At 38.7% G+C, this 141,804-nt stretch overlaps 3 protein-coding genes and 1 long non-coding RNA gene across 6 annotated transcripts; 1 reads left to right on the forward strand and 3 right to left on the reverse strand.

Moving 5' to 3' along the window:
* Nucleotides 1-13,686: 13,686 nt before the first annotated feature.
* YBX3 (Y-box binding protein 3) lies at nucleotides 13,687-36,700 on the reverse strand. Of its 2 annotated transcripts, XM_036909806.2 has the most exons (10): nucleotides 36,250-36,700; nucleotides 32,607-32,670; nucleotides 31,562-31,595; nucleotides 28,730-28,819; nucleotides 26,864-26,986; nucleotides 23,579-23,779; nucleotides 18,130-18,227; nucleotides 16,604-16,775; nucleotides 15,855-15,954; nucleotides 13,687-14,253 (listed from the first exon to the last, which is right to left on the reverse strand). In XM_036909806.2, the coding sequence occupies exons 1-9, from the start codon at nucleotides 36,479-36,481 to the stop codon at nucleotides 15,889-15,891; spliced, it is 1,080 nt and encodes a 359-aa protein (XP_036765701.1). In that variant the 5' UTR covers nucleotides 36,482-36,700; the 3' UTR covers nucleotides 13,687-14,253; nucleotides 15,855-15,888. The 2 variants fall into 2 exon arrangements, with proteins under 2 accessions (XP_036765701.1, XP_036765708.1); XM_036909813.2 differs by lacking the exon at nucleotides 23,579-23,779 and having other exon boundaries at nucleotides 36,250-36,698.
* Nucleotides 36,701-36,725: 25 nt separating this feature from the next.
* Nucleotides 36,726-79,942, forward strand: LOC118923305 (uncharacterized). 2 transcript variants are annotated; one of them, XR_008993893.1, is made up of 5 exons: nucleotides 36,726-37,208; nucleotides 73,362-73,422; nucleotides 74,485-74,577; nucleotides 75,523-75,852; nucleotides 79,313-79,942. It is a non-coding gene; the product is annotated as an uncharacterized LOC118923305 (long non-coding RNA). The 2 variants fall into 2 exon arrangements; XR_008993894.1 differs by lacking the exon at nucleotides 74,485-74,577.
* A 19,694-nt stretch (nucleotides 79,943-99,636) lies between these two features.
* LOC118923298 (taste receptor type 2 member 7-like) lies at nucleotides 99,637-103,328 on the reverse strand. Its single transcript, XM_036906961.2, has one exon. It carries the CDS (start codon nucleotides 101,784-101,786, stop codon nucleotides 100,854-100,856), a length of 933 nt encoding a protein of 310 aa, XP_036762856.2. The 5' UTR covers nucleotides 101,787-103,328; the 3' UTR covers nucleotides 99,637-100,853.
* Nucleotides 103,329-114,316: 10,988 nt separating this feature from the next.
* TAS2R10 (taste 2 receptor member 10) lies at nucleotides 114,317-118,026 on the reverse strand. Its single transcript, XM_057491287.1, is given in 5 exon segments — nucleotides 114,317-114,911; nucleotides 114,913-115,069; nucleotides 115,072-115,269; nucleotides 117,608-117,655; nucleotides 118,008-118,026. Coding segments are annotated over 5 exon segments (1,017 nt in total).
* Between the last annotated feature and the right edge of the window lie 23,778 nt (nucleotides 118,027-141,804).

The raw sequence follows: 141,804 nt of genomic DNA on the forward strand, positions 1-141,804 counted from the left end.
TGTTTACCCCAGATTGGTGTCTCCTAGGGGATGTTGATTATGGCTGTTTAACTTTCCATGTCAACATAGCTTCTTTTTTTTATTGTGTATTGGTTTTCTGTTGCTGATGTAAAAATTACTGCAAGCTTGGTGGCTTAAACAATAAAAAATTACCTTCAGTTCTGGAGGCCAGAAGTCCAACACTGGTCTCTCTGTGCCAATATCGAGGTGTTGGCAGGGTGTTCATTTCCAGAGACTTTTGGGGAGAATCTGTTTCCTGGCCTTTGCTGGGTGCAAGGGACCCCCCACATTTCTTGTTTTATGACCACCTTTCTCCATCTTCAAAGGCAGCAATGGCAGGTCTAGCCCTTCTCACATCACATGTATATTTCTCTGATTCCCCTTCCATCTCTCTCTCTCTCTCTGACCACAGCTGGGAAAGTTTCTCCACTCTTAAAGACTCATGTGATTATTAGATTGGGCCCACAGGATAATTTCCCACCTAAAGCTCCATACCCTCAGTCACATCTGTAAATTCCCTCCTGCCATGTAAGGTAACAGTCATAGGTTCTGAGGAATAGTGTGTTCTCTGTGGAGGGCCATTATTCTGCCTACCACACTGCTTGGAAGAGCTTTTAGCATGAGGCCCATATCTCAAACCTCTGTATATTACTTATTTCCTGCAAATAGTAAGAGGGCAATAAATGCCATTGGCCATAAAAGAAGCATCTCACCTGCTACTCCTTTTATTCTGCAAAATAATAATCCTCAGGAAAAAAATGTGGTGATTGAGGGCATTATGCCAATCATTTTCTCCACTCATTTCTTTCTTCCCCTTTTTCTCCCTTCCCCAATATTCTCAAAGAATCATTCATTGTAGTTTAGAGATCACCCACCTACAGCCAGTTTGCATAGCTACTTGGACAAGTTGACCTTCTGGGCCTCAGTTTCTCATTCTTGAAACGGAGAGGATAGAGTCAGTTAGCCCCAGGACCTTGTCAAGTTCATCTCCCATGACTCTCTACTCCCTGAACACAAAAACTCATCTGGCGCAAACTCTTGCCTGTTGGAGTCATTTCCCACAGCGAAACATCTCTGGCAGGTAGTCACCAGCTCTGCCGGAACTTTCTCAATACTTGGGACCTGCTGCCAGGCAGCTTCTTCCATTCAAAGCAGCTCTGATTATTAGAAAAATTTCCCTCACACTTAACATGTGTTCACGACAATGTGAAAAAGAAATGTGATTTTAACCTCTCTACCTCCCAACTTATTTCTTCATAAAATGGAAATGAAAAATATCTACCTCACAGAGAGTTGGTGAGGACTTCAAATAAGGAAATATAGTTAAATGTCCTCAAAAATCAAAAGCTCTGCATACATGTTAATTGCCATATTGCTATTGCCTGGTAGTATTAATAAAAATCTAGATTTTTATTAACCTATACTTGTACAAGGTACGGTGGTTTGTACATTTATCGTTTAAATTTTTTATCTTGTTTATCTCAGTCCCCTTCAGGCAAAACATTAAAAATAATCCCGATCAAATCTCTGACATACACTTTCCTGCCTATATTATGTGGTCAACTACAAGTTGATTTAAAAGAAACACACACCTATTAAAAAATTTCTACCTACCTCACTTATAACAGTAAAAAGAACAGGGTTTTAATATGTGCCATTAAATAATTCCTAAGAAGATACTAATTAGTTGATAAACACTCTCAGAATATGGGTTTTCGAAAAGCTACCTGTCTCCCTAAGTAGCTACAAGCTTCAAGTTAAAACCACCATGTCCACTTTACTGTGCAAGTCTAGAAGCTGGGAAATGCCCTGTCCATGCTGATCATGTTTTCCCTTATTCTACCCCATCAAGTGGTATCAAGTATTATCCTTCTACCTTCTAATTCTCCATTATCCCTCTTTCCTCTTTTCCATTGTCTGAGATTATCCCCATTTCTTGCCTGAATTTCTGTACATCTTCTACTGGCCCCCATTTCTTGGTTTCACTCTCCCTCTAACCCTTCACATTGCTGCCAAAATGTGATACCTCCCCCCATTTAAAATCTTTAAATTATTGCAGAACAAAATCTCTTACCGATCGCATGCCTCCATGAACACCTTATTTCTATTGCTCGATATCTTCTAGTCATACAGTTCACATCCCCTACAATAACAAAAACAACAGCAAATAAGAAGTTCTGAGTCCTCTGAGCCCACAAGCATTTGCATGCTCAGTTCCCTATGCCTTAATGTCCTTCCCTTCCCACTTTAACTAATACTTCCTCCTGGTTCTTTAGGATTTGGCTCACCCCCAAGAAGTGTTCCCTGGCCTTTGCTTCAAATCCTCTCCCACACAGATGGTCCTTCTCTGTCTTCTCAGCACCCAAAGTGGTCCTCATTGGTGTAAAAGTTTGTCAGTTTCTTCTATTAGGCTGTATTCTCCCTGAGGGCATAGACCCTAGTTTTTCACTACATCTAGACCCCAGCAAAGTGCTTGGCACATGTTTGTTGAATATGGGAAGCAGATGAGAAAAAGTGATGGCGTTAAGCTGAAGTCTCAATGTATTTTCAGATTCACCATCTTGTTTGATCTCTGTAACAACTTTATGAGGCAGACAGGACAGATATTGTGAAGAACATGTGTTTTTTATTGAGCTGTAGGGAAACTGTCACTCAGTGGTCGTGGTTGGGCCATGGTTGCAGAAAATAAACTGCAAGATCAAGGTCTGAACTGAATTGAAGGTCTTTTTTTTCCAAGTTAAATGCTTTATTGAATACATATTTGCACTCAAATATCTAAAAATTCCTCATAAAAATCAAGTTTACAATATCTGTAAATAACTAACATCTGTAAGTGATTCAGAATGCATTGAGATAAGGAAATCCAGTCCCGTGAAGGGCTCACTTATGCCTTAACAGTGCAGTGGTCAGCATAGAGTCCAGAAAAAGGAAAAGCAAAGAACAAAATTCATCCAGTTTGTCCAGCCTCACCCAGGAGAAAACATGCCTTGAGCAGATGCTGGGAACATGTTGTATTGTTATTACTACATCATGCAAGGACCTCTCTGACCACACCTCCCTGGCTTCTTAATGTCTTTTAAAAACTCTGAACATGTTGCCAGATCAGTGCCCTTGGCATTTACTGTTCCCAGAACACTCCAGATTTCCATGCAGCTAACCCCCTCATTTCCTCCAGTTCTCGGCTCAAATGTCATCTAGTTGGCGCAGCCTCGCCTGACCACTCCACACACTCCACCTTGGTACACCCATCATCCTGACCATCTCTCCCTTAGGACTTACTGGCCCCAAACATACTGAAAGATTACTTGTGTATTTATCATCTCCCTTCCCTAACTACATAAGGATAGGATTTTGTTTTGTTCACAGATGTATCCCTGGAACCTAAAACAGTATCTGGTACATAAGAGTCACTCAATAAATATTCGTGAAATGGATGATGTATAACCAGTGATCCATGGCTTATATTCCTTCTGGCTTAAGTATGAGGAGTGGTTGTACATATTTATTGAAACAAAGGGTTTGCTTCTTCTTGGAAAGGCAGTGTACCTTAAATAACTATGTTTCCATTTTAAAACCAAATTTGCTACACTATCAGAACCAAACCAAATTGCCTGCTCTACTATGTATAGGATTGATGCTAATATATTGCATTCCACTTCAGTTTTAACTCCAATCTTATCTGCCCTTTAACTCATTCTCTTACCAATTTTTCCCTTATTTTAACTTATTGTGTCATGTACATTGTTGCAAGTCATCCTAGAATAGAGAGGAGAAAAATATCAATATCCAGGAAAGTTTTTAAGTTTAGAGTATTAAAATGTCATTTCTAACAAACCATATTTGTAAACTTAGCATTAAACAATCTTTTAGAGAGCAAGTCTAACAAATAGCAAAGTTTGTGAAGTAACAAACAGTAAAGTTCATAAATGAGCAAAGCTGAGGACCATAGCCTGGTTTCATCATCTTATATTCCTACAAAGCACAGCACGGAGGGCCAGCTAGCCTTTTTTGGAGGTCTTTCCTTTTGCCTTGCACTACAATGAGGCATAAAGAGAAAAGCAGAGATTATAGTCATGATAATGAAGGTTCGATTCACCTCTTACTAGCTGATGCTTAGAAATTGTGATGGCGACTAGGTAGATTCTGCTCTCCTGACCTATTTATTCTCTCCAGGTGCAATTAAACATTCTCAGCCCTCTTAAATCTAGGTACAGCCACATAACTAGCTATGGACCATGGACCATGAACATTAGTGAGGTGTCATTTCTGGTCTGAAGAAGACTTGCTCTCATTTCCCCATCTACTGGTTGGTCATAGCAGGACAAGTTGCAACCACGTATTAAAGATGACAGAGCCATCGCATGGAAGGAGACTATTCCTAAGTAGCCTAGGGGAGCCCCCCAACCAAACACATCTGCAAGTAAAAAAAGTATGGTATTAAGCAACTGAAACCTAAGATTGTTCGAGCAGCTAGCATTAATTACCCTGAGGAATGTAGACCTATTAATTTTTGAGAGCCACTATTTTCCACATGAGTGAAAAAGAAATGTCTTGCAACAATGGTAAATAGAAGAGCATATAGTTACAATGCTTAGTATTTCGGTTGCATTAGTGAGATATATACAAATTAGGAGGAAAATACAAAGATTTGCTTGCATTTTCATCTTGAAACATTTGAAAATAAGCTTTCACTAAAATTCACTGAATTTCCACAAAAAAGTGACTGTGGCACACTCTGTCTGTATGTCAGAGGTCATGTGTCATGAATGGAAGATGAGGTATCCTGAGAAAAGAATGGAAATTACATGAGATAAATGGGAAGATTATTTGCAAGCTGCATTTGTTTATGCATATTTAACATAATGCAATCTATGATGATATCAATGTGGTTTATTTTACAAAATCAAAACCTTTAAATAGTACAATCTTAGGGCAATACTTAGAGAAGGGGAATAACAATAAAAATCGTTTGTCCTATATAGGTGCCTGCTGTTTGTCATCTGTCAAAGTACTTCAGAGCATTGTCACACTTAAAGTATTATCCATTTTCTTTTTATATAAAGGTAGATCTCCTAGATTTGCTGTCTTTTCTGTGATAAGTGACTGACAGAAGTATGGTACCTCACAGATAGTTTACAAAAAAATATATTATTTTCAAGGCAAAAGTGATGTTTCCACAATGAGTAAAAGTAGTATTTCTTGGAAAAGAATCCTGGCTATGGATTTCCAAAATGGGGCTTTGGAAGTGTTACCATTCCTTATCTTGTGTTTTGTTGCTGAGATGAAAAACTTCTCACCTATGAATTCTCTCATATTTACAGTCATGAAATTTAAAATAATCTTCTAACCTCTTTAAAAATCATCGAAATGGTCTCCATTTGTTTTGAAAGCGATTGTTATGCAACAATTTCTAACTAGTTTAAGTAAACTGTTTTGATGGAAATTTTCTATGTAAGGTTCAGCTAAAACATTTAAATAATGAGTTGATGGATTGAAAATTATAAATCATGATAGAGGTAAAATACTTTTCTTCTGTTTGGACCCATATTTTTTTTTCAGCTGTTACAGCCATTGAAATCAATGATCAAATTGACCAGAACAAAGAGATTTTTCACATCACATGTTAACAAAATATTAAGCCAATTCTTTTACAAATAATGAAACATTTAAATCACTGTACTGATTATCAAAATATCTGAGAGTTTGTTACATCAATAAACATTTTCTATAAAATATTTTATCTTTCATCTTTCTCTTTTTGTTTCATTTATAACATGCTATGAATATATACTCACACATACATGGAGTATATATATATATATATATATATGTATACATATATCAGGTGTGTGTATTCACTTTTAAAAATTGATTTAAATTAATTTCTTAATTAGAATGGATGATTTAAAGAACAGAGAGATGACCGCTCTCAATGGCAGCTATACTATCTGAAATTTAAGTAACTTATAAGGAAAAAGCATAATCCTAGCAAAGTAAACTACATAACTGAGTTTTCTGTTTCTTCATTGACTTCAGGGAATTTATTGCTGAGAGCTGCGGTAGGGGGAAAAAACCCAAACCCCTTCAACATTCCAAGTTACAAGTACGTAGACTGGGGGCATTGTAGGGAATGAGATGAGAAAGGAAGTACAAATTAAAAACATCAGAAAAGTCTTCTTGGGGTTTACCTAAAACCTTCTCACAGAAGTCATATTCCGGGAGGCAGACAGTACTGATATAGTTAACAAACACTACCTCAATATCCATCAATGGCTGCTATTGGGCATGATAGAAATGATTAACAATTTCACATAGCACCGGTAGTAATTTAACCTTACAGTTCATGTCTAAGAGGAAGAGAAGGACTGAGTAGAGAAGTAGGGGGAAAGGCCTGAAAAGTTCAGGCTACCAAGAAAATGACTAGTAATTCTTAAGCATTACTAGTATGTTTTAGTTTCAACAACTTCAGGGTTATCTCAAACTATACTTGTTGAAAAGGGTCTAGTATTATAATTTAAACACCCTTTTCTAAACAGACCCTAATTGAGCAGAGAGATCAATTCAGCCTCCCCCTAACTTACTTCACTTAGTTATCCTAACACAATATTGTGCCCGCTTGGAATGCTCCACATAGGCTGCTGCCTCTACTAGCCTTTGCCCTACAATTATGCACAGATACAGATTACAAATCTCAGCCAGTGATATATAATGCTCTGGTGCCATTCCCAGCTGTGACCCTAACAGAGTCACACACAAAAAGACAATGGCATATTAGAGTTGAAGGAGGCTGGGAATCATTCTTAAATGACTTCACCCTGACCCACAGTTGAAAACCACTGTTCCACACCACTCTTTCCCTTTCAGACAAAGACCTTGAAACCATGATGTTGAGTGAGCAGCTTGAAGTTAACATTTGTGAGAGCTTTGGACTTGAACCTAGATCTTCTGATTTCCAGGCTTGTTCTCTGAGTAGCCTCCCTGTTTTTGGGTTTGCGCCTTCTGATGAGTCTATATGCCTGGATGCACAACTTTCTCATTTCCTACTTGGCAACAAAAGCTACTAGATGGGATTGTTGTGAAGGTCTAAAACAATGCTGAGGACTTTGACATTTAATATATTTTTCATTTACACAAGAAACTTAAAGATAGAAAGGTCTTTAAGTTAATGATACCGTATCTCTTTGCTTTTCTTTTCACAAAATTTTTATTATCTTTTATTTTGCCCCACTCAGTTCTTAAACTTTTGGAGCTAAGATAGGTTTAGGTTAGGTCTATTTGAATCTCCAAGGCAAGTTTTTCAGTGCGGGAGGAGCTAAGATCTTGTTCTTACTTCATAGACTGGCTTGACTCAAACTAGGTGTTTAGACAAACTCAATTAGTATACAGCCCCAGATTTGTTTGTCTTCCCCAAAACTCATTAGTATCATGTTCATGCAGCAGAAACTACTGGGCCTAGATGGTAAGATGGTTTATTAGTGCAAGTATAGAGGAGAACTTAACAACACCATTAATCAACAGAATCTACAGGACATTTATAGAATACTCCATCCAACAGTAGCAGAATTATTGAACATTCATTGAGATAGACCACATCCTGGGCCATAAACCAAAATAGTACTTTAAAAATTTCATAAAATTAAAACCATATAGTGTGTTAATACACTGGAATATTAGAAATTAATATCAGATAACAGAAAAATCACTAAACACTTGGAAATTAAACACCATACTGCTTTTTTTTTAGAGGGCATCTCTCATATTTATTGATCAAATGGTTGATAACAACAATAAAATTCTGTATAGGGACTCAATGCTCAATGCACAATCATTAATACACCCCAAGTCTAATTCTCATCAGTCTCCAATCTTCTGAAGCATAACGAACAAGTTCTTACATGGTGAACAAATTCTTACATAGTGAATAAGTTCTTACATGGTGATCAGTGCAAGGGCAGTCATCACAGAAACTTTCGGTTTTGATCACGCATTATCAACTATAAACAATCAGGTCAAATATGAATATTCGTTTGATTTTTATACTTGATTTATATGTGAATCCCACATTTCTCCCTTATTATTATTATTATTTTTAATAAAATGCTGAAGTGGTAGATAGATGCAAGATAAAGGTAGAAAACATAGTTTAGTGCTGTAAGAGAGCAAATGTAGATGATCAGGTGTGTGCCTGTAGACTATGTGTTAATCCAAGCTAGACAAGGGCAACAAAACATCCATGGATGCAGAAGATTTCTCTCAAAACAGGGGGGGTGAGGTTCTAAGCCTCACCTCTGTTGATCCCCAATTTCTCACCTGATGGCCCCCCTGTGACTGTGCCTTTCTTAGGTTGTTCTTCCCTTGAGAAATCTTACCTGTCTCTGGCTAACACCGTACTTCTAAATAGGTTATTGAGAAAGTCTCAGGAGAAATTTAAAAATATATTAAACTGTAGGAAATATTTAAAATTTGTGGGTCAAGTAAAGTAGTGCTGAGAGAGAAATTCATGGCACTAAATGCTCACATTAGAATAAGAGAAAAGTTGTAAATCTATACTCTATAAGCTCCCTTTTAAGAAATCAGAAAAAGATGAGCAAAATAAATCCAAAGCAAACAGAAGAAAGGAAATAATAAAGAGCAGAAATCAGTGAAGTAAAAAGCAGAAAACTAGAGAAAAATCAATGAAATGAAGAGTTGGTTCTTTGAAAAGGTCATTAAAATTGAAAAAATTCCAGTAAGATTGACCTCAAAAATAGAGAAAAGACACAAATCACAAATATGAGGAATGAAGCAGATATCACTACCATTCCTGCATACATCAAAGGACAACAAAGGAATAACTGAATAACTCTTCACAGATACCTTTCATGACCAAATGGACCAATTCCTCAAAAAGCATAGACTACCAAACTCTTCTAGTATGAAACAGAGCATTTGAATTGGCCTATAAATATTCATTAAATTTGCAGTTAGCATTTCTCAAAAAAGAAATCTCTAGGCTCAGATGGTTTTGCTGAAGAATTTTACCAAACATTTAAAGAAAAATTAACACCAGTTCTACACTCTTTCTTCTAGAAAATAAAAAGGAACACTTCCCAGCTTATTTTATGAGGCCAGGATTACCCTGACACAAAACCAGAAAAAGAACAGTACAAAGCACACACCAACATCCTTTATGCAGAGATGAAAAATCTTCAACAAAATATTAGCAAATTAAATCTAATATTATCTTTTAACATTACATAGCTTGAGAGACTTGGTCTGTTGAGTATGCTGTAACAAACATTACAGACTGGGTGGCTTGTAAATAATAGAAACTTATTTCCCAAAGTTCTGGAGGCTCAGAGTCCAAGATCAAGGGTCCAGCATGGTTGAGGTCTGATGAAAGTCCTCTTCCTGGTTCACAGCCGGGGCCTTCTCACTTTGTCCCACATGGTAGGTGGCTAGGGATCTCTGTGGAGCATCTTTTATAAGAACACTATTCTTACTCACAAAGGCTCCACCCTCATGATCTAGACCCTTCCCTCCCCTCCCCACCAAAGACCCCACCTCCCAAATACCATCATATTAGCATTCAAATTTCAACATATGAATTTTGTGGGGGACACAAATATTCAGACTATAGCAATGACCAACTTCATTAATTCCAGGGATGCTGGGGTGGTTCAAAATTTGAAAAGCAGCCATTGTAATTCACCATATTAACAGGCTAAAGAGGAAAAGTCATAATCATAGCAACTGATGCAAGAAAAGCATTTGACAAAATTTAACAGCCATTCAGGATAAAAACTCCTAGTGAACTAGGCATAGGATCCTCCTCAACTTGATAAGGAGCATCTAAAAACACCCAAAACTAACATGATGCTTAATGGTCAAAGACTGAAGGCTTTTCACCTAACATTGAGAACAAGGGAAGAATATTCCCTTTAACCATTCTTAATAATCTCGGAAGTCCCAGCCAGCCAGCAAAATAAGGCAAGAAAAGGAAATAAAAGACATACAAGTTGGAAAGGAAGATATAAACCTGTTCCTATTTGCAGATAACATGAGGAAAATCCTGTTTTCTAACTACATAGAAAATCCCAAAGAAATCTACTAAAAAAAAAAAAAGGATCCTAGACCTTATGAGTTCAGCAAATTCATAGGATACAAGGTCAGTATATAAAAATCTATTGTATTTCTATACACCATTAAAGAGCAACAAAAGCTGATATTAAAAACACAATACCATTTGCAATCACTAAGACAAAAGCTTTGCCAAGAACAAAAGACTGTCACTCTTTGGAACGCTAACTTTATTCCAGAGCAGGCCCGCAGGAATCGGTGCTATAAACCTAACAAGACATGTACAGGATTTGCATGCCTAAAACTAAAATGCTGATGAAAGAAACTAAAGATCTGAAGAAATGGAGAGACATCCCATGTTCATGGATTAGAAGACTGTCAATTCTCTCTAAATTGATGTATGGGCTTAATACATTTCCTTTCAAAATCCCAGCAAGGTTTTTTGTAGAAATCCCAGCAAGATTTTTTGTAGAAATAGAAAAGCCTATTCCAAAATGTATACAGAAAGGCAAAAATCGAGAATACCTAAAGTAATTTTTGAAAAATAATAAAATGACCTAATTTTAAGATTGACAGTAATCAAGACAAGGTCTTATTGGTAGTAGAACAGACAAACTAGACCAGTGGAACAGAGTAGAGACCCTAGAAATAGATCTACATGAGTATGGCCAACTGGGCTTTAGTAAAGGTTTAAAAGCAATGTAACGAAGTAAAGATAGTCTTTTCAAAAAATGGGACTGGGATGATTAGACATCCATAGGCAAAAATTTGAATCTTAACCTAATCCTCACAGCTTATACAAAAATTATTTCAGAAGAAAATCTTCAAGACCTAGTCTAGGTGAAGAGTTCTTAAACATGACACCACAAGCCCCAAACCCTAGAGGAAAAACAATAAATTGGGCTTTGTCAAATTTAAAAGCTTTTGCTCTACAAAGACACTGTTAAGAGATAAAAAGACAAGCCACACACTGTATGAAAACATTTACACACACATACTTGATAAAGGATTCATGTCTAGATTACATAAAGAATTCTCAAAATCCAAACAGTAAAGAAAAAATACAAAAACCCAGCTTAATCAAAAAGTTTATGAAAGACATGGACATTTCACCAGAGAGGATATACACACAGCAAATGAGCACGTGAAAACATACTCAGTATCATCAGCCATTAGAGAAATACAAATTAAAGCCACAATAAATATCACACACACACGGTATAGAAGAGCTGAAATTGTTAACGTGTCAATGCCAAATGCTGACAAGGAGGTAAAGGAACTCCACGTGCCATACATTATTGCTGACAGTGTAAAATGAAACAGCTATTACAATAGTTTGCTAAAGCTGCTGTAACAAACCACCACAGAGTGATGGCTTAAATGTCAGATTTATTTCCTCACACTTCTGGAGCTGGAAGTCCAAGATCAAAGTGCCGGTAGCTTGGTATCTCCGAGGCCTCTTGGCTTGCAGACGGCTGCCCTCTTGTAAGTTCCTAGTGTCTGTGTTTTAAAAGGACCCCAGTCCTATTGGATTAGGGCCCCACCCTACCAGTCTCATTTTAGCTTAATCACCTCTTTAAAGACCTGATACCCAAATCTGGTTACATTCTGAGGTACTGGAGGTTAGGACTTCAGCATATGAATTTCTAAGGGACACAATTCAACTGCAACAGCCGTTCTGGAAAATAGTGTAGGAATTTTTTAAGGTAATAAAACACACACGCACACACACATTCTCGCCAGTGTTTTTGATTTGGGAAGTTCTGTTCTCAGCTGATAGGAGCAGTGGTGCCATATCCATGAAGCAAGCACAGGAGTCTCCGAGCCCCGACGTGTGAAATCCTCCATGAACTACAGTGAGAAGACCAGTGCAGGGAAGGATGACACGGAGGTACTAACAAAGTAGTGACTTCTTCTCGTCTCATGTCTTCATTCCATACTCCTTACAATAGAATACTGCCCCAACTACACAGGTGTAAGGAGGCACTGGCGAACTTAAGCAGCTTGTGTCACATTATTAGTGTGGATTTCAGTTGTTAGTTTCCCAACCCTATTCTGAAAATCTGGGTGATCATAGAGCTAGTTTATCAGCTGAAATGCTTTCATCCTGGGAAAATGACAGTTGATGAGGTCTTATCCTTCCCACTGATAAGGTTACCCAATATTCAGATATTTACATCAGCACATTTCCTTTCTAGATTGCTCCTGCAAAGAAAAAGTTATGCCATGATATACAAAAACACTCCTCTGAAGATTGTTTATTCCTCTTTTCAACTGAAATAAAGCACTAGTTCCCAGAAGCTTCAATCTGTGTCAGTTTTCAGATTTAAAGAACTTTATTCCTTTAATATGTCCAAGTATTTAGTCTTTGTATTTTTCCACTATGAGCAAAAATACTTTCAGAAATTGCATCTTTGCAATAAACACACAAGCTTTATAGTACTATTGCATTTGGAGTATTTGTGATATGAAGGTAGACATCACTCTTAGAAAACAGTTGGCACTCAAAATTTTTGAGTTGTGTAGGGCTACTGTCTCAGTAGGTGGTGTTCCATCAAATAGGCAGGACTCATGGGCTTCAAACTGATGCCAATCACAGCTCAGTGACATCACGGTAGCACAGACTTCTAGTTGATCGCTGGCTGTGCATCCACCCAGATAGCAGGAGTCTCTTGACAAAGGAATTCAAGGTCCCAATACCCTGGTGTAGACCTTATTTCAGACCAATCCTCACATCATACCCAGTTTGATTTTTACTGTTTCTGCAACCCATGTTTTAGGGTTGTACTTATACCCGCTGCCAAAGTTATCTTTCTCCCAATTCTTTGCTTTTATTGTTACATTTTCTTTCTCTAGAAATAGAATAGCTGTGATCCTGAGATGGATGATTCTTAGAGGTTAAGGTGTTGGAATTATACGAGATAAAATGTTTATAGTTTCGATTTTCCAAAAATTTCTATATCCAATATCCAAGATCACGGATAGCTATTTAACTGAAAGTCATGCAGCCAGGACAAATGATGGGAGGGCTGTACACACACGGATAATGGAACACGAAAGACTCAGTGGAAAAAGAATCTCCATGCCAAAAAGCATATGGTACATTTTTTTCATTAAAAATACATGTTTGAACTGCTCCATAATTAAACTGCTTTAAAATGAGCAGGAACAGAGGGTGATGGTAGAAGAGAGGACTGGCTGGGCAGTAAAGTTACCCATAGGATTTTACAAACTGACAGATCTAATGCTAGGGTAACCACAATTAAAACCCCTCTCCTCTACATGTATTTGCATGTTTGCCAATCATACACACACAGCTGGTACTGAAATCCTCAGGTTGGATGTTCAAGGATGTTAATTCAAGTCACCTTGGTGAAGATTACTTGAGGTAAGAGTACCAAATAAAGCCGGCCTATCACCAGACTCGGACAGAACTTGTTCATTCCCAGCCATACCTTCCAAAGGGAATCCCACTTCCTACGCTCTCAGACTCACATGCCTGCATTTATTAAGCAGTACTAATCCATCTTTCACATTTGGCTTTGAGTTTACTATTAAGCCAAGAGAATGAAGTGGAGGAAAAAGAAACATACACCAAGCCAGGAAAACATACTCCAGTTACACAACTTTCTTTTCAAGAGTAAAAATTTTATTTTTGAGGAACTTCATACTGCACATTCATTTTCAAAGAGAGTCACATAAGAAAGCAGAAATGTTATCCTCCCCTCATCCTAGAAATAAATAAGGGCATAAAATTTATTTTTAATCACACTTGGAACTTTAGCACCAGCATCCAAAATGAACAAAAAAGGGAAAAAAAACATTTACTATATATTTCAGATTTCTTTGGTTGGGCTTCTCCCAGGTGGTAAAATATTTTTTCTTTCAATTTATATTACCAAAACAGTAAAAACCAGGAAAAAAATATATAAACCTAGTGGTTGCTGCAACTGGGGTAGCTGCTCTCTTGTTTCTGCGCAGGCATTCCCAGGATCTCAGCTTGCTGGAAATACGGGCTGTTTCCTTTTTTAGTTGTTTTGTTTCGTAAAGAATAACAGTAAACATTCATGTCCATATCTTGGTTATATCTTCTATTTTATTGCTTGGATGTTATGTTTCTTTGGTGTTGGTAAGGTCATGGTCTGCTTTTGGCTTTGTTTTATTTTTTGAATGGTCATTAATTCTTTAGGTCACCTGGAAAAAATTAAAAGCAAACTTGGAGTGACACACAATGACCAGGAGTTAAAGAAGAAAAAGTAAAGATAAAAGAATTCTCACATAATTCTGAAAAGATACTTCAGATGTTCTAAACAAAATTTACATGTCTGTCTGTCTGTAGACTGTACCTTAATTTAATGGAAACTTGTGCTTTTTAATAAAATAGTTTTACCAACCAGAACAGTCAGTACATAATAGGAAAAATTTTGTAAGATTATATAAAGGAAAATTACCATCATGAAGTCTTTTCAAATGCATAATACTATACCATTAATTCTTCATAATCATTTTAGTGGCTGTACAATATCTCCTAATGCAGATATACTACAATATTTAGCCACTTCCCCAATGTTAAACACATTGTAAATAGAAACATTTTTTCCTTGAATTTTGGATTACTTCCTTGGGCACAATACCTAGAAACAATGTTACTAAATAAAAGGTTTTGGCCAAGTGATAAATAATTATAAGCTAATGGTTGAACAGCAAACTTTCTCTAGGATAAACTGCCTGCACTACCCAGAGATAAAATAGAATATTCCCAGTGTAGCAAATGTTCACCTAATGAAAGGCTGATTTAAACCCCAAACCACTGCATATAGAAGCAGATGGCATTTAAAAAGTAGAAACTTAAATTTATCTCAGAACTTCATGAAGTCTCAACAATTTTTGAAAAATAACACTGATCTATCAGTTTACAACCTTTCTTTTAAATAAAAGCTAATTCCTTATTTATTCAATGAAAAGGGCAACCACCAAGAAATATTAAACACTGAAGTCCCAGGAATTACTAAGCAGAAAAACCCACAACTAAACCAACGATGATTTTACATTTCTTTTAAGATTGGCTCCATAATTGGATTAGTCTTTCTAGTTACATTTCTATCTATCTAAATAAAATTTTCAAGATATATACAAGACAGAAAAAAGGCAGAAACAACAATGAAGAAAACAAGCTAACCTTTATGGAGAGGTTGTTCTTTAACAGGCCCTGTTTAAGCACCCCATATGTGTTATCTCACTAAACCTTTGCAACAATGCTAGTGGGTAAGTCTAATTTACCAGCAGCATCTACAAATGAGTAGTAGATCCTGCACTGGATATATAAGCCTGTTGGCTCTCACACATTATACTGCACTGCCTCAAAATAATGTTGATCATCAAGGGTTTGAAAAGGGAAGAAAAGACCACTGTAGTTGATTCTATAGACCCCCATCTCCTGTGATTAAAATGAGACCTTATCATGCACTTTAAAATTATCAAATTGGTCACTAGGTGTCACAGAAGTAAAACTTTCAGAAGTTTAAGTGGTATTAGTAGTTAAAAATTGTCTGCTTAGAAAAAAGAATTTGACTTCCATTAACTCTCTGAATGTTTATGCCCCCAAAGCATAGCAAAATAAAGTCAATCCCAGAGATATTTAACCGCCAAAACCACTCTTTCTCCAGAATCCCAATGGAGATAAGGGGTTGGGCCCAGATGAATGCAGAACTCGTTTACACAGATTGGTGCTACTGTTGAGAAATCAGCAAAACTTCAGAAAGTATCAGCTCAAGCCTGAGCTCCGGAGCTCTCACCTGCTGATGGTGGGGGTGCCTGGGGAGCCGGCCGTCACTCAGCACTGCTCTGCTCGGGGGCTGGAGCGGGGTTCCCAGATGGAGCTTCACCTGCCTTGGTCTAAATCACAAAACCACAAACCAGAAAGGAATCAGTTCAGGTGACAGCGCAAAGTTCAAGACTGAAAGGTCTTGTAAGTTGGAATCTTGTTGCCTGTGAAGGTAAATCATGGTACAAAATTTTAACTATTCTTAAGTACGAGTCAAATCTTAGTACCACAGAAGAATGACCTCCAAATGGCAACTAAACGCCACGGCTCTCTGTAACAAAAAGTCAATGACAGACAGCTGCTCTCGACACATGGTTACTAAGGGCAATTAGAGGCACATTACTCTCTTTAAATCCTGTCCTTTGCTTGAACAGCCCTAAATGTTTCAGCTCTGAATCCCCACTGTAATTGGCCAAATTCAAATATTTAGCCTCCGTTATGTGCAGGGCATACACTCTTTGTCTCTCTCTATGGATCTTAAGTGAAATATTACATATGATATATATGTAAAATATATACTTTATATGTTATATGAAGTGTTTTATGTAAATATATCTATATTATGAATAACATTTTTTTTAATGATATATATCTATGTGTCTGTGTGTATATATGTCAGTCACCAGATTATAAAACAACTCTTAGAAAGGAGCATGAGCACTGCAGTTTGACATGATTCCGGATGAGCTGACAGTACCCCTTCTGGCGGGTCGGGTTTACCTCTCTGCCATCTTGTGAAGGAGCATTAGGAGGGCGGGGGCGACGCCGATAGTTGTAGGGACGCCGGTACCCACGGCGAACAGGTGGCTGGTTTGGCCCACTGGCCGCTTGTTGATTCTCTTTATCTTCAGCCTCTCCAACAGGTGGGGCAGGTCGTGGGCGAGGGGGGCCCCTGGAGCAGAGAACACGGAGTGGAGAGAGAGAGCAAGCACAACAGGATGGAGTCAAGAACCCAGGTTGTTTATTTTTAAAGATGAAAATGTCAAGTGATCAGTACTTATTGCTAGAATTATGTATAAGCTACTGGAACAAATGTTTGATGAAAATAATGTATTTTTCCATCATTCTCCCCCTTCATCTGACTGCCTATTTGTAGTGAGCAAACATACTTAATGCATATTAGGGTCCTACCAGGCATTTTGACAGGCACTGAGGAGAGGAAAATAAAAAGGTCAAACAGAACTTCCCCAAGATGGCACGGCCTGAGATTGAAGGGCTGGGATTCACACATACCACTGTTTCCTTTCTGTTTTCAGACATTTCTATGAAGTCTCTTATTTCTGAAGTCCTAAGTAGCTAACCATTAGAATGATTGAGTCTAAAACTGGAATGAATCTTGTGAGGAAAAAGGATATAGAGTGGTACAAATTCTTCCTCCAAATGATATATGTAGTCTCCTCTCAATAAACTCACACTGCTAACTTCAAGGTGGTATAATGTCACCTAGGAACGAAGCTGCTTTTTTCACTTACCTCAAGAATAATGTGAAGGACCAGGGAAAGTTAGCACCTTAGAAAGGTTAAAGAGGACCTTAGGGAGTCCGGTCCAATTCAGACGTCACAAGAGACAATGCACAGGTAAAATAACCCACTCCTTTACTAATAATAACATCACTAGCTGTAATAGTACCTAATGTTGATTGAAGGCTTACTATACTAATCAGCTTAGAGGCACCAGTACTTACAATCCAACTGATAACTGTAGAATATTCTTTAATGTCCATTTTATAGATCTGGTAACTAAGTCTTAGAGAGTCCAGAAACTTGCCAAAAGACATAGAGGAGATAACTGCAGGGTGCAAATTTACACACAATTTGATCTGTAGCTGATTTAACCCCAATATTAAAATCCCTTGGTTATCAGAAAATACTCAGTACCCCAACTACTCTCTGACACTCAATTCTTCCTCCATGTGTAGCACTACCATTGAATTACCCATCAATTAGTTTACTTCATTAACTATAATAAAAATTAGGTATTAATTTATAGCATGGGAAGTCATCAAATACAAATAACGCTTTGGTATGGGGATAATAAGAATTCTAATTGTTAAATAAGGGGGAAGCATCACACAGATCTGGGAACATATACCAGAGAGCCACCCAAACACCTGGACATACAGTCAAAGCAGCCATGTATTTTAATTACATAATGAATCCACTAAACAGACCCACGACATCCTTGGCTGTTCTACGCTGCTCACCAGCCCTTCGGCCTGTCCTCGGTTATGGGGAAACCTCACCTACCTACGGTACCTTGGGCGGTAAGATGGATTTCGATGAACCGGGCCCTGAAGCTGTGCTCCCTCTGGGACTCCATCCTTCATCTCTCCAATCTCACCAGCCTGGAAGAAGGCAATGAGAGCAAAAAATGAGGGTCATGCTGCCAGAACTAAGAGACACAGAGCACACAGTTGCATTCTGATTTTTTTTTTTTTAAGCAAAAAATAAAATGCCTCATTTTATTGGAGAACTCAGTAACCAATCAGTCGGGAACTCTCCACTACATTGGTGAATTATTTACTGATTTGTTCTTTGTGAATAAGAAAGATAATCTCTTCCCCACTAGAACTCTCTTTAGCCTTATCTCAGAGCACTTAATTTTATTTCACAGTATTAACATTTTGAAGTGTCCATTCATCTCTTAAAAGAATGCCTGTATTATTAAAGGAAATGGAATGGTACACTACATTTGAGCAATGAGAATCTTTTCAATTTTTTAAGCCTCGGACGCACTAATTCTACAAACTAGGTGTCCTTCAACACCATTAACGGTTTGTTTGTCTCAAAGGGTCCCCCACACCTCTTCAACACAGCTTCCCCCCTGATTTCCTCCTTTCACAACTTTTTCCTTTCATCTGTTTGCATTATTTACTTAAGTATAACATTTACAGAAATAAAATATACTTTCTTGATGAATTTCATTTATTTTAAGCTGGGGGAATACAATTAATTTATTGTAGAAATTCCAAGGGAAGAAAGAACAATTAAAAACTGACAAACACAAAAACTCACCAGCAACCTCTGAAATTCTTCACAATATAGCCACATCTCAACCTTTTTTTCCCCTCAGAACTAACATCCCTTCCTTCTCCATGTTTCACTAGAAAGAGAGGCAATCAGAAAAGAATTTCCACACTCTTTCATCACCAAACCTACCGGCCAACCTACATTTGTATTAGTTTTCCTCTCTCTCATTACACTGGACAAGTGGTTCATGCTCACATCCAAAACCAGCCTCCCCCTCTCACCTTTACTCTTTCTCTCTCCTTCCCTATGTATCTTTTCCCTTCTCTTCTCCATCATTTCCATCTAGGCATGTAAACATGCCAAAATAGCATCCATCTTTTCGGTTTTTAAAAAACTCTGAAATAATCACAAACTTAAGAACATTTGGAAGCACAGATAAGAGTCTAACGTGACCCTCAGAGTCTGCAAGTTCTGCCAGTGGCCCCAGTAATGGCCTTTAGAGAAGAGACCCCCCCAGAGCCATGCACCGGGGTTGCTGTCTGTCTGTGACAGTTCTTCAATCTTGGCTCTCGTGACCTCGAGACTTTTAACGACGACAAACTGGTTGCTGTGTGAAGAAGTATCCCTCAGATTGGGTTGCTCGTTGTTTCCTCATGACTTAGTTCGTGCATCTTCAGCAGGGGAGCCACAGGAGTGACACTGCATTCTCCTCTCTGCGTCCTGTCGGCCGGCGGGCAGCTTCAGCCTGGGTCTCACTTTTCCAACGGGTGTCTGGGCTGCGTGAAGGCGGCACCGGCCGGGGCTCCTCCGCTGCAGGTTTACCCTCTCCCCTTTGTGATGAGCGAGGGTTCTGTGACGCAGTACTTTCAGACTCTGGAAATTTCTCATCGCTAATCACATTCTCAACATATTCGCTTATTTATTTATATCTGTATAGACTCGTGGCTTTCTATTTTATTCAATGAGTTATAATCTGTTACTATCATTACTGGCCAATGGGAAGCCTTTCAAGCTGGCTCATGTCCTTCTGACATTCTCTGAGTGTTTCCTTGCTTTCTGGCACAACAAGATGTTCCAGGTTCACATTGTACTTTCTCTGGCCCAGCTCTGAAATTGGCCATTTCTCCAAAGGAGCATCGTTTCACTGGAGGACGGCACCGGGAAATGAAAAACTAGGTGCCAGGTATGCTCCATGCTATGAAAGTGTCACTGCCTGCCAGCACTTCAGTAGATAGAAATAAGGGACAAATATATATGCACATATACACACTACATGTTACACATACACGTGTGTGTGTGTGTGTGTGTGTGTGTGTGTGTTGGCATACTCGATCTGCCCATCTAATGGTTTCAGGAGTCAGTTGTTGGTGAGGGAAGGGGTACGGAAGACAAGGAGAGAGCTCAGCACAAAAATCAAATCAAATAAAAAAAAACCCTTGCCCTGACCTCATATCCTCGAGTTACTGCCCCTTTTCTTTGATCTTCTTTATAGACATCCATACTAAGAGGAAAACCACCAGTACCACAGAAACTGCCCCCATGGGAAATATAATACCTCTTCTTCCTCCCCTCTGCTCTCTTGAATTCATTATGATCAGACTTTTGTCCTTAGCCACACCACTAATGTCCAAGTCACCAGACTCAGTAATCACATCTCAGCCTAACGCGCTCTCTTCACCACCAGCATTTCACACAGCATCCCCTCCCTGAAGGCCCCCCCCATCTGCGCTTTCTCCTTGTCCCGTGCTCGACTCCTCATTTTTCTGATCTTCAATTGTCGGTGTGCCCCAGAACTCAGTTCAAGGATCAGTCTTCTACCTACACTCATTTTTTAGTTAATCTCATCCTGCACCATGGCCTTTATATATTCCTGTGACTCCAAAGTTGTGCTGTGATCTCACTTCTCCCCTTTGGAGCCCCCCGTACCTCAATACTGGCCATTCGTGCCCTTCCCGGCACTTGAAAGACTGGCTCCCTTACTTCATTTAGGTCTCTTCTCAAATATAACCCCAAGGACTTTGTCAATTACCTTACCTAAAATTATACCTTTATTTCATTTTTCTGCCTACTTGGTATCACCACTTGGAGATAAAATTTAAAGTGAGGAAAAAAACCTCCAAATGATCTCCACTTCTCCCTCCAAACCTGATCTTTCCTCAGTGGTCCTGTATTTGTTTAAATAAAAAAAACCACAGAGGTATCCTTTACTCCTCACATCACACATTCATTCCATTATCAGAATGCTGTCATTTCTATGTTTAAAAATGTCCAAAATCTCACCACTTATCATATCTCCATGCCAGCACTCTATTCCACCCCATGATCATCTCTCCACAGGGAAATCAGAGGGGCTGGTCGCCCAACTGTTGCCTCCTGTGGTCTGGCCTCCATCAACAGTCCGATGGTCTCTCAACTTTGTTCCTGCCCTGTTTACATGCCCTCACCAGCTCGTCATCACATTTAGAGTAGCTCAACGGTCCTTATCATCACCTACCAGGCACGCTTGGTCTGCCTACAATATCACCCTAATCTCACCTCCTCGCCTCTCTTCTCCCGCATTCTCCCCTGGACACAGGAGCCTCCCTTTAGTTCTCTCAACAGCAAAGCTGCTTCTTCCGCAGGAGCTTCCGTTCACACAGACACACAGCAACAGCAAGTAGTATGTACAGGGGCGAGAGTTCCCGCGAATGGTGGAAGGGGAATAGCGTGGGAAGACAAGTGAGTTTAAATCGAGCTCTACCACTTCACACCATGGAACCTTAGGTAAACGCTGCTAGTTTTAAAGAGCAAGGAAGTACTCAAATCTCTACATTTATAACAATAAAAAAATAAAAATATGGAAATCATCCCAACTTCTTAATACAATAGGGATGACTGAATAAGGATTTCAAATGTCTGCCCCTTTGCAGCTGCTGAACAATGTTACTCCTTTTCCTCTTTATCACATAAATTCTTTTCTCAAGACAACAGAGTTAACATTAGCTCACTAACCAGTTCTACTTAATTTTTGAATATGCAGAATTATTATATTTTAAAAAGTGGAAATCATTTGGTCACTCATGAATCATGCTATACTATGTCCTTCAGTCGTAAGGGAAACACTACTGGCTTGTATGTTACCGTTGTATTCCTACTGTGTCCAACAAATTTCATAGTTTTGAATATAATAAGACAATGTAGGCAAAGACTTCTATTTGAAGGCTCAGTAATCTTTACCATCCTAGAGATCTGTTTTTAAGCCATTATTACACTGACAATCTTGAAGTAGTCTAGTTAGATGGAAGAAAGTTTAAGAATTTTCATCTGATGCTGATGATTAGCTTCAGCAGACGTCTTAGTCACTGAACACACACAGTATATGCATGAGAAAGAGCCAAAGGAAAAACTGTTGAAGGGATCTAAGACAGCTTTTACTTTAGATATGGAGTGGGTAAGGGATTCAGCCTAAGTTAAAACAACTAAATGCCATTATCAGAATAAGCACATGTTTTTCACAATTTTTTAGTTTTCAACCAGTGCCTGCAAATGATGTTCTATGTGGCCCTAAAGGGTCACTCTGCTCTGAACCTTCAATCCCTAAGGTGAAATATACTTTATTCAGGCAATATAGAAAAGGATTATCCTGTTCTCAAAACATACAATATGTATGTATATGCTAAATATAAAGAACAATTATGTCAGGAAGGTATTCCTAATGCACTAAAAATAAATGTGTGTTTCAATCTGACTCTTCCTGTCCTCACTTCCAAGAAGCCCAGAGAACTGCCCTAAAGAAACCTACTATGCCTCATGTATCCAATCTCACAACATATGTAAGTCTGCCTGTTATTTTTAGCACACTTGTCAGGGACAGCTGTTACAGGGTGGAACCTGTGCAGAAAGAGCACAGTCATGCTTGCCGGGGTAGGAGGAGAGGAGTAAAGAACAGACTGAACATCACGTTCAGTCAGACACTTAGTAAAACAAAAAACAAACACCAGAAACCAAGGACACTTGAGAGGAAAAAATTGTGGCTGGTGGTAACAAACCTGACGCCCTATCCAGAATTCTCCAAGCTTCCTGGGCACTGCCAAGTGGGTATAAGGCTTATTAATTACAGGTCACATTCACAACAGCTGCATCAGTATTTTGTAGCAGAAAAAGGAGAATCAACCAATAGTCGACAATCTTCATTCGGTGTTAGGTTCCCCTAATAACCAACACCACCACCTAAATTAAGGACTTTATGGATGTTTCTATCCTGAGACACTGCGAGTTAAGTCCTTACTTCTGATTTAATCGTCAGCCCGTGGTGAAGGCACATCATCCCCACTTAATATAGGGACAAGTTAATCTCTCTATGAAGTCTGGTGTTCTCAAAAGCTCACAGATGGTAAGTAGCTGAGACAAACATTCCAATCCGGGCCCGGCGGGCTTCAGAGTTCAAGCTCGTACGAATATACCATCTGGCCTCTCCTTTCTTTCTTTTTTCTATAAACTGAGAACCTTACCCGGTCCACCAGGGTCCCCAGTCACAGGCATGGCCCCTGTGGCTGTGCTTTTAGAAGGGTTCTGGAATGACTGCTGCGATTAGAAGCGGGGGAAGCCTCGCCTCAGCTTCTGTGGCGGCGGGAAGCCACAAGCAAGGTTTTATTCCCAGCGGCTGGTGGTGGTGGAGGAGGAAGAGGAGCAGAGGAAGGACGGAGGGGTGAGAACTGCTCAAGAGGAGTCCCAGGTGCAATTTTACCTGCATTCTGCTGGGGTGGGGAAAGACCCGTGAGCGACGGTCAAAGGTCTGTCCCACGTGGTAAGGCGGGAACCGCCGCCGGTACTGAGGGCGGTACTGGGGGCGGCGCAGCTGACTCCGGGCCCCGAACTGCCCGTCGGCGGCAGGGGGGTCAAATCCTTCACTGCCGCCGCTCCCTTCCTCCTCCTCCTCCCCAGCGTACTAGCGAAGCAAAGAAACAGAGGTTCAGAAGAGGTTCCAGCAAGGAAAGAACCAAAGAATACCGTTTAGGATGAATATCACCAAAAGAAAAAAAAAATTCTCCCCCAAAGGGATCACCCCTTGTATTATACAGACAAAATGCATTTAACCCAGAGTATCATCTGATTGCCTGGGATAAATTACATTAAGATTAAAGTAGATTTGCGCAGATAAAATCCCAGGAAGCGAAAAAGCATAAGCAATCAATCTATAATGAATGTAGTAGTCATCTACAGGTGACCCTTCAACCACAGGTTTGAAAAGTGTGGGTCCATATATACGTGGACTTTTTAAAATAAATATATTGGAAAACTTTTTGGATATCTGCAGCAATTTGAAAAAACATACAGAATATGTATGTAACATACAGAACACGTATTCATCAACTGCTGATGTTATTGGTAAGGCTTCCAGTCAACAGCAGGTTGCTGGTAGTTAAGTTTTTGGGGAGTCAGAAATGATATGTGGATTTTGTGGTGTTATCAACAGTTTTGTCCTAAGTGGTATATTTCCTGCATTGGTTTTCAAATCATGAATGGGGTCTCTGAAACCCTTCCCAGGGTTTATCCAAGTCCAACTATTCTCATAATGCTACAAGATGCTAACTGCTTTTTCTCCTTCTTGTTCTCATGACTATGAGGAGGCCTCTCCCAAAAGCTACAAGGGCATGTGGTCTCTCTGCAGGGTGAATGCAGAAGGAGATAGGAGAATATTAAAGCAGATAGAGGGCATTTACAAAAATATATAAAGCAACACCATTCTTCTCACTCAATATAAAAGTACAGTTTTCATAAAAAATGTTATTTATATTTACATGAAATGAGCTTATTTTTAATCAGTTAAATCTTTTACATTTTTGCTTTAACTTCTAGCACAATAAATATTAAGATATAAACACAAATCAACAAAAACTCTGGGTTCCTCAATAATATTTAAGAATACAGGGTCTAAAAACCAAAAAGTTTGAGAATCATGACTTACGGTGTGATTCTCTTTATATGTTTAGGAATAAAGTTTCAATTGCATATAAGTAATAGATAGTAAGAGATATGGACAGTTTCTCAATATCAACTTTATTAGGAAAGGGAATTATTAATTCATTTTATTTTTTTTTCCTGAATTTAAACTACCATATCACATACTGATATTTTACATTAAAAAATAAAAGCAGCCAAATTTCCATTTTTTTTTGTTAATTTCATATCTTACTTTAAAGGGTATGCACATGTAAATACCAAAGGTAGCCTTAAGGGAAGTAACTAGTTTTTAAAAAAAGAGTAAGTTTAAAGCTAACAAAATAATAACCCATATTTTTGGGGGGGATGATGGTTATTGAAGATTTAGAATTCTCTGGAAGAAGTTCACATGAACAACTAGATTCCCAAAGAGGAAAAGCTTCAACTACAGCCTCAACTAGTCTAACTTTAGAAAAATCAAGCCATTTTACACTTTGTGAAACTTATCAGATGCGATCCTAATTGTGCAGACATATTGGCACAGAAATTGAGGTTCACTAAAATTAAACGTGAGACCAAATCTTTCTTTTTAGGCTTTTCTGCATCTTTTTTGAGTTTTATACAGCTAAATCTTTTGTTAAGATTTCACAAAATAACAATAATGGCACCGTAATTGCCAAACATGCTCTTGAGAGATACTCAACAGGCCATCAGAACTTAAAGAACAGAAAACTTTCCTTTGTGTGTACCTCCTGAATTCTGAAAATTTCATTTCTAAATATCTTTTATATATATGCATGGCTTCAGATTTTTCAGCTGAGGAGAAAAGTCTTTGAAGGACATTTTTTTACTAGGTTTTCTACCACTCTTACTTCTAAATTAACCTAGGAATCCAAATAACCCCAACCATAGCTCCATGGCTCTGATGACCCGGACTTAATGGGCACAGTAAGTGCTTATAGCAGTGCGTCCCTACCCTGCCTCCTGCACGGCTTGTTGTTAAAAATCAAATAGGATAAGCAAGACATGGATAAGAAAAATAAAGAAACAGAAAAAATGAGATGTCACAAGAAGTCTGATAAACATCAGTTTGGGCAGGGTGTGATGACAACAGGATGAAGAGGGAAAGCATTTAGGTAAGCAGAAAGATAGAGGTCTACAAAAGCATATTCATCTTCAGTCGGCAGATATTTTATCCTAGTGAGATTTTCCCCATTTTCCTTGCATGACACACACAGCCACAATCCTATGCTCACAAGCACCTTGCGTTTCACTCTATACAGCCAAACACATGTACTGATTCTAGAAATGTCTAAAAAATGATTCAAATCTAATGAGATGCTCATGACCACAGATGGATGGGACTTTTTTTTGGAGGGGGAGGTGCCTTGAGAATAACTTAAATTGAAGCTCCTAAGAAAGACCCAGCCAGACTTGGTTATAAACCCTTTCACCTAGATTGGTACCAATCAATCTAGAGAACTAAAAACTCCAAGAATGACTTTTCGCTTTACTTTGAAATAATGAGAAAATGCTATGCTAAATAAAACAGCTACATAATCGAGGAAAATTATTAATAATTCTGTGTCCAGCACTGTTCGTTGCCTATTCAGGAGCCATTTCCCACTCTTCTCTGCCAACCAAATGCTGATTTTCTTAGAGGTCAACAGTGCTAGTGCCAAGGGATAAACAACAGGTTTGAGCCAATCACAGAAATCCCATTCCCTTTTGCCAGTGAATGCCACATGACTAGGTTCTGGCCAGATAAAAGAGCTAAGTGAAGAGAAAGCCTTTTTGACAACCTTGGCACAGCCTACCTTAATTAAACCTTCTTGTTATAAGATAGTTAATGTCTGTTCCTTGTAGCCCAATACATACAAACTGATACAACTCCTGAATGATAAATTTCCAATGAAACCCACTGCTTTTGGTAAGTTCTGGGCACTAAAAATGTCCCATCCAAAAAAAAAAAATCATTTTCTCTCTCCAGAAGAAGATAACAGCATTTATCTACCTGCTCCAAGTATGCACAGTTAATTTTAAACATGAAAATTTTTGCAATCAGTGATGAGGGAGAGGGGCAGCATACATTACGGGGAGGTCCACGGCGTCTGCCATAGTAGCCGCGTCTGTAACGGCGCCGATCAGCAGCATATCGGCTCCCTTCCACAGGAACTCCATCCGGGCCAGTCACATTGGCTGCTTCTGCACCCTGAGAAATAAAATAAAGATGGCCTCAAAATTACAAAGAAGCTAAACTAACCCCGCAAAACTGCCTTGGACGGTCGGAGTGTTAAAGACTGGCAGAATGTACTAACAATTCCTATTGTGACCTCCACAGCACCACAGGGTTGAATAAGGTGCCTGTGGTGCTTAAGGTCCCTATTTAAGTGTTTAGTTTGCTCACCCAACTTAAACTTTGCCTTCTGGTTTGGTTATACTAAGTATAAGAGCAGTAAAATACCTCTTTAAAGAACATAAACTGGTAAGTATAACTGTTAAGAGAAGTAATGGTAGAACAGGAAGAATATTCCTCAGTGGAAGATAACTGAGATAGGGTCACCTTCCTAAAAAATGTTAAAACCTGTTAGTCTGAGGTATTAAAAGAACCCCTACTTCATAGGCCCACATGGCTCTGTCCAGCCCTGAGTTGTCAAGAGTGAAACTTCTCCCATCTTGGCAGCAGCAGGAAAGAAGCATCCTTGATGTAGTAATGCCTCCTGTCCACAAATGTGGTTCCCTTTAGACCTTCTTATTATCCTTGAAACAGACCTGGCCTTTCATATTCTCATATGGACAAATGGATAAAATAATGCTCCGAAAATATAAAAAATTCACACAAAGGAGATTCAAAAGAATCTATTTCACATACTACCCATCCATTTGTAGAACCTCAAGTTCTGAAAACATACAGAGGCAAAATTAACCTGCACAACAAACTGTACAAGTTGGACAGGCTATCGGAGATCATTGCAGACCAGCACTTGCTGGTGGATGGTTTGAAACTCCAAGAGATTTGCGAGATAGTCCAGAGTCACATTAATAAGGAAATGACTTACATTTCCACATTAGATGAAATAAAGTCTTTTTTCTTTTAGAAACAGAACAGTTTGAGAGTTGCTAAGGAGGACTGTGTAATGGTGTGGGTATGCGGAAAGAGAATAAGCATGAGAATTAGTAAGTCATTCACTGTTTATAGCTCAGCTGCCATGATTAGCTGCCATGGCTATTGTACCACATATGGTTTTAAAAGGTGTTTATTCTTATTCTATATTGTTTTACTGATACCTATAATAGAAATGATTAAAAACAAACCATAAAGGACACTACTCATATTGGAATTAAGTATTTAACAGCACAAAAAAATTCTGTAGATACACTTCAAGATGACCCATCTGCTTCTTAGGGTTGTTCTTCATTTGAATAAAGTTGTTATAGTCTATCAAGACACCTCCAGCTTTCCAAAATCCAAGTTAAAGAGGAAACACAATGATTACGTTCAACTGTGAACTTTTTTTACTGAGATTAAAACATTTTTTTACTGCATATTATTTGTAAAGAAGGAAAAATACAGCCTGAAAATTTTCTTATAAAAAGAAATGTTCTGCCCCCAAACAGCTTCCATCTGTTTTTAATACTATAAAACAGTTAATTTTTTATCTATACCTAATACTTTGGTACCATGATAAAACATGTCATTTTAAGCTGAGAAATGAGCTTTTCCCATCATCATCAGAGATTCATCACTTACTAAATAAGAAATCCTTTTAGAACATATCAAGAAATGTTTATAATGACATTCAGTAGCCAAAAATATTTCTACTTATACGTCACTTCTTCCTCTTATGAAAAAGCCGAACTAACGTTAATGCATAAGGGCCTGAAAAAGCACCGAACATACAAGAAAGCCACGTGCCAGCACGCCTTGATACCCAACCACAGGGTTTTGTCTCACCTTCTCTCCTTCCACCACATCAAACTCTACAGTTTCCCCATCTCCTACGCTGCGCAGGTATTTCCGTGGGTTGTTCTTCTTGATGGCAGTCTACCAAGAGAAGAGAACATTCCAAGTGAAGTGTAAAATCAGTATTGGCCACGGAATTCACTGCTTTCACATTTAGTGGGTATAGTGAAGAAACTGTTGACCTTGTATTTCTTTTTTAAATTATCATTTTCCCACTAACCTGGATCGCCAAAACAACAAAACAAACAAAAAACACTACAAAACTATGTTCCACATGACTTTCTTGACTCATGTTATCCTTCAGAATTATCATGGTTAAATACATTAGACAGAATGTGTAGTTATTACACACTTCCATCCCAGCCTAATCACCTAGTCATGACAGTAGATAAAGTAGCTCCCTCAAACACTTAAGTGTCTAAGATTCAGTCTGTAGCTTGGGGGTGGGGGGAAGGATGCCCTCATAAAATCTCTCTTTCTCTCACACACACACACACACACAAATACATTATTTTAGGAGCAGAGGTTTCAGTAGACAACAGAAAACTTCTAACCTCAAAAAGAATTTAAAAATGTTTAAAGGGGGGACTGGGGGGACAAAGGGGCACAAAAATTCTCAATCATAATGTAAGCTGGTCACAGGATCAGTGGAACAGCATGCAGAATATAGTCAATGATTCTGTAACATCTTTCTACATTGATAGATAGTAACCACACTAGTGGGGGGTGAGGATTTAATAAAATGGGTAACTGTTGAACCACTGTGTTATATACTTGAAACCAATATAAGATTATATATCAATGATACTTCAGTTTAAAAAAATGATTTTTATACCAAAAATAAATAAAGGGGAGGAGGGATCATGAAGAACAAAGGAATAAAATATGCCTTTTTAGATATTTCTCATAGAATATATATAATTACCTCAGGAACAAAACATTACTCCTACTCTGGCCTCTTCCTCCCTCCCCACCCATTTTATGGATAAGGAAACATGAGGCTGATAAGTGATTTATCTGAGGTCATAAAGATACAGCCTAGGGGAAGATGAGGGGGTTAGGTGGGAAAAATTCATACTTGTGTACTGTATCTATATGATATTTACTCAATGTTTTTCCTATCACATCACTCCTGTTAGCTCATCCCTATACATTCCCTGATAATACATTAAAAGGTTAATGAAGATGTTATCCTGTATTATCCTATATTAAAATCTGCACCTAAATATCTGCTTATGAATAGGCCTCCCTCTTCAATCAATGGAAGGAAGAGAGAGCATAATTCCTGCAATGGATTGCTCTAATTGGTATCTCTAAATAGTTAAAGGGGCTCTGAGTTTCTGCGGAACTAGGTCAACCTTATTTTATAAAGCGATTAGGCATGTGTAATCCAGCCCTTCCCTTACTCTGAGCAGGAGGAAAGAGGAGCGGGGAAGAAAGAATGAGCCGATAGGGCAGAGACGTCACCCACAGAGGAAGAAAGGCAGTCAGGACAGGACATATGCACACGCAGTCTGAACATTCAGCCATTCCAAAAACAGCCCCTCCCTGCTGTTCCCTGTTTCCTGTTAAACTGGGCAGGCCTCAACACATTGAGGTGACTCACCAAACAGCCTCATGAGGGCTGGAACCAGGTCATATACTCCCAGGCTAATGAAGCCGGCCACCAGCACAGAAATGTGTGAGGTCCTCTTACCCTATCAGTCACCAAATGCAGAGTTCTTACCCCAAACGGTCTATTAACCTCTACGTATTACAAGCAACACTGCTTTCAATCTGTTATGACTTTGAAAGTCAATGTATCTGGACGACAAAAAAATCTTCTCATATGATGTAGGTACAACCAAAATATATCCAGTCAGGCAGAAATATAAGCGATAGAAACCACAGCTAGACAGCTTATAGATACCAGTAGTCACCCCCATTCCACCCCAGGACGCATGCAATCCTGAACAGAAAGGAAAACAGAGAAAACCAGATGCTTGGCAGGTAAGTATGCTGGCGCATTAGCACCTGATTCTAATCTTCCCAGTTGTTGTACAGTATGAACCATGCACAGATTTGAGACAGACAATTCATTGAAAAGTAGATGTACCAAAAGAACAGGAAGGGAACATATTCCTTCCTTTAACCTCTTCTGTAAGGCAAGTCCCAGATACATCATAATAGAAAAAATAACATCCTAGGATAATAATGTAAACAGACTGAGACAACTGTAGCAGAGAAACCCATGTTTCCCATATTTTACCCATTTGCTACATTTCCTTTGAATCTAAGGGAATGTAGGTCTTTTAACCTGGACATGTGCTAACCATGTCTCATTTTAACAGGAGTGAGGACTACCCTGGGAATTAGGAGTTTTCTCGTGTCTTGGATATACACACCCTCACCATCTGCTTCACTGTACTGTTTACTTCAAGTCAGAGCTGCTCTGATTAAAAAGAGGAGCTTTTAACCGGTACCCACCCAGGCACAAGCCAACTTGGTTCCAGCCAAACACTAAGGAAGTCAGGAGAACAGGATGCTGACATGGAAACAGAAGGGCTTTTGTTAAGAAGCAAAGGTTTTAAAAACTATAAAGTAGTCTGAGTATTACTTCACTCAACTGCAAAAATAAAAACTGTCTGAAAACAGTTAATAAAATGGGACAGAAGAGCTTATTTGCCAATCTTAAAATGTGGAATGGAGCTTTCCTGCCGAAACAGAATCTCAGAAAGAGTTCAGAGTAATAATTTATAGGCCTTCATTTTGGGAAGGGACACCAGCAGATTACAGACACCCCTCTCCTCACACAACAAATGGAACATTCATTATCCCTCTTACCTGATGTACAAATACATCTTCTTTGGTGTCATTTCTGTTGGAAGACAGAAGCTCACAATTAAAGTGGTATGTTGAGATTAGTGGTTATGTTGAGAAACTTAAAGAACAGATGTTTTATGAGTTTAGATTCCAAGACCTCAAACACAACATAAATACTTGTTTATCCTCTAAACCGAGATGCCTAGAATCCTCATCCAAAAATTCTAAACCCCTAAGGTACCCACCTTATCCCTCCACATTACCACAGTACTTAGATCTACGAGTACAGTTCCAACATAGACATCCCTCTCCCCGCCTCTCTTTCTAAATCATGTGGTAGGTAATCAGAGCCTAGATTTCCCTCCCAGGGAAAGCAAAGCAGGACAGGGCACAGCTGTGAACAAGGCTCTCCTTACACTGAAACTTAAAACAGTACCCCTACCACCACCCCGCCCTACCATCCTCCCCCCACTGTAACAGACAAGGAAGAAACTGAGGGAATATTTTTTACAGAAAGAGGTGGGGAGAAGGGAAGAGGGGAAGCAAAGAAAATTATGAGATCACGTAAAAACATAATGCTGTCAACAGCTTTCAGCTGTGTTCTCATTCCTATATGGTTAGAAGGGGGACCACGGTTTACAGAAAACCCTTGGTTTCCTACATAGGAGTTGGGACCAGACCTGGGTTACAGATCCAGCTCCATTACGCACTAGCTGTGCGACCTGAGGAACACTGCTTAACCAGCCTGAGACTCCATTTCTCCATCTGTGAAATTACAGATATGGCTTCAATTATCTTAAGGCCCTCCCCACTTGTATGATTTATCTCCTCTCTCCCTTTCCATTTTAGTGACTAGATTTTTATGAAATAAGTTATTTATTGGTGTTCCAGAAATGTATTTTAATTAACATTTAATGACTGGTAGCTTAGCAATGAGAATATTTAGAATGCTTAGACATCTTAAAGCTTAGACAAGACATGAATAAAGTATGGCAAAGGATTAATACCTGCTGGTGCCCCATCATAAGTATGTACTTAAAATGTAGAAACATACACACACACGTACCGATTTATAAATCCATATCCATTTCTGACGTTGAACCATTTGACAGTACCAAGGACTTTGGTGGCTAAAATAGGATTAAGCAGATAAATTAGTACCTGACCTACAAAGACATGAAACTCATATCACAAAGGTCTTGATAGCACTTCATAAAACCCATACATAACCGAGGAAACCACCGAAAGCTTAATTCCAAAATCTGTTACAACAAAGAAAAGGGACCAAGTGAAGACACCACAGGGAAATACTTTTCAGAAGACCAAACCTTTCTTCCTTGTTAAACTTTTCAGTAAAGTCATAAGGAATGGTCACAAGTCTGTACAAGCTGGCAATAATTAAAATAGAAATGCTAAGGAAAAAACAACAAAAAAAATTCTTTAAGATTAAAGTTTTAACACTGAAAAAAGTTCTAAGTACAAAGGAGGGTCACAATGAGAAAGAATAAAGGTAGGTGAACACAGTAAGAAAGGCTGACCTTAACACATCACTCTCACACTTGGAAATATTAGATAAACTTTAATAAGTGAAAAGCTAATCTACAAAGTCACTTGTCCAGTGGCCAGATGGGGGCCTCTCAGGAGTCAAGAGTAATAATAGAACTGATACTGTCTCCATCCAGTTCTGTCCTCACAACCCTGAGACATGATGTAACAGACGTGATGCATTTGGGCTTCTGTTTCATTGTTTACCCTCCTCTCTGCAGTTGGTGGGACTCAAACTCAGCATTTTCTGTAAAAGCTCCCTCTTTGATTATTGTCTCTACTTTGCATCATGAGTAGGACCATTTCTACACAATACCAGATTTTACCGGAATTCAAGAGAAGGAATCTAAACATAGTATGGCCATATAACTTGTACTTAACAGATTTACATTTATTTGAGCCATTGAGTATGATTTGAGATGGCTCATTTGAATCAACTGTGAATGCCAAATTCAGAATCTCTAGGAAACGCCTATGTCTAAATTCAGGAAATGCATAAAGCAATTATCAAGACTCAATGTAACAGGAAATCTGACAATAAAGTACCTTAAAAAAAAAAAGCAGCTTAGTAGAGAATAAAAGTAACAACATTAACATGAGCTCCCCTCTCTGAGAAAGTTTATAATTTCCAAAGATAAACAGTAAGAACTTAGTCTTGTAACTCAAGATTAAATTATGGGAAGAGGTAGTTCTGAGTTTTGCTAAATTGATAAACTTGAGGAAGTATTTCAACTCTTTGTAAAAAGGAAAAAAAAAAAAAAAACACAAAACAGCTCTGTGCCTCCCAAGTCATTCAGTCTACCACTGACCAAACAGTCTCCAGCTTTAATTCCAAGTAAAAAAGTCTCTCCAGTGAGGAGAGTAAACCTCTAGATCTTCAGTTTCACCATTCTAATTAGAGCAGCAGAGCAAAGAAAAGAAAAATCATGTTTTACATCCAATTGTACACAGAAGAGGCCTGGTTTTGATAAATCATATGCTTTTAAGGCACATATTAGTTCAGATATGCTTTTTGTGCCTCCTTTCATTTGCCCCAAAATTAATGACCTACAAAAATACAAAGACAGAGATTGTTTTGATTCATTTTCATATTATAGTTAATGAAATAATCACTAGCACTTAAATATTCTCCATTAGAAACGCAACACTAACTTAATAAGGAGAAAGATGAAATGTGGTTTTCAAGTCTAACTTCAGTCCAGGCTGAAGGTTAATTTTACTTCTCAAGGTAGTTTTTTATAATGTCCTAATTCCCTAAATATTTCCAGTGACTTCATATGACCAAACACATTCATGCATACCTCTTGCCTTAAAACCATAAGCTCACTTCACATACACAAAGGGGAAGGTGGGGACAGAGGAAGACCAAAAGGCTTCCATAATGTTCATTGGAAGGGAAGCTGTGGTTCGCTGGGGTCAAGTCTATCCCAGGCCTATGGCCATCACTGCAGTTGAAGATGTTTAAGAACGAGAATGGGAGAATCCGAAACCTGAATGCCATTTCAGTCAGTACTGTGCCTGGCACATTTTAGGCACCCATGTGCTTGTTTAGCAAAGGAAAGGAGAGGGCAGAACACACTGGACAGAGACAAACGGTACAGTGTTGAAATGCCACGTAGAAGTCTGCCCTTCACTTTGAGAGTTAAGAGTTAGTGGAAAAATGAAAGACCTCCAGACTCACCACCAGGGATGTGATAGGAGTTCAGCAACAGCTGGTGGTTGAGAAAATTAATTTATCTGTTTCTTTCACCTTTAAAGACACCTGCTTAGTTTAAATCCAGAAGTTTAGTTAAGATCTGGGGGCAGGGGTAGGGAGGGGACAAGGATCAAGTTAAAAACTGCAATATTTCCTTTATCCAAAAACAAGTTTTTAAGAGTGTATCTTAACACTGGTTTGGATAATCCAAGGTTGTCAATCTCAGGCATTGTGCACGGAAGTGTTCCAAGAAACACGTGCTGAAAACAATACCACAATACAATCCTGACTAGACTTAGGCTACTCTTAGTCCAGCCAAATGTGGGCTATTTTGTTTCTTGACCTGCGCAGGTTACACTTCGCACGTTGTTTGCTGGTCACTGAGTAAAAAAGTCCTGGGGTGTGGAGGACCGAGAAAACGGGCCCCTCTCAAGGTGGGGAACATGGATAGAGTCTTGTTATACTTCCTTCGAACTATTCCCTCAGTATTTTCTTCCTTGGAAAACTGGGCAGGCAAGGCTCAGAGAGATGAAACATGTCCCACTCAAGATACTGAAAATTTCTCTGGAGCATCCTGCACCATCTCTTAGCTTTCCTGTTTACAGAGTGAATGGCAGGTGCACACACCCTTGCGAGCCCGATCCCCACCCACCGCTTCGGAAGGGCGTTACTTGAGAGAACGCTAAAATTTGCGACCAAAACCCACCACCACTGAGACCTTTCCTAAGGCGCTGCCCCCAGACCTGAACGTCCCATCGTCCTACTTCCTTTCCCGAGTTACATGTCCCAAGACAGCGATGTTTCGAACACGTCGTAGCCTCGGCCCCCACGACGTTCTGAGGGCGGCTGAGCCAAGGTCGCTCCCGCCGCCCAGGAGAAGAGAGAGTGAAGCGGCTGGTACACCCCGAGCGGTCCTCCGCAGCGGTGGGCAGAGAGGGAGCGACCGCGGGGCCAAGACCGATTGCAACACCTCTTGGCCGGCACGCGGCCGCCGGACGCATGGCGTCTGTCCCGTGCCCATGTGGGAAGGGCGTCGGGGACAGACACCTGAGCCTCCCCCTTCCCCACCTTTCCCCGTCCAGCTCCTTCCTCTTCCCCAAAGGGCGTTCCCTCTCTCCTGCCGCAGATCCTAAGCGAGGGTTGCAAGTCCCCGTCCCACGCGTGTCCCTGCCTCCCCCACATCCACGCCCAGCCCCACGCTCCCGGCCCGGCCTCCTTTCCTCCTCGGACCCAGGTTTTCTCCGCTGCGTTAAGAGCCCCAGGGCCCGCCGCGGGGACGGAACGTGAGAGCCCGAAGTGCCGCCGGCGCTGGGGGCCGGCGCGGCGGGCGGGCGTCCCCTGCGGCCCCGACGGCCCGGGAGCCCGTCCGGTGCCTTCCCCGCCGCCGCGGCAGAGGCCACGGAGGTGCCGCACGTGCCCGCCGCCGCCCGCCCCGCTCGGCGCAGCGCCCCCCTCCCAGCCAACTCACCGAGAACTTTTTTCTCCGCGTCCTCACCGCCGGCGGGGGCTGAGGAGGCGGGGCCCGCGGGGCCCGGGGCTGTGGGGGCCGCGTCCCCGCCGGGGTTCCCCGCGCCCCGGGCGGCGGCCGGGGGCGCGCCGCTGCCACGCGGGCTCTGGGGCGCGGGGTCCTGGGGCGCCGCGGCGGCCGCCTCCGCCGGAGCCTGCGGGAGGGTGGTGGTGGCCTCGGCCGCCTCGCTCATGCCGCCTGCTCCGCTCGCTCTCCCTCGGGCACCTCGGCGGCGGTTGGTGGGCGGTTGGCGCGGCTGGTGGTCGCGGCGGCGGGGCTCGCTCTCGGGGCCCCGGGGCGGGTCTCGCGGCGCCGGCGGCGGCCTGGGTCTCGCGGCGGAGGCGGCTCGAGCTCGGGCTGCGCGCTGGCTCTCGGGCTCCTCGCTCGATCTTACTGCCCCAAAAATGGCCCCGCGCAAGTTTTTCAAGGCGGCGCACCGGCCGGGGCGGGAAGGGCGGGGAAAGTTGGCTCCCGAGTTGGGCACCGGTTCATTAGCATTTAAAGGCGCCCGCTGCCCTTTTCAGCCCGCGACGCGCCCGGGACGGAGCGCGGGCCGCGCCGGAAAGAAAAGCGCAGCGGGGTGAGCGAGCGCGGGGCCTGGGACCGGCAGTCTGCGCGGAGCGCGCGCTGCAGCCCCGCGGTGGGAGCCGGGCGGGGGCGCGCTCCTCCCGCGCGATGTCCTGACACCTGGAACCGGCCTTCGGGAGAGGGAACTGGCCGTGCATCGCAGGTCCGCTGCGCTGCTCGCTCCCAAACGCTGGCTTTTTAAGTCCTCTGCATTTGCTCATTCAACATTTATGAAGCACCAGAAACGATTTCTGATACAGCAATTAAGAACTGAAATAATAAAAATCTTAACACGATTTGGCTACCTTAGTCCTGAAAGGTAATTCACGGATAATTTCGTCTATAAACCGCAGGTAAGGAAATTGAAGTCCAAACCTCAGAGAATTAGTCAGGGTTTACACCAATTTAATGGCAACAAATAATGAGCTATTTTATATGTATTTGCTACTGTACTTGGAAAGAAAAAAAACAATAAATCTACATTCTACCTTCTGCTCCAACTGTGAAAGCTTAAGCAACTGAGCCTTCTGAGGCTCAGGAATGAGAGACAGAAAAGCAAATCACCCAAATGTTATTCCCAGTTGGAAGAGCCCATGTGGCCTTTATAGAGTGGACTGGATTCGGTTAAACACTTGGCTAGAGGGACTGTGACCTGTGCCCAAGAACTATTTGGAATACAGGATTATTTGGTGTTCTTCGTCTCTAGGTCCAGACAGACCCAAGTATAAGTTCTAGTGCTGCCCTTTATTGTCGGCGTTACCCTGGGCTGGATACTCAGTGTCCCAGAACCAGTTTTCTCCTTCACGAAGGTTTCTAAAAGGTACCCTGGAAAGTAGATGAGATTATCCTGTGTAGCTCTGGTGTCTGCTCCTACAAGGCTCCTTTTTTTCATTCCCTCTTTCCGTGATCCAATTTTTTTTCCCCTGGAATTGTCTGTTATGTGGCTACATCAGGAGGGTGGCTAGCAAATGGAGCTCATCATTATATCCCCACTGGTGAGAACAGAATCTAGCCTAGAGCTGGAACACAGCAAATGTTTATTCAGTGAAAACAAAAATACCCAAACTCAGTTATTTATCAAGAGTCGTTAGCAATAGTTATGAGACTATCCTGCCTTATTACTTTCTCACACCATCCATGAAAAATACAAATTAAAGAAAACAAATTCTTAGAAAAAAATAGCAATATATGGAGTTTTGCATGTCATTCAACTGCATTTTTTAAACTACATATATCTAAAAGTTAGGTTCGTATTTTACTTTAACTTCAAGATGGAGCATACAATAGTTATGTATGGGTGTTTTGAAAAAAGGTCTAATTTTAAGCATATTGATATATTTCTTAATTGTAAAGGTTACAGCCTTAATTAAAATTAAACTATAAGCATGATTTATTCTGGTGAGGACTGGCCTTTGACTTTCTTATCCACCAAAATGATTGCCATTGCAATTTACCATGTAGAATTCGACTGCAAGGAGGAAAATATGAAGGCTTGGACACTTCAAATTCCACTCTCATAGTCAAGCCCTTTTAAAAATATATATGGGTATCCCCTGCTTTTCAAAAGTCCTTTTTGAAGTTATGCCACTTCACTTTTATGAAAGACCTATATTAGTACCTGTTTTCACTAACCAAAAGGAACCTGAAGAGAATTTTCACTTTTACAAAAAAGATTCGAAGTGAAAATAGTATTCAGCTCTTGTTTTGCAGAGAGCGCGTAGAGGCAGCACCCACCCCTAGCGGTGAGAGGGTTTCTGCCAAGCTCCTTGCCTCAGAACACGCAGCGTCTCAGCATCGTGCCGCCATGGTTTTGAGCTGTGTCTGTGAGCATCTGTGCTTTATCTCCATTTATTTTGTGCATCCATTAGCAAGATGTATCCGAAGATATCAGAAAAGCCTAAGGAAGGTTATTTTTTGGGCTGGGAATGCTCAGAAATTTTTCCGTATGAATTAATGGTAGGTAATTGCTTCTTCACTTTATGCCATTTCAGCTTCTGAAAGTTTTCACAGGAAAGCTCTACTTTTGGATAGCAGGGGGAAACTGTATACATATTTACCCTTGGATGATAATTCATAACTAACAGGTGTGGTCTCCAACCTCTGGAAGACCCTAAAATAATTACAGATGCATCTTGGAATTTCCTAGAATTTTGTGCTGGAATGGCTCCCAAAATTACTCATCATTTTCATCCAAAAAAAAGCTGCGAGCAGCTGGAAATTCCTGGTACTGTGCTGAACGAATCTAGAGAGCATTAATTAGAACAAACATGATCTATGTTATTTTAATAACCATAACTAGAGAGCAGCTTGGATATAGATGCACATAAAGTCTTTCCTTTCTTCACTCAATAATTCACGTGCTCACTCATTAGCACATGTTTACTAAGTACACACTATGTGCCAGACGAAGGGCTCCATTCTGAATACCTGATGCTGATGAAAATAGAGCTTGCCCTAAGGTTTTCTCATGTGACATTAAATCATTTTTTTCACTGTTATTTCTATTGTGAGAAAAAGCATCATTTCTTAAATGTGAGATTAAGTGGAACAACAAAAGATTCACAATCTAATTGTTGACAGCCATCATTTTTACACAATGATGATTTGGTCGTGAAATAACAAAAGCCACTCTGTTCTGGAGTGAAGGGAGTTGTTGCAGCCGATGGAAGGGACGGAGGAGAGAGAATCTGAGAGGCTCCGCTGCAGATCTCGGATCCAGTCCCCAAGCCAGGGACTCTCAGGAGCTTTCCTAAAGACACCAAAGTCACAGGATCTCTGGGTGACTCTCAGATCCTCAGGGCTAGAGCCAGATCTTGTGAGACTTAAAGCTTATGCAATTTAGAGAGTTTTTAAGAAAACAATAAATAAAATTAGGAATACAAAATTATTCAAACCACTCCCAGAGTCTTAGAAAGGGCCCACGCAAGCAAAGAGCCCTGAAGTTTAAACTTTATTTACTTCACTGTGGGTCCATCCCACACCAGTTACCTCAGTTGGCAGCATAAATGCCGGCATTCCATAAGAAGTTTTTCTGGAAGCAGCTTTGGAACTCCCTTTGCCTGTGCATCTTCCTGTAACTGACTCTGGAAAACAGTGGGGTCCTCCTCTTCTGCCTTCTCAATCTTAAGCTAGTGCCTCCCATTGACAGGTTCCAATCTGGAACCACACAGGAATGAGATTCTGGGGAATGCAGCTCCTGTGGTTGCAGGCTAAGGATGATGCAGAGGTGAAAAGAGGCTATCTAGCTATCACCCTAAGGAAGGAAATGCAATGAATCGATCAAGGAGATTAAAGAGAGTTTAAGCCATTCAGGGCCTAGAGCTTAAAGAATGGAAGCATTGATATATTAGCATATCTGGAACTGGAAAGCTGTGACATATTAATCTAAACCTGATCGATAGATAATAAAATGGCACAGAAGGAAAATGGTCAGTTTGGAAGAAGAGTAGAAAAGTTGAGAGTAAAGATTTTTCATTGTCTCCTGAAATGCTAAGGGGAGAAAGTACCCTGATTATAGCTCTCTGGCATTTGTTAAAAACGCATGCAACACATATTAGTCATTCACATTAGGTACTAGGGATACCATGAAAATTGAGAACAGAATGGCCCCCGTATTTAAGGAGCTCATGGTCTATACCAGCACTATCCAATTGAAATATAATTTGAGCCCCAAATATGAGCCACAGATGTAATTTAAAAATAAACAAAAGAAACAGATGGTATTAATTTTAAGACATTTTCCTTAAGCCCATATATCTAAAATATAAATCATCATTTCAACATTTAATCAATATAAAAATTATTCCTTGTGTGTTTTATGTTCTCTTCTTCTTTTCTTTCTTTCATCTGGTGCTATCTTCAAACTCTGGTGTGTATTTTAAACTTATAGCACAAACTTAACCTGAACTTGCCACATTTTAAGCGCTAAGTGTGGCTAGTGGCTGCTATAGGGTGTTGCACAAGTCTTTTAAACAGCTAGAAGTTTAGTCTGAGAAAGTATCTTTAGCCAGAAGCCCATTGTGAAAAAGCCCCGACCCTACGATCAGGACCACACATCAGGGTGAGGTAATCCATCAAGATGATGTTAATCTGTCAGGCTCACAAGAGCTTCCTTATGACATATAATACCCAGAGAATTTACATGAACCATAACTCCATAGTTCTGACCAGCTGTATGATGGTGTCACTGATAAATTCTAAAGTAAAGTTAACTTACAATATCCGTTCCATGTCGTCACGTCCTCTGCAGTGCGCTCTCCTCCCTCAATATATATTGCCGCACCAAAGTGAAGCTGCATTGTGGGCTTTCTTCCTTTTCATTAAGAAAACTAACAGTAGAGTGGGGGATTAACTGTGATTTAATCCCCTATAGGACGATGGATTTAGGATTTGGAAAAGGTTGTACCTCTAGATCTCAGATTAAAGAGAGGGGAGAAGAATTACTAAATTTAAAAAGCAGGTTAAAAAAAAAACAATTATTTCAGCATGTGTTGATTTTATATTTTATACAGAAGTTCCAGCTTCTAAAAGACTGTTGTGTTTGTTTTGCTTCTCTTGTTTTTTCCTAAACTATTTAAAGGAGTTCTTAATGTTTCTGTAAAGAACTGCAAATTCGTGTACTTTGGGTTGAAGAACTTGAAAAGATTGATAAATAAACAAGAACTGGAAAGAAATCTTAGAAATTATCTGTTTCAACCTCACTCATTTTGTGAGAATACCAGAGCTTAACCAACTTTTTAAAACTAGTTAATCCATTTCATGGCAAAGCTAGAACCAAAACCTGAGTCTCCTTGTACTTAATCTGATGCTCTTTCTACTACACAATTCTGGTTGAACAAAGTCCCCATGCTCTGGCACTGTGTCTAGTGCTGTCTCAACTCTCCTCTTCCATTAAGTACGTAGTAAGTGGCCTCTGGTAACATGTAAAAAACGTGCAGAGAAATCTGTAAACACTCTGAACTCACTTCAGAAATAGCATCAACTGAGCGAGGCTCTCTGGTCACTAGAAGATGGTCAGATCTTTCCGATTAGGATTCCTGGAGAGGAAACCAAACAGCTGTGTGCAATTTTATTTTGTAACATTTTGGAACTAAGTCTCTAAAACAATGAATAAAATATATTCTTTTTCTTCCTGAAAAAAAATCTTCCTTCTGTCTCTGCACAGTTTACTTCTTTTTTTCTCTCTCTCTTTTACTTTGCTTTCTCTCCTCATTTCCATCTTCGTCATTACTTTCCTTTAATCCTCACTTCTTTAGGAATGAAATCTCATGGGGTATCTAATCTAAATTCTTGTCTAGAAGATCTAATGTCTTAGGTTTTTTGGTAGCTATGATAATTCAGGAACATAGATCCTCAACTAACAAAACAGAAAAGGAAAAGCATCCAATCTTCTTCAGTTTTTGCTCTTCTAAATTCTCTCTCCAGTCTTCTTTAATTAGAACTCTAGCTCTCAGTTGGGCTTCCATTTGATCTCTACTAGCATCTTTAACTGTTCACTTTAATGTTCCATTTAGTACTCATTTTTTGGAGACACTTGTTTAATTTGATTTTGATATCCCCTACCAACATGGGAACTTTGGAATGAATAGGAAAATTTGGGAGAATTAAGGAAGAAATTACTTCCTAATTTAAAAAATAATCAAACATCATTGGAGTTTGGCTTCCATATGATAAGTTCACAATATTGAAGAAAAAACTATATATATTATACATATACAAAAAAATACCATAATGTAGCAATATTTGAACTAAATATAAACAAGGAAAAGCAATACCTACCTTTTCCAAGTGTTTAGATCTCTAGAAAGTTTACTGCACTGTGAGCAAACTATTCCTAGTGCTCTTCCTTCTCTTCTGCCTTTGTATGCATCTCTTGCATCTATTACCATTGGTCTTGGTCTTTTAATGAGCATTGGACGTTGGAATGCAGAATTTGAACAAAATTAAGTATTATGATAGGATATATGTGTCCATTTTAGGTTGTATGTTACTACAACTTACAGTTACAGATAAGCCTGTCGCACATTTCCAGAAACACATCTACCTAATGTCATTTTGCTCTGAGGCATAAAATACATTTTCAGAAACACTTGGGCTAAAATAGTCTTTCCTTTATTTATACTCCCGTTTAGGCAATACTCAGTGATTCCAACATCTTGACTCTCAAGCCAGGTTTTTCTTCCCTTTGGATTTATAAGCCATTTAAGGAGGAAAGGAGTAATAAGTGAAAGATCAGTTTCATTGCTAACGATGGAGCAGTTTTAGAGTTTCAAAAGATGAAAGCAGAAGTTTTAGAGTTTAAAGCTATCCCACACTAGGAGTCCCCGCAGCGGTGATGGAAAATGAAAACACTAGGAGTGGTGAAATACCAACAGGGAAAACTTAAACTCAGGTAGGCTGATTTTTAAAAACAAGATTGCAAGAATCAAGTGGGGTGGCTTTGTTTATTTTCTGAAAAGGATGGTAGTTGGGGATGATCATTTGTGTGTGTGTGTGTGTGTGTGTGTGTGTAGCCACTATTTTAAAAAACTCACCAAGCCAAAGACATCTTCAGGATGATGGACAATCCAAAGAAGTGTGTTACAGTGAAGACATAGGGGATGCTGCTTGGCTGTGATTACTCTTATTCTCTTGTAACTCGATTTCATGAATTTTTATCCATATTCAAGGTTTATAATCTATAACTATAATGAAATGAAATACTGTTCTAAAGTTAAAGTATGGAACCTGACATCTAAGGAGACTCAGCTAGTATATTGGAGCCTCAGAGTGTAGAAGAATGCCATTTTATTTGGATTTCACTAATGAACAATAATGCTAGCAAGGCATTTCATTATCTCTTGACAAGAGTGAAGCAAGGAACACTAAGCTGTACCAAGAAGGACCTCAGTTTAATGGCATGTAACGTGCGATGGTGAGAAGTTCAATAGGGTGACAAAAATACTTTTGGGTGTCCCTATTTGGGAAGGTACTAAAGACAAACTTTTGGGGCAGGCAGTTTTTTGGCATTTGGATAGAACATTGACCTACTGTGAAAGGCCTGTAGGAATGTGCTTAATTAGTATTTTATTACCTGGATTTGGGAGGAGCAGGAGTCTGCTCTGGAAGGTGAGATGCAGTTTGCTCCATCACTCAGCATGTCTTTATAGCTTAGGAAATAAGATTCACTATGGCTGCTCAACAGGTATAGCTGGGCACACCTTAACCTTAGTTCCTGATTTCAGTGTATTCTATCTCTCAAGATTAGTTGGCACTTTCCTAACCTTTATTATGGCAGAAACTCTTAAGCAAGCTGTACATACCTATAGAAATAGGCCACCGTGTTGTTTGAAATAGAAGCCTGGCAGGAAAAGGCTGGATTGGACTGCTGATGCCTTTTGTCTAGATGGGAACCTAACTCATAGTGAGAGTTAGTTTTGTAATCAGAGGATCCCTCCCATCTATGTGTCAAACAAAAACTGGAAAGAAGAGACACCAATGTCTCCTAGGTGGAGACTTTATTTTCCTCAGTTGACCCTTTCCATTTCCATGAAATTCTTAGAATTTCATTTGTCCTGAACTCTAATCCAGTTCATTTTTTTTAATCCATCAAATTCTGTTCTTTCTTTCATTTGTTGCTCTCTGTCGTAGTGAGGGTAGCACAATTACTTGAATGCTAATAGGAGGCATCATTAATCTGGTATCAATCATGGTCTAGGTAGTAAACAGGGGCCTCATATTTATCATTTCTAATCCTTCCACCAGCTCTGCAAGATTAGTATTCTTATCCTAATTTTATAGATGAGGAAACTAAAATTCAGAGTGGTTATATGACTTGCCTAAGATCATAGAGCTAATAGATCCTAGAACAGAGATTCAAACTCAGATCTTTCAAGCCCCAAACCAGGGCCATTTGTCACCTCTACACTAATGCTCCCTCTGGCTCTTATCCATGTAGATTATTTTAGTGTACCTGGTCTAGAAGATAATCTAGCATTCATTCAGAGAGGACGTTTGTTTGAAAATTGTAGATGAAGCCATATTACCGTATGGTTACCTTCATCCTCCCATGAGACTCCATTTCTATCAAACGCAGAGGCCCAGCACATGGAAGCAAAGTGAGGATAGGATAGATACATGTGGAGTGAAGAAAGTAACTAGGCTATGGCTGTTTCTCTTTTTATACACTGACTTTCATATATATATATATATATATATGTATATATATATATATATAATTGTTGTTTCTGTCTTCATGTTAGGATTAATCTCAATTTCTCCTTCTGCTATTCCAACACCATTTAAATTTCCAATTTGATTTATGTAAATTAAGTTGCATGTTATGTGTGTTGCAGTAGAAGAATCAGAGAGAAATTGGCCTAACTGGGCTTGTGAGTTTCTTTTTCCTTTGTCCAAAAAGAAAGCAAAATATTGGCAGTTAGTAGTCTACAAGACTGAAGACAGAAGCTGATTCAAAAAGACTGCTCTCTTTGAATTGTGACAATCCAAACTGACTGATAATGCAAGGGTGTTCCTAGTGGAAGGGAGAAGAGCTAGTGTCTTTGTCAGGAGGTATGCAAAAGCAAAAGCCAAGCAAGAAGCCTCTGAAGCCTGGGAAAGGGCCAGTAGGTTACTGTGGGTAACTGGACCGTGAGCCGCTCCCTCTAGTGCCCCTCGGAAGGACTTTGTACTGTGTGGGATGTCACATGGTGGACACATTGGGCAGCATGGTGATCCTCGGCACTCCCACCTCTGGTAAAAACCCCATGAACACTGTGGTGCAGAGCCCTGGGCCACTGGACTTGGGCATTCTTGCAAGCTTAGACAATGCCATCTCAGTAGCAGCATGAATGCAGTGTAGACTAGAGTTTGCTCTATGTAATAAGGGTCTTAATTAGGATGGACATGGGTGGGGAGGGGAGGCAGAGACCCACTTATGATTGAATTTCCAACAACTGTGGTAAGATGGGTCTCCAAAAAGGATTACTCTTGATTTGAAAAAAATGCAGGCTGAATATTTTTGTTTATCCTTTAGATCCATTCTTCACCTTTCTCTTCCCTGCTCTGTGTCCCAAGGGCTAACCTTTCTGGATGCTGTCTACAGACTTCCTTGCCTTCTGGATTCCAGTTGTGTCCAGCCATTGAGAGGCACTGGCAGGGGATCAGAGGCAGGGAGGAGAATGAATTGGGAGATTTATTCCCAAGGATCCCTTCCTGTGGGTGGACTGGGTCCCTTTATGAAGGCGGCAGATCCTGTCTGGTGGACTTGGAGTTACTCTCTCTGGGTGGGGTTTCAGTAACTGTTCCTCTCCGTCCCTCTCAAACTGAAGATCTTTGGAAGCTTCCCCACTGTGGTTGTCCTGGGGGGGACTTGGGGGTCAGAGAGAGAAAGTGCACCCCACTATTCCTAGCTGATTTCCCTTAATCCTCTCTGTGCCTTTTCTTTGTTATATCCTCCTCGATCAATTGCCTTTTATCATGCCATCTTTTTCCTGCTGTGACCTTGACTGATGCATTTTGTGGCTTTATTTCTCACATCTGAATATGTGGATTCATAACCTTTATATGTGTGATTTTTTTCTGGAATTACCAAAAATCTGTATCAGAGCCATAGGTAGATTTTAAGTCCTAGCACAGAAGCCAAATCATTTTGAGATTTTGGGACTGAAAGTCCCACATCCTGGGAAATGCCTCAATCCCAGGCAAATTGGATGCTCAGTCAACGTAGTTATGACCCTCATGTAACGTTGGACGTGCTCTCCCAGAAGTCCCTCGTGATGTAGTCTAGTGGACTGCAGCAAGACAGAGCTTGATGATTACTGCACAATTCGACATATAAGATTGTCCACAAGAAGATGAAGGAAATTAAGGTAAATGCAAACTTGCTCAACAATTGTTTCAAGAATACCTTTAAGTGGGGCATAAGCCTCTGGGATAAATTGTTAAAAATTAAACCACTTGAAGATAGAGGGGCAGTACTGTCAGACTCCTGGGTACATAGTGGAAATGATTCTCCATATGTGGACCTGCCATCTGAGGCTTAATTTCACATGTTGGAACAGATGAAAGAGCTAAAAGGCCATTTAACTTGTGATAGAAGTGATTACCAGAAACTGAGAGTGTTTTTAAGGGATACAAGAGAAAAGGCCATCCCAAGAGAAAAGGCCATTGTAATGTGGATAAGGCTAATACTGAGATGGCAGGAAGCTAAGAAAAAGAATGTGGCCTTCGGGATGTCTGTGGAGGTCAGCCTGGCGAGGCCACTCGTGCTCTCACGGAGAACGCTTCAGTTGAGGGCACCTGAGAGCTGGTCTGGGGGCTTAAATCCAGAATACGGTAGGTACACCTCCTAATTATTGTCAGACAGTTAGGGAAGGCTGACTACATTCATAATAAGGTTAGAGACTTTGTTACAAGGGAACCTACCCTCAGAGCCTGGGGAAGGGAAGGGCTGACCCACTTGGCCCAGGTGTGAAAGGAACGAAGATGAACATCTAAGCTTAACCTGACTGAACTCAACCCCTTTCCAAACTTCTCCCAACTAAAGAAGCTCGTGAAAAGGGAGAAGCAGCAGCTGTTTCCTTTCACAGCAGGGAGGGGTCCCTTGTGTTAACTGGGCTAAATCATGGGAGGAAGTAGATGGGGAGTCAGCTTGGCCATCAATCTCTGAACGCCAGTGACTTTTCAACGTTTTACCTAAGTAGGCACAGATACCCTTTTCCAGTTATCTCTGAGAATCAGCTTCTGTGATGAGTGAAACCTGGTCATAGACTTTAACCACCCAAACTGTCAGACTTTAACTTGCCATCAACATGGTGGCTGGAGGCATCTGCAGAGAGCCGTGAATTGAATAAGACTGGACCCTGTGGTGAGACCAGCATTGACCAATATCTATAGAAAGAATAGAGGTCTGAAGCCTCTATCTTCTGGGGTCTTAGTCTTATAAGCTGTGTAACTGTGGGAAAGTTCACGACTCCTTGCTTCAGTCTCCTTATCTGTAAAATGGGAATAATAATAGTATTTTTATGAGGTTGTTGTGATGATTAAATGAGATAATGTATATACAAGTCTTAGAATCATACCTGTCACATGGAAACTATTTAGTAAGGGTCCACCCTCCTCACCATCAGAAAGGACATATTTATAAGATAGCTGCTAATAGTTTAGGGTGTATAATCACCCTCCTTTTACTGTGCTTTTGAAGAAGATGGGCATCCCACTACTGACCTCACAAAGAGCGCATGTGTTGAGAAAGCTATGGTGCACTTTGAAGCTCCCACGGGAGCAGCACCGGGGCTCTAACGTCTGGAGAGGCCGCCTGCAACTGGCAGCCCTTCTGCTTGACTCATAGCCCCTTAACTCAACCCTCTTCTGATCTACTTTATGTGCTATGACAAATACCATCACCTCTCCAGAGTCTGCTCAGAATATGGGTTATTAGTTGTTAACCAGGAAATATCTCTCCACTAGAAAACTTTCTGTGTTTTATTTAGGGAGAATTTTTAGGAAATAATAAATAAACTGGAATCTGGAAAGGGAGGGAGGTACAGCCTCAACTCTCACCAGGTAATGGATGAAGGGCAAGGAGGGAAATAACATCTTCTCACCCTTCCCCCAAACGTGCATGGATGTGAGCAGGAGACTATGACCCAAGGGCGATGGGCAAAGGAAGGAAGTGGTGCCTCTGTGGGTGAAGGGTGGTGCCTGTAAGGATGAGAAGGTTAGCTGAAGATTTGACTTGGGTGAGCAACTCATATGCTTTCCCCCAGTAGACCCTATGTTTCTGCCCTAAGCCCGTATTAATTAAACAAGAGGCCATTAGCCTGAGGTGATGTAGTTCCTTGGTAATCTATGTAAGCAAGCCTTTTAACCTCAAGGTTAGAAATTAAAACCTAAGAACAGCCAATCATAAACAGCCAACCAGGCTTTCCCAAGTATGCAAATGCTGAAGCTACAGCCAATCAATATCCTCGCTTTGCTTCCACATCTTCTCTCTCAAAGTCACCTAGCTCTCATCAGTGGAGCACTCCTAACTTCTTCTGGTTTGTCTCCACCCAGTTCGAATCAATTTTGCTCAAATAAACTCCTAAAAATGTTAATATGTCTCAGCTGATCTTTTAACAGTTCTGGTTTGAGTAGTGGAATCCAAAGGTGACATCCCCACCCCCAGCAGCATTGGAGCAATGAGCAATAAGCAGGGGTAGGGCCCTGCTGAGCTCATTGGGTTCACTGCTTTTTCACTACCTCTGGAGGTGATGAGTGGGTCCCTCTCAGATATGTGAGCTCTGCAGCTTTTCATTATGAGCTCCCAGACTTTATCTGAGCACTCCTTTTACAGGACTGGTCCAACTTAAAGCACACTGGGTGTGGGCTGGACTGGCTCTGACTTAAACCAGGCAGGGTTCACTGTGAGGCTTCAGGTACATAGAATGTCCTTTGAAGGGAAAAAAAGAAAAGGGGTTCTTCCAAGTGCAAAGAGTCTGGGACTCCTCCACCTAAGACTCCAGCTAACTGTATGTATAAAAGGTACGGTACCACTGCTCATGTTTGAACAAGTAGGTTAACATTCTGAAAGGTAATCCTAAATTACAGTGGCCACAGTGGGAAATTTTAACCTAGATAAGCTTATTCATTTAGGAGGTGCCATAGGAAAAAGGTGTGTCAGCCAAGAACTCAGAAGGGTAGAGGGAAAATTACTTCCCAGATGAGACCTCCTGGGACATCCCACTCACTCTGTGCTTGCAGATAGGATCCTGGCAAAACTGGCAGAAGCCAGCAAAAAGCAAGAATTCTTACAAAAGTCAGCTTTCCAGCTCTCTGTCTGTAGTGCCTGATGGAGAGAGGAAGGTAAATTTTCACATTGTCCTTTACTTTCTAAATGTAGACTCTTGGAATTCGGGTTTGGAGTGCCCCTTGGTAATTGATCCTTTCCCTCCCAGGGACAGCAATTGCTTTCTTCTCTTGTTTTGTGTCCTGAGAATTGGGGTTGGCTTTCCTCCTGTTGGGGCACATGGGTGTGTGTTCTTGTGTGTGCAGGAAACTCAACCATAAAATTTGGAGCCCCAAGAATATGGCCGGATGGAAATGGGTTGTAACCCATTTGCAGTAGTGACCTATACTGACTGTTGCCAAGTCTCATGGGAATTGTCTAACTCTTTACATTATCTTTGGGACTGTTTCTGAAGTTGGGGAGGGCTACATCTTTTGCACCCTGTTTGGGAGCCCCTCTTGTGTCCATGGTTAAGGCTTAATTGTTTTTGTTTGTAAGCACTTGGTAAGTATCCTTTGGTTTAAAAGAAAAAAGGGAAAAGTAATGATGTTTTTAAGAGTTCAGTACAGCCAGGATTATTTACTGTTTGTCCTGGTTAAAATCTGATAATAATGTATTTGATTCCCCACCCCTAATTCTATTGAGATATAATTGACATATACATTGTGTAAGTTTATGGTGTGCAGCAGGTTGATTTGATTCACTTACATACTCCAGAACAATGACCAAAACTATTAGCTAATACCTCTATCACATCACATTATTACTATTTCTTTATTTGTGTGTGCTGTGAAATGTTTAAAATCTACTCAGCAACTTTCAAGTATATAATACAGTATTATTAACTACAATCACCATGGTGTTCATTGGACCCCCAGATGTTATTCAGCTTAAGACTGGAAGCTTGTATCCTTTAACCAGCATTCTCCCCATTCCCTCCACCTCCCAGCCCTTGGTAACCATCACTCTGCTCTCTGATTCTTTAAGTTCAGTTTGAAAGGATTTTTTTTTCAGTGGGCTCTAAGGTCAGTAATTGGCCAAATTGGAAGCTGATATTCAGAGCCTGATAAGAAGGTTTTTTTCCCCAAAGGCCTTTTCTCCTAAGTTAAAATGGAACAATGTACACAGAAGGAAAGAAAACATCCTGAAGCCATTGTGGAAGGATTTACTAAAACATTCCAAAGACACACAGCTCTAAATCTAGAATGTAGGAATCTTTTGATTTCCATTTTAGTTGGAAATCTTTCCCCTGATATAAAAAACATGTTGGATGGGTGGGTCAGCCCTTTCATATTTTTCAGATTGCAACCCAATTCTCTCAGGAATTAAAAATAATTGTACTTGTTTTACAATAATACAAATGCAGCCCTAGAAGCAATTCAAAGCTTACTAATCCTTTAAAAAATCCCCAAACCTTCCCTGCTCATCTCAAAAGGCTTGCAGATAGTGTAAAAAATCAGGGAACAAAGCTCTTCCTTGGGGAAAACTACTTTCTTTCTCTGTACCTTTGAGTTGCAAATGTTTGACCCTAACTCCTCTAGGGACCTAAAGTCTTAATAAGCATAATTTCCAGATGCAGAAAGACAAATACCAAATGATTTCACTTATATGTGGACTCTAAAAACAAAACAAAACAAAATGAACAAAACTGCAACAGACTCATAGACACTGAGAAGTGACTGGTGGTTACCATGGGTGAGGGGTTGGGGGAGGGGAATGAAATAACTAAAGGAGATAAAGAGGCATAAAATATCAATCATAACATAAATTAGTCATAGGGATGAAAGTGCAGTGTAGAGAACATGGCCAGTAGTTTTGTAACATCTTTCTATGTGGACAGATAGTAACTACAGTAGTTGGGGTGAGCATTTAATGATGTACATAACTGTTGGGGAAAGAAATCCTTCTTAGGTTGTATGTGTATGGATATATGTTACTAATATAGGTATTCCAGAGACTGAAGTTCACATAAGTTTGTCGATACTGTCATTATCCAATTATCTTAAATTGTTGTATGCCACAGAAATAATTTTCTTATCAAATGAACTCTCATCACATATTTAACCATGGCCATTTTTACAGTCTTTTTGCCATTTATTGATGGTTATTGTATATTGATCTTTTTCCAAAAGTGCCTTGTTTTCAGAGACATTCATGGAAATGGAGCTGACAAGTACTGTAGAACAAAGGTTTCTGATACTTAATGATCATCCCAATGAGCTGGGTAAGAATCTTCAAAACTCTCATGGAAAAACTGGATTCAACAGAATGAGAATTATTAACATGGGATTAACTGAACTGATGGGGATGATTATAATTTTTAATGACTTCATGTTTGAAACACTGCTGGCTCCTTAATGTGTTGGTTTTCCAGGTTTAAGGAAACTCATGTCTCCTTTCTCTTAAGCTATCTGTGACTTACAGCAATTTGTTAAAGGATACCTTTTGTAAACAGAATTGAAACATTTATTCTTTCTCCCTACCTGATCCCTTCAGAATTTGGACTGTCTTTGATAGAAATGGGGGTGGCTACAGAGAGAAAAAAAATCATGTTTCAATAGAAAATGGTAGCACAACCTTGTGGGTCTTAAATGCTACTATTGTTTATTGTCTTTGAGGTTTTCAATCTACCATTAAACTGTACTGGATCCTGAATTTTATTTCCTCAAACATCTAGCTGCAACCCTCCAAGTTAACATTCCCAATTTTCTCCCACTCTTCTGACTTGGCATCACTAAGACCAAAGACCACCCTTGATCTACTTTGGAAAAGAGTTTCCAAAAGGTCATACCAGGTCACTACTGAGTCAGCCACCAAACTTCAGGGCCTTAAACCCTGGGTCCCCATCTTCCAATTAGAAAGGGCCCCCTCCAGACTCTTGGAACTGCACACCAGCTGGAGATCTAAAATCAAAATTGCCTAGAACGTTCTTGCCTAGAAGCAGATGACATCTTGAGGTGGACATTCTCCCAAGATCACAGATCAAGATCTCCATCTCCAACCTGAAACCTTTACTCCTTTTGTCTTTCTGTACCTGTTTTTTGTCTCTGTGAATGCATGGGAAGGTAATGCTCCTTAACTCTGGCACCTATCTCTGAATCTATCACTAATGCCATAGATGCACAGCAGAAGTTCCTGAGCTCTCTTGCTAAGGTGGTTTTAAATAACAGAAGTGTTTTAGGCTACTTATTGGCTGAACAGGGAAGAATCTGCACCCTAGCCAATACCAGCTCTCATACCTGGGTCAGCACCCCTGGAACTGCAGCAAATACAAGACATTGACAAGGCACGCCACTTCATTAAAACAGGCAGATGCCTCTTTACATTCTTTGATGTATTTCATACCAACTAGTTTGATTCATGGGAGCGCCGACTAAGGAGCGTACTTACTTCAGTTTCTCAACACTGTATTCCCGAAAGCCATCGTTGTCTTCCTGATGAGTACGTTTGCTCATAGGTCTTAAATATGGGTTCTCAGTCGGCAGCGGGACATCAGATGGTTTCCGAAACAGAGGAACAGAAACGAGATGAACAATAAGAAGAACAGCAAAAACAGTTCTTCCTGACACCAGGACCCACGTGTTTCGTGCTGCGACAAGAACCGCTTAACCCTGCTGGCGACTGAGAGTAGCACAAATACCACTTTTTGGGTCAATCTCTCATATATGAGAGGATGACCGAAAGGGGGGGTGGTTAAATTAATTAAACAAAGAGGCCATTAGATTGAAGTTCATTTGAATGCCTGTTAGCCTGCCTAAGCAACCCAAAACCTCAGTTTGTAATACCTCAAAATTAAGAAAGTCAAACCTAAGGACAGCCAAAACCAACAGCCCACGAGGCTTTCCCATAATGCACCAGCTTAGGCTACAGCCAGCCTTTCCTTGCTCAGCTGCCGTGTCTTCTCCGCGGCAGTCTTTCTCCTGGCTCCTGGCAGTGGGTTGCTCCCAGCCACCTCTGGTTTGGCTCTGCCCGATGCAAATTGATTTTTGCTCAAATAAACTAAAACATTTTATATGCCTCAGGTTATCTTTTAATACCTCAGGTTATCTTTTAATACCTCGTATTATCTGAGGCTAATACAGGCTGAACCAGCTCTGTCGTTGAGTAGATTTGGGGCTGTTCTGGGAGAAAGACATTTTTCCAAAAGGATTCAATTCCTGAAAGAGACAGCCAGGAAATGTCCCCTGTGCTCAGATCACATATTCAGCTCTTAGGGAAAATATTGCTGAGATATTGTGATTTATAATAATAAATATATATTTGGTCTTCCTATTCCTGGTCTAACACTCCTACAACCCTGGCAATTTCCTAAATGGGAAGACCCTTAAAAATGTCTTTTGTTATTCATAACATGCTCCTCTCAGCCACACCCGAGTTTATATTAATGAGGTGAATTTTTGAAAGCCTTTAAGGAGGGGGGACTGGTTTCCAGGAGAGCCACCAAGTGATTAGAGGATTTGACCTTTCAACCCCAACCCCTGATCTACAGGGAATGGTTAGGGACTGGAGATTGAATTCAGTCACCAATAGCTAATGATTTGGTTAATCATGCCTATGTAATAAAGCCTCCATTAAAATCTCAAAATAACGGGGTTTGGAGAGCTTGTGATTTTGTGGACAAGAATGTCAGGAGGGTTGTGTACCACAAGCCACAAGGGGACAGATACTCCCATGTTCAGGATTCTTCCAGGCTTTGCCCTATGTGTCTCTAATCTGGCTGTTTATTCATATTTTTTAATATCCTTTGCAATAAACTGGTAGTCTAGTAAGCAAACTGTCTTTCTGAGTTCTGCTAAGCCACTCTAGAAAGTTAATCAAACCAGAGGAGGAGTTTGGGGACCTCAGATCTATAGCCTAAGGGTCAGCAGCAGAGGTAACAATTTGGATAGGCAGTGTGTATCTGCAGTGCCTGTGTGAAGAGAGGGGCGGTCCTGTAGGGCTGCCTTAACCTGGGGGATCTAATGTGATCTCCAGGTAGAGAGTGTCAGAACTGGATTATTCTCCGAGTAGACAGAAAACAGGAAGAATTTTCCTTTACAATTGCCCATATACCCAGGTAGTGATTTTTCTGACAGTTCCTATCTTAACAACACTGCTCATTCAGGTTAAAAATGTTTTGTTCTGTGCTGTGGACAACAGACTAGAGTTAATTTTTTTTTTTTTTTTACATAAATGGAAGGATTAACAGTGGGAATTGGGCAAAAAGTGTCTTAAAATATAATACAAAATTATACTTTTGCCAGTTTGGTTGGTTGAAAAATTGGATTTGATTTAATTTTAAGAAAAATAATGATTTTTAAGACAATACCTGAGTTTGTAAAGATTCATGCCCTCATTTCCTCAAAAGCTTGAAACCATAGCAAGTTCCCTATTAGGCAGACATGTCTGGGTAACAGCTGATTCAGCTTCTAGCATTTCTTAAGCAGGGCCCTGTAGAAGTGATTCTAGCTTGTCCATTCATACACCCAGCAGCTGATCACAAGAAGATTAGATTAGAGGCTGTGAATCATCAGTGCAAAGTCATTTTTACTACTGGAATTACAATTCCAAAAATTTGCCTTTCTTATGTTAGCTTCCTATACTGATATAAAAAGCAGAGCACTAGGAATATCCATTTTGTCAAGGCCATGGTGTGATGCCTAAGGAAAGTTTCTCACAACTTACTTTATAAATTTTTTCATTTAATTCAGAAAAAATAGAAGGATACATACTTATGTTAAAAGGTATGTAGTAACGAGTAAAAGGTTAATCTCCCTATTATAGTTTTTCCATATATCCCACTTACCAGAGATAGCCACTATTAAAAGTTTTTTATTAATCAAGTACAGTAATGAATTATAACCCATTTAAAAAAATAGAGGTTCATGAGTCATACTGATAAAAATAAATAACTGGGGAGAAGCGAGGGCTCTTGTTTAACAACCAAATGCTAAGGTATGACTGGCGATTGTGGAGGAACTTGTAAATCAGCATCTTGTAACCACCGTGGTATAGATTGGATCAGGTAAGATTCATTAGGGGACACTGTGTGGAGGGGGACATGTTAATGAGGAACAAGACATTTCCATGGATTTAAAGTATCTCCCCACTAATCGCTTATTAGTTGGAAGACAAAAAATAGTAAAGATACAGAGGAGAAATTGCACAACACCTTGCCAGGTGATCAGAATCAATACCACCAAGAGGGGTAGATGGGTATCTTTTGCCTCTAGATGAAATAACCTGTGAAGGACGAATTATCACCTCAGTAGTATTCCAGCCTGAATGCATAATCGGAATCTGATGTGGAGGAAATACACTGCACAAACCCAAATGCAGTACATTGTATTAAAAAAAGGAGAGACTGAGTTACTGTGCTAGAAGTTGGTCACGGGAATGGTAGTACAGCATGGAGAACATGGCCAATGATTCTGTAACAGCTTTCTACGTTGATAGATAGTAACCGCACCAGTGGGGGTGAGGATTTAATAATATGACTAACTGTTGAACCACTGTGTTGCACATTTGAAACCAATATAAGATTGTGTATTGGTACTTCAATAAAAAAGAGGAAAGAATGTATTCTTCAAATGTGAGCATTATAAAAGGCTAAGAAAAGCTGTGGAATATTCCAGAATAAAGGGGGCTAAAGAGACATGACAACTAAACACAGTACTAGACAACATATGTGTGTGGGAAGAAAAAAAGTGCCATAGAGACATTGCTGGGTTCAGTCACGAAATTGGAATTCAGGCAGTAGAATAGATGGAAATATTATACCAATGTTAAATATATTGATGTCAATAACTGTATGGTGCTTATGTGAGATTATCACAAAATTCTTAGGAATGACACACTGAAAAGTTTAGGTGTTAAAGGCCATAACTTATATAACTTACCCTCAGATGATTCAACCAAAAGGAGAATAATAAAGTAAATGGGGTAAAATATTAATAAGTGAATCTGGATAAAAGGTATGTGGATTATATTTGTACTATGCTTATAATTGCAATTTTCTGTATGCTTGAAATTATTTACTAATTTTTATTAGTATAATGTATTAACTAATTGTATGTAAAAACAATTTTAAAAACATGTTTTTTTAATCCTTTCAGGCTTTTTATGTGTATTTACAATGTATGTGTGTGTGTCACACATTCAAATAATTTTAACTTTTTCTATCATTACAAATTGAAGTTACCTTTAAAATGTGTTAATCTATCAATAGTTAGGATAAAATCACAGAGCTCAGCACAGTAGAGGAATTGTAGTTCTTAGTGGTGCACCAAGAAGTAAAAAGTCTAGAAGCAGACAACAGGACATCTTTGTAATTGATGATGATTATAATGGTTACTTGGAAGGATGGGGAAGGGAGCAAAATGAGGGTGGTGAAGAGAAGAGCATAATGTGAACATCTTATTATGTCGAAGCACCCAAATTAAAATATATAACACATCATATATAATAAATATGGGCCGTTATATTTTTGACATACTGTGTTGCTTATCCATCTTAATATCTGCAACATCTAGCTATTGTGCAGATGCAATCAAATTCCAAGATAACGAAGATTAAAGTAACATTATCTGGTTAACTCTTGTCGCTCAATTGCAGTGCTTGTGTCAAAGCTGCAAAAGAGTTCCTAGTTATACGAAAGATTCTGCCACTGCTTGTCAGCCCTTCAGAAAATAGCCTGCTAGCTTGAGGCCTGTTTGACCTCTCTGTAAAGGACCATCACAATGCTGACCCATTTCTCAGTACTGCTTTGCAAAGTAGCTTGTAAAAAAGGTTTAAAGACTTTTGAAAACTTAGGAGTGCCTCATAAAACTGAGTTAATAATGACAGGGTATCTGTGCCCCATAAAACACTCTATTCTCTGATTGCAAGGTGGAGGACAGAGGGGAACTTCCAAAGACCCGCCTTCTGGGGGCATTAATGAGCTTTATGTAATGTGTGTGAATGTTGTGATAGTAAAGATGTTACTGTTACTACTGGGAGAGGTTAGTTCCCGGAGCAGTGCACCATGGACCTAAGCAGAATCAAAAGAGTTTTAAAACAAAATTTCAGAATAACTACCAAAATGTCATCACTGCAGTAGCCCAGAAAGGTGCTTACCTACCCGGCCAGCTAACCCATTCTGTTGGCCATCACTCACCTCAAAGGTAAGAGGAAGAACGGATGTAACAGATTCGCGGGGCCTGACCCAGCATGCCCTATCCTTGCTTCCTCTCTCCCAGACCCTGGTCCACCTTCAGCAACACTAGCATCTCTTTGTTCTCATCTGACATGTGGACTGAAGGCTGACACCTGTGAGAATTAATTTGCGTTATTCACACAGAAAGTTGCCCCTACTATAAAAGATCTGCCCCCCACCCCACCCGCCAGCTGAAATTCTACAAAATACAGACTCACACATTTCAGTTAGGGAAGTTACGGCAAACGGATTTCATATGTGTGCAGACTTCATCTGATGGGGAATGGCTTCCTGGGTGGTTTGGTTAAGAAGGACTCTGAGGCGAGGACCCATCTGAGCTCAGCATGAAGGAGACTCTTGATAGAGCAGCATTGCCTAGCACCGTAGGACAAGGGGTTAGTGGCAGCGTTGCTGGGTCACATCTGCCTGCTAGTTAAACGTATGGCCTCCTTTACAAATCCTTTTTCTTCATGTGCTGTGACATCTCCATGCAATTTTACAGATTATTTTGTGTACTTGGAATACCCTTTTCCTCTCTGCATATCTGAGAGCTTTCCTTCAAGACTGTTCAACTTTTACTTTCTCTCTGAAGCCTCCCCTCGTTGCTCCAAGCTCCTTCGGAGAGAGTCTCTGGGAATCTGGTGTTTGGGCTTCCTCACCACACACTCTCCACAGAGTCTCTCATGAAAGGCAGGCACCACACGAATGATGTGCAAGTAAATGTGCGCTCTTAAAGATCACAGTTGAGTGGGGAATAAGAGAACACACGCAGGATTTGAGATAGAAAGTTGGGCATGAAAAGAACAAGGGAAAAAGTGACTTCAAGTGTTGTGGTATGGGGAGGCTGAGAAATTTCTGGGAAGAAGGCAAAGAATCATGAAGGAAGTGATGTTTGAGTGGCATCTTGACAAACAGCTAATATTTGACTGGGAGAGGTGGCAGCCCTTGTTGGGCAGGTACCTATCTCCTCATGAAGGGAAAGTAGGAGAGGATAAAAGTGCCCTCCCAAGGCATTTTGATCATTTATAGCATGCTTAATACAAACAGATCAGTTCATGCCATGAAACAGACTCTTTCATACTGAGTAGTCAGAGAGGATGAGCAGCTCTGTTATAGAAGTTCGGGGTCAGATTCTTTTTCCCCTGGTAATAAGATCTACTATCAGAAAGACTGAAAGGATTATTGGAGCAATGGAGGATAAAATGGAGACTCATTATGGAAAATAAATTTCCCTGCATCTTAATTTTGCCGAGTTAAGACTGGCAAACACGGTCTTGATGGATTCAGATATGAATGTAATGGACATTATGTACAAGAAAGCTAAGGGAAAGGCCCAGAAATCAGCTAACTGTGCAATGGGAATCTCTGGTTCACAACCTTAGCCAGGGAACTTGAGATGGGAAAGACAAGGGACATAAGAAAACTCATCTTTGTAGAAGGCAAGCGTTGTTCTCAAATGGTTGAGGGTGTGACTTCGAAGTTTTTCAAGTGATCCTGGGATTCTGTTTTCCTGTTTGCCAAATGGGAATGGTGGCCTTGACAATGATGACGATTCAGGGCACTCTTGTGAGGCTTTAACAAGCTAATGCTCCTAGTTGAGTGCCTTGCCCATAATAGGTCTCTAATATATTATTTTTGAATGCCTACTATGTGCTAGCCATTTTAATATATGTTATCTGATAGTGTTCTCAGCATCACTTTAATGGGTATTATGAAAATACACAAGGTTCCATATTTGGTAAATGGCCAGACAACAAAATCTATAATGATTCCATTATACTATAATCCTTCACAAACATGTAACAACCTGAACACATATTTCCTTGCCTTTCATTTTGTCTGGTACTAGCCTTGACTTCAGCTTTTGAGCTTTCATTCCTCTTTGAGAGAATATGGGATGTCATTTTTTTAAATGTATCTATATATATTTAACTACCCTGCCTACCATTATCCCCACAGTTCAGATAAACCAGAACCCTAAGAAGGAAGCCAATTAAGTATTTTGCTGTTTTTTTGTTTATAGTCTTTGGCATATTTGATTGTGTTTGGTGTAACTCTGTGTGAGCCCAGAAAAGTACGAGTTAGAAATGGTTCCTTGGTCCTGAGCTTAGAGCAGGAGTTCTTAAAGTTCTCAAAGCTCCTTTGACATCAGTCTTGGTAATGAGTTTTTTGGGTGTGACATGAAAAGCAAAGGTGAAAATAAACAAGTGGGACTACATCAAACTAAAAAGCTTCTGTACAGCAAAGGACACCATCAGCAAAATGACAAGGCATCCTGTGGAATGGGAGAGAACAGAGTAGAAAAGTGGTTGCCAGAGGGTTGGAGGTTGGGGGAAATAGGGAGAGGTTGGTAAAAGAGTACAAACTTTCAGCTATAAATGAATGAGGTCTGAGGATCTCATGTATAACATGGTGACTACAGTGGTAAAACTGTACTGTAACATTGAAATTTGCTAAGACAGTAGAACTCAAAAGTTGTCACTGAAAAAAAGAGATGGATATTTAGATGATGGGTGTTAATTAACTAGATGGAAGGACTCTTTCACCAGGCATATGTGTATCAAATCATTACGATGTGCACTTTCAATGTCTTACAATTTCATTAATCAATTATAGCTCAAGACAGCTGAAAAAAAAGACAAATGGACAAGCTCTGAGGATCTGGATGAAGTTTTCACACATTTTAAACCGCTCTCTGCATTGTGCAGGTCATTTGCACAGACAGTTGTGAACATGTGAGGGCAACCATACCACAGTCTGTGATGACAACAGTAAGACCATCACAGACTTAGCACCACACTGAGATGCTAAAACACAGGCAGACCTGCATTAAATTTCAGATTCCCCACAAGCTCTCCCTACCCTCTATTAACCATAACATGAATGCACCAAGGAAAATCTCCCCTTTGCCTTTCATAATGACCTGAGTCCCCTAAATCACACTGTTTGAGCAGGATTGACACTTGACACCTCACACTGCTGAATTTCTTAAAGTGAACATGGAAAAGGACCCTAATGCTACCAAAGAGGGGAAAAAGGAAGGAACGGAGAAAAGTGTGAAGGAGGGAGGAAGGAAGGAAGAGTTCCTCTGTGCTCATTTAGAGGAGGAGGTCTCAGAGCACATTGCCTGGACCAGCAGCAGCCCCAGTCATCTGTACAAATCATCAGACCATCACCAGACCTGAAGAATCAGAAACTCAAGGAGGGGCAGGGGCAGGCAGCAAGGCGTGCCTTAACAAGACCTCCAGGCAATTCAGAAGGGCACCGCATTTTGAAAATCACTGATGTAGGATATAAGCAGCATGTCATTTAGCTTTTGAGAAATAGTTTACATTTGTAACATATTGGTAACTTTTCCATTATTCTATTGCTAAATAGAATAAATGTTGGTTGTCACTTAAAAAAGGAAATTCACCGACCTGGTTCTAATCAGGATGTTTAATTATCCTTGTTAGATCTGCTTTATTATATAAGGGCCATTTTTTTCCAGGAAAGAAATGTTCATTGCCACTGACAACCTAGTTCAGAGACTCCAACTTTAATCAGAAGTCTTCCAGTATGTTAAATTTAATCTCTTGTGATTTTAAGTGTATTTCAACTTGATCTGTCATTTAGGCACAATTTTTTATTGTTACACAATATTTCATTTTAAAATAGGCAGGCTGAGTTATATAGAGGTATAAATTCAGAATTTTCTAATTTAGGCCTAACTTTAAATATTCTGAAGTTATCAAAAGCTTTGTCCCCAGTTATGGTTTGATAGTTAGCACCATTGGCAAAGAGGAAAACACGGACACACAGAATGGTTTAGAATTTCATCCCGATGTTCCTTCTAATTTCCCAGGGAGATATTTAGCCAGGTGTTATGCACATTTTCTGGGGTGTCTGCCTGACTCAGAACATACTTCTTTGATAATCAGCACCCTTCTTTGTGCTCAGTTACTGTACAGCCACAGCCAAGCCGTGTTGAATTGTCTCGCTCACAGGTTAGGAATCTGTGGGCCAGACTCTGCTGGAACTAAGGATGTGTGAATCCAAGGGCTCTGGGGTCTAGAGAAGAGAAAGCCAGTTGTTTCAAAGGGGCCATAGCCCAGACATGCCAAGAAAAATCACGGACTGGAGAACATAGAAAGAAAAAATATGAGCAATTGCTGTAATTCCTCTGTAGACTAACACCAAGCATTTACTATAAGTTTTTGACATAATAATTTGATTATGATTCTAGTCAATGCTTTGATAAGGATTCTAATCTTCTCTATGACCTGAAGAAACTTCCTGTCTTTGGGATTTTGGGAATGTACCTTTATTCTATGACAAAAAAATCTTTTTTTTTTCTTTAATCAAGTTCGAATGCCATCGTTATGTCTACCTCCAAGTGCCTTGATTAAGATTACAGCCAATGAAAAATTGTTCCTGTTCCATGTAAGTGGCAGGAAAGAAATGTGAGAGACTCTGCAATAAACGCTAAAATTGAAATTGCTGTGGAGACCAAAAAAAAAAAAAAAACTATTAATAGTGCCTGGGGAATTATTTGTATTGTCCTGTGCTAAAAATGAGTCAAATCTTTTAAGCTTCCCTGCAGTTATAAAGAAAATATCAGATGTCTCATTTCTGTATCAATGAGGAGGATGGTTAGGGAAGACAGTCACTTGTTGTAAATCAAATGGATTTTGTCCAGAGCTCTCAGTGAGTGTGGGGAAGGGAACTTGGACTTTGACAAGAGACACTCAGGTGGGCAACCTGGCTCCATCACTTAATATATCTATTACCTCGGAAAATTTAGGTAACTTCTCTCTTCCTAGTTTCTTCTGTAAAATGAGGGTGAGGATTATAATCTCCTTTACATGACTGTGAGGACTGCAAAGGGTGTAGATCATAGTTGGGTGTCCTGTGAGAGTCATGAGCAGCCTACTTTGTGTACAGCCTTTGTTCCCCCAGCTTCTCTGGCCTCGGTGACATCATAAAAACAGGAAAAAAGAAATTTGTAAACATTAGCCATTGAAGAGGCCTATTAGAATCCAACTCTTCGTTTACTTTTGATTCAGTGTTATTGCCACCTTGTGGATTTCTTGGGTAATGAAACTCAGTCTAAGAAATGAGAAGGCATTAATTAGTGTTAACTGTACTTGAGGAAATCTCTGTTGTCGTTGTGAGCACCCTTTTCTGCGTGTTGGAGCGATGCACACACTGAGCATTCCACTTTGGTTTGTAAAGTCAAAGGTACAGCTGCATGCATGAATGAGATCATTGATTAATCCGTCCTCCTGCCTAGAACTCCGTCCTCCCCAATTTTCAAATATAAAAGCTGAATCCCAGATCATCTGAATTTCAAAGCTGGATTTATCTGTAGTAAATCCAGGAAGAGAATTTTAGGTCTCCTGACTTCCAGTTGAACATGCTTCCCACGTACACGATTGTATAAGAGATGCTCATATTTACAATTAGCTGATGGTTTTTTTCCCATTATTTACTTATTTTATAGGCAGTAGTTAATTAATGAATTAATTAATTTGCCTTCTACCACTGTATTTCCATGTGATCCTGCTCCCTTCTAGTCTGTTTCCTGGGGGCTGCCCAATTGCTTCCTTTAGACGCATTTTTCTTGTCACTCTTCTGTGAAGTGTTGGGAGATAGTTTCAAGTACCTGCCCTATTAGCTGAAGATTCCTTTTGAGTTTTCATTTTTGTGTACCCCTCCTACTCTGCAAAATATCCCACTTCCCTGATGCTGTGCAAATCCTATTTTTTCCAGGCACAATTCAAATTCCACCTAATTCTTCTGAGCCTTTCAGGCCACAGTGGCTCAGGCTATCTCTTTTGGGGCTAATATCACTGACTTCTATGTTATTTTAACATGTATAATTATTATTTATTTAGTTCAACTATGATGTCTTTGAAAGTAAAGACTATGTCTTAACTGTATTACTAAGAACATTTGAATTCCCAATGTACACATGATTAATATGTATTTCTCGAGACATCCACTGTGGATGTCTCTGCTTGCGTTTCCCTTTTCTATCACATTTCCATCTTTTCAAGCAAACAGAAAAAAAAGAGTATGGTCTATTTAAGTAGTAGCAGATTACAGCCCTTTGTTTCTACTGGTTTTTTCTTGTGACAACCCGATTCCTCATTTGTGTGCATGCTTGTATGCTGAGTGTGAGTGTGTGTGTGTGTGTGTGTGTGTGTGTGTGTGTGTGCATATGTGTGTTTGAATTCTCCCATAACTTCCAGTTCTGAGCAATCTATCTTCAGGTATTCTTTGCGAATCTGTGTTCAAGTTGCTTCCTTTCACAAAGGTTTCCATTTCTGCTTCTTAGAAGCAACTGATGTATCACTTTAAAACAAATTCCCAGGCTGGAATTTTGAGGACTAAATGTTGCAAATATGTTGGAAGGCTAGCTTGTGGTTAAGAGTAGAAATTTTTTTCCCCTCTCTCTGCTCATTTCCAAGGTTGAAACCATAATAAATTTGTTGTTCCTTTTCTCAGGAAGGGAGTCTCATTTTTTAAAAAATATTTGTTTATTGTTGACCCTCACAATAAGATTGTAGCCTTCTTGTATTCCAGGTGCATGTGGCAGGGGAAGGGGCTGGTTCTACTAATTAGTCTCCAACTTCACTAATGGTTTTTCACTAGTAAACTTGTGTGATTACTGCATTTTGTGTCTGTGATTTCTTTCCTGGGCTATGATCTGGTTGGGTAGATACCCTTAGTCTGATCCCAATTTCAGGTTTTACTTCTCTCCATCGGTTATTGCCTTCACTTTATTTTGTTAAATTTGTGGGCATTTTCTTTGATTTGGGCTAGCTCAGCAATGCACTGAAAAAGATTTTTCATGTCATATCTAAAATTCTTAATTCTCTGAATTGCAATGGTTGTTCCTAATGTACACAGTGATCACTCACCTAATCTCTTATGTACATTTTAGGATCAATTTGTAAATTTCACAGACCAATTCTGTTATGATTTTTGGATTGAGATTTCACTGAATTTATAGAAAAATTCAGGAAGACTTAATATCTTTACAATATTTATTCTTCTCATTCTTACATGTGGTTCACTATTCCACTTATTTACCTCTTCATTATATCCTTTAGTAACATTTATGTTTTTCTTTCAAAGCTCTTAGAGATTTTGTAAATTTTTTTTAAATTTGCATTTTCTACAGGTCACTGCTGCCTAAATAGCTAAGACTTACATAGTACTTACTATGTGCCAGACATGATTTTAAATCCTTTAAGTAATCTTTTATGTAGAGAAGTTGTTTATTAATTTGAACAGTCTGTCACTTGATTTTGCTTGCATTTTCCATAAAGGCCATTGCATCACCTACAGTGACTCTTCCCTTGCTTTCTTTTCAATATCTGTGACTTTTATTTGTTTATTCATTTTTTCTTATTGTTGTTCTATTTGGTACCTCTCTTTAATGAAATTGTTTTTTCTCTGAGTATTTTGCTTATCTTGATTGCAGGCTTTTATCTGTATTTGGGAATTCCTCTTTCCCTGACTGGGGACACTTTTTACTGTTGCCTGCCTCCACTTGGGGCAAAAACGGTTGGAATCTAGTCCAGAATCTTCCTGTTCATTCCTATGAGGATTTTTCCATTCCTTTTGGGTATTGCCAGACACCTGGAATGCTGTATTGCCTCTGTGACCCAGTTATTCATTCTAACTTTGCCAGTGTGGAAGCAGATGTTCAACTGTTTACTGCTGAACTCTGTGTGTGTGTGTGCGTGCATGTGTGTGTACACATGTGCTTGTATGGGAGAGAATGTTTGTGTTTGCACAGGAGGTGTGGAAGCAGGGCCAACCTGCCTGACTGCTTCACATTCCATCACTAAGCAGTCACCCTGATGATTGTTCTTGGCTCCCTGCTCCTTGTAATTTTCATTAATTATGAGTTAGAAGAGTCTTAAGAACTGATTTCGTCCATCTCAGCTGTTTTATCTAGTGTTTATCTTCGCACCAAATTTCCTTCCTCAGTTCAGTCCTGTCAAATTTCTGTCTTGTAGACATACGTAACATTTCTGGTTTCCTAATAACATTCTCTCTTTTTTTCCAGATGGCTAAGGATTTAGTCCTCATTTTTAAATTCATTTTCAAAGATTTCTTTGGAGGTGAAGTTTGTTGCATTTGCCCATTCTATTACTAATACCCACTTACTAATTATTAATATCCACATTAATTGTTTCCCTTATTTCTAGCTATTTCTTATTGGCTCAACTGCTAGTGAGATTCAGATGAACACTACCAGTAATGAAAGATTATTTGTATTCATCAATCTCTGATCAACACATAGATCAGGGAAGCATTGAATTGACTAAAAATGAATAATTATCTTAGGCCATTCTGTATCAATTGACATGATCTTGCATTTTCCAAACCATTCAGAAATTACATCAGTAAATCCTCTGCACAAGTCTGAGATAATTATTAGAATTTCAAGTTGAGAAAAATATGTCCAAGAATTAACTGAGACTCACACTAATAGTGAGCAGCAGAGAAAGACTCAATGCTCAGGACAGCACAGCTATTAAAACCCCAAATCTACAGCCAGGCAGCCTGGGTTCAGATTTCACCTCAAATTACGAACAAGTAAAAAAAAAAATTATGATCAAGTGTGTCACTTTAAAAGTTATTTAATTTTCCCATCTCTTAGTTTCTCATCTTCAAAATGTTATTATAGTTCTGCCTTCAAAATATTATAGGGAAGCTTAGATTTAGAGAGCTTAGAAGTGTTGTGATCACATGCTGTCTGTTTGATAAATAGTAAATATTATTATTATTATTGCTACTACTTTGAACTCACATCTGGCATCTTTTATTACATTAAATCATGATAGGTAAGGCTAATTTTAAAGGACTTTTTGGATAAAGGATATTCCTTATTTTTAAATAAGGATTTAAGGATAAAGTCAGAAAAAAAAAATTTTTAACAGCCCCAGAAGTGCAACTATACACCAACACACAGATGCAAAGCATTGTCCATCCATTTGCATTGTTAGCTCAACCTGGTGCTTCCTAGGTTCTAGATGTTGACAAATAACGTGAGAAAAACAGTGCTGCACAAAACAGATGCTCCCCTCTCTCATGCAGCTCACATGCCAGGAGAGGCAGATGTTCACGAAATGATTACACTGAAACAAAGTCGTCAGAATTGCCCTAAGGGCTTTAAACAAGGGCCGGTTGGCAATGTACTGCTCAAAAGACTTAGAAACACTCAAGTTCAATTACAGGGACTGGAATTCTATCACCCTGAAGGCATGTCTGGAAAAGAACTGCTTTTTAAACTGCTGAAAAATGTTATGGCAGAATATTTGTGGCTTCTGTTAAGAGAATCGAAAACACAATGTTATCATTTTTATCTTTAACTTTTCAAGTGAGGGAAACAAAGAATCCTACAGACAGAATTAAGTCCAGCCTTTGGAGGCATGTACTCTATTGTGAAGGGAAGAGCACATTTTCCGTCGTCACTGTTGTGAGGTTCTGGAGGAGATGGATAAATACACACGAGTGGGCTGTGGATTTTAAGTAGTATGTTAGGAAATTGCTATGGTCTGGATGATTGTGTCCCCCATTCCCCCCCACTCCCAACCCCTGTCCAAATTCATATATAGAAGTCCTAATCCCAAAGATGATGGCATTAGGACGTGGGGCCTCTGGGAGGTACTTAGGTCATGAGGGTGGATGTTGGTAGCCATACCTGCCGCACCCAAAAATGGCGCCCAGCTTGAGAAAAAGTTGTAGGCAAAACAAAGACTACTTCTGGATAATCCCGCCACTTCCTGGCCGCATACCACATGCTAATTAGACCTTCACCTGCTAACCAATTGGCGTATCGTAGCAGCTATGCTAATGAAGCATCACAGGCAGCGCGCAATCAGCTTGGAGCATGAGAACTATATAGCTAGCCCAGTCTTTCCTTTTGGGTCCTTCCCCTGATGATTGTATCACAAAAGAGCTGAAGATTAAAGCTTTCTGCAGAAGAATCCTGCTGTTGTTGCGTGCTGTTCTTGCCGGCGAGGACGGGGCGCGCGACAGGTGGAGCCTTTGTGAATGGGGGTAGTGTTCCTGTAAAAGGAACTCTCACGGATCCTCCCACCTTTCCACGGTGTGAGCACACAGCACCAGGCTGGCAGTCTGCAATCTGACAGAGCCCTTGCCCGACCTGACCTTGGACTTTCAGCCCCCAGAACTGTGAGAAATAAATTCCTATTGTCTATAAATTATCAAGTCCGTGGTATTTTGTTATAGCAGCCTCAATGGACTGAGACAAACTAAAAGTAAAAGCTTCCTGTGTACTGATCAGAGGTTACTGAATACAAAAGTTCTTTCATTACTTGAGTCATTAACCTATGTTTTATTTCCAGTTGAGCCAATGAGAAATAGCCTAGGCACATTTCTAAGCATTTGAGGCATATTACTAAGCAAAACAGATAAAGATCTCCGACCTCAGGGTACTTTAAAAATGTCAATGGAAAATACCCACCATTCTCCACCTACACAGTCTTTGTGGAGACAGGTGAACAAAGAGCAGAACCCACTTCCAATGATAGAACTGAGGGCCAGCTGAAGATAACTAAGTTCCAGTCAAGGAAGGGGACTGCTGGGATGGTCCTCGGCTTGTCTCAACCATTCTTGCTGACCTGAGGTATCCTCACAGTTTACCTCCTAACAAGCAGCTACACTTGTGGGATCACTTGCAGCCAGGTAGGTATACTGCTCAGTCACTAAGCACCCCGGGCATCACAGGCTGCCTCTATTTCCAAGCACAATATCCAGGGCGTGTGGAGAGGATGGGTGGCCTTTCCAGAGTAATGTTATGGGGGAAGGGGAGTCAAAGCCAGTCCAGTGGACTAGGATGGGAAAGAACGTTAAGACTGAAAGATCTTAGAAGACAGGCTGAGATTTGGTGTCTTTACACGTCCCTGAAACAGTCATCCAGGATCCTTCCATCCAGATTTTTGCTTCAGGGTTCCTAACAAAGGAGCTTATGTGAAAAGAACAGGGTGCAAGAGAAAAGCGTACTGCCATGAAGCTAAGAACTCAAGTTAGAATTTGAGGTGATAAACCTCATATTGACAAAATGGCCCATGATAATCCTGTCATTACCCCAATTTAAAGTACTTGGCACCTGTTTTTGCTTTAACAGCAACATATCAGGTCCTATAACCCTTTGTTAGTCAGTGGTTTCGGTGTCCTGAATTAATTCTTCAATCTTTTTCTCAAGAACATTGACAAATCCTGTTATTTAAAAAGGAAGAGCAGGGAGAAAAAGAACATTGGCCAATCGTCACCACTCGTATGGCTGGCCACAGGAACCATGCACTTCTGTTCCTTTTTCTCTTTCTTTCAATCTCGAAAATCTTTTGGCTCAATTGTATATTATTTCTTTAGGTTTGCTAACATATGTCATCTCTTTTCCATTTTGGTTGTACTTAGTGTAAGTGATGATCAGTGCACATACAATATTTCAGTAAGTTAAATGTGGGTGTATGGAAGGCTTTCTTTGTAACATTTGATATTATCTGGGTAAACCCTGGGCAATGCAGGGCGATTTGGTATAAACTGGAATAGATGTACAGAGAGCTAAGGAAGGCTTCTGACTCTCAAAAAGGCTGAACACAGAGGGGACTCTTGCCTACTTAATGATCTAGCCAAATGATGGAGACAGAAGAAAATGAGCAGCCTGCCTCTGAGGAGCAAGTCCAGCTAGGATTTGCTCCGGGAAATAGATGAACAAGAAAGTATACTCATACGGATCCTGAAAAACCAAATGTACCCCTAATATAATATTGCCTACTTAATATCCTAATATCCTTGGTTCTGAACAGCAGATTAGCAAACCCTTTAACCCCAAGAAGGGGCAGAAAGGAAGGTAAGGTATGCAGAGGGGAGAAAGCAAGGAGAAGGGATTGGAAACATGAGAACAAGGACAAAAATGTATGGAGAAGGATAAACAAGCCTCTCTCCTCCTAAGTCCCCAGTTACAAACCCATTGTCCTATAGTTACAAAATGAATCCAAAGTTTACAATGAAAGACACCACCAAAAGAAGAAGACCTCCTATTATCAATTTTTCAAAGAAAAGTTTCTAGGACTTATAAATTAAAATCCTAAAAACAAACAAACAAACACAAAAAACCCTAAATTCCAAAATACTCAGCTCTGCAGTTTCATCTTCTGCTCATCTTGTCCAAGCCATTCAGATACCAGTTGGATTCTATTTAACTTTCATTGTGAATGAACTTAAGCCATCCTGCACTTGGGTAATTATAGGTCCTTGCAGCTCCAAAACTGTAAGATATCCCCTTGCTTTTCACCCACAGCATTTTGTATGTCCCATTTTCCACAGAACAAAAAGGATAATTGTTCATAGAAGAATATTACAAAAATATCTCTATAGCTTACTTAAGAAAATTTGCCTTGAGCAAAAACATTTAATGAGCAAAAGCAATGTTCCCTCACTACTACTGCCAGCCACTGTGGTAGGAAAATGGAAAAAAGAAAAACAAAGAATGAAAGGGAAAAATTATTGTTTTCAACTTGGATTATCAATTTCTACCAGATGTCTGTAGTTTACAAACTGTGAGCAAAAATCAAGTAGAAGAAGTAACTCCTGTAAGAAGTTAATAGTGATTTTATGCTGTATCTCTATATTCCCTCTCAGAGAATAGAATGTGAATCTTTCTGTCTTCCTTAAAATTTTATAAATATTGCCCATGGTTTACTTAAGGAATTCTTCCCATTAGCTTATGAGGAACCTACAACTTTCCATTTTCTTTTTTTGCTCATTAAAAACATGTTCCTAGCATCACAGTATTAAATGGACTATGACTTCTTCCATGGTATTTTTTTTAAGCAGGGCACCCTTATTTGTAATAGGGAAGTCTACCAACTTTAGCCTTCATCCAAGTTTTCTGCTCTAAAGGACATATGTCTTTTTCCCCAGCAGGACCCTAAATCTTTTAGTCCTGTACAATAGTCCCCCCTTATCCAGTTTTGCTTTCCACGGTTTCCATTACCAAAGGTCACCCACTGTCCAGAAGCATTGATCCTCCTTCTGATGCCTGTCAGAAGGTCAATAGTAGCCTAACGCTATGTCACAATGCCTGTCATTCACCTCAATTCATCTCATCACATAGGCATTTTATCATCTCACATCATCACAAGGAGGGTGAGTACAGTACAATAGGTTATTTTGAGATAGAGAGAAATACCATATTCACATAACTTATTATGATATATTGTTATAATTGTTCTATGTTAGTATTATTATATTAATCTCTTATCATACATAATTTATAAATTAAACTTTATCATAGGTATGCACATATAGGAGAAAACATAATATATACAGATCTTCCTGGACTTACAATGTGGTTACATCCCAATAAACCTATCATAAGCTGAAAATGCATTTCATACACCTAACCTACTGAACATCAGAGCTTAGCCTGGCCAACCTTACACACACACACACACACATATATATGTATATATACGGTGTGTATATTATTATGCTCACAGGCATAATATACACACAGTATAGTGCATAGATCTTCTTTCTATAGCTTGATAGCATTTTACATATGAATAATACCTCCCAGATAAACCTAAAGGACATTTCTGTCCACTTATTCTTGAATTGAACTCCTGATGTTTTGGTAGCAAAATCTATGCCCCCTTATCAAAGTGGGGAACGTTACAACCCTTCTACAAGCTCTCTCCTTTTCCCAAGCATGCTTTTTTCTAGCTTCTGGATTTTTCAAGCAGTGAGTAAATTGCACTATTTCAAGAGCAGCCGAAATATCTCTGTATTCCAATCTTCTCCTGAAGAAGTGGACTAGGTTTCTAGTGTTCCATTTTTTTTTTTAATGTGCCTCTATTTTTTTCTCAAGTCTATCTAACTTAGTTGTTTTAACTGCATTTCCAACTTGAACATCCTTTCTTATGTTATTGGTCATCTGGATTTACTGTTGTATGAAGTGTCCAATCATTTACCTATGATTTTTTGGGTTTTCTCTTTACTTACTGATTTAAGAGAGTTCTTCCTGACTTCCAGATACGAGCCTTTCTCAAAGACTTGCATCACAACTATCTTCACTTTTTGGTTTTGCCATTAGAACTTTGGTGTCCTGTCAATTGCTGTTTTTATGATTTCCTATCATACCATTGGGGGCACCTTTCAATAATTTCTGAAACCAACTATTACTGGGAACATGATTCCACTTTGTTCTGTAAGATTTTGCTTTTCATTCTCTATTAAATCAATCCTGACCTATTAACAATAAAGTCTCTCTTTTTTAAGTCTATCTTTAAAGGCCAGTAGGTGTAAGTACAAAGCTGTTTGTCTCCATCATATCTGTTCAGTCTTGCTTCTAAGTTCCCCAGCTTTTGTCCTGAGGGAGTTTTCTCTTCTTGGTTTAACTATGCAGCAAGCCTCAAATCTTAGTGTCTTAAGATAATACGTTTTTTGTTTTGTTTTTGTTTGTTTGTTTCCCCCTCATAGATAGAAAGTGCACTGGGGATCTGAATGCTTCTGTGTCCCCCGGTGCAGTCACTCAATAATTCCGGCTGCTTCAATCTTATGACTCTATCAGCCAAACCCAAGGCCTCTACATTTGCCCAGAGAACCACACAGGGCTTTATGTGCAGAAATGGCCTGATCCTTGCACTCATGTTCATTGCCTGGAATCAGTCACATGGCTCTAGCCACCCACACGAGCCGGGCAGTCAGTTTTCCTCATTCCTGGGGGAGAGCAAGAGGAGGGATTCGGTGAGCCCGCAGTGTTATCTCCTCCGTAGCAGGACTGCCTTCTTTTCATTCCTTGCTCTTTTCAAATTTTCGAGCAAACCTGATTCTTACAGCCAAGGTCGTCCAAATGCAAATTTTTTTAATGTCCTGGATGCCTCTGGTTTTAAAATTATTCTCTTAAACAGCCAGTGCTCCGCTGCAACACCAAGAGGCGCTCCACCTCCCTCACCGTATAGAAAGCTCACTGCTACTGAGTGAGATAGGCTGATTCGGCTCTCACAGGAGAAAAGAAAAGGAAACGAAACCAAAAAAGCTGAAACATGAACATCACATAATTTTTGAAATTAAATTTCATAGTAGCATCATGAAGAATTAATGATTGATGAAAGAAATAACCTGAGAATTGTGCCAATGACAGTTGTTCATTCTAAAATACAAAGAGTGCAGAATCTAGGTATTTCTGTGTCATACAGAAGAACAAATATATGTGAGTCAGCATGAGGGACTATCACATTTTAAGTCAGAGAATAGGCCACAATGGGGTCTGTGGTTTTGCATTATTCCTTCACATTTTTGATGCCAACTGTCTTCATTCAGAGAGGGTCTATATCTTCCAAGAAATAAGATTTTAGACCTCTAGATTAAGTAGTTGTTTCTTTAAAAAACAACAACAAAAACTGGAGAGACATACTGGGGAGCTCAACATATCTAATTTAAATAGAGGTATTGTCCTGAATAATGGTCATTTGCTCTCAAAATTCTAGAAGCAACCCATTTTGTTAATCAGCAAAAATGTTCACAGTCCCCTTACTTTCTATTTTCTTGTAGGAAGACTGTGGTGGTTGGCTCTGAAGGTACTCTCAGAAGCTCTGAGCAGTCTAAGCATAACGTGATGGAAATGCAAGATGAACTTGGCTACTTAACTCTTCTACACAGGGACAGAGGTCTAACGCAGATCATCAACCCAGAAAAGTCTGAATGCCATCGTGCTCTTTAAGAATGTTCCTCTCTCAGGAATACCAGACAGCTTTGAGTGGCTGGTGGTGGTTTTCTTGCTCTTCCACCTAGGATTATTGACTCGTGTACTTTACCTTTTATGACATGCTTTTATTCCTCTTGCCAATTTCAACAACCTTGGGAAATCTGAACGAGGAGCCTTTTCTAGATCCTGAGATGGAAAACTTTTACAATGAGGAGGCATTGCAGAGCACGTCATGAAGAATAAGTCTATCAATAGTGAATAATCCATGACAGTAAAATACTAAAGATGATAACAGTATGCCTTTATCTCCCTTCTCTCGTGCTTTGGGACACGATGCTACTCAACTCGGTGTTCATTACTGACAACATTTCACACCTTTTTTTTTTCTGTGTATATACCAATTCGCAAAGGGCTGGGGAGACTATTTTTAAATGAAAGGCAGAGGAAAGTTAATAAGACTTTGTATTCAAGGGAGCACTCAGGTAAGGCAAAGGCCCCCAAAGTCGTCAATAGTAACACCTATTTGAAATTTTCGTTGATACATATGACGCATAGAAAGGATGCATTCTTGGGAGTTGAGACCCAGGCTTTTCTTCTAATTCTTCTCCCATAATGAAGCAATAAGAATGTGGAAAAGTCATTCCAACACTCTGGGCCTTCTTCATTTTCTCCATCTTAAACTTAAAGATTTTGGAGGAAATATTCTCTTATATTTAACCTAATCATTTTCTAGTAAAATTTGGATTTATAAAGTTGATGAAAAATCTAGATTTCAAAGAAGAAAATGAAAGAGCTATATCTGATGGGAGATACTGGTTTTAATTATGTCATAGGATACGTATTCATGTACATTAATCAGAAACAATATTGTTTTACAAACACAACACAAAAGGTAGAAGTCAATTTGGAAGACACGTTTGAGTGTCCTTGAATAAAGCCTGGTGTTTTTTCTCAACTTTCTACCACTAGATGGAGCCCTTGAGGTAGTAGCATTTCAGGAGATGGAACTTTAAGGATTCAGATTTGAAATGGAAAATTTCTGAAAAATCCGTGGGAATCAAGGTTAGCATTAGGCTTAGGATTATGGTTAGTTATTGACTACAATATTCCAGGTAAGTACTTTTTATGTGTAATCTTATTTAATTCTCACAAAAATGTTCTAAGTACTTACTATTATTTCTTTTATAGACAATGAGGATGGGTTTAGAAAGATTAACTGGTTTGCGCAAGTTCACAACTAAAAAGTGATGAAGACAGATTTTTCAAGCCACATCTGACTTCAGAGCACAAAATTAACCCTTCTGCTCTATTCCTTAGACCCAAAGGAAAGTTTTGTTTTTTAGGTGTATTCTTTCAAACATTTTCCTAGTGTCCATTACCATCTTTATTTTTGTAATTTTTCATAGACAACTGATAAAATAACAATTTCTATCCTCAGAAACTCTGTTTGGAGTCCCAGTATGTGAGATAAGCATGTCTTTGGAGAGCATTTAGTTCAACTTTTCAGTTTAATGCCCAAGATCAGGAGAGTAAGTAGAGGAACCAAGTAGTGAGTTCACAGAAATCACTGGATTTCATGTTTTATGTTGGTGTAAGATACCAGCTTAAAAAAAAAAAATCCCTGATTTCCTTTCATGGAGGCCAGTTTGTCTTAAATTCCCTTCCAACATGCTGTTGGAGGTGCTATTCCCCCACCAAATGACTCTCTGGACCCTCCCCACAACTTCCAACTCTCCACTTCCAACATTTTTGCTAAGGGAATTTCATGTCAGAAACCTTATCTTCACTTTTCACCAAATTTCTGTGAGCTAAATTAACTCTAAATTAGATACAGTAAATTAACGTGGGTGTCTCCTTTATAGACTTTCCCTGGCAGTAAGTAGCGATTTCTTTTGCTCTTCTGACAAACCAGAAAGCTCTTCCTAAATCCTCCCCCAAAGTTGTTCCTGTATCATCAATTACGTTTGTATTTTCTTAATCTTTCATTATTTGTCATTCTCATCACAGTTAAGGAAGACAGCAGAAGCCGTATTATCAAGTGACCGTTTTAATAACAGGAATACAATGAAGTCAGTGATAAATCATACAGAGGAAGTGTTCTGCTGGAAGCAACCCATCAGATAAAAGACTGGAGGCCCATCGTGTGTAGCAGCAATACTAGTATTGTTCTTTACGAACTATGCAAGTGGTGAGAACCCCCAGATTTCTCTAAAAGAAGGGAGAGGATAACTCCTACTTAAAGATGCTTTCCTTCTTTCTTTTAGCTATCCTGCTGACTTTGAACACAGCACAGCAAAAAGCTCAAGACCAAGAGCGTCAAGTCTGTTATGATGACAGGTATGGCAAAGTGGTGATGGGCGGGCATGTTAGCAACTAGAATGTCTGTCTTCAGTCATCCTTCTGCTTCCTTTTTTCCTAGAATAAACAGGGAACAAGAGGCGGCAGAATTAGATTAACATAGCAACAAAAGGGCAACTCACCAGGAACAATTCACTAGGCAGATAATTTGTTGTATCATGATTTCATTTCACATGTGTTCTTTAGGTCTAATGATCTTTCTATCAGTCACTTAGGATGTCAATTATTCTAATCACTAGTCCAGATTAACAACCAATAGAGACGAATATTTCTAAAGTTTCTCTTATCCCCTCCCAAGAGTTGTGCCCCATTACTCCAGTTATATGGTGTTGAAATTTTAAGGAACCATTTGGTTTATTTTAATAGTATTTCTAATAGGTAATTAAATTAATCAAAAGACCATTTCTTACTGATATACTTGTCCTTATGGTCAATAAAAATAAGCTCTTACAATCTTATATAATTAATTTGGTCAAAGAGTTGTTTTTAAAATAAAAATTAAAAAATATAGTATTCTTCAATCTATTAACTTGAAATTAAGGATGTATCCAAAAGATATGTGATGTGGCTTGTTGTCCTCAAGAAGCAATCTCCATGGGAGAGTAAGGCTTGAATACACTTAGGATGATGTTATATATAAGAAGTACTTAATTCAACATTTAACTACCATACTATATGATATAAATGAGTGATACACATCTTTCTGGGCCTGGAGTACTAAGATAATTATTAAGGTGTTAGAATAAAATAAAAAATTATTGAAAAGGGTCAGATGAAATGAGCGAAAAGGGAGACTACTTGATCGAACAACCCTTCCATAAGAAGGTCTGCAGCTATTCACTGCAGGTGCTACCAGAATGAATATGCAAATAATAGCACTTGCAAGAAGATAGATAGTACCTATTGTAGTGTATTATGTAAACTTCTCTGTCCTTATGAATCCCGTTATTTTAAAGTCATCCACTTTTTAACACAGAAACAATATAGCAATTGTTTATCTTACTTTACAACTTAAACTCAGCTGTCATTACAAAGTTTTCAACTAAATTTTAAAAGTATATATTTAAGTGTTGTAAGTCATTTTTTGATTCTTATTACTTCACCTCCTATTCCTTTTTGTAGGAATTGTGTTGTCTACTTGGCCTTATATTTTGTTTTCATGTCATGCATCACTCAAAGCAAAACTCAAAATAGGAAGCTGTAAGGACAAAATAAAAGGGCCCTGAAGATTGTTGCAACTGGTATCTGGGAATACAATAATGTACAAAGCAGATACTATAGAAGCTGCACTCACAGAGACCACAGTGTGGCATCCTAGCTTCATGCATAACATAATAAAACTCTATCTAGAAGCATAATCCCGATGCAATACAAACTGCCTCAAAATTATTGTAGGTTCTTCCCTGCAAGGAAGTCATCATGAGAAAACAGGGTTGCACATTATGTTTAGTTGTATAAATTGGATTTCCCCTGGCTCATATCTAGTTATATCCTTCCCTTGGCAACTGCCTTTTGCCCCTAGCCAAACTTTCCCTTATCTTAAAAGAACACCTAATCCTAGGCATGTATCAGCTCTCTCTTTAACTGCCAAACAAATATCCTTCATTTGCAGAATCCACTTTGTAATTACTCATCAACAGATAGCATTCTGATTTCCAGAACCATCTATCTAAATTAGCTTTCAGTGAGCCACAGACTGAGTCAGTATTTGACACTCTTGTTCACCCTCTCAGGAACTCCTTTATGTTCTGGTTTGGTTACATTATTCTCTTTTAACTTTGTTCTTGCTTTTAGTTTCTATTTAATCTGTTTTTCTAGTTCTTCCTCAGCCTCTCCTTCATATGGTTGCATCCTACAGAGTTTTAGAACCAAAGGTCCATCAGCTAGTGACTAGTCTTATGTACAGAAGCCTAGAGGATGTATTTTATCAATCCTTTACTTCAAGTTCAGGGTACATAATCTAACCAATTTCATAAGAAATCTAACTGATTTCATAAGAAAATGGGGTTTGGAGAGTGAATATCTCGTCCTCAGTTTCCGTCCAAGGTTTATAGTTTTCATTCCTGAGGCTCAGAGCATGAGATGCAGAGGCAGAGAGCTCCCTCCGAATCCTCTTTCTCAGGCCCAGCCTCAGCCGCTGTCTTTTTATTGCTTCACCCAGCCTCCTCTTGTCTCTTGTGTGTGATCTCTGTGAGGGCCTGGACTGTCATTTTCTGCTTTTTCAGATTCTGCTGTTGTATGCGGCGGGGGGGGGGGGGGGAAGTGGGGGTGGAGGTGGGGAGGGATCGTACAAGAGAGGTGGGGAAGGAAGAGAACTGGAGGCGCTGTATTGCTTTAGGTCAGATGCTTTAGAAGCCAAGCCTGCAACAGGAATGTTTTCAAAATATTTACTGAGGACTTCTCCTGGGGCTCGGGTGGGTGAGGGAATCAGGGCAGGCAGGGAATAAAGCTAAGCAGGAATGTGGTCTCACATGGAGACCAGCTTAGTCTGACCCCACAGAGAAAGCTCTGGAGTCAGTCTTGCACGGCCAGAGGGCCAGCCTTTTGCACCCCTGTCTGCGAGTTGCCGCTGAAGGAGACTGCGTGGAGGAGGGGGCAGCCAGTACTTACGAGTGGGGGCTGCACCCTGGTCAGTGGAGGGGATCAGGACAGAGCTCCCGCAGCATTCACCGCCTGTTGCCTTCAGACAGAGGGTCTGAGAGTAATCATACTTTTTCACTACAAAATTTAACCTTTGCTAATATTCTCGAGCTAGTCAAGTATCCATCTTTGCCCTGGTACTGAGTCACATTAAACAGGCTCCTTTTCAAGGATGGAAAACAAAAAGCAACTCTACATGGGAGCAACCTGGCAAATGTCACCTTAACCACGTGGCCAAATTCACATCCTCAGACAAAGACATAAGTGTTACCATGCACCCCCCCACCCACCCCCATATGATGTAGGTAGAGGGGCACTTCATCCCTGTGGTGTTCTTTCCAAATACCCACACTCTAGTCTAGCCAAAGAAAACACCAGACAAACAAAAACTGAGGGGCATTCTATGAAATACCTGCCCTGTACTCTCTGAAACAGCCAGATCATGAACGACAAGGAGACACGGAGGAAATCCCACGGATTAGAGTTTAGTAGGTGACAGCTCGGTGCAGTCCTACCTCTTGCCTTGGACTCTGGAACAAGATGTGAACGTTAGTGAAGAATTCTTCTGATTAGTGGAGCAATCTAGAAAAATCAGGGTAAAGTCTGTTGTTTAAGGTAAAAGTATGATGCCTTGTTAATTTCTGAGTTTTGCATAACTGTTCTATTATGCAAGATGTAAGCATAGAAGCTAAGTGAAGAGTGTGCAGGCATGCTCTGTACTATCTTTGCAACTATTCTGAAATCTAAATTTTTTCCAAAATTAAAAGCTTTCTAAAACCCTATTCTATTTTCTTTTCAGAGGTATGACATTGGGACTGTGATGAAGAAAAATCTGCCATATTATACAGTATGAAAACATGGATGAAATAATATTCCTTATGGACAATGAAAAATCAGCAACATAATAAGAATCATAACTTTTGTGCTATATATTCAGTGAATTACTAGAATTGAGATGGGTGAAAAAAAATCTTGCAATATGTAAGTACAATGCTTTCATAAAACAGCATTGTAAGCTACTCCCAAACTTTAAAATCCTCCAGGACTATTACTCTCCCTATCAAAGGTAAAAAAAGGTTATAAGGGAAAATGGAAAATGAGCTTTGATTTAATACTTGGTTGATTCTATAATTCTATTTTTCTTCTTTTTTCCGTTAGAAAGTCAATTCATACTACAAGATAAGTTTTATTTAATTTTTAATTTTCTATATATTTTTTATTGGGTCCTGCATTCCTGTTCTAAGGCATAATGATCAAAGGGAATACCCTTTTCATATGTTGAATTTTGTTACATCAGAAAGTGTCAAAATACATAGAATCATTGTGACAGTTTAGCATGCCTCCTGGAAGTCATTAACTACTGACGATCTTTACTTCCTCTCAGTCCTGGTGAAAGTTTGATCAATGTATCTTGAATGGCAGTAAATGTGAATAGACAAGATGTACAGTATGCAAATACTTCAGAAAATAACTCTTTTGTAGACTAATGTTTACATAACCAGGATGAAAGAATCAGAGTCTTGGGATTGCAAAGAACTTTTAGAGATCTCCTTTCCTAATTTAATTACTCTTTAGCAATTCTATTTTATATATGTGTGTGTGTATGTGTATGTGTGTGTATATATATATATATATATAGTTTGTATGTATATATGTATATGTGTATATACACATATGTATATAATTTACTAATTTATCCTTTTTAATATCTATCTTACCCACTTCATGAAGGAAAGGACTTTTGCTTTTTTATGTTCACTGCTATAATGCCTGTGCTAACAACTCTGGCATATTCAGTAAACACTCAATAAATGTCTGTTAATAATTAATAAACAACTGAACGAATGAATTAAATGCACCTGCATCTGTTGATCATCCACAGTTTAGATATCCTGTGCCATAGTTCAAATAAGCCCACAGCTCAACAGTTCTGGTGATTTAAAAAAATGTGTACATGTACAAAAGTATTTTGTTAATCCTTTGTAGAATTGCAGTAAGGTTCTATTAACGCAAGTTAAAACATCTTTCCCTATTGTGTGAGTAATCTCTTGCCTCCAATTTATTTCAGGTATGTATTCCAAATATACACATATATTCTAAATACTCTGAAAATACATTTTCCAAATATATGTATTAATATCCATACATATGTCATATATCATATATCAAATACATATAAAGTATTACAGTAACCAGGTTGGAGCTGGTCTAACAGCCGGTTTATAATTATATATAAACTCAAATATACTTGTGTAGTGCTATACAGTACTTCGAAGACATGATTTAAGGAAATGAGCTAACAGAAGAGCATAATTAAGGAGACCATGGACGTATCTTTGATCAAATTCCTTGCAGAAGTAAAAAAATCTTACAGTCCCTCTTTTCTTTTATGATGAAAAGCCTGGTATGGGTTCTGGTTATACCCAATCTTTTGAGGCAAGCCAACACCGACAGTCGAGACTCAAGTCAAACCATTTCAACCCCATGCTGGCAAATTCCACTCTAAGCGACTATCTAATCTTTCCATAGACTGTTCTGAGGATCCTGTACAAAAGAGTGACTGCAAAGGTGTCATGAAAAGCTGCCGTAGCTCCAGGTCTGGCCTGAGGTGCACACACCCTCTCATGGCAACTCTGTTATTTTCCATCCACGTGCACCACCTAAGGCGTTCGGGCAGATGACCCTGTCATCAGTTCTTTAACCCTCCCATCTTAAAATACCATCCATGTTTTTTGTTTTGTGTTCTTCTAAGCCAGACTTGGATTTTATATCCCATTACAATTAAAATATAGAATTTATAGTTAGAATGGTCTAGAATTTGGACCACATTTTCCATGATGTATAAAAAACATACCATCTCAGACATTCTATGTATACTCTGCCTGATTTCACTAATTCATTCATTCAAGTAACATTTATTGAAAGCCCACAATATGCCAGGCACTGAGAATACAGTCATGGACAGGGCAGATGCAACTTCTTTGCTCATGCAGTTGATGATTTTAGCAATGTTCTTTATCTTTTACTACATAACCAGGATGTTTATGTTCTCCTTTATTGTTCTCTACAGTTCTTCTTCTTTTTCTAAGGCAGCAAAAATCAACTCTTGGCTGATTGTTTCCTTCTCTGTTTTTTCCCCTTTAGATATTGAGTGGAGAAATAAACATATCATTTATAATAATAATAATAATGACAAGAAGAAGAAGAAGGTATCACTGAACTTTCTAAAAATGACTCATCTCTATGAAAATATTACCCATTCAAGTGTTCTTAAAATCCACAGGTAATTAATTCGCAACAACATGGATGGAGCTAGAGGGTATTATGCTCAGTGAAATAAGCCAGGCGGAGAAAGACAAGTACCAAATGATTTCACTCATCTGTGGAGTATAAGAACAAAAGAAAACTGAAGGAACAAAACAGCAGAAGAGGCACAGAACCCAAGAATGGACTAATAGTTACCAAAGAGAAAGGGACTGGGGAGGACGGGTGGGAAGGGAGGGATAAGGGTGGGAAAAAAAGAAAGGGGGGCATTATGATTAGCATGTATAGTGTGTGGGGGGGCACAGGGAGGGCTGTGCAACACAGAGAAGACAAGTAGTGATTTTACAGCATCTTACTATGTTGATGGACAGTGACTGTGAACGGGGAAGTGGGGGGGACTTGGTGAAGGGGGGAGCCTAGTAAACATAATGTCCTTCATGTAATTGTAGATTAATGATACCAAAATAAAATTTTTAAAAAACTCCACAGGTAATTAAATGCTCAGCATCATCTATATTTGAGCCCTGTGTCCAATGTGTGGTTTTAATTATTTTTCAGTTCTAAGGGTACTGGGAGTAACTGGATTGCAAAGCATGTGGTTTCTGCTGTCCAGATGGATATCCTTTGGACCAGTAAGGCATCCTCGAAGTTTTTGTAGAATATGAAAACTATGAAGTGCAGGGACATTTTCAGAAAGAACATATCTCGATTATAATGCCTGTAGATAATTCTGAAAGTTCACAGGCTGTCCAGGTTCTTTGTTTCTGTTTTGCCTTGTGATGTACTTGGTGTTATTTTCAACCGTCATCTTATATTGATCTAATCTTTCTGTGTTTGCTTTGGGAGATAGACGGAAGAAACCTGAGACACACTGGCATTTATTAATTTGCTTGGGTTAAAGATTTGTGAGATTAGATTTGTGAGATCCATGACAGTCATCCCTTATGATGTCAACTTCGGTGTGATCAACTTCCCAATTGTATAATCTGAAATTAATTAATTTAAGAAACATTGCACCTATTTTACACAGGCATGCTCTGTAATATGGCATGACAAAAGGAATTCAGAGAATAAAGATCTCTGGTATAAGCTATAGCTGACTCTTCTGACAAATATTCTCATCTGTTTTATATTTCACCCAATGGGGGAAGAATGGACTCTAGAAAGATGCAAATGAAATGGCACATAAATACCTGTTTCTCATATGCTTTTTCAAGGAAAACTTCCTTCAATTCTAAAATGCTCTGTGGTTAGTAGGAGAGTCATAGGTATTTCATAGATAAGAAAACAGAATAAAAAAGAAAAAGAAAATTGTGTTTACTGAACATTAGTGGCCACAGTTTCATATAGCCCTGCATCATGCTATGTATGCACAAGACTTGTATCCAATGTACTTTTGCAGAGTGGCAATTTTGATTGTGCTGAACTGAGTCCATGAGGAAAGAGATCCTTGTGTTCCTATAGCACTGAAGTGAAAGTTGAGTTTCCAGCGGAGGCTAACCCTGCTTCTAGTCTCCAGTCGGCCCTGGTCGTGGTGGCCCTTAGACACCTTGAATTTTTTTTTGAGTGTGTGTGTCATTAATATGAAATCACATGAGCAACATTGTGGTTACTAGATTCCCCCCATTATCAAGTCTCCACAGCATACCCCATTACAGTCATTGTCCATCAGCGTACTGAGATGTTACGGAGTCACTACTTGTCTTCTCTGTGCTATACTGCCTTCCCTGTGCCCCCACACACATTATGTGTGCTAATCGTAATGCCCCATTTTCCCCTTCTCCCTCCCTTCCCACCCCACTTCCCCAGTCCCTTTCCCTTTGGTAACTGTTAGTCCATTCTTGGGTTCTGTGAGTCTGCTGCTCTTTTGTTCCTTCAGTGTTTTCTTTATTCTTATGCTCTACAGATGAGTGAAATCATTGGATACTTGTCTTTCTCCATCTGGCTTATTTCACTGACTGTAATACCCTCTAGCTCCATCCATACTGTTGCAAATGGTAGGATTTGTGTTCTTCTTATGGCTGAATAATATTCCATTGTGTATATGTACCACCTCTTCTTTATCCATTCATCTACTGATGGACACTTAGGTTGCACCCATATCTTGGCTATTATAATAGTAGCTGTGAGATAAGTTTTCACAAATGCCTAAGGTGCCTAACTGGTTTTCTTGGTTTCACTGGAGATGGCTGGTAATTACAGGTATGCTTTGGTTATGTAACTGTACTCCTATTATGTTAATGTGTGTGCGCAATTTAATTAGTAGTTTAAAACCTATACATGCTGAAGTTACTCTACAAGAAGATATGTCAAACAAATAATCAATCTTCCCATGTTTTCTTCCGCCTTCTACTTCTATAGCCTTTCTTCTTCCTTCCTAATTACAACCCCTAAATAGAATTCGTGCCTCATATCGAATTTACCAAGTATCATAATTCTTCCAAGTGGTAAAGATACCTCAAGACAAATGCTGGGCATAGAAGCCACAGGGCATAAATATGCAAAGAAGTAAAAAGTTAACCTTTTCAAACAATAAGGCTTCTCTCTCACTTACCAACTTTACATTTCCCTGTTATGGCCCCGGAAGATGACTGGTTAGCCAGAGACGGGGAAGATTCCTCAAGGGAGGAACAACCTAAGACAGGCACAGTCGCAGGGGGGCCATCAGGTGAGAAATTGGGGATCAACGGAGGTGAGGCTTAGAACCTCACTCCCCCGTTCTGAGAGAAATCTTCTGCATACGTGGATGTTTTATTGCCCTTGTCTAGCTTGGATTAATACATAGTCTACAGGCACACACCTGATCATCTACATTTGCTCTCTTACAACACTAAACTATGTTTTCTACCTTTATCTTGTATCTACCTACCACTTCAGCATTTTATTAAAAATAATAATAATAAAGAGAGAAATGTGGTATCCACATATAAATCAAGTATAAAAGTCAAATGAGTATTCATATTTGAACTGTTTATAGTTCATAATGCATGAGCAAAACCGAAAGTTTCTGTGATGACTGCCCTTGTACTGTTCACCATGTAACTTATTCACTATGTAAGAATTTGTTCTCCATGTAAGAACTTGTTCATTATGCTTCAGAAGATTGGAGACTGATGAAAATTAGACTTGGGGTGGATTAATGATTGTGCATTGAACATTGACTCCCCTATACAGAATTTTCTTGTTGTTAACAACCATTTGATCAAAAAATATGAGAGATGACCTCACAAAAAAAAAATAGTGCTGTGATAAACATAGGAGTGCATATGTCTTTTTGAAACTGGGATCCTGAATTCTTAGGGTAAATTCTTAGGAGTGGAATTCCTGGGTCAAATGGTATTTCTATTTTTAGTTTTTCGAGAAACTTCCATACTGCTTTCCACAATGGTTGAACTAATTTACATTCCCACCAGCAGTGTAGGAGGGTTCCCCTTTCTCCACATCCTCTGCAGCACTTGTTGTTCCTTGTCTTTTGGATGTTGGCCATCCTAACTGGTGTGTGGTGATATCTCATTGTGGTTTTAATTTGCATTTCCCTGATAATTAGCCATGTCGAGCATCTTTTCATGTGCCTATTGGCCATCTGAATTTCTTCTTTGGAGAAATGTCTGTTCATATCCTCCACCCATTTTTTAATTGGGTTATTTGCTTTTTGGGTGTTGAGGCGTGTGAGTTCTTATATATTTTGGATGTTAACCCCTTGTCAGCTATGTAATTTACAAATATATTCTCCCATACTGTCGGATGCCTTTTTGTTCTGCTGATGGTGTCCTTTGCTGTACAGAAGCTTTTTAGCATGATATAGTCCCACAAGAAAAAAAATTGTATTTATTTTGAATACAACAAATAATACATGAATTCATTCTCAGTGTACAAATATTTTTAAAAATCGCTGATAAAGAAAAAATGCCTCTGATTTACCCAGAAGGAACCGCTGTAATCTATTTGATTTATCACCTACACAGGCCCTTTTTGTGTGTGCAATCATGTTTATGAACACTTGTAAATATATAGTGTTTTGTATACTTATTTGGACACACAGTGTCTATCAAAGTTTATGTATCGCTTTACAGCTTCAGTTTCTCAAGTCCCAGTATGTCTTGGAGACAATCCCATGTTGATTTATACAGAACTGCCTCGTTTTTTAAAACTTCTATTTAGGATTTCACCTTATGGACATATGATGAATTCTAACATTCCTCTACTGGAAGCCATGCACATTGCTGCAATATTTTTCCTGCCACAAATAATTTTAGTGAATATCATTGCATATACCTGTTTTACTTTTATTTAGGAAGGGTAAGGCCACCAGCTCAGGAGATGATTGCTATAGAAAGATAGTTTGTTATTCTCACAGATCCCAAGAGAAGGAGGCACGCCTCGTTATGGGTGGCCACACACGGAAGCATAGAGTGGGTTAAGAGGGGGTCGGGGTGGGGCTGTGGGCAAGATCCTTTACTGTGGCTTAAGCAAGAAGGAGTGGGTGTTGCAGGGTAAGCAGCTTTAGGATTGGCTATTTTAAATAATTTCAGGGGGCTTTGGAGCATAGGAATTGTCCCTGATACTGTGGGACCTGACTTTAGGCTTGATTAGGGCAGGTGGATAGGGGTACTGAGTGTGAGAGCCCAATAAAGGTATTGATGGGGTGTGGGGTCTGGATTGGTTTGCATTTGAAAAGCACACTCACAAGGCAAGCTGTTTACTGTCTTGAGGAATTTGCCATCCTGGGAGGGGCAGTCCACCTGGGGCCAGCAAGTTCCCAGAAGTTGAGCACCATTACTCAGAAAATAAAAGATGCGTACTATTGAAATACCCTTCGCATTGTTTCCCTGTGCAAGTTTCTAAAGAACAGCGCAAAAGAAAACAGAGTAAAGTTTTTCTATGTTGATCATATTAAAGAAATACCTAATAATGACTTTGAAATTTTATGCATAAGATTAAGTTAGCAAAGGAGTTAGATAATCTCCATATTTGAAAATAGGATTGAATCTAAAGAGTGAATAAAGTAGGACCTTGCTCCCCAAACAAGGAGATGAAATGTAATCTCTCAAGTGCTGGAGATTAATGTGCTTTGAGATTTCTAACATTCTTATCAATCAGCCAGGGAAGAGGGTCAGACGGAAACCAAGTCCATATAGGCAAGGGAGCAGATTCATTTTTAGCCAACTGGGTAAACTGATATTTCCAGATGCATGGTATTCGAAGAGTAGGTGGTTTTAGATGTAGTCACTGACTGAATCCACTGGAATCACTTTAAAATATGTCATATCTCCTTCCCCTCCGTGGTGCTGGTGGTGGAAGTATAGCTGGGGACAGCCATGTGGCCTAGGTAGGACCATTTACACCGTTGTCCCATGGTAGATAAATGTTAAAACAGATTCCCTTATTTTCAGACCTCTTTTTCATTCTTTCTGTTCATACTTGCTAACTTTTGCCCAGTGGTTTCGAGAAGAGTGACTTCCACTTCCTTTGAAAAACACCATCCTGTGCAGCTAGTCTTTTCATCTACAGGTTCTCCTGGCGATTTCAGGGATTAACACACTCGCATCCATTCACTATCTCTTGGACATTAAAAAAAATCTCATTAACAACCTCCTTACTTTCTCTTTGTTATAGCCTTGTTCACTTTTGTACAGATCCCTGTCTGGTCCTTATGAGGGGGTCTCAGAAAGGAATACAGATAATTTTGTTCTGTTTGCTTTTGTGAATGAGACTTGTCTACTTAAAAAAATTATTTAGGCTACAAGATTTATTCTGGCTGAGGATGAAGGAGAATTCAAAACACAATTTTAAAAATCTGTAGTGGTTGTTTCAAAATAAAATCTAGAAAATATTTTAAATTTCAGTTAAATCTCCACTTTTAAATGACATATACTGGGATTCTACCTTATAAGCTGTTTAGAGAATGGGATGTTCCAATACCTTCAGTGGCTGAACTTTTAGCTTCTCTGCTTCTGGGTCAGCCTGCTCTTCAATATTTTGTATAATTAGAAAGACACATATTGGCAGATAACATCCTGCTTCTTCAAGCCTATTTCTCCATGCAAATGCATTTCATTTTCCAGAATTTAGGGAAAATTCTGGATGAATAGAATATTACCATACTTTTGAGGTTATATTACTGCAGTCCACACTCTGATATAATTAGCAAGCTGATCAATAATTCTTAAATCCAATGGAATATAATACCATCTCATACTAGAAACACATTTTTGTTTATTTCAAGGAGAGGAGGAGTATAGTACACGTTTATTTCCTCAATTCTATAATTTCATTCCTTGAAGGATACAACATCAATTTAATGCTGGAAAACAACCAGCTTTAGTAAAATATATGTGGATTATAAAATGAATGGCAATATCAGAAAAGAAAAAAGGCACATTCAATATTATACTTATAAAATTGTTCTTCGAGGTAAGGACATTATTTTCTTAGTCTCCTTTTTTACACTTAACACACTCCAATCTGAAATGTGGTGACCAAAAACAGAAAATAAAATAAGCAGAAGCAGCACTGATTAGCAAGAAAGTAGTAGAGGTACATACAGCCCTTTCAGCTGTTGTGAGACAAAATGAATTTTAATTGAATTGACAATAGTCCCTAGTATAAAAATACATTGAAATTTAGTACCAGCTATGGTACCAGCTATAGTAACAGAGTTCAAGCCACTAAATGATCAAGGAAGAAATCAAATGCCCCCGGGAAAAAGTGGTCTGAAAAATTTGTGACCCTAGAAGATAAAGATAAGGAAAAGCTAATTATACAATAGTGAGAATATTGTGATTCATTCATTACCACATATAAAATACCAGCAGTGAGTGTTGTTGCTCACTGGTCCTATTAAGAAGTCTGATATCCCCTGTGAGACGAGGTTCATCATCCTCATTTGGAAAAAGCAGCTTTAAATGTCCACAGTGGTGGCATCCTATGTAGGAAATGTCAACAAGCTGCAGTTAATTAAAACTTATTTAGTCATTCGATCAAGAGACATTGTCAACTATGACAATTCTCTTATTTGAAAACAGGTAAACAAAGAAATAAGTCTTAAAAATACTACCAATGTATTTGCTTCCAGTAAAGTCAGGAAAGCAAAATCTATTTTCAACTACTTTAATGTTCTGGGAAAAAAAATCAGCTGTTATAAAACACATAAAACAAACATACAGAGTGCACATTTTTCCTTTTCCTTTGCATTTTAATATAGCTCAGCAAGGCATTTTTAAAATTGTAATATTGGCTCATCATGAATTTTTTGCTTTAATTTTGTGTGTTTTTTAATGTTGCATTAAAAAAAGATTGCTCTTGATTACTGTTTTTTGACACCCCCTTAAAGTTTTGCTCTCAAGTGCTTCACTTGCCTCACCTAATTCTGGCCCTACCAAGTGGAGACATACACCCCCATATTACAGGGGTAAACATTGACTCTCTAAGTAATACACTCTGAATTTACATGTGAGGAGGGAAATTTTTTTCCTAACTGGCTCCTAACTTACAGGGTACCTGGCTTTCACTATGAAGTCAATATTTTACACTGCTATACAGAGCAGTTTTTTCTTTTCTTCTGTTATCCATACTTTTAAGAGCCCCATCAGAGGTCTAAATTATTAGGGTCCATGTAATATAATATTCTTATAAAAAATACCTTCCATATTTGCAAGTTATGAAAGTGACTTTTAAAAAACTTAATAGAATCCTCATGGTCCCATCACCCAATTTAGAAATAGAAAATCAGTAACTCAGTAGAAGCTGTCTGTAGGCTTATCTCCCATTCAACCTCCCCATCTCTCCCTAAAGAACCTGACTAATTTATGGTTTTCTATTGAAGGGCTTGACCAGCCCTTAAATCAAAAAGGTTGGCTGAGGCCTAAATGGCAAATCAGATATGGGTGACAGGTGTCCAACCCATGCCTTTCAAAGGTAGTATTGTTCTTGGCCTTACAAAGGAATGTTCTGAGGTTCCTACATAACTGAAAGAAAGAGATACCATGGCTTCCACCAGGATGCTGCTGCTCTGACCTTCAATGGCCTTGCTGACCCTGAGCTCAGCTCAGGATACTGACGATGGTAAAAGGGGGAAATGGGAATCACATAGGAGATGATGGGGTTAAGAGTCATGGGAAAGAGTAGGGTTGGAATGACCCTTCTCAGAAATCATATACTTTATCTTCAGGGACTAGGTCAATAAAAAAAGGAAGCAACAATAGTTTCCACTTTCCACTAATTGTGAATATCTGAAAATCTGGCCTAAATTCCAAGCCAGCAACTTTCTAGGGGGACTGTTGCTGTTATCAGAAATACGGACTTTCTGTTAATCCCTCTGTGTGAAATATCTAAATTGAATGAAAATTCCATATTCATGTAGATATCTGGACATCACATACTTGAACATTTAGAAATATTGAATATTTTTATTAAGTTTTCATTTACTCAATCAAAATTTTGACATTAAGTAGGCAATATTAATTTTTTTCTCTCCATTACACCCTTTATGCTTTTTAAATACTTACAAGTCTAATCATGTAGCCATTTGGCAGGTATGCAATTATAGTAAATGTAGGGATTCCTAGAAATGGATAATTTTAATAAATAATGAGGAATTTATATATAATAAAAGAGGAAGGCTAATTCTTTATCAATCTGTGACTCTTTTAAAACAAAGAAGGATGGCATATCTTAATGGCATCAAATATCCAGATACAAAGTAAAACTTCAAATAATTATTTAAATGACTGCAAACATCTGTTATAAGACCTCTTGATATAAGACAAACAACTAGAAGTTGTAGTGCAATTTTATTGTCTTATTAAATGTTTTTGGCATTACATAGGAGCCTACATCAAGCAAATAGTAATATTAAACAAATGCATGAAATTCTAATAGACTGAGTTTTAAACCTGTTGCCATATACTAAGATAAAGTTATGGCTCATGGCAAGGTAATTCTAAAATGGTAATTTCAGAATCCTCTGAAAGCATATAAACTTGGATAAGGATCTATAAAAGGCTATTTTATGACAAAATTCTTTGAGCCTCAAACTCTACAGTTTGTGATAGTTTGGATTGGGAATAACAGTAGAATTCTAAGGTAAGATTTTTTTGTTGAGTATGTCTGGGGAATTTAGTCTATGCCTGGTCTTATGTTATTATTATGCCATTAATTACTATGACCTGATGTTATTATTTATTTATTATGTCATTAATTTATTCACTGTAACAATTTGAGTAGATATTAGTATAACTTTAAATACTTAGCAGTTTACATAATTAGCAAGTAACACAACAGCTTTATAGACTCAGCCCTGTCAGATTTCAAAGGCTAATAAAGCTTATGATTTTTGTAACTCATTCTGTTACCTCTTTTTTTGCTTTTACCTCATCTGAAATGACTCAGAATTGTCTTAAATATGTTGAATATTTTCAAATTAATATCCCTATTCCACATAGAAATTCCTTTGCTCCATATCTCTTCTTGTTCCCAAATTGATTTCCTTCTTGACTTCCATCCCTGATTCACCTACTTTTCTTCAAGGGCAGCTGTACAGTCTAGTAAAGAGCAATGTATGTTTATCTGAGATTTCATAGAACATTTATCACAATGTGCATAAGTTTCAAGTAAAAATAAAGCTTGAAAGACTGTTAAGTGTACGATGCCCCAAAATACCACTGAAACAATCTGTCACTGAAAGAAAGATGACTTTATTTTTCTTTAGTAAGGGAGAACACTACTTGGCCTTAATAGTGCTTCTGAGGACAAAGGACAAAGTCAGATCTTTAAAAAAATAAGGTTTTGTGGTCTGGCTTAAAAAGGGCTTTATTCCTTTGTTCCTTAGTAAGAATGGGTAAGATTCATGATTTAAGAATTTAGGAGATAATTGTTATGAGGTCCTGCGAAGAAAATTTTGGAGACTAAACAATTGATGCCATTAAAAAGTTGGACAGAGTAATGTTGTCGGGCAGCTGTGTCTAGGGAGGTCTCTCCCTGCACATTAAGTGAAACTTCAGTCTGTGTGGGGGAGGGTTCTTGGCTGACTGAGAAAGAATTCTCAAACAGGCCGGATGATGCAGGTAAGGAAGGAATTCATTAAAGCAAGGGTAGCAGTGAGTGTCTGCAGCCATGCAGGCAGCAGAGAGCAAGAAATAACAGCGGGAGCAAAGGGAAGCTCATTGAACTCCTGCTCTGCATCGGGCAGAGCCCTGACCTGCTCCTGAAGCCAAGGTCACCTGGAGCCCAGTGTCCGCTGGAATCTGCAGGGAGTGGGAGCTAAGCCCCTACCACCCCAGGGTTTGGGGGAGCCACAGAGCACTGGATGAGTGAGATTATGTTTTGAGAGCTTCCCAAAGCAAAGAAAGGAGATTTTCAGGCAGTCTACTAAAGAGCAGTCCTGTCCGGGCCAACCAGGTGACAGGAACTCGGAAGCCTAAATCAGAGATCTTAGGAACACTTCCCTACTTGTCTGAAGTAGAACAGAGAGAGTGAAGACTTGCGCTTAAGTCTAGAAAATGGAATGAAATAGCAGTTAAAAAACACCACTAGGAAATGTGTCTCATTAATCTCTCAAGAGGCTTGGAAGAGCGCAGAGACAAAAAGCAGTAAATTGAGCAGCAGAAATCTTTATTTAAGACAAAGTACACTCTCAAAGAAAGGGGCGTACAGGCAGCCTCAGAGAGGAGGCATGCTTAGACGTTTAGGATCATGTCTAAGGATTTCAAGAATGGGGCAAAGGGCCTGGGTGGGGGGATCGCGGAGGGCTGACATAGGGTCTCATGAGGTCTGTCTCCAGTGAGGGACATTGTGTCCTTCTCCACAGTCAGTCCTCTAGGTACTCTGTAAAATATTGATCCTATTCTTCTCCAAGGTTACACCCTCAAGCAGTGGAAACAACATTTAACTCTGCTTGCCCTGCTTTATGATAGGGTCAACCGTTGGCTTATTACATGAACTATGTTAGGAATATTACCTCCTAACTCCCTGGTTTTTAAAATGGAACCTTAGCCTCAAGATGGAGTCTCTCTTGTTCTTTTTATACTACTTATATCTCGGCATTTTTCAACATAGGCAGGAAAAATTAATCATGATGCTTGTCCCATGTCCCTGCTCTATCTCATTAATGTTTGTTTAAATGGTTTTGGGCAAGTTCTTGAAATAAACAATAACTACTTGAAACATTTATCTTTCTGGGCAAGAGTTTTCTGGGATAGTTAAGTCATGTTAACGTAGACAGTAGGCTATCTGATTGTAGATGTTTTCAGTTCTCAAATTTTCTGTTTTGCAAGAGGGCACATAATCTTTATTTTGTCTTGAATCATTGTGGCTCTCCATTTCATTATATATAATGCAGAATTAGTAAGATAAAATATTTGGCCCTCTCTTCATCTGTGCTTCAGAAACGGATCAGTACTAGGGTTCTACTTTGGGCAATGTTGATCCATTGTATCCAAATCTTTTATTTATTGATTTCGTTAGTTAGTTACTGAGTTCTCTTGAGCATTTTCTTAACTTCTTGATCTAAACCTACTTATCTTTCTACAAATGTATAACTGAGGTCTTATGAAATTCTATTTTTAATTTATCTTCTTTTATTTTTTTCTTCTTAAATTCTAGATACTGCTACTAAAGACCCTCTTGAATGACCAGATAATTCCTTTTTCGAGGATGTACTTCTTTCCTTTTTTCTTTAGAACCTGTCATACCTTTTATCTTCGCTTAGTGTTTTGTCTCTTGAAAGCTCTCAAAATTGAGTCTAGAGAAGTGCGAAAAAGAGTAACAAACCCCTAAGTCGTATAGTTAGATGAGGGCCACCTCCTTCCTTTCCACGTTGGAATCTCTTGTGTCCAAGATCTAAACAGAATCTGAGCATCGGCAGGATGTGATACTCTACTCAACTATAAATGTTTTTCTCTAAACCTTTCTACAGCCAATGGCTAATGATCAAATGACACAAATTCCTTACATTTATAAGGGCATTATCTCCATTGACATTAACTAATCTGAATCAAAAGATACCATGTAATCATAAAGATATTGTGTAATTAGACAAAAGGGCTATAATTGTTCAATCAGGAAGTTTGCCATTGCACCTTATTCCTGTATAACACTAATGCTTCATTGTTATGTTGTTAAGCCTTGATAATCTGTTCAAATGCTAAACTGTCTCTGACAAGGTGAAATTTATAGCCATTATTCATTTGCACTTCAAAAAGAAAATCTGAAGTCAGTTTTAATGGTGTGGGTGGGAGTGTGTGCAGGAGGAAGGATGTAAGAAAGGACCAGAGTACATGCTAATGAGTTTTAAATTATGCCACTAAAGAAGTAGCAAAATTGAGTAAATGAGTCAAACAAAAATTTTGTTGCTTAAAGAAAACCTTTACATGTTTAGTCATTTCCCCTAGTACCTGACTCATCCATGACCCTTCCTTTCAGGTTGTATGTCATTTCATACTGCATTCTTTCTTGCTTTTTCTTTGTACCAGCCTCTCAATAGGAAGAGGAAACACCCCAACTATTGAATGAGTTTCTCTGAATTCAAACAACTTCTTTAGAATTTTTCTAAATGGATTCTAGGAACCTCAGCATCCAACATTTAAATTAAATTTTTAATTTGATGTAAAAAATCATGCTTAACTTAAAATTTTTTCCTTTCTCAACCATTCTACTATATAATTTGATCATATTAGTTCCACACTGCAGAAAGAGCACAGAAGACAAAAAAGAAAAAAGAAAGAAAAGATAAAATGATTTGCTTTAGATTGCAGTGTTATCTCAGATCTAGAGAATGTGGTCCCCACGTTCCTTCTGAATTTTTTCTTGCCTAAGTTACCTAGCCTTGGCTGTCTTCGTAAGGGCATACCCACTGAAGAGTCCTGAAACAAGTGCTTTGGTTATCTACCTTCTCTACCCCAACACTGATGCAATAAAATTTAATGCTTAGCAATAACCATGACAAGGTCCTATGCTAGGTACCAAGGATACAAACGTAAATAGAACATTGTTCCTATCCTTAAGGAATGCAGGCCCTAATGGGAGATGTAGCTTGGACATAATGATCATTACTATCAGAAAATTGGCATTAGAAGGTATTATGGAAGCTCAGAGCAGGGAAGAAAAAGGAAGGCCTCATATAGGAGATACCACTGATGGCATCTGGACCTTGTAGGGTAGAGGCATAGGGGACAGCAGAGTGAAATGCATGGCTAAAATCTATGCACACAACATAATGTTTTCAATCTGGGTTTAGGAACAATGAATAAGCCAGTAAAGCTGAAGTGAATATAGGAAGATAAAGTTGCAGATGTGGGTTAGTTCCAGATCATGAGGGATGTTGTGAATGGCAAATTGAATTTGTAGTTTATTCGATGGGCAGCAAAGAGATTTTGACCAGGGGACTGACACAGCAATTTCTCTGTTGATCTAGCAGCAATGAGGAGTAAGCAGCTTGAGAGCACAGACTGTTCGTTTTAAGTCTGGAATCTTAGTGTCTGACATGAGAGGCAATACAGCATATGGGCACACAATAAAATTTACCTCGAATCACAAGAGATGATTGTAAGAATGATGGCCTTGAGATCATGAAGAAATGACTGAAAGCTGATGCAGGACATGGTGAGGACTTGGACTCAGTTATGGGTACCAGAAGTTTGCTAAAGAGGACAAGAGAGGGTGGGTATTATTTATACTTTCTGTTTGAACTTAACAGTTTGTAGAAGGTGAAAGAAGCAAGGGGAGAGGGGTGTTACATGGTTGCTCTGCTACCGGGATGGGTAGGGTGGCTGATAATTTCCCCCTGCTCAATAGATTTGTGTCAAGATATCATGTATATGTATAGGCAGACACAGTGACTATCTGATGGTTTCTTTTAGACACCATGAGATATTTGGTGGTTTACAAATGGTTTCGTGTATGTCATGTTAAGTTCAGGAGAGATGGCAATATAGAATAGTGGCAGAAACATCCAAAGAGGAGAGAATCAGTGGCAATAGGGCAAACAGGACATGCTAAGCTAAGTATTCACACTCTAAAGCAGCCAGGATTTCTCTACCCTGGTCACTACCTAGTACCATTTAAACCAGTAATACATTACTTTTAACTAAATTTAGGCTGCAGTAGATTCCATACTTGCCTCATCTGAGTTTGTGGCTAACCTTTCTCTTGTTCCTGTCTCACTCGGTGTTCTCTTGCCTAAGCAGATGATGCATTAGTTGAGGAAAACCTAGAGGAAACAGAAGTCCAAACTCAAGGAGAAAATGGAGCTCTGTGTGGCAAGAAAGGCAGAATTGGAAAGAAAGGCCATGGTCAGCAACATGGGCCCCCTAGCCAGAATGTCCATGGAGGCCAGGCCAAGGTGGCAGTGGTGGCCAAGGTGGGTGTGCAAAGAGGTCAGGACTGCCAGGATGGCCAGGGTGGCCGAGGTGGCAGCAGTGGCCCTAGTGGCCAGAGAGGCCAGTATGGAAGAGGTGGCCAGGGTGCTCAGCACGGTGGCCAGTGAGGAGGAAACCAACTAAAGATGGTCTTCAGTGATTCCATAGGTATTCATTATATATTATTCACTAATCTAGTGAATTTCTCCTTAAATTCTTGAATTCTCTCTTGTTACTGTTCATTTCCCTCATTTTAAAATTTTCGCTTTAATCCATCTTAAATTCTTGGTTCAGAATTGCCCTGCCCGTGACTCCCCTGCCTCACATGAAAGTCTCCTTCACTCGCACGCTAGCAAGTGCTTCTCCTGCCCAAGCTCTGATTCCCTTATTCTCACGGAGGCTTCCAGCCTCCCCAGGTTCTGCCTCCCCTCATCTCCTGGCCTCCTATTCCCCCTCTCCGGGCCTCCTCCTGCCCCCTCTTTCTTCTCCTCTCTGCCCTATGTGATATCTTGTAATGAGAGTACTTACCAGTAGAACTACCCAGCCTGATCTGCTAATTCCTCTGTGTAAACTCCTCTTTGTTTCAGAAATCGATAGAGATCAGCTGGTGACCATGGACTTTTCAGTGGTGTAAACTTTTTGGCCTTTCTCCAACTTCAAATCAATAAAGTCATTGTCATTTTAAGGCCATGGCTTTCTTCGTAGGGTCATGGTTCTCGATCAAGGGACAAAGAAGGACAGGTTGGGTGAAAAAGCCATGATTGGACTCCATACATATGTTCTGTATTGTTCAGCTTTATAAGAAGCTCAGATTTTAATAATTTTGTAAGAACTTAACTACCACAAATATTCCAAAGCAAAAAAATTCTATGCTTGAGATTAGTAAGGAACTTTGCTAAATTCAGATTATCAAGTCACACACCCTTTTTTCAGCTCATACACAGAGATAATTACTTTGTAAATTTCCTTTTTCTCTGTCAGCCTTTCAATGCATATGTGCCATATTATATTTATGCCTGGGATTCAAGAATGCCTCCGGGACCTGTTTGGAGACATGTCCTTTTGGAGACAGAATCATCATCCAGCCTTCAGTCAGACAAGCTTCCCTTTGGTTTAGGGACATACAGCTATGCCTCATGCACAGCATTGAGCTGTTACATGTTGACTTTAGTTCTTCTACATATGTGCATTTGCAGAAATGGTATGAAGTAAAATCTGCCAAAACTAGGCAAAGTATAAAGGAAAGTGAACGTTATGAGTTGAATTATGTGTTCCAGATATTCATATGTTAAAGTCCTAATCCTACTATTTTAGAATGTGACCTTATGTGGAATAGGGTCAATACAGATGTAATTTGTTAAAATGAGCTCCTATGGGAGTAGGGTGGTCCCCTAATCCAATATGACTGGTGTCTTTATAAAAAAGGGAGGTTTGGGGTTAATATCCAAAATACATAAAGAACACACACAATTTAATGTCAAAAAAATTAACTATCCAAATAAAAAATGATCAGGGGAGTTGAATAGACATTTCTCCAAAGAAGACCTACAGATGGCCAACAGACACATGAAAAGTTGTTCACCATCATTAATCATCAGGGAAATGCAAATCAAAACCACAATGAGACATCGCTTTAAACTTGTCAGAATGACTAGTATCAAAAAGACAAGAAATAACAAGTGTTGGCGAGAATGTGGAGAAAAGGGAGTCTCTGTATACAGTTGGTGGGAATATAAAGTGGTGCAGACACTATGGAAATCAGTATGGAGCTTCTGCAAAAGATTAAACATAGAACTACTACTATATGATACAGAAACTCCACTTATGGGTATTTACTTGAAGAAAATGAAAGCACCAACTTGAAAAGATATATGTACCTCTATATTCATTGCGGCATTATTTATAATAGCCAAGATATGGATGTAAGTGGGTTAAATAGATGAATAGATAAAAAGGATGTGGTACATATATAAAATGGGATATTACCCAGCCATAAAAAGAATGAAATCTTGCCATTTGTATAATATGGATGGATTTAGAGGGCACTGTGCTAAGTGAAATAAAAAATACCACATGATTTCACATATGTGTGGAATCTAAAAAAACAAAACAAAGGAACAAAACAAAACAAAACAGAAACAGATTCATAGATACAGAGACCAATCTAGCTGTTGCCAGAGGGGACAGTGGTGGGAGGATGGGTGAAATAGAGGAAGGGAATTAAAAGATATGAACATCCAGTTTTCAAACAAATAAGACACAGGGATACAATATACACGTAGGGAATCTGGTTAATAATATGTAACAACTTTGTATGAGAACAGATGGTAACAAGATTTATCACTTTGTAATGTATGAATGTTGAGTCATTCTGTGGTACACCTGAAACCTAATATAATATTGTGTATCAACTACACTTAGATTTAAAAAAAATGACCAGAAAAATAAACACATTTTTTAAAAGTGAGAAATTCGGACACAGACATGCGCACAGAACACAATGGGAAGATGAACACAGAGACTGCGCTGACGGAATAGAAGATAGAGGACCCCAGTGATCACCAGTCCACCACCAGAAGCTGGGAGAGAAGCCTGGAGCAGGTTTTCCTAAGCCCTCAGACTGGACCAACACCTTGATCTTGGACTTGTAGTCTCCAGAGAGATGAGAAATTTCATTTCTGTTGTTTAAGCCACTCCGGTTGTAGTACTTTGTTAAAGCCACCTTTGCCAACTAAAAGTGAGGAAATTTACTTACCAGGTATTTGTAATGAATGCCCCATGTATTCCATCTACCTCCAAAGGCTCCTCTGAGTGGAGATCCACACAGAGAGGTGTTAGAGGAAAGCATCCCTGGTTGGCGTTCAATATAGTCAGGAACTGTGCCTAACCTGAAAGTTCTTTGCTTCTCCAAATGTCAAAATTTGGTTATACTTAAGGGGAGTCACATATGTGAATGCAGATGATCTGGAAGATGCACTGTAAAATAAGGTGATGATAAAAATGAAAGTTTGAAGGGATGTTTCTATTAGGATATAAATATTTGCTTTCAGTATTAGTATTAATGAGAAATGGATAGGTTAAGGTAACAGAACAGAGCTCCCACATTCACTGCCAGCTCAGCTCTGGAATGAGATCTAGAAATGGCCTTTGCCTTGGAAGCAGAAATAATCTCTGGTTAATCTGACTTCGTGTGTACCTGAATCAATTTTCATACAGTTTCTGAAGTAATGTGACCATTCTGTAGATGGATCAGGTGCATTTCAAGATGCAAAATACATGAAAATATCTAAACCTGAGGGTAGAAACTTTTGAAAATGACTTGGGTGAGGATTCAAGAAGACAGTAACAGCTTTCATTTTACAGGCTAAGGGCTCTAGGTGTGCTCTTTCCCAATTGTCCATTATTTATTGAATGCATAGGGAAGAAAGTAAATAATAAAAACCAACTTCAAAATAACACTAGACACTAAAGATAATTGACAAAAATTTACTAGATAATGGGTCATTTCAATCAAAACACTGGACAGCAAATCTCATGGCTTCACATCCAAATCAATAGTTTTCTATGATACAAGACTAGCAAATAGACAAGAACATTCATAAATGAGCTGCTTAATGTCATGCGTTGTTTCCAGAAAGAAATGCCCAAACTTGGTTTTCCTGGTTAAAAACCGCATGCCTAACAATATTACCTCCAGTTCAGAGCTCTGCTCTATTCCCCAGTTCTCCTCCCTGATACAATCCAAAAGAACGTTCCCCTAGCCCACCGGAAGGAAATTCCAGTTTGCTCACACTAAAATAAATATCTTCATAAAGAGGTAGTCCTCATACAACAAAATGTTATACAAGTAAGTATATCCCAGTCTTGATATTCAATATTCTTTGACAGTTTTGATATTTTAAAATGTCAATACATACATTTTTCGACTGAAGGTCTCATCAGAGTATCTTCACAAACCAAGCCTGCTGCAGTCCTAGTGGGCTAAAAGCAGACTTAACGTGTCTTTTGTGTAGAAATAGCCTTTAATAAGCAATACATAGTTCTATTTGGTCTTTAGCCAGCCTTACGGAAACTTTCTATACAAACTTTTTCTTTCATGCTTATGGAGTGTCTTGCTTTCACTGACCTATTATCCTAAAATAATTTTTGAACTCACTGTGACAATATTTATTTTCATCACAAGTTATGTCTCAATCATGATTATAATCTATTAGTTTTTGCTATATTCACAGAATTGCATAACAGTTGATTAAAAACTATCACCTGATTGAGTCTTTCTAAAGGGATGATCTGAGAAGAAACATGTAGCTAAGACTATGAGGATGAGCCAGCCACTTTTCTTTGGGATACAAATAACAGTAAGATAATGTTACAGGTGTTCTGTCTGAATTAGTCTTACAATTTTGCATCTGGAGAAAAAGGATTCAGAACTAACTATGAAAATTCTCCTCTCAAAATTTATTTTAGGATATTAACTTCTATATGTTCTAAAGCACGTTTTTAAAAAAACTGAAGGATGGGAGAAAGAGAGAAGAGACGAGACAAGCAAAATTAGCTTTCCATAAGATTTCCTAGGTTATGATTACAAGTATATTAAATGCACTTTTAGAGTAATTAACTATATGAAATCAACATTAGTGCAAGAACTGAAGATAATTAACAAACATCCTGTCTTCTTTTGTCCTAAGAAATGCTGGTTTGTCTTCAGACCTGCTGATTTTGTTAGAAATGTCTTCTTTTTAAGATATACTTTATTTTCCATAGCACCCTTAGGGATGCTTGTTTTAATTTATTGTTCCCTAGAATTAGGATAAATGAATGGCTTGAAGGATAGATTAAAGCGATCAACTCACCAATCATCACAGCTAATTCAGTCTCTGGCATAAAATAGCTAGAGGTGGCGATGAGAAAGGCTAAATAGTAGACCAGGAAAAGGAGGAGGAAGGAGATGATAGCTTTCATGGCTCCCACGTGAGCTTCTATGCTGGGGTCTCCTGTAGTATTGAGCTGCATCTGCCTGGTATGTCTCCACAGGGAGAAAATCAAGAGGAAAAATGAGATCAGGGACACAGACAAGGGGAATAGCGTCAACAGGTTAAGACATATCTTGATGGAAGCGTATTGAGCTTTATTTACTCTGCATCTCAAAGTCAAGTTTCTTTTCCACTTTGCCTTGACACAACCCCTGAAATCATCATTCAAATTATCAATGACAGGAAGGCTAATAAACACAGAGAGGGCCAAGCAGCCCAGCAGGATCCTAGGAATCACACTGCCAATTCTCCACTTCATCCAGAGGAAAAGGGGATGGAAGAAGTTAGCTATCTTGAGGAAATAGAAAATGCTGAGGCAGGTGGCAAACCACACACTTAGATGGTTGGTTAGTGTCCAGAAGAAGTCAATGATTCGCATTTGTTTACCAGCAGTATAGATATCAGGATACAGCACCAAAATAAAACAATCAAGTAGTATTATACATAGTAGACAAATTCTGGATATGGCCAGACTTGTGAGGATTAAATCAATGGAGGCAATCTTCCTCTTCTTGATCCAGTCCATGAAATTTACCACTGCAATGAATACATTCCCTAAGATCCCCATGGAAAATTCTACAGCTGCTATGAGCATTAAGCTATTCTCCACTATATCTGGCATGTTAAAATACGGAAATGTCCAATTCGTTTTCTAGTTGAACTGATGTCGTTGGATATCGTTGCCTACTTCTTGGACTTTGCTGTAATTTTCTTTGTCTCTTTTATTGCAGTCTGTCTTGTGATGGAGACTGGAGTGATCAGTGAAGACTGTAGTTATCTTCATCAAATCCTAATTAGTCTCCACAAGCAATGTGATTGGTGATCCCTGGTCTAGCTGCTCTAGGTCTTTTTACCTTCTCAGCAGGTTTTACTTTTCCATATATGGTTAATTTAGGCAGAACTACATTTTAAGATGCAAATTAGGTCTATTCCCTTTCACGGTCCTGCACTGTGTTCCTAAAGCTGTGTTTTGAAAATTTTGCATTCATCAATCTGCTGGTAACCTTGATAGGGCTGCTAGATAGAGCAAATAAGAATACAGGACACTCAGTTAAATTTGAATTTCAAATAAACAATGAATGATTTGTTTAGTGTATGTCCCCAATTGCATGAGATTAGTACTTCCAGAAGTACTGAAATTCAAATTTAATTGGGTGACCTGTATTTTATTTGGCAAAGCTAAGCTTCAAGGATTTTCTAGCATTTGTAAAATGGGCAAAAATTGAAATTTGTAGAAGAATCTTCATTTTGTTGAATGATAATAATTGAAGACTACTAAAATTCTAAAGTTGGATTAACATAGCTGTATATTGTCAGGGAATTTTGAAAGTTAACACTAAATGTGATTATTTGGTTCTAAAAATATTTTAGCTCATTTTTCCTAGTTGTTCGGATGAACAATTATAGGGCACAAGGTCTCTTAAAACAGCGCATTGTCTAATTAATCAAATGACATTTAATGGTCATTTAGTTTGTGATGCTATGTATAGAATGATGAAGGAGTGATGAACAAAGAACAGTATTGATCGCCCTTAGATTTTTCCTTTGCATTTAAGGTGCTCTAAAAGACAGTTGTACATATGAAAGAAGAGAGTAAAATCCTATTTTCATTCTGCTTTCCAACCCCCTTACAGGCTGTTGAGGGGTAAGAAATGACCTCTACTCATCAAGGTACTTCCAGCTGGTCTCAAGAATCAAATTGACGTGAGACAGATGAACAGGAGAAAAAAAACCCAAGTCTATTTACATACATGCAAGTACATTTTCTTCTCCACAGTGTCCTGGTTTAAAACATGCCCACAGTGACTATGATAATAATACCTTTACCTAAGTAAGTTCTAGACTAAAAAAAATTTTTTGGTGATATACGTAGCACTGCTGTACAGCATGGATGCTAACGGTTCACTTACTATAAAAAAGGTATGAAAGTTCCTCAAAAAATTTAAAAGATAACTCCCATATGTTCCAGCAACCCTGCTTGTGGGTATTTATCCAAAAGAATCGAAAATGACCTAGAGGAGATATTTGCACCCTCATGTTTATTGCAGCATTATTCACAATGGCTAAAATATGGAAACAACCTAAATGCATATTTATAGATGAGTAGATAAAAAATGTGGCAAATACAGAATTAATAATACAAAAAATATTATTCAGTCGTAAAAAATAAGGAAATCTTGCAACAGGCAAAAACACGGGTGAACCTGGGAGAGAGTGTGATAAGTGAAATAAGCTAGTGACAGAAGGACAAATACTGTATGATTCCCCTTATAAGGAAAATAGATAAAAGGTATCTAAAATAGTCAAACGCATAGAGGCAGAGAGTAAAACAGTAGTTCCAGGGCCCAAGGGGAGGAGAAATGGGGAGCTGCTGTTCAATAAGTAGGAAGTTTTGATTACTCAAGATGAGTAGGTTTCAGAAATGTACTATACCATATTGTGCTGATAGCCAACAATACTATCTTGTACATTACTTAAACGTTTCTTGATAGGGTAGATCTCAGGTTAAACATTCTTACTACAATAAAAAACAGAAAAGAAATTCTGTGAGAGAGCATTTTATCATTTTATCACAAGCATGCTACTTTGAACCCCAGCTGTGGTCACTGAAGATGAGATATTTGAAACGTTGAAGATACAGGAAACAAAGCATGGAGTAAAGGGCTTCAGGTTAATGGAGGGAAACCGCCCCAGAAGTACCAAACTTATAAAATGCTTATTTCATCTAAACCTGCAGAAGAATATAAAGCTCATCCCAGTATAGAATTCACAAGTATGTTGTAGAATATATTAATATATGCCTTCAAAAGACCATCAATTCTCTTGTCCTGGACAGCAAATAGCAAACTAAAGAGCTAGGATATTAGAAACAGAGTTGATGAAGTTTATGTACTTAAGAATGTAAATATCAGTACTTTACAGAGTGGATTTTACTGAATTAATATGCACAATATTTAATCACCATCAGGTAATTAGTATTTAAGATAATAAAGGAAATGAGTCAATTGAAATAGACCAGAATTAGACATAGAAAATGGTGGGAGCAAGAATGCACACCATGCCAGAACAGATTTGACCTTGGATGTGCCAGGTTGAGTGTTGCAAGCATAAGACTCAAGGGAGGAGGGTTTTGATGCTCACAGTAGAACATTTTATCAACGGCTCTTCTTTTTCTTTTTTGTGTGTAAATTATTCTGCATGTGCAATGGACATACACTGCCTTTTTAGTGCCAGTATATAGTGCATGGTATATGTGCATTTCTTCCCGATTAATTGCTTTCCCAAAGTCCTCCATGAAAAGAACCCCTGCGGGTCTTATTAAGGAAAGGAAACAGTCTGATTGATATTTATTTTCCCCAGCCTTTTATCCAGATTTCAAAGAGCACTTAAGAGCATCCCTGAGAGATACTTGAAATGGGCTCTGTTCCTATCCTGGTGCTGCCTGAAAAGCCAGCTGTTCATAAGGAAATTTAATTTCCAGGAACATGAATGAGGAGCCAGAATAAGGTCCACCAGGCAGTGTTCCCTGGGAGACCACCTAAAGCATCATTCACTTAGGAGGAGAGACACCCCTGGGAAACTGAACCTGAGACAGGACAGCAGGGATCTGCGTTGCTAGTTAATGAGCCAAATGGGAGTGACTCAACAAAGCAGTGAAGGGAGCACAATTAAAGGGCCAGCAAGGAAAATGGATGATGGGAAAAAGTGAGACCTAGTTAGCACAGCTCAGGTGCACTTTACTGTGGACCAAAGCAAAATCTTAAAAGAATTTAACTGACCAATACATGCCTACTATTTTCAGTGAGAAGACAAATGGAGAAGTGAGCTCTGGAATTTGGAGGAAAGGGAGTGTGGAGTTGAGAGCGTCTGGGGTGTACAGAGACATAAGGGATGTAACCATCAGTGTGCTAATAGGCCTCAATAACACGCAAAGATATGTACCCACGATAAATGCAATAACTGGTAAAAATGAGAATGCACCTAGGAGACAACTGTTTTTATTAGGAAATAAGATTTGCTTTTAAAGTTCATTTAACAAAGCTGAAATTTTACAGCATGCAGGCTGTTTCCCCACATCTCAGCATCCTGGCAGATGCCTCCCCTGCTTCTTGTTTCCAATAATTAAAATAAGTGACCTGAGGGATAGAGAATTGCTATAATCTCTCCAAACATAATGGCTAACTTGCTTTCTTTCATAAGGTAGCTAAGTCGCCAAAAGAGAAGCCCCATAGTATACAAAAAGGAGGAAGAGAAATGAAGTCACAGTTTTCAGGGCTCCCACGTGGGCCTCTGTGCTGGGGTCTCCAGTGCTCAGATGAAACCGTGAGTTTCATTTGCTTGGCATGTCTCCATAGGGACCTAATTAAAAGGAAAAATGAGATTAAGTGACGCAGTTAATGGGACAATCCCCAAGAGGGTAAAGAGAGTCAAGGGGTTGAAGTATCGCGAATGTTACTCACATGGAACATTTCAGTGAAGTTCCTCCTATGTATTGCGATTGTATGAAACTCACAGTCATAACTAAGTGTCGTTGCTAGTGTGAGGCTGGCCAAAGAGGACACGGCCAAAGACCCCAGCAGGACCAGGGCACCACCCTGCCTATTCTCTACTTCAGCCAGAGAAAAAGTGGGTGGAGAAATTGGCCTTCTTGAGTAGATAGAAGATGTTAAGGAGGGGGGTAAACCACGTACTTAAGTAGTGGGTGAGTGTCCAGAAAATATTAATGATACTGATTAGTTTCTCACCTTCATAAAAATCTGCGTAGAGTACCAATATGATGCCATCAAGTATCATTACACTGAGCAAAGAAATTAAGGCGATAGCTAGACTGGTGAGGATGTAGTCTGCTGAAGAGATCTTTGTCTTCTTAATCCAGTCAATCCAGTGTATCAGTCCGACGCATACATTCCCCAGCATTCTTATTATGAATTCTCCAGGTACTATGATCAGAAAGATATTACTGAGCATGATGATAGAGAAAATGCCCAGATATCAAGTATCATGGCAGATGCGCTACCTTACAGAGGACCAGTTGGAGCCTGATGAAAAAGTTCTTCAAATCATGGAATAGTGTTTTCCGCTGTCATTATTTTGACTTTCGTATCATTCCTGAGGTTCCCAGCTCTCCTCTGAAGTAAGTTTGCTTCTACATTCGTGAAGACACCACCTGATCGCTCCAGACAAGCAGCTTGACTAGCTCTGAGCCTGGGCAAAGGATAAGTATCACCCTTTAGCGAGTGATAATTGAAATGTTAGGTAGAAACTCTCTCATGCAAATGAAGAGATTATATTTCATAACTCTGCAGTAGGCACTTTGCTGTTAAATTCTGCATACTTGGATCTGTTGAGTTTCGAATAGGTAACTGCAAAAAGCAAGCAAAAGCAAGTGTTAATACAAATCAAGATGTGTAAATAAAGCCTCATTTTAATCACAGTAAGTTATAAATTACTCATAAATCAGGTTTCCTATTGGAAATGGGTTTTAGTTTTGGAAATGATCAGTGCAATTAGATGGTAGAAAGTTAACATTCAATTGCAGGATAATAATTTTTGTTTTCATGTGCATAGTTAATTAGAGAAGGATATGATGAAAATCTAATTATAAATGGCTTAGTGTTATTAGGCAGGTACATGGTAATATTTACTGCAGATTTGCTCTCTGTGCAGTTGTTTGTTAAAAGTCAAAGATGCTTAAAGATAAAGATTTGTTATCATTAGTTTTATTTAACATGGGAAATGTCCATAACAATTCACTTCCTGAAACATTCTCTTGGATAATTAACATTTTCATCTAAAATTAAGGAAATTCATGCTTTCCAATATGCTTGTTATAATTAACACCTTTTATAAAATCTATGATCTCACATTCTACATTGTAGATATTTCTCTTTAATATTTTCTATATATTATCTATTTTTTTTTTTACTAAACAGTACTTCCAGGGCATAGAACTAATTTTACTATTGAATTGATTTATTCTTTTTTGGGAGACTTAGCCTACAATGAAATCAAATCAAGGTAATAAAATCACACAAACTAGGTTCTTCTTTCTGTCCACTACCTGATTTTTATCAAAAATATTATCTTTCCTATACTTTTATTTATTACATTTATTTATATGTCATGTTTAAAATATGTCTTTTGACTCCTTGTTATTATAATTATACAATCAGTGAACTTCTAAATTCTGCCTTCTTTCTGTCCTGCTCTTAAAATTTTTGTTACTGTACCATTTAGTACATTCTCTTGGCCCTTAAAGTATACATTCAGTTTTGTCACCCAAAACTCCGTATTTGCTTTAATTCTCTGGTCATATATATGTAAGAAGTTAATGTCAATTCTTTCACCTTAAATTTCCAGTCATCTCTCAGAGTGAAGATAACAAAGATTTTTGAGTTTTTGAATTTCTTAAAGTTTTTGTGGGAAGTCTATATTTGAAGGACAAGTTGTTTGGATATTAAATTTGGGGTTACACCTTATTTCCTTGAGGATTAAAAATATTTTAATATTGAATGTTTTTTAAAAATTGTATTCCAGTTGATTACTTTGAGATTAATCATATTTTTAAAACTTTTATAGATTACTTGATCTTTTAAATCTGGCTGACCCAAAATTTCTTCTATTAGTACATGCCTAAAATATTGACTATTCTGGGTCTATTATACCTGGTACTGTGGCTTCTTAAAATATATTCTGTATTTTATTATTTCAGGAATTATTTATTGAATCATACATTTAAATATTTGTCATTTTCAATTATTTTACTTTTCTGCTTTTGGAAATCCAGTTATCAGCATGATGTATCTCTTTTGGTTATTACAGATAACGAACATTTTCACCTGAATCCTTTGGACTCTCCTCTTAGTTCTGCTTCATTTCATTGCTTGTCTAATTTGCAGCCTATGTCGCTTGCGTTTTCCACTGTATTTATGGGCTCGCTGTATCCTAAGTTTTATTCTGTGATGGTTTTGTTCTTTTCTTCTCTTTCCTGAATTTTATCAGTTTAGGGTAAATTCTTGAATTATGGCTTTGTAGTAGTTCTTCACAGAGATAATTCTTGACTAATTCTCAAAAAAATCCATAGTGAGTTTTGCCTACAAGTTTCATCTGCCCCATGTCATTATTTATCTCATGAGTGTTTAATGCCTGCTACTGTAATAGCTTTTTAATGAGTTTCCCTTCCATTTTTCATATTTATCTTTATTGAGATGGTGTGACAATATTATTGATAATTGAATGAGTTGCATTTTCTTGGAGTAGCTATTTGCATGTTGTCCCTATAGTTTTTTTTCATGATCCAAAAGCTACCTTTTCTTCTGTTTCTTCAGAGACAGGCTAGGTTCCACCAATAGAGTTGACGTAGATGATGTTTAATACCTTCTCACCTTCTCTATTGCTCTTGATGAAACCAGGCTTAGGAGAGTTTCCATCACCAGCTCTACTTATGCCAGTCCCTGCAGCCTGTGATGCAAATAAGGGACAGGGCTTTTGCATTTCACCATGTGTCCCTCAGACTCTGTAGGTGTGTTTTGGCTGTTGCTTTCTGAGGTTTGCAGCCTGCTTCTCAATCTCTGTGCTTCTTTTTCCTCCTTCACCTCTACTTCTGCCCACACTTTTGTCCATTGGTAGCCGTTTTGTCACCTCCTATATGTACTGTAGAGTCTACATATATGTATGTCTCCTGGTTTCACCAATATTTTTCTTTCCTCTTTGGTTTTTGTTTGTTTCTAGAATAAGAGGAAAATACCAATTTATACTATTAGTGTAAATTGTATATATGCTTATTTTTCCTAAGTAATCAAAGTAGAGGCATAAGCCATAGGATAGTCTAGTGTATAAAAGAGAAAGGTTTAAAATATGCTTTAGAAAGCATAAGTAAATGCATTTTATTTTGCATCTACATAGCTAGAAGGAATTGTCATCAGTGGATATCTATACGAAGAAAGAAAGAAAGGAGGTAACTCCATAAGAAAATGAGGAAAGAGAAACATTAAATTGTAATACTGTCAGTAATGACACCCTTAGTATCGTTCACAGAAAAGAAGCACCCCGAGTCTTCTGGATCCACCCGCTGCCCCCGGATGAAAGCCCAGACCCCTTGGCCTATGTCCAGGGCCTTTCAAAATCATGCAGTGGAAGAAAATGAAGAACCCTGGTTCATGTGACTTTATTACCTAATCCAATCTCATTGTAGGCTAAGTCTCCCAAAACAGAATCAATCAATTTAATAGTAGAATTAGTTCTATGCCCTGGAAGTACTGTTCAATAAAAAAAAATTTTTAAGGTGACTGCCTCATTCATAGAAATAACTACAATGTAGAATGTGAGATCATGAATTCCATAAAAAGGTGTTAATTATAACAAGCATATTTAAAAGTGTGAATTTCCTTAATTTTAGATGAAAATGTTTATTATCCAAGAGACAATGTTTCAGGAAGTAAGTTGTTATAGACTTTTCCCATGTTAAATAAAACTAAAGATAAAATCTTTATTCAGTATCTTTTACCTTTAATAAGCAACTGCATAGAGAGCAAATTCTTAATAAATATTACCATGAACCTGCCTAACAGATGACAAAATAGAAGATAAGTAATTTTTATTTCAGACTGTAATTTTAATATACAGATGCTTTAAAAATGTACTGAATTGATAGCATTAATTGGAACCTCAGCTTAGAAAAATATATTTTTTTAATTCTCAGAGAAAGTAACAAAATACAAATGAAGTAGTCAATCTTTCAGAAATATTTTAGAAAAAATAAGATGTCATGAAAACACTGTAAATCTGTAGAGAAGCTGAGTGTTCTAAGAATAGAACATAAACACAATAGAATGGAAATAATCAAAGAGCCTCATTAGTTTTAGCTTTATTTGAGATAGTTGGATAAGAATTTCATCTATTGCTCTTATATACTGACTAGCCAAAGTTTTTCCAGAGTTTATGAGCTAATAGAATATCTGAAATAAAAAGGTTTTCATTAGTGTAGTTGTACAATAAAAAACATGGTAATTAAAAAAATCAAATTCCATTAAATATCCATCAACCAACCTGGTTTACCCAGAATGGTATATAAATGTTATCATTTCTGTATCTGTAAATATATGACCAAGAGTGTTAGCACTATTGTATAGAGACACTTTTTAAAAATTCCCATCTTAACATATTAAATGAGATAAAAAACAATCAAAGACAGAAATCTAAAAGCTTCCAGACAGAAAATATAAACCCTTATAAAGATTCAGAGGGATTTCACACTTCTGTGTGAAGAAGGCAAGAATTAATGGCAACACTATAATGAAGAAAAATAAGTCAAACTTCATGAAAACAGAATAATACAAAAGCCCTTTTTGAAATATGTAATAAAAAAAGAATGTCTTGAAATCAATATTTAGGCAGAATATAGGAAGTTTTGAATATATTTATTTAAAAAAAAAGAAAAATTGAAAAAAAGCTAAAAAAGAACAACCAACTTTTGCTTTCAAGAATATGGCAAACCAGATGTCTGAAGAAATTCCCCTAGAGCAGAATATGGAAAAGTATGGAAAAAAAGTCTTCAGCATTATTTTTAAGTGCTTGGCCCAGCTGTCAGGAAAGTTAAAAAAAAATCCTCAGATGCCAAAAATGGTGAGAAAGTGCCAATTTAGAGAGAAGGTAAGTGTTGAAAACAAAGGTTTTGGAGCATTTTCAATATCCTGAAACTAGAGCTCAAGTTTTAAAGGCATGTGGCTAAGATGTCTAGCTTGGGCTTTTCCAAGGTTGGAAGTGAGATTGGGTATTTTGGGCTTTTTGAAGATTGGAAGTGAGATTAAAGCAAATGAAAAAATAATACACACCTAGCAAAAGGTTAAAATCAGGGGCACTTACCTCTCAGTCATGACACTGAATTAATGAAAGAATGTAAGGAGACTTCTTATTCTGAGAACTTCTAGCAATAGTCTTACTCATGTATATATGGGACCAGAATTTGTACTACCCATGTAGTCTAAAAATTTACAAAGTAACAATTTAATTTAAAGAAGCCCAAAACAGGAGGTGTCCCCAGTCAGCCTTGCAAGCAAAGTAAATCCTTTCTGGCAGAGTACACTGTAAACCTGACCTCAAAGAATTCCCACATAATGTTCTAATGAAACTGAGTCCAAAATAGAATCATAAAATAGGTGACAAGCAAGAGTCATAATCAAGAGTCTGTGCAAACAGTAAACTACTAAATCATCAGACCTGACAGGGCAGCAGACATTAGAGTCAGTACTTACTTACATGGTGATGAAAACTCTGGGGAATGCTCTTTTCATCATTTTTCAAGGAAAGTTAACCAAACAAATTTTATGTACTTTGTCTTTTATTTAATCCTATTTTCCCTGATTACATTAATTATTGCATAAATAATAGAAAATTTAGGAATTTACAGAAGACTCAAAGAAGAACATAAAAATCACCTACAATCCCACAATCCACATACAAGGGACTTATCCATCCAGTTTATATATAAGTGTAATTAAAACAGATTTTTAAGCAATATACCTATGTATCTGTACCTATCTATTTCAAAATTTATCTCGACATCTATGAAGGAACGTGTTAACAGTAATTAGCTGAATGTTACAAATATATGTATCTTAATTTCTTCCTCATATATTTCTGTGTTTTTTCATTTTAGGTGTAATGAAACTGTTTTGTAGTCAGGAGAGTGGATTTATTGGTAAAAGGAATGTGTTTAAATAGAAGTAAATCAAAATTTGCAGAAGTAGCAGTAGTAGAAACCAAAAACAAATGGATGTGAATTCATACAAATTACAAACCTATTTCCCTAACCAACACAAACCAAGTTATTTACTAAACAGCAATTTAAGAAGAAATAAAAAAATCATAACACATACATATGGCATAATGTTAATATATAAAGTGTCACAAAATTGGTTAAAAAAAAAACTTATAAAGCATAAAAAAGAAGAAACAAAACAAATGAACAATTCCCCCAAATGATAACCCATTGGTTTATAATTCTGTAAAATGCTAAAATGCTTCACTAGTAACCAAATATATACCAGTTAAAAAAATGCTTTGTGATCAAAGTAGCAATATTATAAATAATAACCCTGAATGATTTTGAGATTGGAATAAGACGGGGAATTTTTAATATTCAAATATTAGTAATATTAGTTCCCTATTTCTGCAGAGCAATTTATCAGTTCTACAAGAATTTATCATATTCCTTCTTATTGGAATTTCCCTTTAAAATAATTTAAAATACCGCACTTTCTATATATTAGCCTGTACTGGACTTTCAGTTTCTGAAATGCTCTCTATTCCTTCTTGTTTCAAGACCTACATGCTGTTTCCCACCCTCTCTCCTGCTCTGCCCAGTTACTCGTGCATTAGTCAGACCTCAAAACAAGCCATCTCAACCTTAGTGACATTTTCAATACTCCCAGGACCGTAAATATAATTGTTTAAATTCTTGTTTGCTATTTGTTGTTCTATTAGAAATCTTACCCATTATAGGACCTCTTGTTCAGTACCATATCCTCAGTACCTAGCAGAGTCAGTGTTCAAAAAATATTTATTGAATGAATCAAGCTCTTATATTTAGAAAACTTCTAGGCATCAGGCCCTAAGTGTAAGGTCAATGCACTTTTGCTGTCAAAATAAATCACTCGACTCATACCTGGCATAAATATTTACTTTAAAATTAGCATTTAAAATATGTCTGTGAGTGCGTTTGTGTGTATGAGTGTGTGTGTGTGTGTGTGTGTGTGTGTGTGTGTGTGTGTGTGTAAGAAGTCCTGAAATAGAACATTTCATATTTCACACTGATTCTATCCTGGGTTCAGTCTTGTGTCCCTAGGTGTTATTAGTGGCCATGTTGAGTCCATTTTTTTTTATTGAAGTGTCATTGATATACAATCTTATGTTGGTTTCAGATGTACAATACAGTGGGGTTCAACAGTTACCCACATTATCAAATCCTCACCCCCTCTAGTGTGGTTACTATCTATGTAGAAAGATGTTACATAATCATTGACTGTATTCTCCATGGTGTACCACTGTCCCTGTGACCAGCTTGTATTATGATTGCAAATTATTGTGCCCCTTTTTCCCCTTCACCCTCCCCTCTCACCGGCCCCAATCCCTCCCCCTTGGTAACCACTAGTCACTTCTCAGTGTCTATGAGTCTACTGCTGTTTTGTTCCTTCTGTTTTTCTTTGTTTTTATATTCCACAAATAAGTGAAATCATATGGTATTTGTCTTTCTTCATCTGGCTTATTTCACTGAGCTTATTTCCCTCTAGCTCCATCCATGTTGTTGCAAATGGTAGGATTTGTTTTCTTTTTATGGCTGAATAATACTCCATTGTGTATGTGTACCACCTCTTCTTTATCCATTCTTCTACTGATGGACACTTGGGTTGTTTCTATATCTTGTTTACTGCAAATAGTGCTGTGCCATGTTGAGTCCTTTGAATCTATACTTCTACCAGAATCTTTACTCAACTTTAATTAGTTCATAATTTTGTTTCATTTCAAATCAGTAGATTTGAAGACTATACAGACTCATTTCATCAATGCTCTGACCCCTTCTCCCCCATGTAAACTCTGCTTCCTGAGCTATTTCTCATAAACATCTACTATTACTCCTGCTACTACATCAAACACACACCAGCCAAAAAAAAAAAAAAGAACATTAGGGTTTAAACAGTGACAATGCAAGTGATCCATTAAGAAATTTCAAAAGGAGCCCGTCTGTCTCTGTCTCTCACATCCAAGTTCTAAATTTCAAGGCTGGTCATAACATTCCTTGTCTTGTTTTTTTAACTTTGGCCGTTTTGGTGAAAGGCTGTCAGCGCTTCAGGGAATACAGGTAAAGCACAGTGAAAAGTCTCCCCTTACATATTTATTCTCACCATCACCATCTTAACAGTGAAGAATCTTCAAGCTGTTTTTCTTTTGGGAGGAATGTGGGAAGAAACTGCAGGGTGGGGAAGCTGACTGTGCCACTGAATTTGCATGTAGGATTACAATCTTGTTGAGGGGTGAAATATCCTGAGATGTAGTCAAAATAATTATGAAAGATGTTTGTAACATTCAGTTCCATAGTTAAAACCAATGCAAGAATATGGTGCAAGTGCAACCAATTTTCAGTAGTTCGTTTTTCTAGATTATTCCCAGACAACACCCATTTTGACACACACATGTCTGTGGAGCTCTGAGCGGCATCCCTTTGTCACAGCACTTGAATTGCTGCAATATCCTCAAAGAGGCGTGCTGTAGCCTGCTGCTGCCGAGAATTAGGATAAATGAGTGGTCCTAGGGATAGACGGCTGTGGTTGTCACGACAAAAATAAACAGCAGTTTTCTGTCTGGTACAGTAAAACATGGTATTTCTATGGCAATGCCTATAAAATGGAAGGTAAAGAGGGTGATAAAAGATATCAAAACTTGGATTGCTTTCATACATGCTTCTGTGCAGGAGTTTCTGAATCCTGTGGCCTTCAGTTGCATCTGCCTGCTCTGTCTCCAAAGGGAAATGTTTAACAAGAAACATGGAATCAAGGACAGTGTAAAGAGGAAAATGACTCCTAGATTAAGCAAAAGCTGGTTAGTAAAGAATTCACTTTTATGCATGGTCAGCTGCCACGTTGTGTTTCTATTCTTCATTCTATAGTCAATCATAATCTTCACGATTTGTGGAAAAGTCAGTAACCATGAAATAAACAAGGATCCCATGAGAAGGGGGAAGAACCCTAATGATTCTATCTTTCAACCAGAGAAAAATGTGGTGGGAAAAATTTGCTATCTTCAGGAAATAGAAGATGCTGAGGCTAGGGGCAAACCAGACACTTGACTGATTGATAATCACCCATAAGTAACTAATATATTCAATTAGATTACCAAATGAATACAATCTGGAGAGAGTATCTTTATAATTGCATCCATAATTATTATCCATATCAGACAAATTCTGGAAGTAGCTAAGCCAGTGAAGATAAAGCCAATCATAGAGACCTTCTTGTTCTTCACATAGTCAATGCAGTTTACAAGTCCAATAAATCCATTCCCTAAACCCCCGAGTATTGATTCACTAACAGCTATAAAAATGAGGAGGCCTTAAACAAAACAAAACAAACAAACAAAAAAAGGGCAGTTCCTGTGTGGTAACCTCCAATGAGTTCTACACAAGGGTATAAAGGGCATATAAAAGTGTAGGCAAAGGGTCTGTTTGTGTTTATACAGAGGATCAAAGCCTAATTGGGCTACCCCGAAAATGAACTAAGATACGATATGAAAAAGAACTTCCAACACCAGCACTCTCTGGAAGACTCAGGCCAGAAGATGATCATCAAAACACCCCAACAAAGATCCACGCACTGCTACAGCTGTAGATGCACTCATCCCACCAGCTCCTGGACTTGCCATGGGAATGAGGAAGGAGATATCTAAGCTGGCCTGTGCATACAGTAAAACAACAAATTTGACTGCATCTATACTGTTGGAACTCAACCAAGAATTAGGAGAAGTGCAAATTGTAGTGCTCCAAAATCTTACAACTACAGACTATTTACTGTTAAAAGAACATAAGGGATGTGAACATTCCCCAGGAATGGGTTGTTTTATTTTGTCTGATTTCTCTCAGACTGTTCAAGTTCAGTTGGACAATATCCACCATATCACAGATAAGGTTTCACAAATGCCTAAGGTACCTAACTGGTTTTCTTGGTTTCACTGGAGATGGCTGGTAATTACAGATATGCTTTGGTTATGTAACTATACTCCTATTATGTTAATTTGTGTGCGCAATTTAAGTAGTAGCTTAAAACCTATACATGCTGAAGTTACTCTACAAGAAGAAATGTCAAAGAAATAATCAATCTTCCCATGTTTTCTTCCACCTGCTACTTCTATAGCTTTTCTTCTTCCTTCCTAATTACAACCCTTAAATAGAATTCGTGCCTCATATCAAATTTACCGAGTATCATAATTCTTCCAAGTGGTAAAGATACCTCAAGACAAATGCTGGGCATAGAAGCCACAGGGCATAAATATGCAAAGAAGTAAAAAGCTAACCTTTTCAAACAATAAGGCTTCTCTCTCACTTACCAACTTTACATTTCCCTGTATGGCCCCAGAAGATGACTGGTTAGCCAGAGACGGGTAAGATTCCTCAAGGGAGGAACAACCTAAGACAGGCACAGTCGCAGGGCGGTCATCAGGTGAGAAATTGGGGATCAACAGAGGTGAGGCTTAGAACCTCCCCCATCATGTTCTGAGAGAAATCTTCTGCATACATGGATGTTTATTGCCCTTGTCTAGCTTGGATTAACACATAAGTCTACAGGCACACACCTGATCATCTACATTTGCTCTCTTACAACACTAAACTCTGTTTTCTGCCTTTATCTCGTATCTACCTACCACTTCAGCATTTTATTAAAAATAATAATAATAGAGAAATGTGGTATCCACATATAAATCAAGTTTAAAAATCAAATGAATAGTCATATTTGAACTGACTGTGTATAGTTCATAAAGCATGAACAAAACCGAAAGCTTCTGTGATGACTGCCCTTGCACTGTTCACCATGTAACTTATTCACTATGTAAGAATTTGTACTCCATGTAAGAATTTGTTCGTTATGCATCAGAAGATTGGAGACTGACGAAAATTAGGCTTGGGGTGGATTAATGATTGTGCATTGAGTATTGACCCCCCTATACAGAAATTTATTGTGGTTAACAACTATTTGATCAATAAATATGAGAGATGCCCTCACAATATATATATATATATATATATATATATATATATATATATATATATATATATATTTAAACACACTTCCAATTGTAAAATAAATAAGTAACCGGGATGTAATGTATAGCATAAGGAATATAGTCAAAATATTGTAACAACTTGGTATGGTGATACCTGGTACCTAGAATTACCATGTATATAAATGTTGAATCACTGTGTTGTACACCTGAAACTAATGTAAGGCAATACTGTAGTCAACTACCCTTCAATAAAAAAAATAATAAATAAATAAATAAATAAACCAAATGAGTATTCATATTTGAACTGACTGTTTATAGTTCATAATGCATGAGCAAAACCGAAAGTTTCTGTGATGACTGCCCTTGTACTGTTCACTATGTAACTTATTCATTATGTAAGAATTTGTTCTCCATGTAAGAACTTGTTTGTTATGCCTCAGAAGATTGGAGACTGATGAAAATTAGGCTTGGGGTGGATTAATGATTGTTCATTAAGCGTTGACTCCCCTATACAGAATTTTATTGTTGTTAACAACCATTTGATCAATAAATGTGAGAGATGCCCTCACAAAAAAAAAAAAGTACAGACTTCCAATGGTAAAATAAATAAGTAACCGGGATGTAATGTATAGCATAAGGAATATAGTAAAAAAAAAAAAAAAATGAGGAGGCCTTCCACTGTACTTAATATAGCTGCCAATTCCTGATACTGCTTCTCATCTATTTTAGATTACTTGCTGCAGAATGAGGCAAATGTGAAAAAATGATTTTCTTCTCTTTCATTACATAAAGACATAAAATGCCCCAATAATACATTGTGATGGAATCTGAAACATCTTATGGAGACCCCTTCAGTTACATCTATAAAACTTAGCTAGTCTGGAGAAGGTTTATGCAGACTGAATACCCACCTACAATTTGTGAAGATGCAAATGAAAGTTTCTGTTTCATAGATTTTACTTGTCCTCCTGAGACTATTTTGCATTTGTTAACCTGAGTTGTAGAGTAAGAGGGCCAAATCTGTTCCTGTAGGAAACCAAACACAACAGAAACAGAAACTGAATTTCTTTACCTTTTTTCAATGTCCACATTTACATCATTATTTATGTGTTTATGACAGTTTAGATATATAAAGAAAAAATAGTATGTAGAAGTAATGAATAAAATTAACATTGTAGACACTGTGAATAATTAAAGGCATAAAGTTTTTTTTTAATTTTTCTGGTAATTCAGGCACAGCACATTTCAAGTTATAATGTAGAGAGGACAATAGATTATGACTCAATTACATAGAAACACTGAACAATTGTCATGTTGTGTAAAGGTAGGTACTATAAACCATTTTACCTTAACATTCAACATAGTTTATCTTTCAATTTTTAATTAAAACTTAAGCACAACTCTGGGCATGGTAAATTTCACTAATATTATCTCACAAAATTGTTGCTGTGTTTTTAAACTCATAGTTATTCCATCTGTGAATGCAGAAGATTATATTCACTACTTTTGACTTAAAAGGCTCTTAGAAATAATCTCTTATTTAGCATATTCCACTTTGAAGGCATCCATCGTTCATTTATTCACAAGTATTTTACTAAGAGTCTAAATATACCAAGCTTTCTTCTGGCCACCGAGGAACTACAATGATAGGACCCCAAAGTTTGTGTGGTTCATGGAGCTTATATCCTAATAGAGGAGGCAGGCAGTCACTTGAGCAATGTATTGATCCACATTTTAAAAGTGAAATCTAACATTTATTGTGGCTTTAGTACATTCCCAGCACTGTGCTAAGCACTTTTTGGTATTTTTTTTTCATTTAAACTTCACAAATGAGCCTTTAATATAGGTACTATTATTATCTTTATTTTTAAAATGAATAGAGGGAGCTTTAAAAGAGCCCCCATTTATGTTGGCACAACTCTTACGAATAAAATCACACAATGAAATATTATCAAGCAGAGGAACAGACTAGGAATGATAGGCAAAAAATCCCCAAAATAAACATGAACAGGCAGCAAACTTAGATTTGACATGGATGGAAATACGGGAATTGACAGATAAGAATGTCCGTAGATACAACTGCTATGCATATTTTTGTTTTTGAATAAAGGATGCAATTTCAAAGAGCAGCAATAAGGCACTGTCAGGAAGAAGTGGGAATACTTAGGAACAAGACTTCTAGAAATGAAAAATATAATTATATTCAATGAAAATGGACTAAATACTCCAAGTAAAAGACTAATATTGGCAATCAGGATTTTACAGCTCCAACAGTATTCTGCTTACAAGAAATATGATTTAGACTCGCGGGGATGGAGATGGCGGCGTGAGTAGAGCAGCGGAAATCTCCTCCCAAAACAACATATATCTATGAAAATATAACAAAGACAACCCTTCCTAGAATAAAGACCAGAGGACACAGGACAATATCCAGACCACATCCACACCTGAGAGAACCCAGCGCCTCGCGAAGGGGGTAAGATACAAGCCCCGGCCCCGCGGGAGCCGAGCGCCCCTCCCCCCAGCTCCCGGCGGGAGAAGAGCAGGCAGAGCAGGAGGGAGACGGAGCCCAGGGCTGCCGAACACCCAGCCCCAGCCATCCGGGCCAGAGTGCAGGGCCCTCGATACTGGGAAAACAGGGCAGCAAGAACAGTGAGCAGGCACTGGAGGCTGGGCGACAGAGGACATAAGAAAAGCGCGCGACCATTTTTTTTTTTTGCTTTTTTGCTGCTTTGTTTCGGCGAGCGCTTTTTGGAAGTCTTAAAGGGACAGGGACCCCAATATTAGGGAAACAGGGCAGAAAGACCGGTGAGCAGAGGCCTGAGGCTGGCACCGGAGAATAAAGAAAAACGAACGACCACCTTTTTTTTTTTTAATTAAAAACTTTTTTTTTTTTAATTAAAAAAATTTTTTTTCTTTTTTTTTTTGTGGTCGTTGTTTTGTTTTGGCGGGTGCTTTTTGGAAGTCTTAAAGGGGCAGGGCGGGCCACTTAATCCAGAGGTAGGGAATCCGGGATCTCTGGGCACCCTAACCCCTGGGCTGCAGGGAGCAGGGAGGCCCCTTACGGAGATAAATAGCCTCCCAGCAGCTCCTGCTCCAACGCGACTCCACCATTTTGGAGTAGCTGCCCGAGCCAGGCCACGCCCACAGCAACAGCGGAGATTAACTCCATAGCAGCCGGGCAGGAAGCAGAAACCCTGTCTGCGCGCAGCTGCGCAGCACAAGCCACTAGAGGCCGCTGTTCTCCCAGGAGAGGAGGGCCACAAACCAACAAGAAAGGAAGTCCTTCCAGCCGTCACTCGTCCCAGCTCTGCAAACTATTCCTATCACCATGAAAAGGCAAAGCTACAGGCAGACAAAGATCACAGAGACAACACCAGAGAAGGAGACAGACCTAACCAGTCTTCCTGACAAAGAATTCAAAATAAGAATCATAAACATGCTGACAGAGATGCAGAGAAATACGCAAGAAAAATGGGATGAAGTCCGGAAAGAGATCACAGATGCCAGAAAGGAGATCGCAGAAATGAAACAAACTCTGGAAGGGTTTATAAGCAGAATGGATAGAATGCAAGAGGCCATTGATGGAATTGAAATCAGAGAACAGGAACGCATGGAAGCTGACATAGAAAGAGACAAAAGGATCTCCAGGAATGAAACAATATTAAGACAACTGTGTGACCAATCTAAAAGGAGCAATATCCGTATTATAGGGGTCCCAGAAGAAGAAGAGAGAGGCAAAGAGATGGAAAGTATCTTAGAAGAAATAATTGCTGAAAACTTCCCCACACTGGGGGAGGAAGTAATCAAACAGACCACGGAAATACACAGAACCCCCAACAGAAAGGATCCAAGAAGGGCAACACCAAGACACATAATAATTAAAATGGCAAAGATCAAGGACAAGGAAAGAGTGTTAAAGGCAGCCAGAGAGAAAAAGGTCACCTATAAAGGGAAACCCATCAGGCTAACGTCAGATTTCTCAACAGAAACCCTACAGGCCAGAAGAGAATGGCATGATATATTTAATACAATGAAACAGAAGGGCCTTGAACCAAGGATACTGTATCCAGCACGACTATCATTCAAATATGACGGTGGGATTAAACAATTCCCAGACAAACAAAAGCTGAGGGAATTTGCTTTCCACAAACCACCTCTACAGAACATCTTACAGGGACTGCTCTAGATGGGAGCACTCCTAGAAAGAGCACAGCACAAAACACCCAACATATGAAGAATCGAGGAGGAGGAACAAGAAGGGAGAGAAGAAAAGAATCTCCAGACAGTGTATATAACAGCTCAATAAGCGAGCTAAGTTAGGCAGTAAGATACTAAAGAGGCTAACCTTGAACCTTTGGTAACCACGAATTTAAAGCCTGCAATGGCAATAAGTACATATCTTTCAATAGTCACCCTAAATGTTAATGGGTTGAATGCACCAATCAAAAGACACAGAGTAACAGAATGGATAAAAAAGCAAGACCCATCTATATGCTGCTTACAAGAAACTCACCTCAAACCCAAAGACATGTACAGACTAAAAGTCAAGGGATGGAAAAACATATTTCAAGCAAACAACAGTGAGAAGAAAGCAGGGGTTGCAGTACTAATATCAGACAAAATAGACTTCAAAACAAAGAAAGTAACAAGAGATAAAGAAGGACACTACATAATGATAAAGGGCTCAGTCCAACAAGAGGATATAACCATTCTAAATATATATGCACCCAACACAGGAGCACCAGCATATGTGAAACAAATACTAACAGAACTAAAGGGGGATATAGACTGCAATGCATTCATTCTAGGAGACTTCAACACACCACTCACCCCAAAGGATAGATCCACTGGGCAGAAAATAAGTAAGGACACGGAAGCACTGAACAACACAGTAGAGCAGATGGACCTAATAGACATCTATAGAACTCTACATCCAAAAGCAGCGGGATATACATTCTTCTCAAGTGCACATGGAACATTCTCCAGAATAGACCACATACTAGGCCACAAAAAGAGCCTCAGAAAATTCCAAAAGATTGAAATCCTACCAACCAACTTTTCAGACCACAAAGGCATAAAACTAGAAATAAACTGTACAAAGAAAGCAAAGAGGCTCACGAACACATGGAGGCTTAACAACACGCTCCTAAATAATCAATGGATCAATGACCAAATCAAAATGGAGATCCAGCAATATATGGAAACAAATGACAACAACAACACTAAGCCCCAACTTCTGTGGGACACAGCAAAAGCAGTCTTAAGAGGAAAGTATATAGCAATCCAAGCATATTTAAAAAAGGAAGAGCAATCCCAAATGAATGGTCTAATGTCACAATTATCGAAATTGGAAAAAGAAGAACAGATGAGGCCTAAGGTCAGCAGAAGGAGGGACATAATAAAGATCAGAGAAGAAATAAATAAAATTGAGAAGAATAAAACAATAGCAAAAATCAATGAAACCAAGAGCTGGTTCTTCGAGAAAATAAACAAAATAGATAAGCCTCTAGCCAGACTTATTAAGAAGAAAAGAGAGTCAACACAAATCAACAGTATCAGAAACGAGAAAGGAAAAATCACGACAGACCCCACGGAAATGCAAAGAATTATTGGAGAATACTATAAAAAACCTATATGCTAACAAGCTGGGAAACCTAGGAGAAATGGACAACTTCCTAGAAAAATATAACCTTCCAAGATTGACCCAGGAAGAAACAGAAAATCTAAACAGACCAATTACCAGCAACGAAATTGAAGAGGTAATCAAAAAACTACCAAAGAACAAAACCCCCGGGCCAGATGGATTTACCTCGGAATTTTATCAGACATACAGGGAAGACATAATACCCATTCTCCTTAAAGTTTTCCAAAAAATAGAGGAGGAGGGGATACTCCCAAACTCATTCTATGAAGCTAACATCACCCTAATACCAAAACCAGGCAAAGACACCACCAAAAAAGAAAACTACAGACCAATATCCCTGATGAACGTAGATGCAAAAATACTCAACAAAATATTAGCAAACCGAATTCAAAAATACATCAAAAGGATCATACACCATGACCAAGTGGGATTCATCCCAGGGATGCAAGGATGGTACAACATTCGAAAGTCCATCAACATCATCCACCACATCAACAAAAAGAAAGACAAAAACCACATGATCATCTCCATAGATGCTGAAAAAGCATTTGACAAAGTTCAACATCCATTCATGATAAAAACTCTCAGCAAAATGGGAATAGAGGGCAAGTACCTCAACATAATAAAGGCCATCTATGATAAACCCACAGCCAACATTATATTGAACAGCGAGAAGCTGAAAGCATTTCCTCTGAGATCGGGAACTAGACAGGGATGCCCACTTTCTCCACTGTTATTTAACATAGTACTGGAGGTCCTAGCCACGGCAATCAGACAAAATAAAGAAATACAAGGAATCCAGATTGGTAAAGAAGAAGTTAAACTGTCACTATTTGCAGATGACATGATACTGTACATAAAAAACCCTAAAGACTCCACCCCAAAACTACTAGAACTGATATCGGAATACAGCAAAGTTGCAGGATACAAAATCAACACACAGAAATCTGTGGCTTTCCTATATACTAACAATGAACCAACAGAGAGAGAAATCAGGAAAACAACTCCATTCACAATTGCATCAAAAAAAATAAAATACCTAGGAATAAACCTAACCAAAGAAGTGAAAGACTTATACTCTGAAAACTACAAGTCACTCTTAAGAGAAATTAAAGGGGACACTAACAGATGGAAACTCATCCCATGCTCGTGGCTAGGAAGAATTAATATCGTTAAAATGGCCATCCTGCCCAAAGCAATATACAGATTTGATGCAATCCCTATGAAACTACCAGCAACATTCTTCAATGAACTGGAACAAATAATTCAAAAATTCATATGGAAACACCAAAGACCCCGAATAGCCAAAGCAATCCTGAGAAAGAAGAATAAAGTAGGGGGGATCTCACTCCCCAACTTCAAGCTCTACTATAAAGCCATAGTAATCAAGACAATTTGGTACTGGCACAAGAGCAGAGCCACAGACCAATGGAACAGACTAGAGAATCCAGACATTAACCCAGACATATATGGTCAATTAATATTTGATAAAGGAGCCATGGACATACAATGGCAAAATGACAGTCTCTTCAACAGGTGGTGCTGGCAAAACTGGACAGCTACATGTAGGAGAATGAAACTGGACCATTGTCTAACCCCATATACAAAAGTAAACTCAAAATGGATCAAAGACCTGAATGTAAGCCATGAAACCATTAAACTCCTGGAAGAAAACATAGGCGAAAACCTCTTAGACATAAACATGAGTGACCTCTTCTTGAACATATCTCCCCGGGCAAGGAAAACAACAGCAAAAATGAGTAAGTGGGACTATATTAAGCTGAAAAGCTTCTGTACAGCAAAAGACACCATCAATAGAACAAGAAGGATCCCTACAGTATGGGAGAATATATTTGAAAATGACACATCCGATAAAGGCTTGACGTCCAGAATATATAAGGAGCTCTCACGCCTCAACAAACAAAAAACAAATAACCCAATTAAAAAATGGGCAGAGGAACTGAACAGACAGTTCTCCAAAAAGGAAATACAGATGGCCAACAGACACATGAAAAGATGCTCCACATCGCTAATTATCAGAGAAATGCAAATTAAAACTACAATGAGGTATCACCTCACACCAGTAAGGATGGCTGCCATCCAAAAGACAAACAACAACAAATGTTGGCGAGGCTGTGGAGAAAGGGGAACCCTCCTACACTGCTGGTGGGAATGTAAGTTAGTTCAACCATTGTGGAAAGCAGTATGGAGGTACATCAAAATGCTCAAAACAGACTTACCATTTGACCCAGGAATTCCACTCCTAGGAATTTACCCTAAGAATGCAGCAATCAAGTTTGAGAAAGACAGATGCACCCCTATGTTTATTGCAGCACTATTTACAATAGCCAAGAATTGGAAGCAACCTAAATGTCCATCAATAGATGAATGGATAAAGAAGATGTGGTACATATACACAATGGAATACTACTCAGCCATAAGAAAAGGGCAAATCCAATCATTTGCAGCAACATGGATGGAGCTGGAGGGTATTATGCTCAGTGAAACAAGCCAAGCGGAGAAAGAGAAATACCAAATGATTTCACTTATTTGTGGAATATAAGAACAAAGGAAAAACTGAAGGAACAAAACAGCAGCAGAATCACAGAACTCAAGAATGGACTAACAGGTACCAAAGGGAAAGGGACTGGGGAGGATGGGTGGGTAGGGAGGCATAAGGGGGGGAGAAGTAGGGGGGTATTAAGATTAACATGCATGGGGGGGTAGGAGAAAAGGGAGGGCTGTACAACACAGAGAAGGCAAGTAGTGATTCTACAACATTTTGCTATGCTGATGGACAGTGACTGTAAAGGGGTTTATAGGGGAGACCTGGTATAGGGGAGAGCCTAGTAAACATAATAGTCGTCATGTAAGTGTAGATTAGTGATAGCAAAAAAAAAAAAAAAAAAAAGGGCAGTTCCTGTGTGGTAACCTCCAACGAGTTCTACACAAGGGTATAAAGGGCATATAAAAGTGTAGGCAAAGGGTCTGTTTGTGTTTATACAGAGGATCAAAGCCTAATTGGGCTACCCCGAAAATGAACTAAGATACGATATGAAAAAGAACTTCCAACATCTGCACCCTCTGGAAGACTCATGCCAGAAGATGATCATCAAAACACCCCAACAAAGATCCACGCACTGCTACAGCTGTAGACGCACTCATCCCACCAGTTCCTGGACCTGCCATGGGAATGAGGAAGGAGATATCTAAGCTGGCCTGTGCATACAGTAAAACAACAAAATTGGACTGGATCTATACTGTTGGAACTCAACCAAGAATTTGGAGAAGTGCAAATTGTAGCGCTCCAAAGTCTTACAACTACAAACTATTTATTGTTAAAAGAACATATGGCATGTGAACAGTCCCCAGGAATGGGTTGTTTTAATTTGTCTGATTTCTCTCAGACTGTTCAAGTTCATTTGGACAATATCCACCATATCATAGATAAGTTTTCACAAATGCCTAAGGTGCCTAACTGGTTTTCTTGGTTTCACTGCAGATGGCTGGTAATTACAGATATGCTTTGGTTATGTAACTATACTCCTATTATGTTAATGTGTGTGTGCAATTTAAGTAGTAGCTTAAAACCTATACATGCTGAAGTTACTCTACAAGAAGATATATCAAAGAAATAATCAATCTTCCCATGTTTTCTTCCGCCTGCTACTTCTATAGCTTTTCTTCTTCCTTCCTAATTACAACCCTTAAATAGAATTCGTGCCTCATATCAAATTTACCGAGTATCATAATTCTTCCAAGTGGTAAAGATACCTCAAGACAAATGCTGGGCATAGAAGCCACAGGGCATAAATATGCAAAGAAGTAAAAAGCTAACTTTTTCAAACAATAAGGCTTCTCTCTCACTTACCAACTTCACATTTCCCTGTATGGCCCCGGAAGATGACTTGTTAGCCAGAGACGGGTAAGATTCCTCAAGGGAGGAACAACCTAAGACAGGCACAGTCGCAGGGGGGCCATCAGGTGAGAAATTGGGGATCAACAGAGGTGAGGCTTAGAACCTCACCCCCCCGTTCTGAGAGAAATCTTCTGCATACGTGGATGTTTTATTGCCCTGGTCTAGCTTGGATTAACACATAGTCTACAGGCACACACCTGATCATCTACATTTGCTCTCTTACAACACTAAACTATGTTTTCTACCTTTATCTTGTATCTACCTACCACTTCAGCATTTTATTAAAAATAATAATAATAAAGAGAGAAATGTGGTATCCACATATAAATCAAGTATAAAAACCAAATGAGTATTCATATTTGAACTGACTGTTTATAGTTCATAATGCATGAGCAAAACCGAAAGTTTCTGTGATGACTGCCCTTGTACTGTTCACTATGTAACTTATTCATTATGTAAGAATTTGTTCTACATGTAAGAACTTGTTTGTTATGCCTCAGAAGATTGGAGACTGACAAAAATTAGGCTTGGGGTGGAATAATGATTGTGCATTGAGCATTGACTCCCCTATACAGAATTTTATTGTCGTTAACAACCATTTGATCAATAAATATGAGAGATGCCCTCACAAAAAAAAAAAAAAAAAAAAAAGGACAGACTTCCAATGGTAAAATAAATTAGTAACCGGGATGTAATGTATAGCATAAGGAATATAGTCAAGATATTGTAACAGCCTGGTAGGGTGATAGCTGGAACCTAGAATTATGTATATAAATGTTCTACCACTGTGTTGTACACTTGAAACTCATGTAATGTAATACTGTGTGTCAACTACCCTTCAATAAAAAATAATTATTAAAAAAAAAAAAAAAAAGAAATATGATTTAAATATAAACACCTCTGGAACAAATAATTCAAAAATTCATATGGAAACACCAAAGACCCCGAATAGCCAAAGCAATCCTGAGAAAGAAGAATAAAGTAGGGGGGATCTCACTCCCTAACTTCAAGCTCTACTATAAAGCCATAGTAATCAAGACAATTTGGTACTGGCACAAGAGCAGAGCCACAGACCAATGGAACAGACTAGAGAATCCAGACATTAACCCAGACATATATGGTCAATTAATATTTGATAAAGGAGCCATGGACATACAATGGCGAAATGACAGTCTCTCCAACAGGTGGTGCTGGCAAAACTGGACAGCTACATGTAGGAGAATGAAACTGGACCATTGTCTAACCCCATATACAAAAGTAAACTCAAAATGGATCAAAGACCTGAATGTAAGCCATGAAACCATTAAACTCTTGGAAGAAAACATAGGCAAAAACCTCTTAGACATAAACATGAGTGACCTCTTCTTGAACATATCTCCCCGGGCAAGGAAAACAACAGCAAAAATGAGTAAGTGGGACTATATTAAGCTGAAAAGCTTCTGTACAGCAAAAGACACCATCAATAGAACAAGAAGGATCCCTACAGTATGGGAGAATATATTTGAAAATGACACATCCGATAAAGGCTTGATGTCCAGAATATATAAGGAGCTCACACACCTCAACAAACAAAAAACAAATAACCCAATTAAAAAATGGGCAGAGGAACTGAACAGACAGTTCTCCAAAAAAGAAATACAGATGGCCAACAGACACATGAAAAGATGCTCCACATCGCTAATTATCAGAGAAATGCAAATTAAAACTACAATGAGGTATCACCTCACACCAGTAAGGATGGCTGCCATCCAAAAGACAAACAACAACAAATGTTGGCGAGGCTGTGGAGAAAGGGGAACCCTCCTACACTGCTGGTGGGAATGTAAGTTAGTTCAACCATTGTGGAAAGCAGTATGGAGGTACATCAAAATGCTCAAAACAGACTTACCATTTGACCCAGGAATTCCACTCCTAGGAATTTACCCTAAGAACGCAGCAATCAAGTTTGAGAAAGACAGATGCACCCCTATGTTTATCGCAGCACTATTTACAATAGCCAAGAATTGGAAGCAACCTAAATGTCCATCGATAGATGAATGGATAAAGAAGATGTGGTACATATACACAATGGAATACTACTCAGCCATAAGAAAAGGGCAAATCCAATCATTTGCAGCAACATGGATGGAGCTGGAGGGTATTATGCTCAGTGAAACAAGTCAAGCAGAGAAAGAGAAATACCAAATGATTTCACTTATTTGTGGAATATAAGAACAAAGGAAAAACTGAAGGAACAAAACAGCACCAGAATCACAGAACTCAAGAATGGACTAACAGGTACCAAAGGGAAAGGGACTAGGGAGGATGGGTGGGTAGGGAGGGATAAGGGGGGGGAGAAGTAGGGGGGTATTAAGATTAACATGCATGGGGGGGTAGGTGAAAAAGGAGGGCTATACAACACAGAGAAGGCAAGTAGTGATTCTACAACATTTTGCTATGCTGATGGACAGTGACTGTAAAGGGGTTTATAGGGGAGACCTGGTATAGGGGAGAGCCTAGTAAACATAATAGTCGTCATGTAAGTGTAGATTAGTGATACCAAAAACAAAGCAAAAAAAAAAAAAAAAAGGGCAGTTCCTGTGTGGTAACCTCCAATGAGTTCTACACAAGGGTATAAAGGGCATATAAAAGTGTAGGCAAAGGGTCTGTTTGTGTTTATACAGAGGATCAAAGCCTAATTGGGCTACCCCGAAAATGAACTAAGATACGATATGAAAAAGAACTTCCAACACCAGCACTCTCTGGAAGACTCAGGCCAGAAGATGATCATCAAAACACCCCAACAAAGATCCACGCACTGCTACAGCTGTAGATGCACTCATCCCACCAGTTCCTGGACTTGCCATGGGAATGAGGAAGGAGATATCTAAGCTGGCCTGTGCATACAGTAAAACAACAAATTGGACTGGATCTATACTGTTGGAACTCAACCAAGAATTAGGAGAAGTGCAAATTGTAGCGCTCCAAAATCTTACAACCACAGACTATTTACTGTTAAAAGAACATAAGGGAGGTGAACATTCCCCAGGAATGGGTTGTTTTATTTTGTCTGATTTCTCTCAGATGGTTCAAGTTCAGTTGGACAATATCCACCATATGATAGATAAGTTTTCACAAATGCCTAAGGTGCCTAACTGGTTTTCTTGGTTTCACTGGAGATGGCTGGTAATTACAGATATGCTTTGGTTATGTAACTATACTCCTATTATGTTAATTTGTGTGCACAATTTAAGTAGTAGCTTAAAACCTATACATGCTGAAGTACTCTACAAGAAGATATGTCAAACAAATAATCAATCTTCCCATGTTTTCTTCCGCCTGCTACTTCTATAGCTTTTCTTCTTCCTTCCTAATTACAACCCTTAAATAGAATTCGTGCCTCATATCAAATTTACCGAGTATCATAATTCTTCCAAGTGGTAAAGATACCTCAAGACAAATGCTGGGCATAGAAGCCACAGGGCATAAATATGCAAAGAAGTAAAAAGTTAACCTTTTCAAACAATAAGGCTTCTCTCTCACTTACCAACTTCACATTTCCCTGTATGGCCCCCGAAGATGACTGGTTAGCCAGAGACGGGTAAGATTCCTCAAGGGAGGAACAACCTAAGACAGGCACAGTCGCAGGGGGGCCATCAGGTGAGAAATTGGGGATCAACAGAGGTGAGGCTTAGAACCTCACCCCCCCGTCCTGAGAGAAATCTTCTGCATATGTGGATGTTTTATTGCCCTGGTCTAGCTTGGATTAACACATAGTCTACAGGCACACACCTGATCATCTACATTTGCTCTCTTACAGCACTAAACTATGTTTTCTACCTTTATCTTGTATCTACCTACCACTTCAGCATTTTATTAAAAATAATAATAATAAAGAGAGAAATGTGGTATCCACATATAAATCAAGTATAAAAACCAAATGAGTATTCATATTTGAACTGACTGTTTATAGTTCATAATGCATGAGCAAAACCGAAAGTTTCTGTGATGACTGCCCTTGTACTGTTCACCATGTAAGAACTTATTCACTATGTAAGAATTTGTTCTACATGTAAGAACTTGTTTGTTATGCCTCAGAAGATTGGAGACTGACGAAAATTAGGCTTGGGGTGGATTAATGATTGTGCATTGAGCATTGACTCCCCTATACAGAATTTTATTGTCGTTAACAACCATTTGATCAATAAATATGAGAGATGCCCTCACAAAAAAAAAAAAAAAAAAAAAGGACAGACTTCCAATGGTAAAATAAATAAGTTACTGGGATGTAATGTATAGCATAAGGAATATAGTCAAGATATTATAACAGCTTGGTAGGGTGATAGCTGGAACCTAGAATTATGTATATAAATGTTTTACCACTGTGTTGTACACTTGAAACTAATGTAATGTAATACTGTGCGTCAACTACCCTTCAATAAAAAATAATTATTTAAAAAAATAAATCAATAAATAAATAAATATAAAGACCTATACAGAGCTTGAATTAAAATGATGGAAAAATAGAACATGCAAACATTATGCAAAAGAAACCTGGTATCGTTATAATAACATATAAAATAGACATAAGGTAAGAAGCAGTTTTAGAGAGAAAAATGGAAAGAGTATTTTACAATATAAAATGCTCAATTCAGCAGGAATATATTACAATCCTAAAATTTATGGACCAAATAATCAACAAACATTTATAGAACTAAAAAGGGGGAAAAATCCCAATCAATAATCATAATAAAGGACTGTAAAACATATAATCAAATAGCTCATAATGCAAAGGGACCCAAAGTCAATAAAGATAAAGAAAATCTGGCCACCACAATTAGCAAACTTAATGTATCCAACAGTAGAATATTTCCTATTCTTTTCAAGTACCTAGGGGCTATTTTTTACCCAAATGGACCACTTGTGAAGCCAAAAGAAAATCTCACATGTTAAATGAGTAAAAACTTTCAGACTATATTCCATTTCTAAAAAGGAATAAAATAAAATTCAATAACCAACATCACTAATTATTAGGAAACACAGATCAAACCACAATGAGCTATCATTTCACACCTGTTAAAATGGCTATTGTCAAAGAGACAAGAAACACGTGTCAGCAGGGCTGTGGAGAAAAAGGGAATCCTTGCACACCATTGGAGGGAATGTAAATTGGTACAAGCATTTTGGAGGTCCCTCAAAAAATTAAAAATAGAACTACCATATGATCCAGCAATCCCATTTCTGAGCATTTATCCAAAGAAAATGAAAACACTATCTCAGAAAGATATCTGCACCCCGATGTTCATTACAGCATTATTCACAATAGATGTAGAAACAACCTAAGGGTCTATCAACAAAATGGATAAAAAAGACACAAAACGGAATGTTACTCAGCCATGAAAAAGAAGGAGATCCTGCCTTTTGCATCACTATAGAAACAGAGAGTAGAATGGTGGTTGCCAGAGGCTGTGGGGTGGAGGAGATGGGGAGATGTTGGTCAAGGGGTACAAACTCCCATCTATAGAATAAATAAGATATGAGGTTTAATGCATAGCATGGTAACTATTACTAACAATATTATATACTTGAAAGTATTTAAGAGAATATCTCTTCCATGTTATCACCACACACACCAAAAAATCATTATATATGAAAGAAATAGAGAGTCCTGTAGCACAGTCCTGAACCTGTGAACTCTTGACAATACTATCTCCAGGTAGATATCAGAGTTATTGCTTGGTGATGTAAGAAAAGCCCCTACTCCTCATGCTGGACTTGGATGTCCGAGTCAGTAAATCCATATGCACAAGGTTATTCGTATATATATATATATATATATATATATATATATGAATTAATTTTTCTCTGTTATATACGAATTAATTTTTTCTCTGTTAGATCTTACTATACCCACCTGTTCAATTTTTATGACTTTTGTGTAATTTTTAATGACAGCCCTTTTCTGGAGATCTGTATGAGTGGAGCATGACTTATTCACAACCCATTTTTTTATATATATAAACAAAAGTTTCTAACAGCTCAGAGAGGGGATAGTTGCTATTTATATATTTTTTCTTTAGTTAGGAGAGATTAAGGGTCTATCCGGGCCGAGGAAGAATTTAAATGATACTCACAGACCCTGCACACATAAGCGAAAGGAAGGATCCAGCGACGCGAGAAGATCCCACAGAGACTTGTTGTTGACGTCTCTCAAAGGCCTGCCTGTGTAGCTGAGAGTCTTTCCTTGCAGGCCAGGCCTCAAGTGACAAAAACCCCCATGAAGGCTTTCCTCATGTGTGTGCTTCCAGAAATCACAAGGTATGAGTGACCCATAAGGATATAGAATCATGTCATTTACCCAAATATCCAAACCAAACCAGCTGGTTCTGTAGTAAAAATGCTCCCCAAATATGAAAAAGGCAAATTGGTCACTGCGAAGAACACAAGAAAGAAAAACACAATTCCCATTGCTGTGAAATGAGCCTCCTTACCAGCATCTCTGGAAACCCTGACGTTGAGCAAAATGGGCTTTGTTTGTCTCCACAAAGGAACGAGCAACAGGAAAAGGGAAATTGAGGGGAGACAAGAGGAGGGATTCAATAATGAAGATAATCTTATAATTTTTTAACTCATATTGAATAGCCCAGTCCTATTTGCCTCATTTTTTTTTTTTTTTGAACAAGATACCAGAAGATACCAAAACTATACGGCAAAAGAAAGCTCATGGCCAGGAAGGGCACAGACACCAGCGGAAGCATGAAATATCTTGCTAATTCTCCATTTTCACCCCAGGAAAGGGGGTAGGAGAAATTGGTGATATTCTGGAGCAAAAGACAGCAGACAAGTAGGAAACCAAATGCTCAGGTATTTGGTCAGCATCCAGATACGAATAAGGACGGGGTCTCCTTCCTGCCGTATCAGGGGTCTCCCCATAGAACAGCACTGAAAACAAAATGACAACTGTCGGCCACCAGTGGCTGATGCTGGGGAAGACCAGACTAGTAAGAATGAAGTTAAGCAAGCGTTGCTTCTGATTTCTAGTCCAGGCCATGCAATGTGAGTCCAGTGAGCCCATGCCCTAAAATGCTTATTACAAATTCTCCAACATAGTCAAGGTAGCTGCCAAGAGGAAAATCTGATTCACGGTTTATTGATTGACTCGTTTCCATATTATTGACTAGGTGATGATATAGATTTTATTATGCTGTAGCATTCTTATATTTTTTATTGTGGCTCCTCTTTTGAGCTAGGAAGTCCAGCAATCTGCAATAGGTCTATGGAATCACTCTCTGTAACAGTCATTGAATATTTCCACCCAGCTGCGCTAGAATTTCCAGTCTTGGTGGAGATGTCAGCTACAAAGTACAACACTCTATGTAGAGAGATGATTGAAAAACCAGATTCTCATTTGCCAACATGTAAATAAGGGCATGGATTCATTTTCAGTCTTTTGAATGAGAATTCCTCTCCTTTCTCAACGAACAGCTTCATTTGATTTATAAATCTGAACTATGAAATAGGAACCTCGAACACCAAGTTTTACCACGTTAAAATACTTTGACATGTACATAAAACTAGTAACCCCTGCACTATTGATTACTGTACTTTCATAGTATGGGATCCTACACATGCCGTTGCAGAGGAAGATATAGGGTTTGAAATTTCCAAGAAACTTGGTGGGCTGTAAAGATGCTGATGTTTCAGGTCATCTGTTAGTAGCATTAAAATTTTTTTTTAAATGTTAAATCTTCGCATGAAACTGAGCACTTCAAACTGCACATGACAAAAACTAAACTTCTCTTGTGCCCTCAAAAACTTCTTTGGAGTCTTCAAATTTTCTTATTCTTGAGACAGTTGAGGGACTAGGGAAAAAAATGTTAGTTAAATAGGGAATTTTCCCACAGGAATTTGTTAAGATAACTGTTTTGGAAAACATGCTTAAGAAGTTATAACTATAGTATTATCTAGTGTATTCGCTAGATAATACTATATCTATTCAAAATTTTTGTTTAAAACACAGAATGCTTGAGGGATATCTATTTTGATCATTTGAAATCAATTAGAAGAATATTTTTATCTACTCATGTAAAATTCTGAATGAAAGGGTTTTCCAAGTGCTAAACTGAGGACTGTCTTGAGGTTTTAATAGAAAGAGCACACCCACCCATCCATTATAGTAATACAAAAACAGCAAGTCAATTCCACACTTACATAAATTTTGGAGAAATACATAAATTGTAACAATAAAGATAAATGTTTCAAACTTTCAGAAAGAGATGGGCCAGCCCACTAAAATGCCTCTTGATCTTCAAAACAGGAATAACTTAAATTCTGGTGGCCAAAATCCTTAGTTGCTGCAATGGAGAACCACAGTATCTCACCCAGTTTCCAGCTGCTGTTTTAGACATAATACCCACATTGGAGCAAATTAACACAGTCTCTCGCACCTCTTATGCCATTGTTGACCTTTCAATGTGTGTGTGTGGTTTTTTGTGTTTTTTTTTTGCCATAGTTATTTACAAGAACTACCAGAAGCAATTTTACCTAACAGCTCAGTCAATTTTCACAGTCTTGCTTCAGGCTTTATCAACCTTTCTGCTCTTTATCATGAACATTTCACCCAAAGGCATACTGGTCCACTACGTTGATGGCATTATGCTGATTGTATCTGAAGATCAAGAAGTACAAGTACTTCAGATGCCTTAGTAAGACATTTATTATTCAAAGCATGGGAGACAAACCCTGCAAAAATTCAGTAGATTGTTACCTCAGTGAAGTTTCTGGAGATCCAGTGGTCTGGAGCAGATTGAAATGTCCCCTTCATTGCAAAAGACAATTTGCTGAAACGTGTACCACTACCACTGGAAAGGACACAGCATTTGATAGGCCCTGTGGATTTCAGGGTCAATAAAAATCTGGGTGTACTACTTGATCTATTTACTTAGTAATCATAATGCTGCCAATTGTGAGTAGAAACCTGAGTGGGATAGAGCTCTGCAGAAAATCTAGACTTTGCCACCTGGATCCAGAAAACCCAGCGATAAATGAAGTATGGGTTAAGCAGAGATGGGAGTGCAGTTCAAGTGGCCTGCATCACCTGCTTAGCGATTTACTTGTGACTTTAAGATCTGTTCAAGTCAACTCTCTTATGTATCATTTCTACTTAATAATAGATTGCAGCTCTCCGTACCCAACTTTACGGCTTGGTGGATCATATAGCATCCTGCTGATGATGGGGAGTTCAGATCACATGAATAATAAATTTCTCGTGCTTAAATGTTTAGTCTATACCAGGACTTAGTGGCATGATACCTCTGCATGATATGCTATGGCATTACAGACCCACTTGAGGACTCCCTGAAAGACTTTGGTGAAGAGAAATCCTATATATTTTCATGTCCATTTCTCTGAATGGAGCGATGACCAAGAAACATATCTACCAGGTTAAATGGGTGGTGACTAGTAGTTTGGCTAACTTCTCGATGGCTTGCAAAGAGTGAGATTGGAATATTGTTGATCAGCAAGACTGAGGAAGTGATACAAGAAATATATATCTCAAAATAGGTGTGTGAAATGTTCATGTGAATGCCCACTGAGGGTTCCTACTGCAGAAGAGGATCTTAATAATCAGGTAAGCAAGAGAATATATTCTATGGATATCAGCAGCCTCTTTCCCCAGTCATTCCAATACCTCATCAATAGGCACGTGGTGGCAGGGATGAAGGCTATGTATATGGATTGTCTCTCATCAAGTAGCTATCCATAGTTGTAACAACATTAATTTTCTTTCACAAAGGCTATTCTGGTTATTGCTACAGTTGAATGCCTAACCCACCAAAAAACAGAGAACAACAGGGCACCCTTAATATGGCATCTATCCTTACCACGTGTGGCTAGCTTATTTGTTTAGATGCCATTGCATCATGGAGAGAGATGAAATCTGCCCCTACCGAAATAAACATGTATTGTAGGTATGGACTTGTGTTCCCTCTCTGTCACGTTTCTGGCAGTGTCACCATCTGTGGACTTAAACAACACCATATTTACCTTAATGGCCTTCAGCACAACTACTTCTGATCCAGGAAATTATTTCACAGCAAAAAATATATATAGGACAATGAGGTCATGCCTAGCAAATTCACAGATCTTACTACATATTCGGTCACCCAGAATCAGCTAATAAAATAACAGAATTGCTTTCTGAAAACTGTTATGGAGTCAGTTGTGAGACCACACCCTGAAAGAATGGGCTTCTATGGTTCAGGACACAGTACAAGCGCTGAATCAGACTGGTGTCGTAGCATCTCTCATACAGCCGGAAGACACTCACCCAGGGGTCCAAAGGTGGTAGCGAGGAGAAAAGCCTCCCATGACTGCACTTAATAAACTACTCAGATTGTTTTTGCTTCTCATACCCACAACTTTGAGTTCTGCCAGCTCTGAGGTCTTTGTTCCCAGGGGAGGAAATTTCCTGCCCAAAGGCATAATGATTCCATGGATGTGGAGGACCAGACCGCCCTCTGGACATCTGGGACTCCTCATGCCACTGAGCCAGCAGGCAAAGAAAGAGTTGTACCTTCGTGCTGCCCTGATTACTTTTTTTGGGAGAAATCGGATTGCTTCTCCCCAGTGGGAGAAGGACTGTTCCCAGAACACAGGACATCTCTGGCACATCTCTTAATTCCTCCATGTCCAACAGCAAATTTAATTTAAAAACCTCAGCAGTCAAAAACAGGCAGGATAGCCAAGGATAAAGACTTCTCAGTAATGACATTTTGGCTTACCCCACCAGGTAAAGAAACTTGACTGGCAGAGATTCTGACTGAGAAAAAAAAAAATCATGGAATGGGTAGCAGAGGCAGAAAGTTATAAATACCAGTCTGAAAGCATGACCAGTTACAGAAATGAGGCTGCATTCTTATTCTTATTTTCCCTCTTTGTTCTCAATATTTTGAACAACTTTTGTTGGACGTTATCATTACAAGTTTTCATTTACCCAGCACATATTTTGATGGGCTATGACAGAATTTGTGGAGTAATTAATAAAGCCCAGACATGGATGCAATGTGTCTCCTTATCTTGGAGAAGGGCTTTGAGAAATCTTTGTGTGAACAGTTGTATCTTGTTAGACAGATATATTTGACAGATTTGTTTTGTCGCTGCACAGAAGGATGTATAATGGGTGCTGAGTAGCCAGAAGGGTGGATTCTGCCAGTTACGACATTTTCGTCTTGTAGGTCCAAACCCACCCTTTTATACTTGGTTTGGTGATGTTTCTGCAAGTGATATTTTTACTGTGCCAAGTGGCTCTGTGTTAGGCTCTTCCAAGAAGGGACAGTAGAAGGAGATTGGAAGGCTGATGGAGGAACATGGCATTTGTTACTTCCAGTTTTTTCCTTGTGGGCTTCCTATGAGCTTGTGGTCTACCCATTTCTCTGAGCACAAGTTCAGCAATGCTTCTTCATCCTGGCAGCATTTCCCTCCAGTAACAGCAGCTGAATCCAGTTACAGCTTTTCCAGTGCTTTCCTGAGCTCCCCCTACAGACCACCAGCCCCGGCAGCAGCCGACTAGCAACCCCTCCTCTGCATGACCTCCGCCTGGTGTGCAAAGGATTACTTCTCTGGGCTCAGAGACACAGTGCCAGTTGAACAGTGTATCTTCCTTAAGGTCTGAATTTCAGCTCCATGGAACCCCTTCATTAAGTCTCTAGGCTTTAGTAATTTGAATTTGAATTTAATTTTAAAATTTCCTTTGTATCTTAACTCTAAAGTTAAGCTGTTTTCTGTAGTCACTGCATCCATCGTACCACAGGGTTCTCTTTTTACTCATCCAGTTATTTAATCAACAACCTCATACCTAGTTAACAATTCTTTATATTAAACTTTTCAAATGACTACCATAATTTTTCTCTTTGGATTAATATACCCACCTGCTTAATCTTAGCTTTAGATATTGTTTATTTTATATCTTAAATGCCCATTTGTTATCCTTTTATTGATTCCATTCCCAAGCAACAGCCTTAAGCTCACTCTTATAATAAGTCTTTTTTGTGTGTGTGGGGAGGGGGGGAATTGGGGTTCCTATGGCCAAGATCTTCACTGAACTTAAACCACCTGATGGTGTACCTGGTCTGTTGCTAGGCTACCGCTTCCACACCTTTAGGCAATAAGCTATATAATAAGTCTTAATAATTGAGTTGCCTCCACTTAAATGTTTTTAATAAGTTTAGTTCCTCTGGAGCTTGATTTGGCAAATATAGCCCATGCACTGACACTTATTTATGTAAATAAAGTTTTATTGAAATACAGCTATGTCCATTCATTTATGTATTGCTTATGGATGCTTTTGAGATACAGGAGCAGAATTGGGTAGTCACAACACAGACCATATGGCATGGAAAGCCTAAAATATTTACTTTCTGGCTCTACAGAGAGAAAGTTTGCTGATGTCTGCTAAAGTCCTGCAGTCAGGGCTAACTTAAGGTCTTAGTTCCCTCATAGTTCTCTTTTGTACACCATGCAGTGCTTTCTGTAATAGGATGAAAGGGAGTTTTCCTTGGTGTTTTTCTAGTAGAGGCCTTCAAGATGGACTGAAACATCCCAGAATATCTAGACTAAAAAATTATCATACCAGTTTTACAGTGTTGTTTCCCTTAACACATTATGCTCATTGATACAGAGACCTATCAGAAGACACCAAAAGAGACCATTTCTTTGAAAAGAACAATCAGTATATGCCATATCTCTTGCCATCCAAAAGAAGGGAGAAAAATCTTTAGAAAATGACATATATTTCCTAGAGATTTGGGTTCACAATAACTGGGCTTGACTTACACCTCAAAAAGTTTATAAGCTGAAACACGGTTATAGAATGACTAGAACAAAGAGGTCTACTTGGGAAAGGCTGTCATCCCAGAGTTCACTGAGGCAAGTTTTGTGTTTCCCATGGGCCAGGTACGGACCCCACAAAGGGAACTTGACATGAGCCATCTTAAAAGGCAACTCCTAAACAGCACCTCTTGAAAGGGAAAAGGAATCCCAGCAGATAATGTCCAGGCACATAAGGCATCTGAAACCAGGAGCACAACAATTTCTTGAGTCAGTGACAGTGAAGGAGACAACACTCCTACCAGGGAACTTGCGGGAGGGCCCATATGAAGACATTTCAGTAAAACCCACAAAGGTTCTGTGCAATGAAGGGTTACCTCTGCAGGCATGGTGTGCTCCAACCCTGCGTATTCCAATGAAAGATCTGGCTCTTGACTGGCTCCTTGTTAGATAACCTCTAAACCCTTGTAATATCTACCTGTTAAGTGTGTCCCTATATACCTAGCCTTGAGCCACACCAGACAGCCTGTGCTAACAATGCGATTTATGGTGAATCCTGTTTTGTTTGCCTGGAGTCCAGAACCATGGTGTATTAGTTTGACTTCTGAGGGGGCTGGAGACCTAGTTGTTATAATCAATCACATGGCTGCTCCATGTCTGTGTGACTAATCCCCAATAAAAACTCAGGAAACCAAGGTTTGGGTGGGTTTCCCTAGTTGGCAAACCTTCACACATGTTGCCAAACATCATGGCTGGGTGAACCAAGTGCTGTTCCTAAGACTTCACTGGAATAGAATACCTGGAAGCTTACACCTGTTTCTCTGGACACCACCCAATGCACCTTTAGCCTTTGCTGATTTTTATCTGTATCTTTTCACTGTAATTAAGTGTAACTGTGACTATAACAGCTTTTCTGAGTTCTCTGAGTATATATCATGAGTCACTAAGCCTGAGGGGGGCCTCAGGGATCCTTTACACAGATGCCTACAGAAGAATGAGTCTACATTAAAATACCTGGTATGATTGACAGCTTTCCATAGTTAAAAGAGAACTATGGATGACACACTAGCTTTCTAACTTTTGCAGCCATAGAGGACCTAAAAGCAGCATAAATGATGGGCAGGACAGCAAGAATCTACAATGAAACAACCTTTCCTATGTCAGGAATAGGGTCTGGAAAAAGTGAGTGGAGAAATTTTATATTGAGTGATGGATTTAAGCTTTGTTTTCAGTCTGGACTGGATTTCATATATGAGTGACTATAGGAGCTATGGGATCTGCCAAAGGTTTTATACTTGAAGAATAAGCCAACAAAATAGGGTTGTAGGGACACTGGTGAGAAAGAATAAATTTGCTTTCTGCTTTCATGTTCCTAAGTTGGACTTTTTAAAAACAAGTTGTATTTTTATCTCACTTAGACAAAGCCTTTTGGTATTTTACCCTCTTAAAATGCAGCCATCCCACATCTACATTAAGCTGCCCAAGGAAAAAGTCAAAAGCAAAAGACCACTCATTATGCTAAGTGAGATAAGTCAGAAAGAGAAAGAAAGATATGTGTGATCCCACTTATATGTAGAATCTGAAAAAGATGAACTCTTAAAAACAGAGAGGAGAGTGATGGTTACCAGGGGCTGGGTGGCTGAGGAAATTGGGGAGATGTTGTCTAAGGGGACAAACTTGCAATTAGTAGGTAAATAAGTTCTGGATATCAAAGCACAGCACAGTCATTATAGGCAACAATACTGCCTTGCAAACTTCAGAGCTGCTGAGAGACTAGATCTTAATTGTTCTTAACACACACAGAAATGATAATTATATGACAAGATAGAGCTGTTAGATAAGGCTACGGTGGTAACCATATTGCAATACATAAATGTATCAAACCAACAGGTTGTACACCTCAAGCTTACACAATGTTATATGTCAGTTACATCTCAATTGAAATAAATTAATTCTACCCTACTTGCTTTTCTTTTACGGTTTATGGTTTATTATGATTAATCCTTTTATGGATCCTTAAACAACGTATTTTCTTGAAATAAATACATTTTTCTCAAAGTCAAGTGGCAAACTTAAATCCTGTTGCATATAAACTAAAGTAGCTATGAGAGAGAAAGGTGAAATAGCTTTATTTACTAAAAAAAAAAAAAAGCAAAAAATAAACCATGGGATTCCTGATAATCCAGTGTTAATGATTAATATCCAATAGCCAGACTGGTACTATACCTGGGAAATGAGAAAAATGTTAAGACTATTCTGCATTAAGTTTTTTGTATTTTTTCTTTAAAAATAAATTCTCCTCTACCCTGTACTTTGAGCCTTGTATTTTCTAAGTCATATGTTTTTCTCTTATTTATTTACTTACTTGAGACCACCATTGGCATATGTTTAAGAAATAGTCTGATTCTAATGGGGCTGCAGATGGATTTCTCAACACCTCTCATGGGTGCATGGCCAAAAATTTGTCATGCCAGTTCATCCTATGCTCATTCTTTC

Source organism: Manis pentadactyla, chromosome 14, assembly GCF_030020395.1.
Source record: "Manis pentadactyla isolate mManPen7 chromosome 14, mManPen7.hap1, whole genome shotgun sequence".
Taxonomy (NCBI): Eukaryota; Metazoa; Chordata; class Mammalia; order Pholidota; family Manidae; genus Manis; species Manis pentadactyla.

What these genes read in the sequence shown, in the direction of transcription:
- YBX3 (XM_036909806.2), bottom strand. Translation starts at nt 36,481, where the DNA reads ATGAGCGAGGCGGCCGAGGCCACCACCACCCTCCCGCAGGCTCCGGCG. An exon ending in CGCGGAGAAAAAAGTTCTCG is followed by an intron (nt 32,671 to 36,249) that starts GTGAGTTGGCTG and finishes ATCCTATTTTAG; the next exon opens with CCACCAAAGTCCTTGGTACT. An exon ending in AAGATGTATTTGTACATCAG is followed by an intron (nt 28,820 to 31,561) that starts GTAAGAGGGATA and finishes TTCTCTTGGTAG; the next exon opens with ACTGCCATCAAGAAGAACAA.
- LOC118923298 (XM_036906961.2), bottom strand. Translation starts at nt 101,786, where the DNA reads ATGCCAGATATAGTGGAGAATAGCTTAATGCTCATAGCAGCTGTAGAA.